The following is a 121,896-nucleotide window of genomic DNA, read 5'->3' as shown; positions in this document are numbered from 1 at the left end:
TATGGGGGGTGCAATTTATTTTACAGTACAAGGGGAAGGTCATGTGAAACTTCATTATCAACATATTTTGCTATTGTTTCACAGGAGGTTGGTGGCACTGGGTCGTGGTAACGACTGGAGCGGCGATAGTGGAATGCTATCAAATACATTAAACACATGACTTCCAGGTGTATGACGCCATTCCATTTGCTCCATTCTGGTAATTATTATGAGCCGTTCTCCCCTCTGAAGCATCCCGTGGTTTGTTTGTTGAGTGATTCCGTTGGTTTGAGAATGGTGGACTTCCTAAATATTAATTTACCATTTGGTCTCCTCCCACTCTATATCATCCCATCTCTACGCCGTGTCTGCAACATACCTGTCGTGGGCTTGGTTACATAGGCCTACACACAGCTACATCGAGCTCTGTAAACGTATTTAGGAAGCTCCGTGGTTGTGGGGGAGCGCAGCTCTAGCTCTATATGCGGTGCAATTTCAGCAGTCAACTTCAAATTTAAAAATTGGGTTTTAACTGTTACTGTCCTGGCGTCGGACCTTTTCGAGATTTTTTTTAGCCCCTTGCCGGTGAAGAGGGTTTTGTCTAGGAGGGATACAGCTTTTGTAAAAATGTACTTTTCATAGCATTTAGGAGAAGGGTTAGGTTTAGCTAAAATGCACAAAAAAGTACTTTGACGTCAATTTGACAAAAGCTGTAATCCATCTAGACATGACCGGAGAAGAGGCGAGAGGGAGGGGGCAAGAGTGTGTAATGACGGATAAAGAGCATGAAGGAGGCGACGGGAGAACGGGAAGAAGAACATCCGACAAAGATCAGGTTTGGTTTACTATTCCAAACACGTGTCACGTAATTTCGTACATTAAATAACCCGTGTCTTTTTAGCATTATTTTATCCCAAATTAGCTGCTTTTGAGGCAGCGGTACTCTTCCTGTGGACCAAAAAGTGAACAAAACAGCATATCAAATACAAAATATACATAAATATACACTATATATATACAACAGTATGTGGACACCGCTTCAAATGAGTGCATTCGGCTATTTCAGCCAGGTGTATAAAATCGAGCACACAGCCATGCAATCTCCCTAGCCACATTGGCAGTAGAATGGCTTTACTGAAGAGCTCAGTGACTTTCAATGCTGCACCTTTCCAACAAGTCAGTTCGTAAAATTTCTGCCCTGCCAGAGCTGCCCAGTTGAACTGTAATTGCTGTTATTGTGACGTGGAAATGTCTAGGGGTAACAACTGCTCAGCTACGAAGTGGTAGGCCACACAAGCCCAATAATGTTTGTACCATGTTGTGTTGTCATGTGTTGCTGCCTTGCTATGTTGTTGTCTTAGGTTTCTCTTTACTAGTGTTCTGTTGTCTCTCATGTTGTGATGTGTGTTTTGTCCTATATTTATATTGTATTCATTTTTTATTTTTTATCCCAGGCCCCGTCCCCTCAGGAGGCCTTTTGGTAGGCCGTCATTGTAAATTAGAATTTGTACTTAACTGACTTGCCTAGTTAAATGAAAGTAAAACAAATAAAATATAAATAAATAAATAAATAAATAAAAAGCTCACAGAATGGGATTGCCGAGTGCTGAAGCGCATAAAAATTGTCTGTTCTTGGTTGCAACACTCACTACCGAGTTCCAAACGGCCTCTGGAAGGAAAGTCAGCACAATAACTGTTTTGTGGGGAGCTTCATGAAATCACTTTCCATGGCCTATTAGCCACACACAAGCCTAACCATGCTCCATGCGCAATGTAAAGCTCGCCGCCATTGGACTCTGGAAACGCGTTTTGGTGGATGCCAGGAGAACGCTACCTGCCCGACTGCATAGTGTCAACTGTAAAGTTTGGTGGAGGAGGAATAATGATCTGGGGCTGTTTTTCATGGTTCTTGCTAGGCCCCTTAGTTCCAGTGAAGGGAAATCTTACAGCATACATTGACATTCTATAGTACAGTTTGGGGAAGGCCCTTTCCTGTTTCAGCATGACAATGCCCCGTGCACAAAGCGAGATCCATACAGAAATGGTTTGTCGAGATTGGTGTGGAGGAACTTTTATTTATTTTTCCCCCAATTTTTGTGGTATCCAATTGGTAGTTACAGTCTTGGTTCATTGCTGCAACTCCCGTACGGACTCAGGAGAGCGAAGGTCGAGAGCCGTGTGTCCTCCGAAACCCAACCAAGCCTCACTGCTTCTTGACACAATGCCTGCTTAACCCAGAAGCCAGCCACACCAATGTGTCAGAGGAAACACGTACACTTGGCAACCGTGTCAGCGTGCATGCACCCGGCCCGCCACAGGAGTCGCTAGAGCGTGATGGGACAAGGACATTCCTGCCAGCCAAACCCTCCCCTTATGGACAACGCTGGGCCAAATGTGCACCACCCCATGGGTCTCCCGGTCGCGGCCAGCTGCAGCAGAGCCTGGACTCGAACCAGGATGTCTAGTGGCACAGCCTTGGGCCACTGCTCCACTCGGGATGCTGTGGAAGAACTTGACTGGCCTGCACAGAGCCCTGATCTCAATCCCATCGAACACCTTTGTGATGAATTGGAACGCCGACTGTGAGCCAGGCCTAATCGCCCAACATCAGTGCCCGACCTGGCTCTTGTGGCTGAATGAAATCAAGTCTCCGCAGCAATGTTCCAGCATCTAGTGGAAAGCCTTCCTAGAAGAGTGTAGGCTGTTATAGCAGCAAAGGGGGGGCCAACTCCATATGGATGCACATGACTTTGGAATGAGATGTTCGACAAGCAGGTGTCCACATACTTTTGGTCATGTAGTGTACATTTATAATTGAGTCATTCAGCAGACTCCCATCCAGAGCGACCAACAGTTAGTGCATTCTTCTTAAGATAGCTAGGCGAGACAACCACATATCACAGTTGTATCCCAACCACATATCACATAGGCTATGTAATACAAATGCGAAATATAATAGGTGAAAAATATTTTTAATAAAAAAATACAAAATGCATAAAAATGTCTCATCAGTCCCCGTTGTGCCATAAGGTGTTCTTTTTGTTCTTCTTTGGGTATTGGCAAGCCAAAATTGTGTGTGAATGGTAGCCTACTACAGCATATGCAGAAAGTGTTTTCTGTTTCTGTGTTAAATATTTCACTGAATGCAGAAAGTATAGTATTAACTGACTTTTTATTATAGAATAACGTTTATCACAAAATAAAAATCAATTTAGATGTAAAATTGCAGTAGCCTATGTCATTCCTTTCCATTTCCTGGTATTTCTTTATTTAACCAATTGCTCTCTTTTCTGTTGCTGAAATTCAGTAGGCTTAAGTGCTTACAGAACCAGTAAACTTGTATCTTAATCTTGATCTTACAGTTCCACCTAACCTCTTGTACCCTAATCTTGATATAGCCTACATTCATCAATGCCAGTAGCTTTACATTCATCAATGCCAGTAGCTTTACATTCATCAATGCCAGTAGCTTTACATTCATCAATGCCAGTAGCTTTACATTCATTGGCAAAAATCTACCTCCTCAAGGCTCTATAGTATAAAGCTATTGCGTTTGGCAAATATTGTTTTAATAAATCTGCACAACTGCAAATTGATCGTAAATGGCACATTATTCCTATGTGGTGACAGGGAGACAAGAATAGCTGAATTCTCAATCCTTGTGACAGTTACTTACTCATCAATGTAGGCAAGGCATACTACTGTAGGCTTGCTGTTTTGTTCATACCTTCTAACAAGTTTCTTTATGACTTTATTGCATATTTTTGTCGACGTTTAACCGTTTTTTGAGTGGGAATGACGGGATAATGTCTGCGTTGTTGTAAAAACATAACTCTGTTGTGACAAGCGCGTCTCGAATCACCAGGGCAGGCTAGTCCATCTTTTCATGCATGAACTGATAGGATGATAGGTTAGACATACGACTAATTTAAGTTGTATAGCAGCTGCCAACTGTCCCACAAAGTAGTTTATAAAAAAACATGACTTTTAATGTCCTCTGTTCTCTTGACATACAAAAGCTGAAAGGTTTTTCTACCCCTATTTGAAAGGAGTGAAAAAGCAAAACTGTGTGACAATTGGCCCATAAGTTCTGTATATGTATGCAGCCTCTCATAAACTAAACTTGAGAATTTAAATTACACAATTTGTGTCAGTCACAAAAGATAAGGCATGATAGCCCACATGCTGATATGGTAGTACTATGCATTACATTCATTGTTCCCGAGAAATAGAAACAAAGGAAACATAAGACTGGACAAAACTCTGTTCAAGAGAGAGCAAATAGAGACAAAGACCACGTTTCCATCCACAGTTTCTATGGGACTATTGTCATACCGAATAGAAAATCACTACAGCTGTGATGGAAACAGGAAGTGGGAGTATAATTATATAAATGTGACAATTTGTTCGTTCCACATGGTGAAATATTTTTGTGTCTAAAATTAATCCGCATGAAATGGCGATGGAAAATGCATTTATGTGCAAATACTGATATAAAAGCATTATATTGAAGTAAACTTGGATTCACATGATTATATGTGTTGTCCTCCTATGACTTGGATGCAATTTATTACCCTACAGATAATGTTATGATGAACTTCAGAGTGGTGAAAGTGCACAGTGATGAGCTTGGTGCTCTTTTCCAATAAATATCCAGGGTCTAATTCTGGTGACATGATGATCGATGCTTTGATTTATTAGGGTCCCCATTAGCCAATGGCAACAGCTAATCTTACTGGGGTTCGACATATAACAAGAAATACATTACAGACAAAGACTTTACAATTTACATACATTTAAAAACATTAACATGTAGTGTGTGTGTGCATCTATCAGTTACACATGTTACTACATACACACAACAAGTAGGTCACATGGGGGAGAGGTGTTGTGCCGTGAGGTGTTGCTTTATTTGTTTTTGGAAACCAGGTTTGCTGGTCACTTGTGCTATATAAGATGGAAGGGAGTTCCATGCACTAATGGCTCTGTATAATACTGTGAGTTTCCTTGAATTTGTTCTGGACCTGGGGACTATAAATAGACCCCTGGTGGCATGTTGCTTGGCTGCCATTTGACAAATACAAATATTCTTATTTTATGCATTATGATCTCATCATGTAGGCTAGCCTATCGGCACTTTATCTGTGAACTGTTGTCTGGACCACATGTGCCAAGACCAGATTGGGCACATTTGTTATTAAAAAGCAATGAAAACAAATGTAATTTTATACTTGAAAATGTAAGCGAAAAATGACAATTTATGTGCACCAAGCTTATTTTAGAAGGGTATAATGCTTTGTTTTTGTTTCAACTGCTGATTGGCCCTTTAAATGTGAAGTCAAACTCAATGTGACTTGGATTCAAAAATAATAATGCTAAGACTGGTGGAAGGAAACTCTCTCTCGCCCATGTTTACACCAATCCAATGCTTTTTCACCTCAGTAGGACATGCAAGAAGAATCAAGTTGGCTACCAAGACGATTAACCCATGCAGATAAATGATATGAAGCATAAAAACAGCCAAGAACAAGATGATAGAAACAGGAGATCATTTCATAAATGTCGACAGACAATTTGTTCATTCCACATGGTGGGATCTTTTTGCCGGTAAAATGAATGATGTTAAAGGAAACTTGGAGTTACATGATGGTATGTTATGTGGTCCTCCCACTACAACTCGGAAAAGCATGCGGTTTATTATGCTACAGAGGAAATAAGTTATGATGAACTTCACAGGAGACATGATGATCGATGATTGGCAGCCATTTGACAAATATAAATAATCTTGCTCTTGTCCATAATAATCTAATAATTTGCTAATTAACACAACAGTTTTTATGACAAAACCATCAGTAGCCTACAGTTTGAAAATGTGATGGAAATACATTGAACAGGCAGAATTGAAACGCTCACAGCAGTAGAAATCCTATTTTTCGAGCTGAAAGACAATGGCCAGAACTTACCCATGATGTTGCACAATGATTTAAGTCCATAAGTCCTCTACAACAAGGTTCACAGGATGATCGAAAGGACAGTATCAGTTGGTTATCAAAGCAAGCACTCTATCATGTAGGAACTATCATGTGAAATCATTACCATGTTTATCTCAATACCACAAGGATGATGCAAGTGAAGTTTAGTGAAATGTGGTAGGTTGGTTATTTTTTAATGACATTCTTAGTCATTAGTTAATGTAATGAGTTTATATACCAATTCTGGGGTCAATTTGACTAATGGTTTACGTTAAGATTTGTGAAATATTTTCAGCATTAGTGTGTATATAGCTATATTGTGGTCATCATTGACAAAATAAAGTCCAGGAATTCAATATTTGTGTGTAAATGATTTAAATCTCAGTTGATACACTCCACATCAGCGTTCCAAAATACGTCAATACAATCTCACAGCTGTAATACGCAGACTTCCGGGTTTCTAATATTCCTGAATAATAGATCCACTTTTCACTATGTTCATACAACATTGTTGCCCTATTATGTGATTTATACAGATATACTAATCACAATATTTATTTTGGCTTGCCCATATTTTATATATATTTTTTGCATTAGACAATAGTCATTGCTCTGGCACCAGTGGCAGCAGGTAGGCTAGTGGTTAGAGTGTTGGACTAGTAACTGGAAGGTTGCAAGATCAAATCCCCGAGCTGACAAGGTAAAAATCTGTAGTTCTGCCCCTGAACAAGACAGTTAACCCACTGTTCCTAGGCTGTCATTGAAAATAAGAATGTGTTCTTAACTGACTTGCCTAGTTAAATAAAAAATTAAGTGGCACCATAGGATACTAATGACATCCATAGTGCAGCCATCAAAGGTTGCAGTGACTTTATATCCACACAGCTTCTAAGGACATATACATAAGGTTTACATACCAAATTTCATGGCCCCATGTTGTTCGGTTCAGTTCTTATATCCCTGGTGTCATCTAGTGGTGTAGCGTGGCCCACTTAAAATGCAGCAACTAATCATTCTCAAATTCATTGAGTTAATATGATTTATCATTCATGAGAAGAAAATGTATGTTTTTTTTCTTCTCAAAACCATTAGACTGATGTAATAGTCTAAATACAAAATTTGGAGTCAATCTGACTTATGGTTAATGAGAAGATGATTGCAGATGATTTTGAGTATTAGCGTTACATATACGATTTAGTAGTTAATAGTTTATTTTTATGTCAATAGCAAATTCATTGTGGTTCATCTTAGGTACTGGCCATAATAGTGATGAGACAAGTTGATAGGCCACTGTGGAGTGGATTTACAGTGGTTTAAATGGACAATCCCTTAGTTTGAGAAAAGCTAATTTAAGACATACCAAGGGCCTACATTCCAAATTTGGTGTCATTTAGTCCTATAGTTCGTGAGAAGTATTTTTTTGCATATTAGCGTATGTGCTAATAAGCATCTACTGGTATAGTGTGGTCATCTTTAAATGCATCAATTAGGAACTATTGTGATGAGTCTAAAGAACACATTTGGAGTGAATCTGACTCTTAGGCCAAGAGAAGAAGATTTTTATGATTATTTTAAACAGTGTTTCGTAGTCAAAAAAGTGAGTTGTTAAGCTTCCTCCTTTTTTATAATATCAATGCCAAACATATGCTATGACATGGTAATGTTTTTGATGACCCTAAAATGTTTCAAGTTGACAGGCCATTGGAGTGGATTTACAAAGGATTTAAATGGACACGTAAAATTGGACTTCCTGATTTATCGATAACTCAGCCATGCCTTAAGGCCGGCGTGATTTAGGGCTTCTAACCCCTTTTAAACATTGTGTATTTAAGCTACATACTGCTGGGTTGTACCATTTGGATTTGTCTATTTATTCTACATCAGTTGGTAACAACCATTATGTGTTATTGAAAGGGGCTGAGCTAGAGCAGTTTTTGTGAGACAAGGGCGGACCCAGAAGGGGCCCCGGGCAGGGTCTTTTTTTACAAAAACGCCTGTAGAGTAAGAATGGTTTGCGCTTTTAATAGTTTGTAGCTATCTATGAAAAAGCTGAGACTCTCATGAACACGTGTAACATGTTTTGCTCTATGACGCTCACAAGCTACACAATAGTTGTTATCCCCTTTCAGCAGCTATTGCTAGTCAGGTTCTACCAGTTAGATTGGTCTACAGTTTGTTTACTTAACACTTACAGTATCCCACAGTCTCAGAAAAAAAGGTTGCACATTATACTTAAAGGGGTACAAATGCTTGTCACTGTAGTGGTACCCTGTAAGGTATGCCCACTGTACCATTAATTATAGGTAGGAGAGAGTAGGGTAAGTTGACCCAAATAGTTAGTTGAGCCACCCCTTGTTTCTGGGAAACCGTCCATACACCAAATATTAAATCATTCCATGGAGTATTTGAAGGAAGAAACAACGTGGAAAAAGTGGTGAGCAAGTTGGGTGCAAAAAGCAGATTATCATAGTTAAGTTAATATATTGTGTTATAGGTTTAATGATGTTTGTATCTAAACCAAATGAAGAATTTTTAAAAATTGTAAATCAAGCTACAATGTGAGATCATAAACCTATCATGAAAGTGTATCATGTATGGGCTAATATAGTCAATATGTTTGCCTTGACGAAAGTTGAGCCAATGTCCATTGGTTAAGTTGAGCCAATGGCCACCATAGACCATACAAATTCTAACATTTTGTCAGTTTTATGCAATGTATCATGTATTTAAACTATTGTTAAAGAGCAGACATCGTCATGCCCAGTGTATACAAATGTAAAACCAGCACGTTTAGCCCCCCAAGGAATTGAGAGAAGGGAAGAAGTCCATTCAGCAGCAGCAAGAGATGGAAAAAATAGACTGAATGGTACATTGACAAAAAAGAAAAGCACCATGTACCTGTGTGAAAGAGAGCTATGATAGAGTAGCAGAGGCACACAAGGTCTTATCTGATGACATGGAGTCTGAGCTTGATAAACATGTCAAGAATCACGCAGACTAGTTTTATGGAGAGAACTTGCCTACAAATTGGCACATCAAAACAACATCCCTGTCCCAGACAACTGCTCAAGAAATGGAAGGATAAGTGATATTGAAAAGAGAGATCTATATATGAATATAGGCATGCTTTTTAGATACACAATATATCACACCCCCAATCCATTAATTAAACTTTGACCGACCAGCACCATCACCCACTGTCACAGAACACCATCACCCACTGTCACAAAACACCATCACCCACTGTCACAGAACACCATCACCCACTTACCCCAAGGTGGCTCAACTTACCCTTTTCTCTATGCTCAACTTACCCCATAGCTGAGGTCATTTTTTTTAAGAGACTACTTTTGACAAGCTATGTTTTCAAAACTGTTATGTTTACATCAATTGTGATTATTTCCAGGGATACACAACATCCGGAAATTAATGTAGATAGTGTCTTTTTTATAAAGAATACTATATTTCTCTTGACATAGTGATGCTGATTGTAAAAAATGGCTCAACTTACCCAACTCTCCCCTACATAATTGTAAGTTTGCAGTGTGACCGCAAAACAGCCAATAGTGCACCTTAGGGGACAAGATAGTACCTTTTATTATTAGTCCCTACCACACTTTCACCTCTTCGGTAATAAAGCCTGTGTAACTTCTTGTCAGTAAGAGGCTGAAAGAAGGTGGAGTGTATCCAAGCTGTTTGCCACTCCCAACAAATCAAATCAAATCAAAGTTTATTTGACACATGCTTCATAAACAATATTGAAATAATGCTTACTTACGGGTCATTTTCCAACAATGCAAATAGAAATAATGACACTAGGAATAAATACACAGTGAATAAAGAATAACAATAAAGAATAACAGTAACTTGGCTATATACAAGAAGTACCAGTACTGAGTCGATGTGCAGGGGTACAAGGTAACTGAGGTAGCTACAGAATGTACAGTTGAAGTTGGAAGTTTACATACACCTTATCCAAATACATTTAAACTCAGTTTTCCACAATTCCTAACATTTAATCCCAGTAAAAATTCCCTGTTTTAGGTTAGTTAGGATCACCACTTTTATTTTAAGAATGTGAAATGTCAGAATAATATTAGAGGATTATTTATTTCAGCTTTAATTTTTTTCATCACATTCCCAGTGGGTCAGAAGTTTACATACACTCAATTAGTATTTGGTAGCATTGCCTTTAAATTGTTTAACTTGGGTCAAACGTTTTGGGTAGGCTTCCACAAGCTTCCCACAAAACATTGGGTGAATTTTGGCCCATTCCTCCAGATAGAGCTGGTGTAACTGAGTCGGGTTTGTAGGCCTCCTTGCTTGCACACACTTTTTCAGTTCTGCCCACATATTTTCTATAGGATTGAGGTTAGGGCTTTGTGATGGCCACTCCAATACCTTGACTTTGTTGTCCTTAAGCCATTTTGCCACAACTTTGGAAGTATGCTTGGGGTCATTGTCCATTTGGAAGACTCATTTGCGACCAAGCTTTAACTTCCTGACTGATGTCTTGAGATGTTGCTTCAATATATACACATCATTTTCCTTTCTCCTGATGCCATCTATTTTGTGAAGTGCACCAGTCCCTCCTGCAGCAAAGCACCCCCACAACATGATGCTGCCACCCCCGTGCTTCACGGTTGGGATGGTGTTCTTTGGCTTGCAAGCCTCCCCCTTTTTCCTCCAAACATAACGATGGTCATTATGGCCAAACAGTTCTATTTTTGTTTCATCAGACCAGATGACATTTCTCCCAAAATGATGATCTTTGTCCCCATGTGCACTTTTTTATGTTGGTTTCGGAGCAGGGGCTTCTTCCTTGCTGAGCGGCCTTTCAGGTTATATCGATGTAGGACTTGTTTTACTGTGGATATAGATACTTTTGTTCCTGTTTCCTCCAGCATCTTCACAAGGTCCTTTGTTGTTGTTCTGGGATTGATTTGCACTTTTCGCACCAAAGTACATTAATCTCTAGGAGACAGAACGCTTCTCCTTCCTGAGCAGTATGACGGCTGCGTGGTCCCATGGTGTTTATACTTGCGTACTATTGTTTGTACAGATGAGCGTGGTACCTTCAGGTGTTTGGAAATTGCTCCCAAGGATGAACCAGATTCGTGGAGGTCTATCATTTTTTTCTGAGGTCTTGGCTGATTTCTTTTGATTTTCCCATGATGTCAAACAAAGAGGCACTAAAGCCATGACATCATTTTCTGGAATTTTCCAAGCTGTTTATTAAAGGCACAGTCAACTTAGTATACGTTAACTTCTTGCCCACTGGAATTGTGATACAGTGAATTATAAGTGAAATAATCTGTCTGTAAACAATTGTTGGAGAAATTACTTGTCATGCACAAAAGTAGATGTCCTAACCGACTTGCCAAAACTATAGTTTGTTAACAAGAAATTTGTGGAGTGGTTGAAAAACACGTTTTTTTAATGACTCCAACCTAAGTGTATTTAAACTTCCGACTTCAACTGTACATATAGGTTGGTGTAAAGTGACTAGGCAACAGGATAGATAATAGACAGTAACAGCACCGTATGTGGTGAGTGTGAAAGTGTTTGGATGTATGTGTGTTGGGATGTCAGTGTAAGTTTGTGGGCAGTGTTCCGTGTGTGTGCATAGAGTTAGTGCAAAAAAGAGTCAATGCAGGCCTTTTTAAATTTTTATTTAACCTTTATTTAACTAGGCAAGTCAGTAAAATTTTACAATGATGGCCTACCCTGGCCAAACCCTCCCCGCTGAGCACCGCCCGAACAGGGAGAGGAGCCACCTTCGGTGGAAGTCGTGACAATGGCTATGAACAAAGGCGGAGAGTCGAAACGAAAAGCCAATCAATTTCACTGGTGCCCACTTGGGGTAGTGTCATTTTCAAGCAAATGATATACAAAATGTATTCTAAACAATATATAGTATGCCAACAATGCTAGCACCGTAAATTATCTTAATATGGATAATTTGTGTTTCTCACAGCCAATTTAGCCAGCAGCCGCTGGTAATCAGCTTTCCACTCATACCTACCGTTCCAATATGAACTTCCCCAGACTCTTGAGAACAATGTGCTGAGGCCTGGAAGCAGAGGCTACTTTATTACAGGTGTTAATTTCCTATGATAAAATCCTATGATTTGTTAATGTGTTCGGACCAAACAGCTAGCGCTGAAAAAATACGATTCAAGCTAAGAAGAGACGTATCAAACAAAATAACTGCATTATGGTATTTACTCATATACTATTGACATAGAATTTTGTCCACAAATGTATCCAATTTTCTAACTTACTCAACCTTTAATTTAACACTGAAAAGTGTGGACCCATATTATAGACAATGGAACAGTGTTATAAACCGGGTAGTTTGGATCCTTGATGCTGATTTGTCTGAAAGCCGTGCTAAATCAGACAATATACCATGGGTATGACACACAATTACTTGTTTACTGTTCTAATTGTGTTGGTAACTAGTTTATAATCGCAATAAGGCACCTTGGAGGTTTGTGGTGAATTGCCAATATACCACGGCTAAGGGCTGTATCCAGGCACTCCTTGTTGCGTCGTGTTTAGAGCAGTCCTTAGTCGTGGTATATTGGACATATATACCACACCTCCTCGGGCCTTATTGCTGAAATATAACACTGTGTTGATTCAGCACTGGAGAATATGCTGTGTACAATGACGAATCCACTTGTGCTATCTTAGTGACATTATTTAAATATTGTAATGCAGGGCCTTGTTGTATTGGAGTCGTGGCTTAGTGGGGCGTGGCTTTTAGTTAGTTATTTTTTTATCGAGTTGGGAATTTTTATTTACCCGCAACCTGCATTCAGAATGACAGTCAGGGTTAGGAACCTTGGTAAAAAGATATCTATTTTTGTCCTTACTGATATTAGCCCATGCAAACGCATTGAATAACAGATTTACTACATGGAACAACAGATATCCCCCAAAAAAATCTAAAGGAAGTTTGTTCTGAAGTGTCTGTCTTATCTGATAGATATACATTTATAAGATCAGGAAACATTTTTTTTAACATGTATTTAAGCCCTTATTTTTGGCACTAAACAGTCCCATTATATACAGTACTTCCATTCATTTTCATCAACTGGTACTAGGGGGCATTCAGATGAGTCTCACCTTTCCACATATTAATGTGTAGCCCAGACCGTTCAGACGCTACAGACAGAAGTTGGCAGATCGGCTGTACCGACTTCAGATGAGTCCCAAGACGCTTGTGGGTCGTAGAACAGAGCACATCGTGCTCGTGAGAGTCTCATCTTTCCATAGAGGGGTTGCTACAGACGATTTTGTGTGAAGACCGATTTTCAGGAAGTCTCATGGTCAGACAAACACCGCAATAGCGCTGTCACTTTTCACCGCAGATGCGGAGGTGTGACATAGCTTAAACCGACAGATTTTAATGGGGATTTTTGTATTATGCTAATCCTTAGCATCCTTTGCACAATAACATGTCCATGTAGTCCACACACAAACACACACACTTTCGTACAATGTATATGATGACTTGGCTTTTTGCTAATTGCTACTATACATCCGGTTTCACAAAAAATTCAACATCTGTAGCCGAGATAGTTTACTCTTAATCAACTCTTTCTCTCCCAGAGCTGGATCCCCAACATCATCAGGAAGAGAGTATGCACCACATTCGTAGAGGACTCTTTAAGGTACAGCCTCTCTCTGGGTCACTGAGTTGTCCCTTTATCTGACACAATATAGTTACAGTTACAATGCAAAATGTGTCTGGTCTATGCAAATGTGTGTGTGTGTGTGTGTGTGTGTTTTGTGTGTGTGTCTCTCTCCCTGTCAGCAATGGGGCATTGTGTCAGTGTGGGGGCATGCGGGAGACTCACGGCTCCAACGCTACGGGAGACTATTTCGGAGCCGCCATCGTCAGCCAGTGGGACAGCTCCCAGCACTCCTCAGAGTACCCCACCGACGCCTTCGGAGAGCTGGAATTCACAGGGGCTGGCAGGAGACACAGCCATGTGAGTAACACACACATGTAAGAGCATGCACATAGCAACATATGCACACACGTGCGTGCATACACTTGCACATATGCAAGCACACACACACTCATGCAAGGGCAAACTAACTCACACACACAACACTGGTGTCTTGGGTTTGGCCTCTGGCCCTTGTTGATGACCTCATGGAGGACGGTGTGTTTATTCAGCCGTGTCCCGCACTCAATCAATCAGCCCAGGGTATTACTAAGGTATAAATAACATTAGGACACACACATGCATATCTGTCAGTATGGTGACTGGCTGATTCATAAATTAGGTAGCTGGCTTAGTGCCCGTCAACTCATAACTATCAATTGACTCAGCTATGTTACCACATGATCCTACTGAGAGATTGAGTTCATGCTAATCTCATGATGCTATATGTTATGAAATGAATACGTCACATAGCCATTCATTGACACTAAATGACAAATATGTGAATGTAGTTCATTTCAGTCTTTTGCTCATCTACATCAGGTGTAGTTGGGCTGTATGTTGCAGAACGTCTGTCTGGCATTCTATGGAACCATGGTGGGCCGAATGTTCTCACCTGTACTGATATCTCTTCACTTTCGATTAGCTACACCATATAGGCAAAACAAGCAACTAGCAAGCAGCACTTTATGTAGCCTCTTGAGCATCATAACTTTGTGTGGCGATACTCATTGACCCTTCCCCATCCTCTTCTCCTTTTCTCTTCCTATTGGTCAGTTCTTGCGTCTGTCATGCGACACCCCACCTCAGATCGTGTACAGTCTGATGACGGCCCACTGGGGGGTGCCCTCCCCCAACCTGGTGGTTTCTGTTGTGGGGGGTGGGGGGTGCGAGAAGGTCAAGACCTGGGTCAGGGAGGTGCTGAGACAGGGGCTGGTCAAGGCGGCACAGAGAACCGGTGAGACACACACACACACATACACACAAACAGACATACCATGGTGTGCTGTGATTGAGGCTGGTCAGAGCACAGCTGAGGACAACGCCCACTCTGTTTCATCTATTTGTTTAAAATATAATTAATTCATACACTCTTAGAAGTAAAGGAACCTGGAAGAACCTTTAGGCATTCAAAAAATTGCCACACGGAGGGAACCTTTCCAGTTCAAAAAGGTTTCTTGAGGAACCCCAGTGTAAAGGTTCAAACTGGAACCTTTTTGTAATGGGAGGGGTACAATTTGAATCTTTTTAATAATATATTGTAGAGGTGGCAGCCTATTAGAAGATTGGAGAGGTGTGGCTTATCGGGGCCGTGGCTTTCAGATAGTTATTTTTGACCACCTGTTTGAGTAAATGTCATAATTGTTCATCATGTTAAGTTTGTACACTGAAAATTGACATTTTCCTTAAATGCTTCCTGATGACCCCCATTGGGAGGAGGACCTCCCGCCCTATGGTGACGGGATAAGACTCCTCTACGCAGGAGAGGAAGAGGAGATGGAAGATGAGGCGTAAGCCGACAGATCATCTTCCGTCCTTAGCGGGCATCGATAGTGGACGACAAATATTCGCTGCTCAATGTCTGCAAATGGGCAGCGGCCAGACTTGACATTGAGTGGGCCGAACCCGTGGGTGACTGAGACGCAGAGGGGGACTTTTACGATGGGAGGCGTCTCTCCTCTCGTGCTGTCCCAGGCAAGCAGCTCTGGTAGCACTTTATTTGGATAGTCCATCTGTAGAGGCTCTACAGGCTATCAGTAACATTTCAACTAATTATCTATTAATCCTAGCTCTAATCCTAACTTTAGCCCTTATCCTAACCTTAAACTTAACCCTTACCCTAATCTGTATTCTATACCTAACCCTAACTGTAGCAAGCAGTTGCTTATCAATAGTTTGACCATCTGTAGAAAATCCGGACTATGCAAATAAAGTGTGACCGCAGCTCCTCCCGGCTGTCCCAGCCTACTTGCCGGGACCCAAGCGCTACTGTGTCAATCCCTTTACCTCCAGGGTCCAAACCAGGCATTTTTCCAACATGGAGGTCAAGGACATGGAGGACCTGGGTATTTGAGCTTTCACTGGCCTACCACCTCAACCCCAATACCATCACAGAGCTCAACCTCCGTGCCTCTAGAGGTGCCATCCAATGCTGCCATGAATCTTGCGGTGGTAGGAAAGAGAGCCTTGAGGCTCAACCGGTCTGACAAGGGCAAAGAAGACTTCCTTGAAACTCTAGTAGTGCCTAAGGTACTGTTTGGGCCTTCTGTTGCCAACATGCAGCAGAAGTGCAAACTCTGCAAGAAGGAAAGTCAAGCTTTCAACTTCTGTCTGCCCTGTAGACCTGGGAACTGTGGCAATCCGGGCTAGCCCTCCACTAACCAAGGTGGGGAATGGGGAAGCCCCCAGAAACACAGCATGTGACACTGGGGCAAACGGCCATCCCCTGTAGCCACGTCCAAGTCCCGCCCCTCTGGTTCTCCTGCCAGGAAGAAGGGGTGTCAGACTTATGGGTACGTCCCCTGCGGAAGAGAGGGGCAGTCAACGAGGCATTCGGTTCCCTGCACTGTTCCTTCTTGGGTGGAGCACAGACTCTCCACACAAGGGAGATCACTCTACCCCCGGGTGCCCTCCGTGCCACAGCTCTCCCCTCCACTCGTTCGTTTTCAGCCGAGGCAGGAAGACAAATTGCCAGTTGATTCGAAGCATTGTCACCTGTTCCCAGTGTCACTACACTCTCTTTCAATAAAACACCTGTCACAACCAGGCATCTTGCCAAGGAAACAGAGCAAAAATACAATGCACCACTGGTGAGTGAGAGTCAGCCTCCCTGTTGGCTACTCGCCGAGAGAGTAGACAATTGGCACGCATGTGCCGTCAAGCCTTGAATCCTATCCACAGTTACCAAGGGCTACAGACTGCAGTTTGCAATGAGACCTCCTGCCTTCAACGGCATTCTGGAAAGGTATACCGAAACTTCTGTACTTTTTGTTTATACTAGAACATGGTACTAGAATTTTTCTAAACTTTTGGTAATTCTGTCAAATGTCTCATGTCATCTACTGATTGAGAGAGGATCAAGTCTCTCTAGCAGCGCTGCCGATGTCCCCTTATAGGGTAAACGCATCGTGCCTGCTCCACTTAGTCATTGCTAGCTCAAGCCTGTCCCAAGGAACCATTGCACTCACTGGGAGTCTGGGCTGCATCATGTTAGCTCCCCACTCATGCTGCACAGACGTTAACACACTTCAATAATGCTGCACGGCATGTAAAAATGTTTCAACTTTTAATTACTGTTTGCAAAACAATGTCCATTACAGGCTACAACACTTTACAATGCCAGAAGATACCAGTAGCTTCCAGCTTTGTAGGTTAACTTTCCTTGCTAACTTACAACTGAAGCTAACTGTCAGGTTGTGCGCTACTGGTGTAGAAGTCAGGTGCAGGAGAGCAGAGTTGTGATCAGGTGCACACTTTATTTGGCAGAAGCAAACAACAGACGGACGCAACTGCGTCAAACAAACCTCCAGCCAAAAGCAAAAGTGAAAGCGCGACAAAGTCACAATGATTAAAAAATGTTTAACAATAAACATACTACGGGTGAACACGGTACACGGAGAAAAACCAGCCTGGCGCGTCACACAAAACAAAAACAATTCCACACAAAGACATGGGGGGAACAGAGGGAATATATATATATATGTAGTGTGATTAGGGAATGTAAACCAGGTGTGCGGGGAAACAAGACAAAACAAATGGAACAATGAACAGTGGAGCGGCAATGGCTAGAAGACTGGTGACGTCGACTGCCGAACGCCGCCCGAACAAGGAGAGGAGCCGACTTCAGCGGAAGTCGTGACACTAACGTTAATTCACTATTCTAGAACTTTGTTTGTGATAACTAAGTACCATAATGCAAGTATGCTGATTTCAAAGCTGATTGTCACCAAAAACCATACAGTCATTGACAAAATACCTATTCCTTCACTTGTTCTCCCTAGCCCCGAGTGTCTGGTCTGGAGCGTGAAGTCCTGAGCTCTGAAGTGCTGGTCTGCTACTGCGTAGCAAGCCCTGGTCTGCCCTCGAAAGCCTATGTAAATTACGATTAAAAACAAACAAAACATTTTGAAGCCATTTTGGCCACTAAAATGTGTTTATTATGATCAAGTTTGGTCCCCACAGTGAATTATTATAAAGTTCACTACAAATCGTGATATTTAATTAAATAGTGATCCGTTCTGACCACTACATTTGTCGTCACACAGGACCACGTGCTGACACAGACCAATCACAGGCTGGCAGGCCTGAGTTTGCCTGGTTGGGTTGACTCTCTCAGGCAGGATGAAATCGACTACATCGACCATGATCCTTTGCTAGTTATGGCCACTTTCACCATGATCGTTAGCGATTTTGTTTTTGGTTGCCATTCAGCCCCATTCAGCAATATGGCGCGCTTCAAATTCAAATACTTTCGGCTTCATGCGCCATCGGGAGTTATCTATAGGAATACGTGGATGACATCAACGCTATCACTATCTACTGGTTTTAATGTCTATGCCCTCACCTCCCATCTCTCTCACTGTGTGTGTGAATGATGTCATTAGGTCTTAGAGACAGCACACACTTTTATAAAAGAAGAGATTGCTTCTTCAATGCAAATGTTGTTGATCAGCACAATAACATTAGTCCCAAATGGAAAGGAAATAGATACTTTTTCATCTGTAACCCCATGAAATCAGCCAAAACAAGCTGAATAACTCAATACATGAACACACTCCTATTGAAAATGCATTCACCTTTATTAGGCTCCCAAGTGGCGCAGCGGTCTAAGGTACTGCATCTCAGTGCTTGAGGTGTCACTACAGTCACCCTGGTTTGATTCCAGGCTGTATCATAACCGGCCGTGATTGGGAGTCCCGTAGGGCGGTGCACAATTGGCCCAGTGTTGTCTGGGTTTGGCCGGTGTAGGCTGTCATTGTAAATAAGCATTTGTTCTTAACTGGCTTGCCTAGTTAAATTAAGGTTAAAGAAAAAAAGAATTGTGAATTGGCCTTGGCTACATCTGAATTAACCCAGTTTATCAATAGCTATTTACAATTAAATTCAATTGCCATTATGTTATCTAGTTACCTTGTAATAAACAAAGTCAAATGGATTATATGATGGTATAATTGATTAATTAATGCATACATGGCTATCTTTGAAAAATGTACATGATGTAATATAGACCTCAAAAGATCTGTCTGGATCAAGTGCCATTCTGTCACTTTGTCTGGCTAATTTTCCTTTTTTGCCGTGGTATCGTTTTGGTGTACTAAACCTGATATCAAAGTCAAATTATGTCGAATTCTGGTTTTGTGACAACACTACTTGGCACGCAGTAGTGTCAATTGCCAGGTTTGCACTTGTTCACAGCCTAGCAAAGGCAATTATTCTGTGGAGCAAAACTCATCAACTTTCCTTATGCGCGACTCATGTCCTTGGCATACTAAATGTAGGAGTGGACTTATTGTCCAGAGGGAATCCCCTTTACAGATATTGGAAACTCCATTTCCGAGTAGTGGAGGGAATCGAGAAGAAATGCAGACAAGCATCCGTAGATCTCTTTGCATCGCATGAAAAGGCACATTACCCGTATTTCTTTGAGATATCAGGTTATGCACCTCAAGGACTGGACTCTCTCAAACTGCTCAACGCTTTTCCCCCTACAGGACTCATACTCCCCAATAGGGCTGTGGAGGTCAAGACCTTTTGTCCGCCTGTGATTGTCAAGCAAATAACTGTCGGTCTCACGGTATTTGATCATTAATTAACATAAACACATTTAGCATCTCCTGTCTTCCTACAAGCCACTGATGCAGACCTTTGGAACATATACATTTTAAAAAGTCTAATAAATCCATGTAATATAGCCTACACCATCACAATAAATCCATTATTTATTTTAGACAGGTCTAAAGAAACATGATATGAAGAAAATGTAGTCTAGTCTGAGTTTTCCTGATCTGGCTATGCCATATGGCTGTGGGCTACACTAGTTAGTTTAGCAGACAAGATTTGCTTAGAATTCCATGCCATTATTTTATAGTATGAAGAATGCAATTGAACAAAGCTGAATAAAATAGAAAGGATATTTTATCCAAACGATTTGAGGGAATGCACACATTCAGCTATTCTGTGTAGAGGTTAACAAAGAAATAGGTACTCCTATATGATTTAATTTAGAGCAGTGGTTCCCAACCAGGGGTACCACTTGGCCTATCCACAGGGGGTAATTGAGAAGACTCAAGAGACCATAGACCTACTGTTAAAATGCACATGAGGGGGTACTTCAGGGGTACCCCGAGCAGAGCAAAATTCAGTTACATACATTAACCGAAAAAGGTTGGGAACCACTGATTTAGAGTTATTAATGTAACTTTAGTTGTTCTACAAACGTTGGGCTATATGTTTAGATTTTTAATACATTGCAAGGCTGCATGATGCGACTCTAATGATGATTTGAAGGCTTTACACACTTCGTCATTCTCTCATTCACAATTTGAGAAGCACTTGATAATGCCTCGAATATCCCGGCGGCAGCCCCTTTGTGTGGCCATAATGCACCCCAAAAAAAATCAATGCCTTTTGTAGACCTTCTCCCTGAGGCTCTCCATCACGTGACCGGGTCTTTCTCACAGGCTACAAGTGAAGACCGACACATCAGGGACATAACTGGGCGTGTCCTTATCCAATTCCGAGGTGCATATTGAAGATATTGGAAGAACTGTCCACATTTAGTTTTCGTCAGCAAACGAGATGAGTAGGCCTAACGAACAGCAAAAGCACGAGCCTATTTCAATCTACTATCCTGCATAGTATAAAAGTTGACCTATTCTGTGTGAGAAATAAATATTCCAAACATAGTCTGGGACAGTTGTGGAATGCGATAGATCCCAAATCAATACAACCATTAGCATCAACAAAAACTTTTTTTATGCAATGAGGCTGACGCAACAGATCAGAACGTTTAGCGTAAAATGTTGATAAACTATTAGGCTATTTCTTCACGTTATAAGCGCAGCAATGCGCACGTGGCAGTAGGCTATAAACATGAATGTTCTGTTAGCGAAAAACACCATTATCAAAAGTGACTGCAAATGCAATTATGCATGTAATGCTTTTATTATAAAGGTGAATTTTTATCGTGAAAATGATCTTCCACAAACTTGAAACTCACACGGTGCTTATGTATGCCAGTTAAGCTCTACACCCCTTGTAAAGTGGATTAATGTGCTTAATTTTAAGGAGTTATTTGGCCACTTTAGTTGTGATACAAACTTTGTCAAAACATTATAGGCCTATGGGCTAAGCTACATGAGGTGTGTGATTATGATTGTTTTTATTCTTGCCTTAAGCTGGGCATCATTCACAAGTGATAATATAGAATTCACAAGTGATTGGCTAATATTGTCACCCATCAGATTATTCTTGATTTAATCTTGTCTTTATATATAATAAACTCAGCAAAAAAAGAAACATCCTCTCACTGTCAACTGTGATAATTTTCAGCAACTTAACGTGTAAATATTTGTATGAACATAACAAGATTCAACAACTGAGACATAAACTGAACAAGTTCCACAGACATGTGACTAACAGAAATGGAATAACGTGTCCCTGAACAAAAGTAACAGTCAGTATCTGGTGTGGCCACAAGCTGCATTAAGTACTGCAGTGCATCTCCTCCTCATGGACTGCACCAGATTTGCCAGTTCTTGCTGTGAGATGTTACCCCACTCTTCCACTAAGGCACCTGCAAGTTCCCAGACATTTCTGGGGGAATGGCCCTAGCCCTCACCCTCCGATCCAACAGGTCCCAGATGTGCTCAATGGGATTGCGATCCGGGCTCTTTGTTGGCCATGGCAGAACACTGATATTCCTGTCTTGCAGGAAATCACGCACAGAACGAGCAGTATGGCTGGTGGCATTGTCATGCTGGAGGGTCATGTCAGGATGAGCCTGCAGGAAGGGTACCACATGAGGGAGGAGGATGTCTTCCCTGTAACGCACAGATTTGAGATTGCCTGCAATGACGACAAGCTCAGTCCGATGATGCTGTGACACACTGCCCCAGACCATGATGGACCCTCCACCTCCAAATTGATCCCGCTCCAGAATACAGGCCTCGGTGTAACGCTCATTCCTTCGACGATAAACGTGAATCCGACCATCACCCCTGGTGAGACAAAACTGCGACTCGTCAGTGAAGAGCACTTTTTGCCAGTCCTGTCTGGTCCAGCAACAGTTGGTTTGTGCCCATAGGTGACGTTGTTCCCGGTGATGTCTGGTGAGGACCTGCCTTACAACAGGCCTCAGTCCAGCCTCTCTCAGCCTATTGCGGACAATCTGAGCACTGATGGAGGGATTGTGCGTTCCTGGTGTAACTCGGGCAGTTGTTATTTCCATTCTGTACCTGTCCCACAGGTGTGATGTTCGAATGTACCGATCCTGTGCAGGTGTTGTTACATGTGGTCTGCCACTGCGAGGATGATCAGCTGTCCGTCCTGTCTCCCTGTAGCGCTGTCTTATGCGTCTCACAGTACGTACATTGCAATTTATTGCCCTGGCCACATCTGCAGTCCTCATGCCTCCTTGCAGCATACCTAAGGCATGTTCACGCAGATGAGCAGGGACCCTGGGAATCTTTATTTGGTGTTTTTCAGAGTCAGTAGAAAGGCCTCTTTAGTGTCCTAAGTTTTCATAACTGTGACCTTAATTGCCTACCGTCTGTAAGCTGTTAGTGTCTTAACAACCATTCCACAGGTGCATGTTCATTAATTGTTTATGGTTCATTGAACAAGCATGGGAGACAGTGTTTAAATCCTTTACAATGAAGATCTGTGAAGTTATTTGGATTTTTATGAATTATCTTTGAAAGACAGGGTCCTGAAAAAGGGACTTTTTTTGGTTGATGAGTTTGTGAAATTCGTTTTGATTTAGAATGGACCATTTATCATGCACCTGTATTGAAGCAGGGGGGAAAATACATGCCATCTCTGCACTTAAATAGCGAATGCCAGCCAGGTAAGCTATAGTCCTGTTGTAAAGATAAGCAATGTGCTTAATATTAGGAAAGTTGATAAATAAATATTGTAGGCCTAGCTTATAGAAAGCTGATGGGATTCTCCTCTTCTTAATGGAGGCCGTTTTGGGCTCATGGGCTCTCATGTAGTGTCTGATTAGATTTTTGATTACATTTGCATTGATGTCAGAGTGATTAGAGGGACAGCGGGGCATCAGAGCTTGGAGAAGCCTAATTACTGTGACTGCCTTCGTGACTTGTGACCGCCGGTGTGGCGGTAATACAGTCAACGCAACAGCCCTAATGAAGGAAGGAGGCTTCTCCCTTATCCCGGTAGCCCCTCGATGGCCAGGCAAGCTCTGGCTAGCAGAGATCATTCTTATGCTTTGCAAAGAGCCCTGGAAACTCCCATTACGCACGGATCTCCTGACCCAGGTAAACAGAGAAATGTATCAACCTTACCCATAGACCATGGCCCTCTGGGCCTGGCCCATGAGAGGTTAAATCTGGTCACGACAGGCCTGCCTCTCAGAGTAATTGAGACCAGAGCCCCTTCTACAGGCTCACTGTATGAACATTAGTGGTGCATTTTTGAGAAGTAATGTGACCAAAAACAGATCATTCCTTACAAACCCACATAAAAAAAATGGCAGTACATCCAACCGGCCTCCCAACTACAGACCACGTGTAAACACGCCAGCCCAGGACCTCCACATCCAGATTCTGCAGGATTGTCTGAGACCAGCCACCCTGAAACTGTGGGTTTCTCCAACTGAAAACGTTCTGCACAAACTGTCAGAAACCGTCTCGGCGAAGCTCATCGGCATGCACGTCTTCCTCACCAAGGTCTTGACCTGACTGAAGTTTGGCATCGTAACTGACTTCAGTTGGCAAATGCCCACCTTCGATGGCCACTGGCATGCTGGAGAAGTGAGCTCTTCACGGATGAATCCCAGTTTTAACTATACTGGGCAGATGGCAGACTGCGTGTATAGCATCGTGTGGGTGAGCGGTTTGTTGCTGTCAACATTGTGAATAGAGTGCCCCACGGTGGCGGTGGGGTTATGGTATGGGCAGGCATAAGCTACGGACAATGAACATGATTGCATTTTATCAATGTCAATCGTAATGCACAGAGATACCGTTACGAGATCCTGAGGCCCATTGTCGTGTCATTCATCCGCTGCCATCACCTCATGTTTCAGCATGATAATGCACAGTACCATGTCGCAAAGATCTGTACACAATTCCTGGAAGCTGAAAATGTCCCAGTTCTTCCATGGACTGCATTCTCACCAGACATGTCACCCATTGAGCACATTTGGGATGCTCTGAATCGACATGTACGACAGCGTGTTCCCTCCAATATCCAGAAACTTCTCACAGCCAATGAAGAGGAGTAGGACCACATTCCACAGGCCACAATCAACAGCCTGATCAGCTGTATACGAAGGAGATGTGTCGCGCTGCATGAGGCAAATGGGGGTCACACCAGATACTGACTGGTTTTCTGATCCAAGACATGCATATCTGTATTCCCAGTCATGTGAAATCCATAGATTAAGGCCTAATGAATTTATTTCAATCAACTGTTTTCCTTATATGAGCTGTAACTCAGTAAAATCTTTGAAATTGTTGTATGTTGCATTTATATTTTTGTTCAGAGTAGTATTTGTCCAGTAGGTTTCCTGAAGGAGAAAGCCCCCTACTTCTATGTCAAACATAATAAAACAAAAACATGTTAGTAAATACTACACTTATGTCCCCAAAAACTCTACAGTACATAGATTACTGTCTGCAAAAACTCTACAGTAAAAACTATAGTATACCGTACTAGTCTGTAAAAACAGTTCAGTAAATACTATAGTACAGAGGTTCCCAAACTTTTTTGGCCCAATGCCCCATTTTTATATCTGAACCTTGTCGTGATACCAACCATGTGAAAAACAAATTATGTTATTAATAGCCAAAGTTTACTTCTTTATTTGGGCCTATGGCAGTCAATTGAAAAACATTCTAACAGTATTTCTGATTTCTTTTAATGATGCACTCCAGCAATTTTTTTACTTTTAAAAACAACATCCCACTTATAAATAGAGTAAGCTAAAAATAAGTATGTTTTGAGCAAAATGTGTTTTTTTTAGACAAGTACAAACTTCATGGAGTAAGCCATTCAGGGAGTTGGCCTGATGGTGCCCTCTGATGTCATTGGCATCCCCCCTTGCTTGAGGAACAATAGAGGAGCAATAGAGAACAAAAGAGGACCCCCCCCCCACTTGTGCCATGTCAGATTACACCTGGACCACTTTTGGAGATATGCCTTTTGTTAAGTAAATCAGGTAATAAATTAGCTGGAGACTAGAGTAGGAACTGGAGAGACTAGTTTCTGGAGGACAATGCCATGCTGACTCGCATGCGGACTAACGTGTGATTGGGGCTAAGTGCGGTTTGAACAATGCAGGCGTGAACAATGCTGAAGGGACGTGAACAAAGAAGAGACTTTCAAAGGCTTTTTCTCCTACATGTCTCCTAAGTGGATTTACAGGTTTATTATCTTTCAAAGTAGCATAACTTTCCCATTTTTCCTCCAACTACAGTGTATGTGTCACGACTTCCGCCGAAGTCGGTCCCTCTCCCTGTTCGGGCGGCGTTCGGCAGGCGACGTCACCGCCTTCTAGCCATCGCCCATCCACTTTTCATTTTCTATTTGTCTTTGTCTTACACCCCTGGTTTCAATCCCCCAATTACTTGTTCATTATTTAACCCTCTGTTCCTCCATGTTTGTTTGTTTGAGTAATTGTTTATTGTATTGCGGTCTGTATTTGTGGCCTTGTATTTATACGACGTGTATTGTTATATTATTGAGTAAAATTGCTTTCATTACTCATATCTGCTGTCCTGGGCCTGACTCATCTCACCAGCTACACACAGACGCCTTACAGTATGATATACTGTACCATTTTGAAGCTCTGCATTTCCTCTTCCTCTAGCTGTACTGGTTAGATATTCACAGGACACATGACCACCTAGGCCAGGTTCATTAAATCAAGGCCGGGAAATAAGCAAGTTCAGACATAAAGCATAATAAAGTTTGCAGACACAGCAATGGTAAGAGGCAAACCAGTAGGTCAGATGACAGCTGATCCAGAGAAGGAACAGGATATACTGAACAGTAGTTTCATATAGGGGCATAAGTGAGCATTCAAATTCAGTATTTGAAAGAACCCTTTCTAGGCCTGATTCCAATACGTCTTTCACTGCCGTAAAATGGACAAATTGACTTTTAAAGGATGGATGCATCTCACATTTTCACAGTGCCCTTCTTCTTCTTTAATTACTTGTTACTTTTATTTCTTATTCTTGTCCGTATTTTTTTAAACTGCATTGTTGGTTAGGGGCTCGTAAGTAAGCATTTCACTGTAAGGTCTACCTACACCTGTTGTATTCGGCACATGTGACAAATAAAATTTGATTTTAACCAACAGGTTCCTGCTCCTTATCTGTATATTGTTTATTGTCTATGATTCTGTGTTGCTTAGTTGGTAAGCATGTGGTGCTTGCTATTCCAAGGTTGTGGGTTCAATTCCTGCAGGGATTACAGACTCATTCTAAAAATGTATGTACCTATTGTGTCATTAACATTTCTCTCACTTCCCTCTCTTCCCCTCCCCCTTCTCTCCCTGCATTTCTCCCTCCTCTTCTCACTCCCTCTCTCTCCCAGGGGCGTGGATAGTGACGGGGGGGCTGAGGGAGGGGGTGGGTCGTTGTGTTGGGGAGGCAGTGCGAGATCATGCAGCAGCGGCTTCCTCCCTCTCCCAGAAGAAAGTCATTGCTGTGGGCGTGGCCCCCTGGGGGCTGGTGCACAACAGAGAGCAGCTAGTTAACACACAGGTACACGCTCAGAGACACAAATACACTTACACACACACACATGAATAGACGCATACATGTCATGACCACACACACACAATGTTCAATGTATACAGAATTAAACATGCACAGACACACACACATAAGGCGGCACAGGAACACACTACTGTACACTGACACTGAATACAAATAAATTAATGTCCTTCACTTTCCTTCATCTCTCCCCTCTTCTCACCCTCTCTCACTCAGCCAAGCAAAACCACAGGAAATGTAATTAGTAACAACAAGGACATTGTAATACACAATGGATGGTAATCACACTGACCTCTCTTTTTCTGTCTCCCCTCCTTTATTTTCTCTACCTTGATCTCTCTCCCCCTCCCCTCTCGCTTTACCTTCGCTGATCCCCTTCTCTAACCTTGCTCCCACCCCCCTCTCTTTCTCTCCATCTCCTCCCCCTCCTCCTCCTCTCTCAGGGTAGTTTCCCTGCGCGGTATTATGTCCAGAACGCATCCCGTGACTCGTGCTGCCTGGATAATAACTACCAGGCCTTCCTGCTGGTGGATGATGGGAGTGTAGGCCGGCGGGGAGGGGAAACGGCCTTCAGGTCCAAGATGGAAGACTACATCTCCCACCAGCGCACCGGCATCTGGGGTGAGACACAGTACACACCACACACACCACACACACGGCAGGTAGCCTAGTGGTTAGCGCGTTGGACTTGTAACCGAAAGTTCTTCCCCTGAGCAAGGCAGTTAACCCACTGTTCCTAGGCCGTCATTGAAAATAAGAATTTGTTCTTAACTGACTTGCCTAGTTAAATAAAGATAAAATAAATGCATACGTACTGGTAAGACTAGCCCCCATCTCCTAAAAGTTTATAAAATATATTACAGGTGTACAGGTGAAGTGCAGCATTTTCAAGCCGCCCAGTGAAGGTGTACTAAGTGCAGATCACAGTGACTTTTTCTTTAATCAGCAATCATGTTTCTAGTGCACAGATTTCAGCATGCAAGTGTGAGGTTACGGTAAGCCAAAGTTATGCTGTCTATGGAGTGGTCATTATCTGCCATCTAAAGCCCCTATCCTATTCCCACGTGTTTACAATTATAAAACCTGATTTATTTCTCGTAACGTTCAAGTACGAGTTTTCACCTACATTTCACACCCAACGTCCTATGCGATATGATATAGCCTATACAACTCAGTGATGCTCATGTAACGCTTTCGTGTTGATTATATTCGGTGGGTTATTTTTATATTTCAGTAAGAAAGACTAACAATGTTTGACAGTTCATCCAAAGTTGAACTCATCTGGTGAGCAACCAATGGGAGTTTCTGTTGTTGACATCATGGCTACACTGTAAAAAAACTATGTTGATTCAACATACAATTGTAAGGCAACCAGCTGCAATAGGATTGTGTTTGCTCAACATTTGGGCATATAGCTGAACCAACATACATTCTCAAGTTTTATTTGTATATTCACTCAACTTGGAATTTTAGGTTGAGTGAATATACAATTCAACTTGAGAATTTATTCTACTTTATTTGCATATTTCCCATTGTAATCACAAGGCCTTTCTTTGAAGACCCAGTTACACCCTAATGCAGTGGTCTGAAACTCCTGGTTTACATGCCACATCAAACCTGCAAGTCACATTAAGCAAAGTGATGTGTAATTCCTTTTTTGGGGGACAGGGGATTGTTTTATTGAGATCGGATAGTGAAGAGGAGACAGGAAAGGTAGGAGAGATTAGTGATGGTCGTTCGCGAATGAAAGGCTCTTTTTGGTGAACGTCGGGAATTGAATCTCATTGGTGAAAAAGACGTTCAATTGGCTCTCTGATTTGCATACTGCTACTACTGCTTTTTGATCTTCAAACAACGATTATCTACAAATAAGTTACACAATCATTGTCTGAAGATGGTGAATCATCACTGCAGAAACAATAAATAGTGGGGAGAGCACATCATTCTGGTGCATGCGCAGGAAGACCATGCTAATATTCTCTGTATCAATCCAATTTTAATATGTGTCCCGGTGGATCGGTCATAAAAGAGAAGAGGAGATTTCCTTGCATTTATACACTGTAAAAAAGCCAACATAACCAACAGCGTTATTCTGTGAGTTGAGTGGACTTCAAATGGACAAGAATTTGAGCTAAGAAATTTTGTTTACTCAACAAACTCCGTTCAAAGTGAGCTGAATTTGAAAAGGTTTGAGTAAAATTACATTCATATTTGCCTTTGGTAGGCAACACTGTATGTTGGTTCAGCTATACTGTATGCCCAAATGTTGAGCAAACTCACAATCCTATTGCAGCTGTTTCATTACACTCGCAATAACATCTGCTAAACACGTGTATGTGACCAATAACATTTAATTTGTTTGCCTTACAATTGTACGTTCAATCAAAAAATTCGAAGCGAGACGAATTTGAACAAGCTTGTTGAGTAAAATTACAAATGTATGTTTGCTCAAAACCATGCCTAACATTATCATACAGTGTCTCCCAGCATGCTCTATTGCAGGTTGATTTTCAGATGTTTTTTCTTTCAATACCTGTGTTTTTGCATGTACATTGATTGGTTAATTACACAAACATAAAAACAAATATCTAAACTAACCTAATGTTAGTAATTTGACTTTTTGCACCTGTTTCTGAGATGGCTGTTGCAGTTATATGATTTAGGTAGTCTCGATACATTTTCCTTGCCCTGGCAGCCATTCTCAATGCTGGTGATTCAAAGTGCCAATTGTTGTATAGTCTCACTCTGGCCGGAATTACACATCACATGGCCTGTCTGGTCCAACGGTTAAAGCCGCGGACCCCGGCCCACATGCACAGCCTAGGCTAACAGAGTTGGCATGGGTTCAAGTCCACTGCCCTTCTGACTTGCAATCTCTCCTAGTCATGGGCAGTTATTTTGCTCCGTTTTTGTATAAGAGCCGCATCATTTAGCTCCAAATGGCTCCTCATTCAAAATGCTTGAAATTCTGAAAATATGCGCACATCTCAAATGTAAATCCCAAAAATGAGGCTACCATTATGTCAGATCATGATATGCACGTTCAAATAGCTACATTTTCACCTGGTCAAATTATTAGATCCCCTGAAGAAAATAATGATGATAATAATAATACTCACTGCAAAAATTTTCTCTGCGCAAGCATAACGTGCACTATCGTGAAGTGCCACAATTTAAAAAATATTTTTTAATAAGGAAATCCGTTTAACTAACTGTTCTAAACCCACAATGCTTGTGGATATTCATATGAGTAGTACATCATGAAACATTCACACATTGACATTAATATGATGGACATTCACAATGACATCTGATCAATGACTCATGACTAAAAACTTGATAATAATTTGATGGATTTCTCCCCACACCCCTTCCCTGTACCTGTTATCTTCCAGGTAGTGGCAGTATAGAGATTCCTGTGCTGTGTATGCTCATCTCAGGGGAAGCTGCCATGCTGAAGGTAAGCTATTACAACATCACTATCATCACTTAACTTTACTGTCCATGTCCAGAACATTCCCTTCACCCCCCCAAACCTCTCTCTCTCCCTCCCTCCAGAGGGTGGATCTCTCTCTGAGGAAGGCTACTCCCTGGCTGGTGTTGAATGGTTCTGGTCCAGCGGCAGACCTTATCTGTGAGCTGCTGGATGCCTTGTCAGCTGTGCCCATGAGCTGCACCTCTCCCCCGCCAGAGGGTGAGGGGAGCGAGAGCCCCAGCGCGGAGCTGCGCGAAAGGACCCGTGAGAGGGTCAAGAGGCACTTCCCTGCCGAGGCAGACCGGGAGAAGCTTGTGGACAGGGTGCGTGTGGGATGGGTGGGGAGTGTGTGAGTGAGCACTTCATCATACTGCTTATTTCTCGCCCTCTCTCCTCCTTTGTTTTTCTATCTCTCTATGTCTCTCTCCCCTCTCTGTCTCGCTCTCCTCTTTCTCTCTCATTTGTTTTCTTTCTTTCCCCAGGCTCTGAGTATCTATCAGAACAGAGATCTGATCACAGTGTTCCACGGGGAGCAGGACAGTCCTGATGATTTTGACACTGTGCTACTGAAGGCTCTGGTCAGAGGTAGGTGTGCGTGAGTTGTGCGTTTGCTGTCTGTTGACAAATATGTTGAACATGATCCTGGTCAAACTATTCACTCGTTCAATGTAATGTCTGTCAGCCAGTAAACGTGTGTCCAGTGACGCCAGTGAGTACACAGAGGAGCTGAAGCTTGCAGTAGCCTGGAACAGGGTGGACATCGCTAACAGTGAACTCTTCAACGGAGACATCCAATGGAGGGTGAGCTGCTCCTCACTTCTGACGCCACTCTTTAACTCCATTTCTTTTATTTTATGTTATTTAGTTGACAGGATATTTATTCTATTCAAAACGACAGACTTTACCTTTCCAACTTCTCTGTATCTGATAACGTGAGGAACATAAGGAACGGCTTCACAAGTTGGAACAATACAGAGAAGGTAGGCTGGTGTTGAAGGGAAGTTGGAACAATACAGAGAAGGTAGGCTGGTGTTGAAGGGAAGTTGGAAATCAGAACAATTTCCAATTTGTGAAGCGTTTCTTTATTTTCTCACTCGGCAGGATGTTATTGTTTCACTTTTGACAGACAGACAGTGATAGATATGTTTATAAAAACGCCCTCCCATCCTCCCGCAGTACGAGGACCTGGAGGACTCCATGACGGACGCACTGATCAACAACAAGCCCCAGTTTGTACGTCTCTTCAACGAGAACGGCCTCAACATCCTGGACTACCTGACCTACCAGCGTCTGGAGGGCCTGTACCGCTCGCTGTCCAGCAGCTCTCTGGCCTACACGCTTCTCCAGCGACGCCTCACAGAGAGGCAGAGCCTGGCCAAATCCGTGCCCACTGTCCCCTGCTCTCCGGACGAGCCTACACCCCTCAAGAGGCCCCAGAGCCCTATGAGCCCCATATCAGGACCCTCCTCTGCCAAAGAGCTCAGCTTGTATGAGGTGAGGAGGGGTTGCACTTTAATACATGGTACAGAAATGACCTGGTATTTATTGAAAAATTACATGGTGAATTGGTCAAATAGGAGGGGTGAGAGGGGAGGTATGGGGTCATTCGCTCTGTGTGGAGGCGCATTTGCTCTAATTTAGGTGTTTTGTTCTCAGTTATTTGTGACTCGCCTCTCCCTCCAGGTGTCGCGGCTACTATGGGACATCCTGGGAGATGTGTGTCAACCCTTCTACTACAGTCCTCTGGGTTTGGACCAGAGCACCAGCACCTGGAAAGCACTGAAGGTAGTGGCTGCCATAGTTGCGTTCCAAATAGCGCTCTATCCCCTATACACTCTCAGAAAAAAAGTTGCTAAGAAGAATCATATAGGGTTCTTTGGCTTGTCTCCATATGGAAACCCTTCTTGGTTATATCTAGAACCGTTAAATAAATGGTTCTACCAGGAACCCCTTTTATCGTCTAAACCCATTAGGCACAGACGTCAGTTCAATATCTATTTTTGATTTACATTTGGTTGAGTTGTCAACTAACTTGAATTCAACGTAAAATCAAGAACAAATGTCACTATGACATTGTATTTAGATTAGAAGTAAGGTGAAAAAAATACAAAATTCCCTTACCTTGATGACTTTTTGCAAATCCAATCAGTTTTTCCCATTTGATTCAACTTCATCACATAGAATTGTTTTCTTGAAATGATGTGGAAACAACGTTGATTCAACCACTTTTTCCCCAGTGGGAAGGTTCTTCCTAGAACCCTTTTATCTTTGAACGGTTCTACCAGCCTTATTAGCCTTTAAAATGAACCACCTCTTTTTGACAATACATTACATGCTGTATATCATAATGCCTTACTTTGAGGGCCTATATACCCTAACACAGTGGTCTGAAGCTCCTGGATTACAGGCCACATTAGGCCTGCAAATCACATTATGCTGGCTTGTAAAGTGATGTGTAATTCCTATTGGAATTCATAGTGATCTTGCTCTTCGTTTTCCAATATGAGTAACACTTTTAAACCGCTGCCGGGCCAGATGGAATACCAGGACGGGTTCTCAGGGCATGCGCAGACTAACTGGAAGTGTCTTCACTGACATTTTCAATCTCTCTTTGTCCCAGTCTGTAATCCCAACATGTTTCAAGCTGACCACCATTGTCCCTGTTACCAAGAACTCCAAGGTAACCTGCCTAAATGCCTATCGTCCTGTAGCACTCATGAAGTGCTTTGAAAGGCTGCTCATGACACACGTCAACACCATCATCCCAGAAACCCTGGACCCACTCTAATTTGCATACCTCCCCATCAGATCCACAGATGACGATATCTCAATTGCACTTCACACTGCTTTCTCCCACCTGGACAAGAGGGTAAATAACTATGTGAGATTGCTGTTCCTAGACAACAGTTCGGCGTTCAACACCATAGTCCCCTTCAAGCTCATCACCAAACTCGAGACCCTGGGACTGAACGCCTCCCTCTGCAACTGGACTTCCTGACAGGCTAGCCCCAGGTGGTGAGGATAGGCAACAACACCTCCGCCACACTGACCCTCAACATGGGGGCCCCTCAGGGGTGTGTGCTCAGCCCCTTCCTGTACTTCCTGTTCCCCCATGACTGTGTGGCCACGCACAATTCCAACACCATTATCAGAGAATTGGCACTGTGGTGCCAGGAAAACAGCATCTCCCTCAACGTCCCAAGACCAAAGAGTTGATCGTAGACTACAGGAAAAATACTGCTGGCAGAGCTGTAGTGGAGCGGGTTGAGAATTTAAAGTTCCCTGGCGTCCACATCACTAAGGACTTAACATGGTCCACATACACCCGCACAGTCGTGAAGAGGACAGAGCCTCTTCCCCCTCAGGAGGCTGAAAAGATTAGGCATGGGCCAAAAAGTTTTTCAGCTGAAGCATCAAGAGCATCTTGACTGGCTGCAACATCGCTTGGTATGGCAAATGCTCGCCCTCAACCGCGATAGAGGGTGGTGTGGACAGCCCTGTACATTAATGGGGCCGAGCTCCCTGCCATCAAGGACCTCTATATCAGAAGCGAATTAAAAATCTCTTTCCCTATCTTCTGAATCACGATTGTAATGTTTGTAGCCTAAACACGCACGCACACACACTGACAAAGATTTTCAGCTTGCAAGCAGACACTGGAATACGTTTATGAGTGACTGAGGGTTTTGCATAGGTGCTTTATTGTGTTTTTTTGTGGGACTAGAAAAAATGCCTGGAACATAAAATAATGATATTAACCGGTTCCCATGCTTTTAAAATAACGGTTATGTTCTGGAACAGTATAGATCGCTGTTGTTCCAGGCTCCATTTCTGTTGCTTGAGAAATGTTGTTCTGCTCCCTAAACCGGTTCCAACCCCTGCTGTATACTGAGTAAAACAGGTTTTTGGAACACCTGCTTTTCCATGACAGGTGAATCCAGGTGAAAGCTATGATCCCTTATTGATGTCACCTGTTAAATTCACTTTAATCCATGTAGATGAAGGGCAGGTGACAGGTTAAAGAATGATTTTTAATCCTTAAGACAATTGAAACATGGGTTTTGTATGTATGCTATTCAGAGGGTGAATGGGCAAGACAAAATATTTAAGTGCCTTTGAACGGGTTATGGTAGTAGGTGCCAGGCACAACAGTCAACAGTTTCCTGTGTGTATCAAGAATGGTCCACCACCCAAAGGACATCCAGCCAACTTGACACAACTTTGGGAAGCATTGGAGTCAACATGGGCCAGCATCCCTGTGGAAAGCTTTCTACAGCTTGTAGAGTCCATGCCCTGACAAATTGAGGCTGTTCTGAGGGCAGAAGGGGGTGCAACTCAGTATTAGGAAGGTGTTCATAATGTTTTGTGCACTGTGTATATACGCAGTACTGTATATACACTCACACACTACACTTTCACACAAACGCACACACGTCCCCCTCCCCCCACACATGATGCCACACACACACTTTCACACTCATTATTTGCTACTCTGCTACTCTGTTCTTTATTTTACTCGTATTATTATCTATCCTGATTCCTAGTCCCTTTACCCTGCCTTCATGTACATATCTACCTCAAATACCTTATTATTATCTATCCTGATTCCTAGTCCCTTTACCCTGCCTTCATGTACATATCTACCTCAAATACCTTATTATTATCTATCCTGATTCCTAGTCCCTTTACCCTGCCTTCATGTACATATCTACCTCAAATACCTTATCATCTATCCTGATTCCTAGTCCCTTTACCCTGCCTTCATGTACATATCTACCTCAAATACCTTATTATTATCTATCCTGATTCCTAGTCCCTTTACCCTGCCTTCATGTACATATCTACCTCAAATACCTTATTATTATCTATCCTGATTCCTAGTCCCTTTACCCTGCCTTCATGTACATATCTACCTCAAATACCTTATTATTATCTATCCTGATGCCTAGTCACTTTACCCTGCCTTCATGTACATATCTACCTCAAATACCTTATTATTATCTATCCTGATGTCTAGTCACTTTACCCTGCCATCATGTTCATATCTACCTCAAATACCTTATTATTATCTATCCTGATGCCTAGTCACTTTACCCTGCCTTCATGTACATATCTACCTCAAATACCTTATTATTATCTATCCTGATGCCTAGTCACTTTACCCTGCCTTCATGTACATATCTACCTCAAATACCTTATTTGTATACATTTTCTGAAAACTTGGTAAGGGCTCATGAGCAAGCATTTCACGGTCAAGTTTCTACCCCTTGTATTCTGTGCATGTGATAAAACATTTGATTAGAATATATATATATTTTTTTCTAAGAGTGTTTAGGGCACTACAAGAGCACATGAATTACAAATGCATCTGTTGTCAATGACAAGGTCCAGTGATGTGTACTAACTAGGCCTGTAGACTCCACCAATATAGTTGAATTATCAACACTGCTACGGTGAACCCACTTTATCACTGGCCATAGAATGTAACTGTGACTGCTGTGCTAACCAAGCTGTATTTACTCTCACCCTATCTCTCTTTATGTACTGTATCTCTCTCCCCTCTCTCCCCTCTCTCAGCAAGTGAATAAGTTGTTACTGGGGGATTGTCCGTATAGAGAGCAGCGCTGTGTCTATCCCTGGGCCTCTCTGTTTATCTGGGCTCTGCTGCAGAACCGCAGTGAGATGGCTGTCTACTTCTGGGAGATGGTAATTTATTAATGAATGATTTTATTAAACTTTTATCTGACGAGGTAAGTCAGTTAAGAATGTATGGGTCCAGGCAGCAACAAAAACAACAAAAACAATTAAAGAAATACATACAAAGATAACCCCAAACCATTCCCCACCTCAGTTCCCACCCCACCCAGCATACGAGGTTGCTTATCAGTCCCTCCCACCCATCCATCCCCTGAGTCTCCCCTTACATCCCCCACGCCCTCCCCACACAATGACCAGAGACCCCCCAACCCGTACCACGCCTTCCCCATGGGCCTGAAAGCAAAGAAAGTAACAAAAGTCTGGATGGATGGATGGATGGATGGATGGATGGATGGATGGATGGATGGATGGATGGATGGATGGATGGATAGATAGGGGGCTTAGCTGAGATTGTTCTTTACAGAGTCAAGTATATTTGTCCAGGCTATCATTGTTAAGTAACATAATACATGCAATGCATTGAATATTTAAATTAATGTACTTAAAAATACATTTTATAACTTTGCCCCAGAAGCATTTAACTGCAGGGCACTCCCACATCATATTAAGGAATGTGCCTAACTGATTTAGGGGACACAGTGAACAGTTGGAATTCATTTTTGTAACTTTGCCCCAGAAGCATTTAACTGGAGAGCACTCCCATGTCCTATGAAGGAATGTGCCTAACTGATTTAAGGGGTGGGGGTGCCATGGGAAGCATTGAACTACGGAAATTCAGCCATGGCAATATATTCACTTTGACTATAGATATTCTGCCAGTTAAAGAGACTGGGATATTATTTAATCTACTGAAGTTGGATTTAATTGATTTGAGCATTCTATTAAAGTTTCTGGCAATGGTTTTGAATCAATTAGGTCCACTATTGCTCAAAATGATTAATATAGCCATTTACAAAGGTTAATTTAGGAGAGATGTGAATACAATACTAATTATCTTTATGGATACATTTAAGGAAAGTGATTCGCCTTTACTCAAGAAGGTAATGTTTTGTTTCTTATGTATCATTATGATTACACCTTTAGTTTTGATTGGGGCTGATGAAAAAGCAGCCAGTTTGTACAAATGGTTCTCTATTCTATGTGAGTCCTTTTGGAAAAAGTGTGTTTCTTGGAGCGTTGCTATATCAACATGGTTTGTTGCTAGGATATCAAGACAGCTGGAATGTTTAATAGGACAGTTTGGGCCTTCCAGATTCCAAGAGAGTAGAGCTAGTGTTGCCGTTGTTAAAAAATTAAGTGTTAATAAGCCCATGATGTGAAACCAACCCCCCCCTTCGCTTGAGGGCTGACGGTTATTTCCTCATAATCAATCTCTCAGATAGTAGTGGCCAACTCTTTTTGTTTTCTGGTGTTGAAAGCCACCATGTTACCACAGGTGAATTGTGAACAGACAGAATATGCCAGCTGCTGGAGCGAAATAGACCTGGTATTGTTCCTTGTAATACAGTGAATGTCCCACACCTTAATGTGATGATACTGTATGTGTTGACAATTATTTGAAAAAAGAAAGCCACAAGAAAGCCAAGCGTTTCAATGCATGCCCCCGGAACAGAAACTCTGACATGTTACTGATGTTAAAACAATACCCTTTTTCTTTCTCTCTCTTGCTCTTTCACTCGCTCTTGCTTTCTCTCTCTCTCTAGGCAGGGGAGTCTGTCCTCAGTGCTCTGGCAGGCTGTAAGATTCTGAGGGAGCTGTCTAAGCTTGAGAGTGAGACGGCGGCCAAGCTCTCTATGAAGGAGCTAGCACAGAAGTTTGAGAACTTGGCCAATGGTGGGCTAGCCTTATTCCAAATGTTTAGCTAGTTTGATAGTTAATGTGATGGGCTGCTCCCTGACATTCTGATTCCCCAATTAAAGCCTAGACAGTCAATGTATCCATGTAATGCCTATGGGCGTTTATCTGTTTTGCATACAAGTGAGCATCTTGTATTTTGTGAGTGAAGTTATACCCCATAATGCCTAGTAGCGGCTCCGGATCAGAATGCAAGGGACCACCTGTTCGAAAAGTCTGCTGTAGGGCATCCAAGTCTGGGGCCATTTGCAATGTTTTCAAACTCATGGCCTGTAGGATGAGGATGGAAGCAAACCAATTCACACCCCTTATTCCTAATGGGAAACCTAATGTGAAAACCTGTGACCCGTTTCCTCTCTAGACTTGTTCAGTGAGTGTTGAGTATTAACTCTTTAATTGTCTCTCTAGATGTGTTCAGTGAATGCTATCAGAGCAGTGAGAGTCGCTCTTTCAACCTCCTTATAAGGCAGTCTCTAGTGTGGGGCGAAGCTACCTGTCTGGAGATGGCCACCGCAGCCGATGCCCGCCTCTTCTTCAGTCACGATGGCTTGCAGGTCTGTATTAAAACAAGGGATCAGAGGTCAAGGTGTGTGTGTGTGCGCACGTGCGTATGTGTGTGAATCTGTGTGTACGTGTGATCTGTATGTTCACATTCATCTTTATAAAACTAACCAGATTTCCAGAGTGTGTGTATTAGAATGTGGAGGGTGGTTAATTGAAGTTTCTCAGGACTAACTCTGCTCCTACCTCTTCCCCTGGCAGTCTCTGCTGTCTCAGATCTGGTGGGGAGACATGGAGAGGAGCACGGAAGTCTGGAAACTGATCCTCACCTTCTTCTTACCCCCCCTCATCTACACCAACCTCATCAGCTTCAGGTTAGTGGCTACCTGTCTGAGAATTTCCAATCCATTAAGCATTAAGATATAGAGAAGATTGGCTACCCACTTTGAACAAATACTACAGTACTTACAATAGAATACTGTAGTTAACTTTACTATACTGTAGAATACTATACTAACAGAGGATGTGAGCGGAGTTGAGCGGTCGGAAATCCCGTTCATCGCTTAACGTCCACATTCCCCCGCTTCGCTAAAAACACTCACCGCTGACAGGAAAAAATAACTGCCACTCCAAATTCGCTCCATTCATTTTTGTTTAAAAACTTAATTTAACTAACCCCATCTACTGTACTTTTGTGAGTATGTACCATTTATTTTGGAAGTAGCTCTCAACCAAGGGCGTAGGAGCCAGGGAACAGGGGGAACATGTCCCCCCTACATTTGCTTTGAGTAGTACCTGACACTACTGTGGCAACACATCCATTGAAATGCGTTAGAATGTGTCTCCATTCTGATTTGTTTTATACTGTTCAATTAAACTTCAACCAAAAATAATCTAGGCCTTATTTTTGACCAAATGTTACAATTGCGATTTGACTTGCGATTTAGATCAAAACACTTGGGTGAACTGTTGGAATCATGGAAAAACAAGGTTCTAACGATGAACTTAGCTTTAAGATGCTTTTGATGCGGCCTACAATAACCATTGTAGGGAAAAAGCCTAAATTAAATGAAAATTCATTTTTGTAGTAATTGTTATTTTGGTGGTTTCTAATACTTTACACCCTTTTATTTAATTATAATGTACATATATTTAATGATACCTGAAGTGAAACAGTTCATTTCTAAGTTTTTAAAAAACACTGTATTATGCCCAATGCAATGTGAATACGCTAGCTCAAACTTCCCATTGTTGCAGCTGACTTGGGCCACTCAAATAAAATACAATTGTATTTGCCACATGCTTCATAAAGAACAGGTGTAGACTAACAGTGAAATGCTTACCTGCAGGCCTTTCCAAACAATGCAGGGAGAAAAAAAGAAGATTTGAGAAAAATGTAAAAATAATATAATAATTATTTTAAGACTAGGAAAAAATAGAAAGGTAATAAATACACAATGAGTAACAATATCTTGGCTATATAGACAGGGTACCAGTTCCAAGTGGTTGTGCAGGGGTATGAGCTAATTGAAGTAGATATCAAGATAACATGCTACAGATCAATGAAATCAGGCTGGTTTGGACACAAAATAATTAGCAAGCTAGCTATCTAGTAATGCAGTACTATAAAAGCTGTCATTTACAATCAATGATGTAGTTATGAACGCAAGTTGTCCAATTTTCATATAGTCAAAGAGTTATGGCGCTAACATTTTGTCCATTCATAATGAGGTTCACACTTCTATTGCCGGTGTAATTTGCTTGCTTTGATCTTTGGTTATTTGCTGTATAGAATAACATGAAAAGTGATCAAAAATATGTAAAAGCATTGGGTAGGTATTAGATGAAATGTATACCAATACAGTTACACCAATCCACTGCTTTTAAATCTTTGAGGGGGTGTGAACGAGTGCAGAGGCGAAGAAGGGTTACGAGACTTGGCTCCTGTCATGCTATAGTAGCCTAGCGCACCCAGTTACCGCTTTCTTAGTCATCAATCACCGTTGAAGCTGATGGAGGACTTCTCAGAATAAATGCAATGTTGCTTGTCTCATTTAGCTAATTAGTTGCCAGTACAGCATTTAATTTGCATTTAACCTGCCCATTCCCTTCCCCCAAATTCCAATTTGTGCTACGCATAAGTAAGAAACCTACATACCAAGTATAGACAATATTGTGTTCCCTAAAGGTTATAGAAAAGAGCAGAAGCTCTGAACTATCCATTCAGACCCCAGTCCTACTTAGAGGATTTGGAAACTGTGCTCTTTTAGTATTTGTCCAGTAGTTTTCCTCAAGGAGAAAGCCCCCACTTCAATGTCAAAGGTAATGAAACAAAAACACTATAGTAAATGTTAGAGTTCATTGGAAGAGGAAGTGTAAACTCTAACCTAGTCTATTAGCTAGAAGGGTATCTTGGCGGCAAAGAGAACATTTTTCTTTTGTAAATAAAATGTTCTGCAAATCGACTAAATTCATTGAGTTGAGAGAAAATGTTGCAGTTTTTAAACACATTTCCAGCAATTCTACACAGTTTGGCATGGAGCTAATGCTCTATTCCTCTGCTCAAGCAGAACAAAATCAATCGGTATGTATCCTGAATGTTCTGTTCTCTCTGACTGTCTAGCTTTTATTTGATTGTTATATGCAGTATAGCTCAATAGACACAAACTGTTTTTCCATCTGTAAATTACCACTTAGACGGCCCGCATAAGAATTTTCTATTCAGAAAAAACCCTGTAATTAATTCCAATGATAGTCATTTTCTCCATATTACAAATATATGTATCTACTTCCCAAGAGTTGGATGTGGCTCAGTTGGTAGAGCATGGTGTGTGCAACGCCAGCATGGTGTGTGCAACGCCAGGGTTGTGGGTTCGATTCCCACGGGGGGCCAGTACAAAAAAAAAAATGTATGCACTCACTACTGTAAGTCGCTCTGGATAAGAGCGTCTACTAAATTACTAAAATGTAAAATGTAATGAACAGGACTAGCTAGCATGCTAACTGTTCCTGTAGACGTCCAGTCATACACCAGTTAGCATTGGCTTGTGAAACTACGTCTAACTTTCTTCATACTGGACACAGAGACATTCCATTTTTATCCACGGTGGTATTCTGTTACAGCTAGTGATATTCATAAAAAAAACATTTTCAAATGGGCATTTTTTATTTTCGCGGACCCCTTCAGTACGTCCACGGACCCCAGTTTGAAAACCCCTGCAGTATACAGTCTGCAATGACAATAACTATAGAAATATAGTAATACTAAAGATTTACACTATAGTAAACTATAGTATTTTTTCATGTGGTTGGTGGTGAAGGGGAAAAAAGTTTATAATATGTGGCAAATGGCCAGTATGTAAAGCATTCGTTATTTTCCTCATAGGGTGTGAATTTGAGAAATTAGGCTGGTGGTGAAGGAAGGTTTCCTCTGCGCAATGTCTGTCTGTCGGTTTATCAGCTCTCTCTATCTCTACCTCTCTTTCTCAGGGATCCTGAGGAAGAGGGGAAGACTGAGCAGGTGCCCCATGGTCAAGACACAGACAGTCTGGACGGAGGCGATGCCACCATGTTCTCCCTCACCGACATCATGTAAACACACACGCATGGACGCTCGCACACATGCATGCACACACAAAAAGTAATTATTCTCATTCTTGTCCTCTCAGGGATGAGGATGCTGAGGAAAATGCTGCTATAAGGGTCAATCTGAAAGGTGCCCCCTCCTCCAATCCTAAGAGGCCCTTTATACTGCTACGCTGGAGGGAGTTCTGGTTTGCGCCCGTCACAGCGTTTCTAGGCAACGTGCTGATGTACTTCCTGTTCCTCAGCCTGTTTGCTTACGTTCTATTGTTGGACTTCAAGCCCCCGCCCCCTCACGGCCCGTCCACCTTAGAGTTTGTTCTCTACTTCTGGGTCTTCACCCTGGTCTGTGAGGAGTTTCGACAGGTAGGACGCATCGCATGTAAACACACACACACACACACACACACACACACACACACACACACACACACACACACACACACACACACACACACACTAAAACATATACATATTTAGTCAGTTCAAAAATTATTGGCACCATTGATAAAGATGAGCAAAATAAATAACGCAAATATTAAACTCTATTGTATGCTCAAAAATGTTACACTCGCCACATACGCTGCTGCTACTGCTTCACATACGCTGCTGCTACTGCTTCACATACGCTGCTGCTACTGCTTCACATACGCTGCTGCTATGGCTCAGTCTATTATCTGTCCTTTGCCTAGTCACTTCACCCCTACCTATATGTACATATCTACCTCAGTTACCTCGTACCCCTGCACATCAACTCGGTACTCCCTGTACTGTATCATGTTATTTTTGTTATTGTTATTTTTACTTGTTATTGTTATTTATTATTCACTGTGGATTGATTCCTCATGTCAGTATTTAAAAATATATATATTTCTTGATCTTTAACTCCGCATTGTTGGGAAAGGACCCATAAGTAAGCGTTTCACTGTTAGTCTACACCTGTTGTTTATGAAGCATGTGACGAATAACATTTGATTTGAAAGAAGGATGCATATGCAGAACCTACTGTAAAATATGGCGGTGGATCTTTTATGTTATGGGGCTGTTTTGCCTCTACTGGTCCTGGTTCCCTTGTTAAGTTCAACAGCATCATGGAAAGTCTGCCAAGTACCATGATATTGTAGCTAAAAACCTGGTTGCCTCTGCCAGGAGGCTGAAACTTGACTGTAAGGGGATCTTCCATCAAGACAATGCATATATCAAAATTCCACAAAGAAATGGTTAATTGACCACAAAATCAACGTTTTGCAGCTGCCATCTGTCTCTGGACTTCAACCCCATTTGAAAACCTGTGGTTTGAATTGAAGAGGGCAGTCCTTATGCAAAGACCGAAGGATATCAAAGTTCTAGAAAGATTCTGTATGGAAGATGGATCCCTCTCAATGTGTTCTCCAATCTCATAAAACATTATAGAAAAAGGCTAAGTGCCGTTATCCTCGCAACGGGGGGTGCACAAAGTATTGAAAACAGCGACCATTGCCAATCATTTTGACAGGTTCTTTTTGAGATTTTGTTGTATTACTTGTTGAAGGTGCTATACGGGATTTTTTTGTTGTTGAATTTTTGCATTGTAATTTCAGAAAATGTCCATTATATACTGTATCTGCTGGTAATAGTGGAATGATAGTGTTTCACAGTATTACTTATCCGCCAGTGTTGTGATTGGCTGTGATATTTGCCTATTCATTTCTCCCACCAGAGTGGCATCTGTTGTCAAACTGGGAAAGCTGTTCTGACTTTGTGGCTGTGTTATCTAGTGAAAATCATTGTACCACCTAAATCACTGTGAAATATTTTTTCAATAGCACAAAATATAGTTTTTACAGCTGTTTGAAGCTGGTGGACCAAAAAGGGTCAAATACGTCGTGGCTGAGTGTGTGCGTGGTGGTGAGTGTGTGTATATGTCTTCAGCAATTGTTTGGGGCCTTACTCGTCCCCCAGTGATGCGATGGGCCATCCGCACCACTCTCTGTAGGGCCTTCTGGTCGAGGTTGGTGCAGTTGCCATGCAAGTGATACAACCAGTCAGGATGCTCTCGATGGTGCAGCTATAAAAGGATCTGAGGGGCCATGCCAAATCGTTTCAGCCTCCTGCTGGGTTGAGAAGACCATGTTAAGTGCTCAGTGATGTGGACACCGAAAAACTTGAATCGCTCTCCCTCTTGCTCTCGCTCGCTCTACAGTGCCGTAAAAAAGTATTTGCCCCCTTTCAGATTTTCTGTATTTTTCATAATGAATGTTATCAGATCTTCAACCCAAATCTAAAATTAGATAAAGTGAACCTGTGTTTACAAATAACAACAAAAATGTATGCTTATTTTATTTAATTAACAAAGTTATGCAACACCCAATTCCCCTACGTGAAAAAGTAATTACCCCTTTACTCTCAATAACTGGTTGTGCCACCTTTAATGACTGCAACCAAATGCTTCCTGTGGTTAGCCCACTCTTGCATGTAGAATTGCTTTAACGCAGCGACATTTGCGTTTTTTTCAAGTAAAAACTGCTTGTTTCTAGTCCTGCCAAAACATCTCAATTGGGATTAGGTCTGGACTTTGACTAAGCCATTCTAAAACTTAAAATGTGTTGCTTTTTAACCATTTTCATGTAGACTTGATTGTGTGTTTTGGATCATTGTCTTGCTGCATGACCCAGCTGCACTTCAGCTCCCAGACGGATGGCCTGACATTCTCCCGTAGAATTCTCAGATACAGAGTGTAATTCATGGTTCCTTCTATTAAGGCAAGTTGTCCAGGTCCTGGGGCAGCAAAGCATCCCCAAACCATCACACTACCACCACCATGCTTGACCGTTGGTATGAGGTTATTACTGTGGAATGGCCAGACCTAATCCCAATTGTGTCAGGACTTGAAGAGAGCAGTTCATGCTTGAAAACCCACAAATGTCACTGAGTTGAAGCAGTTCTGCATGGAAGAGTGGGCTAAAATTCCTCCACTGCGACGTGAGCGATCGATCAACAACTACAGAAAGCTTTTGGTTGCTGTCATTGCAGCTAAAGGTGGAACAACCAGTTATTGAGTGTAAGGAGGCAATTACTTTTTCACAGCGGGGCATTGGGTGTTGCATAACTTTGTTAATGAAATATATTTTATAAGTATGTAATTGTTGTTATTTGTTCACTCAGGTTCCCTTTATCTAATATTATCTTTTGGTTGAATGTTCAACATCCAAAATATGCAAAAGTAAAGAAAATTTGAAAGGAGGCATACTTTTTCTTAGCACTTTGTGTATATATAGCTCTATGTATTTTTTGGTCATCTTTATCAAGGCTGCCATTTAATTTTGGAGGTGACAATAAAAGAAATGTATTGCTCTCTCCCTCCCTTTCTGTCCTCTCTATCTATCAGACGTTCTTCAGGGGCAGCACTACTTTATATCAGAGGATGAAGCTCTACATCCAGGACATGTGGAATAAGTGTGACATCACAGCCATCTCACTCTTTGCACTGGGCATGTGCTGCAGGTGTGTGTTTTTACATGTATATGTGTCTGTGTCGATGTAAACACAGCTTTTTTTATTTCTAATATTCGTTTTTTTCAATCACTTTGGCACGTTTTTGATGTAAGTGGTATATTTTTCAAAACTCGGGTAAGTACAAAACTCCAAACTGATAACAGTTGTAATTCTCCCTGTCTTATGTTCAGAACCTTTGATTGAGCATTCATTGGGGTTTCACACATCTTTCACACCTGAGTCATTCATGCAAAATCAAAGTTTGTCCGTGAAATACCATGACATTTTTTGGTCACCAGCTTATCAGGTAATGATAGGCTCACCATTTAGTCATTTTAACTACCATTAATCCAATAGCAAAAAATATAAGATAAACATTTCAAAACTGTTATTTTTGAAGTACTGAAGAAAACATTTTTTTCCATACAATATATGACTAACTTGACATTGCACTGTTTTTTTTACAATCATTTGTATCCAATGGCAGGTTTTGAGCATGTTGAGAAATGTCAGTCTTAGATTCATTATTATTATACAGTACATATGTAGGACAAATCATCAGAAATAGGGGTATTGTAATGCAGTTGGCTACTGTAAAAACGTAGAATGATGATATATGCCTTTTCTGCCCCATGAAACATTGTACAAGATCACCTTTTTTATGTGACTTGTCAATATTGTCTGTCTCTCTGCTTGAAATTCACCAGCTCATCAGATAATGAGTGGAATATATTGTTATATACAATCCAGTTATTTCAGCAGTGCATTCTACACTACACTATAATTCCAAAGGGTAGCACATATAGTGACTCTTTCCACTGTGTCCTATTGAAAAACAATGGCTGATGGAGAATGATGAGTATTTACAGCCACATCCATATACGATTAGGTTTTACCTTCCAACTTAAAGGGTAGGTAGCTTAAACGTAACCACATGTAACATATGGATTTGCATTAGTATACATATCAAAAGTCTCAATATGAAGTTACACGTCGCTTTTCTATTTTTCAAGTTATTACAAAAAAAAACGATCAGAGTGCCAAAGTCAATATTGAAAAATGTTTTTGTGGAGTGTGACATATGAAGGACCCGGCAAGCCATGCTATTCCCATTAATGTAAATTCCAACAAATAACGTCAAATGTATAACTTCAAATTAAACCAAATCGTTTGCACACATGACTACTAGTTTCAATTAAATTTTCAGACAACTTACAAGCAAATACTTTATGAATGTATTGTTACAAATCAGCTTGCAAGGTTGCTAGCCAACTAGGTTGCTAGCCAACTAGCCTGCTAACGTTAGCCCTACCAGCCTGCTGTCAACATACCACCACAGACCGATGCTGGCACTAAAACCCCGCTCAATGAGCAGTATACCGCCATAAGCAAATAGGAAAACGCTCATCCAGAGGCGGCACTCCTAGTGGCCGGGGACTTTAATCAGTTTGACCTCATTTCTATCAGCATGTTAAATGTGCAACCAGAGGGAAAAAATTATAGACTACCTTTACTCCACACACAGAGACGCGTACAAAGCTCTCCCTCGCCCTCCATTTGGCAAATCGGACCATAATTCTATCCTCCTGATTCCTGCTTAGAAGCAAAAATGAAAGCAGGAAGCACCAATCTATAAAAAAGTGGTCAGATGAAGCAGATGCTAAACTACAGGACTGCTTTGCTAGCACAGAACAGAATATGTTCCAGGATTCTTCCGATGGCATTGAGGAGTACACCACATCAGTCACTGGCTTTATCAATAAGTGCATTGAGGACATCGTCCCCACAGTGACTGTACGTACATACCCCAACCAGAAGCCATGGATTACAGGCAACATTTGCACTGAGCTAAAGGGTAGAGCTGCTGCTTTCAAGGAGCGGGAAGCTTATAAGGAACTCGGAAGCTTATAAGGAATCCCGCTATGCCCTCCGACAAACCATAAGACAGGCAAAGCATCAATACAGGACTAAGATTCGAATCGTACTACACCGGCTCCGACGCTTGTCGGATGTGGCAGGGCTTGCAAACTATTACAGACTACAAAGGGAAGCACAGCCGAGAGCTGCCCAGTGACACAAACCTGCCAGACAAGATAAATAACCGCTCTGCTCACTTTGAGGCAAGTAACACTGAAACATGCATGAGAGCATCAACTGTTCCGGATGACTGTGATTAAGATATCTGCAGCCGATGTGAGTAAGACCTTCATACAGGTCAACATTCACAAGGCCGCAGGGCCAGACGGATTACAAGGACGTGTACTCTGAGCATGCGCTGACCAACTGGCAAGTGTCTTCACTGACATGTTCAACCTCTCACTGTTTGAGTCTGTAATACCAACATGTTTCAAGCAGACCACCATTGTCCCTCTGCCCAAGAACACTAAGGTAACCTGCCTAAATGACTACCGACCCGTAGCACTAACATCTGTAGCCATGAAATGCTTTGAAAGGCTGGTCATGGCTCACATCAACACCATTATCCCAGAAACCCTAGACCCACTCCAATTTGCGTACCGCACCAACTGATCCACAGATGATGCAATCTCTATTGCACTCCACGCTGCCCTTTCACACCTGGACAAAAAAACACCTATGTGAGAATGCTATTCATTGACTACAGCTCAGTGTTCAACACCATAGTGCCCTCAAAGCTCATCAACAAGCTAAGGACCCTGGGACTAAACACCTCCCTCTGCATCTGGATCCTGGACTTCCTGACGGGCCGCCCCAGGTGGTAAGGGTAAGCAACAACACATCCACCACGCTGATCCTCAACACGGGGGCCCCTCAGGGGTGCGAGCTCAGCCCCCCCCCCCCCTGTACTCCCTGTTCACTCATGACTGCACGGTCAGGCACGACTCCAACACCATCATTAAGTTTGCTGATGACACAACAGTGGTGGGCCTGATCACCGACAACGATGAGACAGCCTATAGGGAGGAGGTCAGAGACCTGGCCGTGTGATGCCAGGACAACAACCTCTCAACGTGATCAAGACAAAGGAGATAATTGTGGACTACAGGAAAATGAGGACCAAGCACGCCCCCATTCTCATCGATGGGACTGTAGTGGAGCAGGTTGAGAGCTTCAAGTTCCTTGGTGTCCACATCACCAACAAACTAACATGGTCCAAGCACACCAAGACAGTCGTGAAGAGGGCACGAGAAAACCTATTACCCCTCAGGAGACTGAAAAGATTTGGCATGGATCCTCAAAAGGTTTTACAGCTACACCATCGAGAGCATCCTGACTGGTTGCATCACTGCCTGATATGGCAACTGCTCGGCCTCCGACCGCAAGGCACTACAGAGGGTAGTGCGTACGGCCCAGTATATCACGGGGCCAAGCTTCCTGCCATCCAGGACCTCTATACCAGGCGCTGTCAGAGGAAAGCTCTAAAAATTGTCCACTCCAGACACCCTAATCATAGACTGTTCTCTCTGCTACCGCACAGTAAGCGGTACCGGAGCACCAAGTCTAGGTCCAAGAGGCTCCTAAATAGCCAAGCCATAAGGCTCCTGAACAGCTAATCAAATGGCTACCCAGACTATTTGCATTGCCCCCCCCCTCCCCCTTTAATTTATTAATTCTACCTACATGTACATATTAGCTCGACACCGGTGCCCCCGCACATTGACATTGACTCTGTACCGGTACCCCCTGTATATAGCCCCACTATTGTTATTTACTGCTGCTCTTAAATTATTTGTTATTCTTATCTCTTATTTTTATTTTTTATTTTTTGTATTTTCTTAACTGCATTGTTAGTTAAGCATTCCACTGTAATGTCTACACCTGTTGTATTTGGAGCATGTGACAACATTTTGATTTTAATTCTGCCCAAAAACAAATACAATTTCTCTCAACCAGTGGCATATGGGCTTTTTAGGTGAGTGCTGATGACACACTGTGATAAACAGTGCCCACTTTGTCAAAGGCATGGGTGCTTGTCCATTCCCAGCGCGCCTCTTCAGGGTCCTGTTGGAGAGACGCATCGCTGCGACGCTCCACCAACATTCCGTCCAAAAATTATCTAACATAAATTATGTAGAAGATATAGGATATGGTAGAAAGAGTATGTGGCCTTTTCTGTAGCCTACAGACTGGAGATGAACATTTATGACTATGTAATGAGACGGACACTTTTTTACATCATGCTGGTTTCTCCAATAAAATAGCCTAACCTAAATGGCGCCCAATCAAAGAATTTTTTTTAACAAACAACGTATCTTAAAAACAGGACAGTTCAAAGTTAAATTGATAATATGGAATGGACAATTACAGCTGTTGTTCAGGAGTTTCACCCCATTGTCATGATTAGTGGTTTCAAATGTGTATTTTCGACAAGCTGATCATAGCGAAAAAGAAAATACTTCTACATTTCCCGCTGTGTAAACACATTGCAAATAGGCTCACGATAAATCCTGATAAAGTTGGGTAGCTGATATTCAGAGTTTATTAGCCAAATTGATTAGTCACAGGAATCAGGACTAATAAATCCAATGCAATGGCCTGTTTTACAAATGATGGGCATTCATTAAATTCCATTGCTGTTGACATGGTAGGCAACAACCCGGTAAGCACGAGCCAACATGTTTTGGATGTATTATTTTGGTGTTCTACAAATGGTAGGCTTAGCACATCGATGGTCATTCATAAAATTCAATGTCAGGGGACACTGTAGGCTACACCTCAGTAAGCATGGGCCGATGCCTTATCCGATTTCTTTTTTTCGTGCGGTCCAGACCAGCCTTGATTTCAACGTCCATCATCCAGACCAAATCTGAACCAATCATGTTTGGTTCAGATTTTGTCCCATCTGGACCAGCCTTGATTTGTCCCAAACATAGACATCTATAAATTAAGTATTTTCAACTTTCATTCAGAACCGACTATAACCAGGTGTTTGTTGTGTGTTCTAGAATGTTCCCATGGTCCTATGAGTTTGGCCGGGCTGTGATGGCTGTGGACTACATGGTGTTTACCCTCCGTCTCATCCACATATTCGCCATCCACAAACAGCTGGGACCCAAGATCATCATCGTTGAAAAAATGGTGAGGGCTTTCTAAAAAGAGGGATAAAACCCTTTTTACTGCAGTGCGTATAGATTAGGGATGGACAACTTTCATGGTTGTGAGGGCCACAAAAAAATGGTAATGAGGGGCTCTGCGTACCCACATACAAAGTCAAAGTCCTAGCCTTAAAGCTTTTTGGGAGCCCTAGCGAAATGTAGTTTTAGAGTTCATTTCCTGCAATTCTACACATTTTGCCATGGGCGTAGAGAAAATGTTGCAATTTTAAAGCAAGTTTGCTACAATTTGAGAGAGAAAAATTAGATGGGGTGGAGAAGAATCTCATAAAATATATTTTGATTTGTGTAACACTGTTTTGGTTAATACATGATTCCATATGTGTTATTTCATAGTTTTGATGTCTTCACTATTATTCTACAATGTAAAAATGATGAAAACCCTGGAATGAGTAGGTGTGTCCAAACTTTTGACTGGTATTGTATATATGCATGTGTATACAGTGCCTTCGAAAAGTATTCAGACCACTTGACTTTTTCCACATTTAGTTAATTTAAGCCTTATTCTAAAATGGATTGAATACATTTTTCCCTCATCAATCTACACACAATACCCCATAATGACAAAGCAAAAACAGGTTTTTAGACATTTTTGCCAATTTTTTTAAAATAGAAAAACTTAAATATTACATTTACATAAGTGTTCAGACCCCAGTACTTTGTTGAAGCACCTTTGGCAGCAATTACACCCTCGAGTCTTCTTGGGTATGACGCTACAAGCTTAGCACAACTCTATTTGGGGAGTTTCTCCCATTCTTCTCTGCAGAACCTCTCAAGCTCTGTCACGTTGGATGGGGAGCACTTCTTCAAAGCTATTTTCAGGTCTCTCTAGAGATGTTTGATCAGGATTAAGTCCAGGCTATGGCTGGGCCACTCAAGCACATTCAGAGACTTGTCCCTAAGCCACTCCTGCGTTGTCTTGGCTGTGTGCTTAGTCTGAGGTCCTGAGAGCTCTGGAGCAGGTTTTCATCAAGGATCTGTGTACTTTGCTCCGTTCATCTTTGCCTCGATCCTGACTAGTCTCCCAGTCCTTGCCGCTGAAAAACATCTCCACAGCATGATTCTGCCACCACCATGCTTCACGTAGGGATGGTGCCAGGTTTCCTCCAGACGTGACGCTTGGCATTCAGGCCAAATAGTTCAATCTGGGTTTCATCAGACCAGAAAATCTTGTTTCTCATGGCCTGAGAGTCTTTAGTTGGCTTTTGGCAAACTCCAAGCGGGCTGCCATGTGCTTTTTTACTGAGGAGTGGCTTCTGTCTGGCGACTCTACTATAAAATCAAATCAAATTTTATTGGTCACATACACATGGTTAGCAGATGTTAATGCGAGTGTAGTGAAATGCTTGTGCTTCTAGTTCCAACAGTGCAGTAATATCTAACAAATCTAACAATTCCCCAACAACTACCTAATACACACAAATCTAAAAGGGTGAATGAGAATATGTACATATATTAATATATGGATGGCCGAGCGGCATAGGCGCAAGGTGCATTAGATGGTATAAAATACAGTATATACATGTGATATGAGTAATGAAAGATATGTAAACATTATTTAAAGTGGCATTGTATAAAGTGACTAGTGATCCATTTATTAAAGTGGCCGGTGATTGGGTCTCAATGTGGGCAGCAGCCTCTCTGAGATAGTGATTGCTGTTTAGCAGTCTGATGGCCTTGAGATAGAAGCTGTTTCTCAATCTCTTGGTCCCAGCTTTGATGCACCTGTACTGACCTCACCTTCTGGATGATAGCGGGGTGAACAGGCAGTGGCTCGGGTGGTTGTTGTCCTTGGCGATCTTTTTGGCCTTCCTGTGACATCGGGTGCTGTAGGTGTCATGGAGTGCAGGTAGTTTGCCCCCGGTGATGTGTTGTGCAGTCCGCACCACCATCTGGAGAGCCTTGCGGTTGAGGGCGGTGCAGTTGCAGTACCAAGCTGTGATATAGCCCGACAGGATGCTCTCAATTGCATCTGTAAAAGTTTGTCAGGGGACAAGCTAAATTTCTTCAGCCTCCTAAGGTTGAAGAGGCGCTGTTGCGCCTTCTTCACCACACTGTCTGTGTGGGTGGACCATTTCAGTTTGTCTGTAATGTGTATGCCCAGGAACTTTAAAGTTTTCCACCTTCTCCACTGCTGTCCCGTCGATGTGGATAGGGGGGTGCCCCCTCTGCTGTTTCCTGAAGTCCACGATCATCTCCTTTGTTTTGTTGACGTTGAGTGAGAGGTTGTTTTCCTGACACCACACTCCGAGTGCCCTCACCTCCTCCCTGTAGTTTGTCTCGTCATTGTTGGTGATCAAGCCCACTAGTGTTGTGTCGTCTGCAAACTTGATGATTGAGTTGGAGGCGTGCATGGCCACACAGTCGTGGGTGAAGAGGGAATACAGGAGAGGGCTGAGCACACACCCTAGTGGGGCCCGTGTTGAGTGTCAGTGAAGTGGAGATGTTGTTTCCTTCCATCACCACCTGGGGGCGGCCCGTCAACGTCTAGGACCCAGTTGCAGAGGGAGGGGTTGAGACCCAGGGCCTCAAGCTTGATGATTAGCTTGGAGGGTACTATGATTAGCTTGGAGGGTACTATGATTAGCTTGGAGGGTACTATGGCTGAGCTGTAGTCAATGAACAGCATTCTTACATAGGTATTATTTTTGTCCAGATGGGATAGGTCAGTGTGCAGTGCGATGACGATTACGTCATCTGTGGACCCGTTGGGGCCGTATGCAAACTGAAGTGGGTCTAAGGTGGCTGGTAAAGTGGCGGTGATATGATCCTTGACTAGCCTCTCAAACACTTCATGATGACAAACGTGAGTGCTACGGGGCGGTAGTCATTTAGTTCAGTTATATTTGCCTTGGGTAAAGGCCTGATTAGTGGAGTTCTGCAGAGATGGTTGTCCTTCTGGAAGGTTCTCCCATCTCCACAGAGGAACTCTGGAGTTCTGTCAGATTGACCATCGGGTTCTTGGTCACCTCCCTGACCAACGCCCTTCTCCCCCGATTTGCTCAGTTTGGCCGGGCGGCCAGCTCTAGGAAGAGTCTTGGTGGTTCCAAACTTCTTCCATTTTAGAATGATGGAGGCCACTGTTCTTGGGGACCTTCAATGCTGCAAAAATGATTTGGTACCCTTCCCCAGATCTGTGCCTTGACACAATCCTGTCTTGGAGCTCTATGGACAATTCCTTCGACCTCATGGCTTGGTTTTTGCTCTGACATGCACTGTCAACTGTGGGATCTTATATAAATAGGTGTGTGCCTTTCCAAATCAGGTCCAATCAATTGAATTTACCCCAGGTGGGCTCCAATCAAGTTGTAGAAACATCTCAAGGATGATCAATGGAAACAGGATGCACCTGAACTCAATTTCGAGTCTCATAGCAAAGGGTCTGAATACTTATGTAAATAAGATATTTTTGTTTTTAATTGTTAATACATTTGCAAACATTTCTAAGAACCTGTTTTCACTTTGCCATTATGGGGTATTGTGTGTAGATTTCTTTTCATTTAATCAATTTTAGAATAAGGCTGTAATGTAACAAAATGTGTAAAAAGTCAAGGGGTTTGAATACCGAAGTGTGTGTGTGTGTGTGTGTCATTATTGAGTCTGATAGCATAGGCAGCGCCATTGAGGCCATCTCCATTTTGAAGAAGTCAATTTCCTTTTACAACTTCTATGAGTTAGCAAACAAACTGAAAGGGTGCAAACAAACCACCCTGAGTTTATAGCAACTGGCCAGGTCGCAGTTGCAAATGAGAACTTGTTCTCAACTAGCCTACCTGGTTAAATAAAGGTGAAATAAAAAAAGGTTTGCGATTTACTGCCACCTGCAGTTATGGAATATTTGCTCACAAGTATAATTCATTGTCTGATCCCTCCTAATACCCGGATGGAATCATGTAATCCTTTCTTAACCCATAGGAAGTCCCACCCATTTGACTACTTAAAAATGGTGAAAGTCCATATTGGCGCTGCCATGCTAAAACGGGCTTTTGGGAAGTAGAGTCCCCAACCTGTCTAGCAAAAATATTCAGACCCCTTGTATTTCTTCACATTTTATTAACATTGATTTAATTGTATTTTATTTGTCAACAATCTGCTCAAAATACTCTGTCAAAGTGATATATATATATATATATATATATATATATATATTATATATATATATATATAATTTCTATTAATCTTTTAAAAAATATAAAAAATCTCCCACTTTAAAATTTAGAGTATTTTGTGTAGATTGTTGACAAGAAATCACAAATAAATCTATTTTAATCCCACTTTGTAAATCCAAATGGTCTGAATACTTGCAAAGCACTGTCTATGGTCTAGATCCAGGTGCTGGTTTTGGCAGCGACAACTAATATCCAAAAACAAGTTTAAAAACTGCACTAGAAAAAACAGGCAATGTAATTTTCTCCCCTTGATATTCTGTTCCCCTCCTGATTGGCAGATGAAGGACGTCTTCTTCTTCCTCTTCTTCCTGGCAGTGTGGCTCATGGCCTATGGCGTAGCCAATCAGGCGCTGCTCTACTCCTACGATCCTCGTCCCGGTTGGATCTTCCGCCGAGTGTTCTACAGGCCATACCTGCACATATTTGGACATATCCCCATTCATGAAATGGATGGTGTGTTAATGTTTGTGTACGAATGCGGTTTGCATGTAACATAGTCCAGGTAACTGCCAAAATAAAGGAAACACTTGAGTAAATGAGGGATACAAAGGACTGTATATTGAATGTAGGTGGTTCCTAAGTTAATTAAACGATTAACATCCCATCATACTTAAAACATGCCCAGTTGGCCATTATTTTGGCTACCATGGCTAGAAGAGATCTGTGACTTTGAAAGAGGGGTCTGAAAGGAGGATAGGATATTTAATGTGTGTGTATCCACAAAACACCAAATGATGGAATTTCTCATGGATTAAAAGGTGTTGCATCCCTCCAATAGAGTTCTAGACACTTGTAGAATCTGTGCCTAGGTGCATTGAAGCTGTTCTGGCTCGTGGTGGCCCAACGCCCTATTAAGACACTTTATGCTGGTGTTTCCTTTTGGCAGTTACCTGTGTATACCTGTATGCACACTGAGTGTACTAAACATTAAGGACACCTGAGCTGCGTCACCTTTTGCCCTCAGAACAGCCTGAATTCGTCGGGGCATGGACTTTACAAGGTGTCGAAAGTGTTCCACAAGGATGCTGGCCCATGTTGACTCCAATGCTTCCCACAGTTGTGCCAAATTGGCTGGATGTCCTTTGGGTGGTGGACCATTCTTGACACACGGGAAACTGTTGAGTGTGAAAAACACAGCAGCGTTGCAGTTCTTGACACAAACCGGTGCACCTGGCACCTACTACCATACCCCGTTCAATGGCACTTAAATCTTTTGTCTTGCCCATTCACCCTCTGAATGGCACACACACACAATCCATGTCTCAAGGCTGGAAAATCATTCTTTAACCGGTCTCCTGCCCTTCATCTACACTGATTGAAGTGGATTTAGCAGGTGACATCAATAAGGGATCATAGCTTTCACCTGGATTCACAAGTCAGTCTATGTCATGGAAAGAGCAGGTGTTCCTAATGTTTTGTATACTCAGTGTGTGTGTGTGTATACCTGCCTCTCTCTTTCTCGGTTCCTCTACCTCTATTCCTCCCATCTCAATTCCCTACTCCAACCCCTGCCCAATCTACCCACTTTGTCGTACCATTTTAAATATTTATTCTGCACACCCCTCCCCCTGCTTCTTCCCATCTCTTTTGAACTCTCACCGTCTCCCTCCCTCCTCTCCCTCTGTCTGTCCGCAGCTGATAAACTGGAGGAGGGGATAGAGTGCACCAATAACGTCACCCTGATCCAGGCAGGGGCAGAGCCCTGCACGAGTACCTATGCTAACTGGCTGGTGGTCATCTTATTGGTCATCTTCCTGCTGGTCACCAACATCCTGCTGGTCAACCTGCTCATTGCCATGTTCAGGTAACGGACCCTCTCGGTCTGTCCCTCTTTCCCACTCTGTCCCTCTTTCCCACTCTGTCCCTCTTTCACTCTCTGTCCCTCTTTCCCATCTAGCCCCCCCCCCAATATGCCTGTTTTCACTCTATTTGTGTTCCCCTTGAGAGATCATCACTCATTCAGTAGGCCTCTTTAATCCGTGGGCTGAATTCATCTTATCTAGTTCCTTACTGTTGTTGTATTTAAATGAATCAACATGATAGAATTTTGAAGTGTCTTATTTGATACTAGCCCTGCATGTTTGAGTGTTGTCAAAATGCCATATCTTTTTCTGGCTCTTCTTTCATGTGTGTCATTGGGGCCCAAAACGTCATTAACCAAAAAGTATAATAAAATCAATCATTTGTTATATGAGTGGGAGTCACCTATTCCCTGATATTCTGCCTGTTAACGACTTCTCGCTCTCCTTCCTTCCTGCAGTTACACATTCTCCAAAGTGCAGGAGCACAGCGACACCCACTGGAAGTTCCAGCGCTACAACTTGATCGCAGAGTACCACTCTAGACCCTGTCTGGCTCCACCCTTCATCATCCTCTCCCACCTCCACCTCTTCATCAAGAGACACATCCGCAGGATCCCCTCTGTCAAGATCAAACACTTTGGTGAGAGACTGGGGGAGGGAGACAGAGGAAGGGAGACCAAATGATCAGATAATTCATTTCAAGTATTGAACTTCCAGCATTTTAGAAGTCTACTTCCATTGTCCTTCAAGAGTATTTTTCTCATTTTCTCTTCTTCCCATTTTCTTTGTTCTTTCATCTTTCCCCCTCCTCTATCCCTCCTTCAGTTCTGGATATCCGTGGCAGGCAGGCCAGTAGACTGAACACATGGGAGGCCATCCAGAAGGAGAATATACTGTCTGCCCAGAACAAACGAGAGCGAGAGAAAGACTCCGAGAGACTCAAACGCACCTCTGTCAAGTGAGACATCGCTCCATCTCTCACCCTTGTCCAGTTATTTATGTCATCGACTAAATGCCAGATTCATTTAAAAGCTTCAGTTAACAGCTCGGCTTGATCTGGCCTATGAATAGAATGGTGTCGATTGTTTGTCTTCCTGTGTTAGGTATCGGGTCAATGACATTTTAAATGTATGAATCGAACTACACTTCCTAAATTGACTGATAAGTGAATTGACCGCTAATCTGTGTTGCGGTTGTGTCTGAAGGGTGGACAGTGTCCTAAAGCAGATGGCAGAGATCCGGGACCATGGCCACAGGCTCAGAATGCTGGAGACAGAGGTCAGTGTCAGCCTGGGCTGCTGCCCGCAGCTCTCTCTCTCACACACACACACACCCTGCTTTATCTGCGCAGTGGCAACGAGACACGTGTCTGAAGTTTCAGTGGTTCTTAATGGGGGGGGGGCTTAGTGTGTGTGTGTGTGTGTACATGACAGGGGCTCAATGCGCCTCCCCTGGTTTCACCCTCAACGTTTGGACTGCAGCTGTTGAATCTGCCTGCTCAGCACTGTATAGAGTCCATCCATCATGGTCACCCCTCTCACCCTCCCTCTCTCTGTCTCTCTCTGTCTCTCTCTGTCTCTCTTTCTGTCTCTCTCTCCCTGTCTGTCTCTCTCTCCCTGTCTGTCTCGCTCTCCCTGTCTCTCTCTCTCTCCCTGTCTCTCTCTCTCTCCCTGTCTCTCTCTCTCTCCCTGTCTCTCTCTCTCTCTCCCTGTCTCTCTCTCTCTCCCTGTCTCTCTCTCTCTCCCTGTCTCTCTCTCTCCCTGTCTCGCTCCCAGGTGGAGTACTGTTCTAGTGCCCTCTCCTGGATGGTGCAGGCTCTCTCTCAGAGTAACTTGATAAAGCCCACACGTCCTCCACCTGCTCTCCGAGGTAAGTTTGCATACAGATATGTAATACATATGATATAGGTTACACATATCTTCTATTTCTACGAAATGGTGCCTCCTACCTCCGAGAGACCTTTCCAGTCATGGGATATAACATTTAAATTAACTTTATTGATCCCCAGTCAATTTTATTACTTGGTTTTATGTATTAATTCCAGTTTCTGTTGTGTATTCTCTTTCAGATCTAACTCTCCAACTAGCTGATCCAAGTCTGATGGAGAATAATGAAATCTAGACACACGTGTACACACACACAATCACTGTCACTCAGAGCAAAAGAATGTCTGACTCGGTGCTCATTCGTCCATCGTCCTTTTATAAACTTTGATCATTTGAACTGCTGCCATTTTGTAAGTGGATCATTGTTGCTCTTCTATGTTACACTTAATGTTCCTATGTTGTTCTAGAAATCTTTTTCCTGTGGGTTCTATGGGCGTCTGTTATTAATGTAATATGTACAGACATTTGTAAAAGTGCCATTCAAATGTCTCTACCCCCATAATGACATGACCAGGTACAAACACATTCAACCTGACACGATCACAAGAACATACATTGTTTGTATGTTGATTTTTGGTTTTGCACTCAGACTGTCAGCAAGGGCTATATTCAATCAGTTCTGCCTTAATGCACGGTAACCGACAACTCTATAGCAGTTTCATTGTTTTTATTTAGGTGATGTCAGAGTTGTAATTGTGTTGGAGCTGTCAAATCAGAATACTGCTCCCTGCTTTATATGATCAGTACACTGACTGTGCACGTGCGCATGTTGATTTTGTCAATCCCCACCAGACACGATCAGGACAAAATACCAAAATCAACTGTGAATAAATTATATTAATTTCGGGGCAGGTGGAAACACACCTGAAACTAGCAGGTTAGCCGCTAGTGGGCTTTATTTTCACTATCGTCTGGGCTTGATGTGCAAAGCTGGTAATACACACGTGTCCCCCGGCAACCGGTTCCAACATAAATCATTCTCCCTTACCTAGATTTAATGGCGAGAAGGCAACAAACAACTTGGAAAATGTGCGCACCTGCTTTATAAAACACCATTTCCACCATTCTAGGAATGCTATTTCCTGATGTTGCACCCAGTGTTCAGCCAGGGGTAAACAAAAGACTACTGCTACCTGATTGGCTGAACGCGATGTGAAATTTCACTTCCTTATGCTATAAAATATATTTTACCAAAACAAATATGATTCTTCATGTTCTGAATTGTTCAATGGGGTCTTTCTCTAACATATCATTAACATTATCCAAAAAGTCAGATTTCATAATGTAATACATCCGATAATAAGCACTGAGCTCTGTTGACGGGGCGGTGCCGTTTTCTCACAGCGGATTTTACATGTGGTGGTGGTGGTCATCTAAAATGGTGTTTCCGCGAGTTGCTAAATTAGCATGCCACAAACTGAATTAAATCTAAAAAGCTTTGAAAATAGAAAGCTTGTGGTACGCTCAGTGATATGCTTGTTTTTTAGAGGAATGTTGCATTAATATGAAAAGCATATACTAAAAGTATGAAAATATTACGTGGTCTCAAAATCGATTTCTTTCTTACCTCTTTATAGAGCCCACCAACTTGTAGTCCTAAAATCCAGAAATTGATTACTTGTGGTTCCTTCAGCCATTCCTATCGGTAAAATGAAGGGGGAAAGAAAAGGGTTTTGGGATAAACGCAGAAAATAAGGTCTGAGGTTAACACAGGCTTAGGAGAGCTTATATGTTTTCTGTGAGATAATATCAGTCTGCTAACATGAACTTTGAATTTTGAAGTCTTTATGTGATATTATTTATGACATATTCTTAAAACGAGATGTCCGCTGATGAAGATTATCTCATAGAACAAAACATATAAGATTTCCTAAAGTTATGTTTACCACAGACCTTATTTTCAGCGTTTATCTAAAACCCTACAACAGCTCTTTCTCCATAGGCTTTGCCCAAAAAAATAGGTGGCATTTTTGCCACCTCCCCAGGTCTTATTCGTCAACTTTTAAGAGAAATATAAGCCATAAAATAATTACTTAAAACCTTTTTTTCATTATTTTATAGTCCTAGTTAAAATATCTCATCAATGTTTTTGTTTTTTTCATGATTATTGTATTTATTGTTATTGTTGTTATTGTATTTAACATTTTCTGTGTGTCCCTGATATCATTTTCCACCCTGTTAGTTTATAGTAATTTTCCTTTAAGAAAACAGCCCCTTACCACAGTGACATGTTCAGGAAGTGTCATCATTGTCTTTGTGGTAAAACAATGGTGCAAAGCTAAATAAATATAAACACTCTGTTTTATCTATTTTTCCGTGTTTCATGATGCTAATCTGCCTCACTCATATATTTTACACCCTGTTAGTCTAAATTATAGAGCCATTTATTTTTATTTTACAATGTTAAAACACATTTTACATAGAAGTTAAAAACTTTAAGTGTTTATCATTATGCTTTTTTAATCTCAATCACCAACAGAGCTATGGCTAATAGGCTCCACATTTCTACCCTGTTAAATTCCACCCTGTTAGGATTATGAAATGACTGTATGGGATTATACACCGAACAGGGATTTCAGTGCTTGAGCTTGACCAATGTTTTTCTGATAGTCAAACATGTCTTTTTTCTCAAATGAAAAATATATACATTTCTTCCCAAAAATGATGAGGTCCAAAATGCACCGGATTGTACGAATGACCCCGTTAGTGATAGAAGTGTGGCATTAAGGAGGCTGAATACAAAAAGACACCATTGCTCTCTATTGTGGTGGAGGTGGTTGAGCAACACTGGGCTGCGACTGGCGCAGAGATGAATGGGAAGGTAGGGGGATAATGAGTTGAGGAGGATGGGATGGAGTGGAGTGGAAAAAGGTGGAGGAAGAATAGTGAGAGTAAAGAAGAAGAGGAAGCCTGAGGAGCCTTTGCAGGTTTTGTCAGAGGAGAGTAGTGATGAGGGAGATTCTGTTTGCAGTGTTGTACTGAGAGAAGTGGAGTTCAAGGTGTTAGTGAAATTTAAGGATGGAAAGGGAAAGGGAGATACCTACTAGGTATTACCTAGTCAGTTGTACAACTGAATGCCTTCAACTGAAATGTGTCTTCTGCATTTATTCCAACCCCTCTAAATCAGAGAGGTGCGAGGGATGAGGGTGGAGTCACGGCGCTGAGTCCGATCATGTTGACGAGGGATTTGGAGAGTAAAGTAGGAGAGGTTGTGTCTGCTAAGGTCCTTCGTGACGGAAGTTTGGCGGTGGTGTGTATCAGTGCTGAACAGCATGAGAAGGAGCTCAAACTCAAAAGGTATGTAAACATGTGGTTGACAGTAGCATGCCGGATCAAACTGGACGGCAGTGGGTGAAGGGAGTTATTACAGGAGTTCCAGAAATTGTTAACATGAAAGAAATAAAGGTCCACTTGAAGGGAGGCTCTCTTATTGAAGAAAAACATCTCCAGATGACACGAGAGGGGAAGAAGGTGGATAGCCTTTAATATTGTAGATGGTTTGTGGCTTCTATCATTGGAATTGTCTGCATAATTTCCAATTCCAATGTTTTTTTTAAATATATATACAGACCAGACAAAAGTTTGGAAACACGTACTCATTTTTACTATTTTCTACATTGCAGAAAATTAGTGAAGACATCAAAACTATGAAATAACACATATGGAATCATGTAGTAACCAAAAAAGTGTTTAATAAATCCAAATGTATTTAATATTTGAGATTCTTCAAGGTAGCCACCCTTTGCCTTGATGACAGCTTTTTACACTCTTGGCATTCTCTCAACCAGCTCTGTGAGGAATGCTTTTCCAACAGTCTTGAAGGAGTTCCCACGTATGCTGAGTACTTGTTGGTTGCTTTTCCTTCACTCTGTGGTCCAACTCATCCCAAATCATCTCAATTGGGTTGAGGTTGGGTGATTGTGGAGGCCAGGTCTATCTGATGCTGCACTCCATCTCTCTCCTTTTTGGACAAATAGCCCTTACACAGTCTGGAGGTGTGTTGGGTCATTGTCCTGTTGAAAAACAAATGATAGTCCCTCTAAGCGCAAACCAGATGGGATGGCGTATCGCTGCAGAATGCTGTGGTGCCTTGAATTCTAAATATATCACTGACAGTGTCACCAGCAATGCACAATCACACCACCTCCTCCATGCTTCACGGTGGGAACCACACATGCTGAGATCATCCGTTCACCTACTCCGCATCTCACAAAGACACAGCGATTGGAGCCAAAAATCAAAAATTTGGACTCATCAGACCAAAGGACAGATTTCCACTGGTCTAATGTCCATTGCTCATGTTTCTTGGTCCAAGCAAGCCTCTTCTTCTAATTGGTGTTCTTTAGTAGTAGTTTCTTTGCAGCAAGTCGACCATGAAGGCCTGATTCTCCTCTGAACAGTTGATGTTGAGATGTGTCTGTTACTTGAACTCTGTGAAGCATTTATTTGGGCTGCAATCTGAGGTGCAGTTAACTCTAATGAACTTATGCTCTGCAGCAGAGGTAACTCTGGGTCTTCCTTTCCTGTGGCGGTCCTCATGAGAGCCAGTTTCATCATAGCACTTGATGGTTTTGCGACTGCACTTGAAGAAACTTTCAAAGTTCTTGAAATGTTCCATATTGACTGACCTTCATGTCTTGAAGTAATGATGGACTGTCATTTCTCTTAGCTTTTTTGAGTTGTTCTTGCCATAGTATGGACTTCTGCATATCACCCCTACCTTGTCACAACACATTGGCTCAAACACAAGGCACACCTGTTAATTGAAATGCATTCCAGGTGACTACCTCATGAAGCTGGTTGAGATAATGGCAATATTGTGCAAAGCTGTCATTGAACCTTTATTTAACTAGGCAAGTCAGTTAAGAACAAATTCTTATTTACAATGACGGGGTACCGATGAACAGTGGATTAACTGCCTTGTTCAGAGGCAGAACGACACATTTTTACCTTGTCAGCTCGGGGATTCGATCCAGCAACCTTTCAGTTACTGGCCCAACACTCTAACCACTAGGCAACCTGCCACCCAGAAGCAAAGTGTCACCAAGGCAAAGTGTGGCTACTTTGAAGAATCTCAAATATAAAATATATTTTGATTTGTTTAAACATTTTTGGATTACTACATGATTCCATATGTGTTATTTCATAGTTTTAAACTTTTGACTGGTACTGTATGTGTAAATGTATTTTGCAACACGCACGCAATGCCGCTGGTCTAGTTTTGGTGTTATACCTATCATAGATAGAAGTGTGGCATTAAGGAGGCTGAATACATCGGTTTGGTTTGCTCCTAGCAGAACTCGGCTTGGAGAAGTGCCTCGCATACTCCCTTAAGACCTTCGCTTGACAATTTTGAAAGCAGCAATATTACAGTTTGTCCCTCCTTGAGACGCAATAGCAACAAATAGCCAGTATACACTTCCTCATAATAGTCCGAATTAATCAAAGATAAATCAATTTTTGCCAAGGTCTTAGTCACGCAATTTTACATTGAACTAAGATGTTTGGTGCAGTATTTCTCAAGTGAAAAAATGTGCATGAAAACTACACTGCGTGCACAATTGTTAGGCAAATTGTATTCCTCGGGATTAAATTTACTGTTGAACAAACACAATGCTCTCAGTCAATCTAAAATGTTATTGAACCTCAAACCTAAATGTTTAACAAAGGAAAAGTGAGTTTTGTCTTTCTCAGGGAAATATGTGTGCACAATTATTAGGCAGCTATTAGTGTGCAGAATTATTAGGCAACTAAATTACAAAAATAATTTCTCTTAACTCACTTGATTGATTCTCAATTTTTAGAGTAAGTGTAACAGATAAGTAACACAAAATGACAATTCAATAACATTTTTGGCCTTTCAAAAATATTCAGTGACCAATATAGCCACCCTTATTTTCAATAACTGCCATGAGCCTTCCATCCATGGAGTCTGTCAGTTTCTTGATCTGTTCACGATCAATTTTCACTGAAGCAGCAACCACAGCCTCCCAAATGCTGTTCAAAAAGGTGTATTGTCTTCCATCACTGTAAATCTCACGTTTGAGAAGGGCCCACAAGTTCTCAATAGGATTTAAGTCAGGTGAGGAAGGGTGCCAGGTCATTATTCAGGCATCTTTGAGGCCCTTGCTAGCTAGCCAAGCAGTGGAGTACTTGGATGCATGTGATGGAGCATTGTCCTGCATAAAGATCATAGCCTTCTAGAATGCTGAGGACTTCTTCCTGTATCACTGTTTGACGAAAGAATCTTCCAGAAACTGGCAGTAGGTTTGGGAGTTGAGTTTCAGTCCATCGTCAACCCGAAAAGGTCCAACTACCTCATCCTCAATGATAGCAGCCCATACCAGTACCCCTCCTTCACCTTGCTGGCACCTGACTCAAAGTGGTGCCCTGTGTCCATTACTGATCCAGCCATGGGCCTGTCCATTTGGTCCATCAAGAGTCACTTTCATTGAATCTGTCCATAAAACCTTTGGGCAAAGAAATACCCGAAGACAGATTTTTCAATCCTGACGCTTCAACTTGTGAATCTTATTCAGTGGTGGTCTTGTTTCAGTCTTCTTGACCTTGGCCATGTCTCTGAGCACTTGACACCTTGTACTTTTGAACACTCCAGGTAGGTTGCAGTTCTGGAATACGGTGGCACTGGAGGATAATGGGTTCCTGGTAGTTTGACGTTTAATTCTTCTCAAGTCTTTTTCAGTTAATTTGCGCCTTTTCTTCCCATGCGTTTTTTGCGCCCCAGTTGACTATTCGCAACAAAACGTTTGATTGTCCAGTGGTCACGCCTCAATAGTTTTACTATTTAAAGAGTGTCGCATCCGTCTGAAAGGCATTTTACATTTTTGGCTTTTCAGTGTCAGTTAAATCTCTTTTTTGGCCCATTTTACCTGAGGTAATGAGGCTGCCTAATAATTATGTAAATCTTGATATAAGGTGTTATTCACTTTCGCCACACCCTCCCTCATTACACAAATACATATCACCTGAAAATGATTAAATCCAATAAGCATTCATGTTTATATGGTTTGGAGTTCGAAAATGTGAATAGAAATAATGATAAGATCAGAATACTCACTTGCCTAATAATTGTGCACGCAGTGTAGTCCTCTCTCGTTGAATGACAACAAACACTTAATTGAAGAGTCCCGTCCATAGTTCCCACCATTTACAGATAAAAGGGCGTAGACTTTGGCTATCGAACTTCGACTTGCCTCACAGGAAAAAAAACTGCCGAACACCAAAACGAACAAAAACACCACACAATTTTGTCAGAATATATGCGCAAACTGTTTCAACTGGGAAACATGCAACATGGTTGACGACAGGCTTTTACGCAGCTACACTTCTGTGTGATGACTGTCCACGAGAATCCAAAATAGGTCAGATCAGGTTTGCAATGAATAACTTCAATCAGACCCCCTCTCACCCATAGAGGGGGAAGGAAAAAATTAGTGAGGATTAACAACTCATGCCCTGTTATAAATCAAGGGAGAAGATTCAGGCCTGCGCTCTCAAGATTCACCAAAGGAATGTGCTTTGTCTCAACAGACTTTTTCCTGCTGAAACTCTAACACGTTCAAAAGCGAATACTGGAACAATATTTCTAACGTAGAACGTGGGGAATGGTCAGATGCGATCTATAGAACACTAATGTCATTTTGTTTGTTATTTTGCGGTGTCATTAAAATGTTATAAAGGAAATACTGTAACTTGGAAAGTATACCCACTACATATATGAAGTTTCCATACTATGCGTTGTGCATGTAATATGATACATTATGAAAGTGTTTATGTTAACCTGTTATGGCTAGGGGGCAGTATTTTCACGGCTGGATAAAAAACGTACCCGATTTAATCTGGTTACTACTCCTGCCCAGTAACTAGAATATGCATATAATTATTGGCTTTGGATAGAAAACACCCTAAAGTTTCTAAAACTGTTTGAATGGTGTCTGTGAGTATAACAGAACTCATATGGCAGGCAAAAACCTGAGAAGATTTCATGCAGGAAGTGGCCTGTCTGACAAGGTGTCGTTCTTCTTGTCTCTGTTTATTGAAGAGTGAGGATCTTAGCTGTCCCGTGACACTTCCTACGGCTGCCATAGGCTCTCAGAAGGCAGCAAAACGCTGAATCGTGGCTTTGCAGGCTCTGGCTGAAACAAAGCAGCGCGTTTGGGTAGTGGCTGGTTACAGTACTGTGAGACTCAGGCTCGTGCCCGCGTCGACCGAAAGCTTTGGTTTCTTTCCTCTGTTTAGCTAAATGGACATTCCCGGTCGGAATATTATCGTTTTTTTATGAGAAAAATGGATTTTAAACAGCGGTTGACATGCTTCGAAGTACGGTAATGGAATATTTAGATTTTTTTTGTCACGAATTGCGCCATGCGCGCGACCCTGATTTACCATTTCGGATAGTGTCTGGGACGCACGAACAAAACGCCGCTATTCGGATATAACGATGGATTATTTTGGACCAAACCAACATTTGTTATTGAAGTAGCAGTCCTGGGAGTGCATTCTGACGAAGACAACAAAAGGTAATCAAACTTTTATAATAGTAAATCTGATATTGGTGAGTGCTAAACTTGCCGGGTGTCTAAATAGCTAGCCCGTGATGGCTGGGCTATGTACTTAGAATATTGCAAAATGTGCTTTCACCAAAAAGCTATTTTAAAATCAGACATATCGAGTGCATAGAGGAGTTCTGAATCTATAATTCTTAAAATAATTGTTATGCTTTTTGTGAACGTTTATCGTGAGTAATTTAGTAAATTGTTAGCAAATTCCCCGGAAGTTTGCGGGGGTATGCTAGTTCTGAACGTGACATGCTAATGTAAAAAGCTGTTTTTTGATATAAATATGAACTTGATTGAACAAAACATGCATGTATTGTATAACATAATGTCCTAGGTGTGTCATCTGATGAAGATCATCAAAGGTTAGTGCTGCATTTAGCTGTCTTCTGGGTTTTTCTGACATTATATGCTAGCTTGAAAAATGGGTGTCTGATTATTTCTGGCTTGGTACTCTGCTGACATAATCTAATGTTTTGCTTTCGCTGTAAAGCCTTTTTGAAATCGGACAGTGTGGTTAGATAAAGGAGAGTCTTGTCTTTAAAATGCTGTGAAATAGTCATATGTTTGAAAAATTGAAGTTTTTGTATTTTTGAGGAATTTGTAATTCGCGCCACGCCTATCATTGGATATTGGAGCAGGTGTTCCGCTAGCGGAACGTCTAGATGTAAGAGGTTTTAAGATAGGGATGTGATTTGAGAAGCTATAAGAGAATTGTTTTCCATGAACTTTGCACAGTGAGTAGTCACCGGCCAGGAGTGAGGTCAGGGAGTGTGCCAGCCTTGCGGAACCGCCCGTTTCCAGCAAAATGTATAAATTACGGGTTAAGAAAAAAAACACATGGGACCAGAAAAGCGTGAAGCTGCTGCTGTGGGTTTAAAGTGGTTTGAACTTTGAATCTCAACACGAGGTGGAGACGATCACTGGTACGGCTGATTAACCTGTTATGGCTAGGGGGCAGTATTTTCACGGCTGGATAAAAAACGTACCCGATTTAATCTGATTATTACTCCTGCCCAGAAACTAGAATATGCATATAATTATTAGCTTTGGATAGAAAACACTCCAAAGTTTCTAAAACTGTTTGAATGGTGTCTGTGAGTATAACAGAACTCATTTGGCAGGCCAAAACCTGAGAAGATTCTGTACAGGAAGTACCCTGTCTGACCATTTCTTGGCCTTCTTTGTCATCTCTATCCATTACAAAGGATCTCTGCTGTTACGTGACACTTCCTACGGCTTCCATGGGCGCTCAGAGCCCGGGAAAAAGTTGAATGACGTAATTCAAAGCCCTGGCTGAAACACACGAGCGCTTTTGCTAAGTGGTCTATCAGAGGACAAAGGGCTTAGGCGTGTGCACTGGCCGCCCCCGTCTTTCTTTTTTTCCCTCTATTTACCGAAAAGCAGATTCCCGGTCGGAATATTATCGCTTTTTTACGAGATAAATTGCATAAAAATTGATTTTAAACAGCGGTTGACATGCTTCGAAGTACGGTAATGGAATATTTAGAATTTTTTTGTCACGAAATGCGCCATGCGCGCGACTCTGATTTACCATTTCGGATAGTGTCTAGAACGCACGAACAAAACGCCGCTTTTTGGATATAACGATGGGATTATTTGGGACCAAACCAACATTTGTTATTGAAGTAGAAGTCCTGGGAGTGCATTCTGACGAAGAACAGGAAAGGTAATAACATTTTTCTTATAGTAAATCTGATTTTGGTGAAGGCTAAACTTGCCGGGTGTCTAAATAGCTAGCCCGTGATGGCTGGGCTATGTACTTAGAATATTGCAAAATGTGCTTTCACCAAAAAGCTATTTTAAAATCGGACATATCGAGTGCATAGAGGAGTTCTGTATCTATAATTCTTAAAATAATTATGCTTTTTGTGAACGTTTATCGTGAGTAATTTAGTAAATTGTTAGTAAATTCCCCGGAAGTTTGCGGGGGGTATGCTAGTTCTGAACGTCACATGCTAATGTAAAAAGCTGTTTTTTGATATAAATATGAACTTGATTGAACAAAACATGCATGTATTGTATAACATAATGTCCTAGGTGTGTCATCTGATGAAGATCATCAAAGGTTAGTGCTGCATTTAGCTGTCTTCTGGGTTTTTGTGACATTATATGCTAGCTTGAAAAATGGGTGTCTGATTATTTCTGGCTGGGTACTCTGCTGACATAATCTAATGTTTTGCTTTCGCTGTAAAGCCTTTTTGAAATCGGACAGTGTGGTTAGATTAACGAGAGTCTTGTCTTTAAAATGCTGTAAAATAGTCATATGTTTGAAAAATGGACGTTTTCGGATTTTAGAGGAATTTGTATTTCGCGCCACGCCCATCATTGGATATTGGAGCAGGTGTTCCGCTAGCGGAACGTCAACTGTCCTAAGTAAAGTATCTTCGAAAGTGAATTTAAGTAGGACCATCCTGTCACTATGCTCAAACCATCGATATGGCTGGCTAGCCTATCTTCAAAGAAGCCTCTTCAAGAGTGAATGGAAGAAAAGTCTACTCTGTAGTTGTGTTCAGGACTACACGACAAGTCACTTGATACTGGTAAACTACGAAGGACAACAGTAGAAGAGTTGTTGGAACCATTTTGGACAATCAGAGACTTACAAGCATGCCTCGAAAAGGCCCAACCCCCTTTCTAAGGCTGCCCTGTTCACCGAGAGACCCCGGCGAACCCTAAGTAAACTCAGCAAAAAAAGAAATGTCCTCTCACTGTCAACTGCGTTTATTTTCAGCAAACTTAGCATGTGTAAATATTTCTATGAACATAACAAGATTCAACAACTGAGACATAAACTGAACAAGTTCCACATACATGTGACTAACAGAAATGGAATAATGTGTACCTGAGCAAAGGGGGGGGGGGGGGGGGGGGGGGGGCAAGATCAAAAGTAACAGTCAGTATCTGGTGTGGCCACCAGCTGCATTAAGTACTGCAGTGCGTCTCCTCCTCATGGACTGCATCATATTTGCCAGTTATTGCTGTGAGATGTTACCCCACTCTTCCACCAAGGCACCTGCAAGTTCCCGGACATTTCTGGGGGGGAATGGCGCTAGCCCTCACCCTCCGATCCAACAGGTCCCAGACGTGCTCAATGGGATTGAGATCCGGGCTCTTCGCTGGCCATGGCAGAACACTGACATTCCTGTCTTGCAGGAAATCACGCACAGAACCAGCAGTATGGCTGGTGGCATTGTCATGCTGGAGGGTCATGTCAGGATGAGCCTGCAGGAAGTGTACCACATGATTTAGGAGGATGTCTTCCCTGTAACGCACAGATTTGAGATTGCCTGCAATGACAACAAGCTCAGTCTGATGATGCTGTGACACACCGCTCGAGACCATGACGGACCCTCCACCTCCAAATCGATCCTGCTCCAGAGTACAGGCCTTGGTGTAACGCTCATTCCTTCGATGATAAACGCGAATCCGACCATAACCCCTGGTGAGACAAAACCGGGACTCGTCAGTGAAGAGCACTTTTTGCCAGTCCTGTCAGGTCCAGCGACTGTGGGTTTGTGCCCATAGGCAACGTTATTGCCGGTGATGTCTGGTGAGGACCTGCCTTACAACAGGCCTACAAGCCCTAAGTCTAGCCTCTCTCAGCCTATTGCGGACTGTTTGAGCACTGATGGAGGGATTGTGCGTTCCTGGTATAACCCGGGCAGTTGTTGTTGCCATCCTATACCTGTCCCGCAGGTGTGATTTTCGGATGTACCGATCCCGTGCAGGTGTTGTTACACGTGGTCTGCCACTGTGAGGATGGTCAGCTGTCCATCCTGTCTCCCTGTAGCGCTGTCTTAGGCATCTCACAGTATGGCAATTTATTGCCCTGGCCACATCTGCAGTCCTCATGCCTCCTTGCAGCATACCTAAGGCATGTTCACGCAGATGAGCAGGGACCCTGTGCATCTTTCTTTTGGTGTTTTTCAGAGTCAGTAGAAAGGCCTCTTTAGTGTCCTAAGTTTTCATAACTGTGACCTTAATTGCCTACCGTCTGTAAGCTGTTAGTGTCTTAACGACCGTTTCACAGGTGCATATTCATTAATTGTTTATGGTTCATTGAACAAGCATAGGAAACATTGTTTTAACCCTTTACAATGAAGATCTGTGAAGTAATTTGGATTTTTACGAATTATCTTTGAAAGACAGGGTCCTGAAAAAGGGACATTTGTTTTTTTGCTGAGTTTTATGGTTACTGTTGGTGAGAGTAGTTTCAGAATGTACCAATGTTAAGTGTCCCTCTCTCTCCCTCTCCATCTCTTCTTTAACAAGCATCAATGTTGTTGTCATTCTGCTAGGGACCTGTTTTCAGCCTATTACGTCTCCAGTCAATAAGCGGTGCAGTGTGTTCCATGTAATTAGCTAGTAAATAAATAATTAAACCAATTTGTGTAGAACTGAATCATAAGTAAGGCTCAGGTTTTTGCAGATGCAAGAAGGTTCCAACTGTTCAGAATGATGATATGATACAAGGTTATGATTAATAAGTTAACTGTTTATAGATGTGATAGTGTCAGGGGTGGGTGTAGCTGGTGCATGGAAGTCAGGCACAGGAGAGCAGAAATGAGTGGACAAAGCACTTTACTGAGGCAATCATTAGAACAGAACGCAACCGCGTCACAAAAACCAATGCCCAAAGAACAAGTGAGGCAGCACAAAGTACTAAAACCAAGTACAAAGTACTGGCTGCCACAAAGCACGGGTACAAAACAAAACCCGGCGCAAACCAGCCGGAAGTGTGCCAACCTTGACAAATAAACAATACCCCACACAGACATGGAGGGAACAGAGGGCTAAATACACTTAGTAATTATGAGGAGATGTAAACCAGGTGTGCAGGAAAACAAGACAAAACAAATGGAAAATGAAAGGTGGAGCGAGAAGACCGTTGACGTCGACCGCCGAACGTCGCCCGAACAAGGAGAGGGACCGACTTCGGCGGAAGTTGTGACAGATGGGTAAAGACCTTTTGAGAGTTTAATTTGGGAGATGGTAACTCTTTAAAGAACTACTCTCGTGGTGCCCCAAATCCTAATGAGTTAATTGTTACATGATTAAGTTAATCGGGTAACAATTAAACATGGTTAGTTAATTAATAAATAAGTCTTCAGATTATTGTTAAAGTCAAGTTACGACATCTGACACTGCCAAAACCCCAGCTATGCGAGTGTCGGCTATCACCGGTTAATTAATGATTGATGTGATTGAATCTAGGCCTTGGTCCTCTGAAAAGTATCCAGAGTGACACATAAAAATAGTGCATTTGAAGGAGTTCGTTAAAGATGTAATAAGATAAAGAGTTGCTATATTAAGGATTTTGTTCCAAGATGTACGTAAGCATGTTGAATGGAATTTTAAAACTATGCAAACAAAATGTAATGCCTTCTGTTATTATCTGTGTATTTTTTAAATGTGTAACACTTTATTTGGTTAGGTTGTGTAGATCATATAGAGATGGACTATCTATCAGCAACATGTCAACTGCATATCTATTGACTTTCTCTCTTTTATGACCACTTTACTGGTTGTCCTTAGGTCCACAAAGCTAGTGAGTCAGCTGCATGCACAGTCAGTTCACCATTCGTGCCTACAGTTTGCCCTGGGTTTTTCCAAGGTTTCCTTGTTGCCTAACCCCGCATTTATGCTTAAGGTCAGAGCCAATTACATTTGTTTCACCTTGAAGCTTGTGGCTTCTACCCGCCGCCCTTTCCTTCTATGGAAGAAGAGCATCTCCACCATTTGTGTCCAGTACAAGCATTACGCATATACCTGGATTGAGCGAGAGCTTTGAACAAGAGTGATAACTCTTTGTGTTCTGGGCACCTCCCTGCTAGGGGAGGCCTCTCTCTCGTCAATTGGATTGTGGCAGTTATTATATTGGTCTATAATAGCAAGGGGTTACAGACTCTGGAAGGCCTGAGGGCTCACTCCACCAGGGGTATGGCTACAGTATCTCTTGGGCACTGTTCAAGGGTATCTCCTTACAGGATATTTGCGATGTGGCTTGTTGGGCATCCCCCACAGGAGGCTGCTGAGTGGAGGATGGCACATAACTGGCTAGAATGGAGTGGTATCAAACCCATTCCAGCCATTACCACAAGCCCATCCTCCCCAATTAAGGTGCCACCAACCTCCTGTGGCATCCCCTCATACATTTATGAGGTTCTACTGGCTTGACATCACTGCGCCTTCTTTGGCGCATACTGTCCTCAGTGTCGGGGCCTCTGAGGGTTGATATGTTGAGACTACCTAGCTTCGGAAAGCATGTTTGCGATATGAGAGTTGGCTATATCCCACATGTGAGATAAGAAACAAATAATTGAAAGAGAACCAAGGTTCTCTGATAGGAGTGAAATATCTCACTGCATACCCTTACTTGCAAGAGTGTGAGGAAGTTCAGCATGGTTGAGAATGATCAGAGGCGGGCAATTGGCTCCTTATAATGAGGGGAGGGGCTCACCTCATTCGGAACTTGGCCTGTTTGTCTCCAACGGATGTGTGTAATTGGTTCTTCGAGCTTCAGAGATTCGGGTGAATCCCACTTGAGATATCTCATTCATAATATCAGAGAACCTGAGTTACGCAAGTAACGTTATGTTTTTATTGTTATTAATATAATTGCATATAAATCATTATTGCTAAGGCTTTCTTTGTTGCTTTTTCTTTGGATAGCGGGTAGTTTGTGAGTGTTACAATCAAACAACTTAAGGGAGCGACGTCCCTGCCCTACGCCAGTCCCAGGCTCAGCTGGCCCTGCTGTCAGTACCTGGTAAGGGCCTCACAAGGTTATGACGTCCACTAATTACCTTGGAGCGTTTTGGAGCTTATGGTTACTACACCATTGGAAAGATTGAGCATGTAATCTTCACTATTGTTGGCAATGAGAATGAATTTGATGTTGTTGTTGCCTCTACCAAGTCTCTGGAGGAGTTTTACAGATCTGTTGTGGACCAAGAGCTGGGTTGAGACACAGATGTCATGAGGGAATATTACAGCAAACTGGTTGAAATGAGGGATCCACACTTCATTTTAATTATTGGTGAAAAGGACAGCAATATGTAAGTAAAACCATTACATTTCTCATGCTCTCCCATTGTTGGGGCTGCAAATTTAATGAGGCTTTCAGTTAACATGCTCATAAATTTATGTCTTACATTATGACTGATAGCCACTAGATGGCAGAAGTACCAAACAACTAAAAAGTTTTGACTGGATAGTTTGTACTTGTCTCATTATCTTAATGTTGAATATCAAAGAGCTCTGCTAACCAGGTCATCAGGCCCTGAACCTTTCACTGCTGCTTGTGGGGCTCTCAACGTGCATCAGGTAAAAACTGAGCTAGTCTACCTAAAAATCCAGTATTGGGGAATTTTTGTCGAAGTTGGTTTGTATATTGCCGTCCTAATGTTGGCATTAGCAGAAATGGTCCCTGAGGCATAGTGAATGTGACAATCCTTCTATACTAGGGGGTTGGTCAAGTGGGTGCCCCTGTCCTTCATTAGCAGAGTGCTTCATTAGCCCAGCTAGATGCCTGTACCAAATGCCATTAATATTAATGAGGCCCGGGGAAATCAAAGTTATAAAGATGCCCATTAAGCCTATGGTTGTGATTACATTTGCGATCAGCCCTCCAAAGCAATAAACAGGAGCGACAAGTGATTAAATATGACTTAACCTCTGGTCAGAGACAACAAGCTGCTGGGTGGAATAAGGGATAGGCTGATTACCACTGGGCGGCTGTAAGCACAGGCTGGTTAGTGACGCGGTCATGGCTGACTGAAAGTCCCCCTATTCAACAGCAGTCTCCCAGGCACCTGCTAACTAACTAGTCCTCACTGTCACAGAGGTGTTTGTAAAGGCACGGACAATACATTGAGCAGTATGTGGCTGCCCACTGGGCAAAAATGGTTGAATCAACGTTGTTTCCTCGCTCATTTTAACAAAAAAAGTAATGCGATGACGTTGAATCACCGTGGGAAACTGATTGGATTTGCAAAAAGTCATCAACGTCAGGGAATTTCTTTTTTTCCACCTAAATCCAATGACATGGTGAAATGTTTTGTTGATTTCAAGTTAAATTCACGTTAGTTGACAACTCAACCAAATTTAAACCAAAACTAGACGTTGAAATGACATCTGTGCCCAGTGGCAGGTAAGTTCCTATCTATAGTGGAGGTTATTTGTCATGGCCTGATGAGGTGAACAAATTCTTCATTCATTCTGACAAACCACAAGTGAGTTACATTGAATAAAGGAATTATTTTGGTTTCAGGCATGAAGGATGAACTGCTGCCAAGGTGAGTCACAAACAGGGAGAAATTGAAATGGTGTAGATGTAAATAATGGATGACTTGGAGTTGTATGACTCAAGTTTGAACTTTTCCCTTGATCCCAAGCTGACAGCAAATGGCAGACATTCTGATAAACAGGACAAATACAGAGCTTTCATACCTTAAGCTGTCTTTGGATAAGAAATGCTATTATGGTACAAATATCAGTTGTGCGAGTAAGTACACTATATATACAAAAGTATGTGACACCACTTCAAATTAGTGGATTCGGCTATAAAAGCCACACCCGTTGCTGTCCTCGGTTGCAACACTCACTAGAGAGTTCAAAACTGCCTCTGGAAGCAACGTCAGCACAATAACTGTTCGTCGGAAGCTTCATGAAATGGATTTCCATGGTCGAGCAGCCACACACAAGCCTAAGATCACCATGCGCAATGCCAAGCGTCAGCTGGAGTGGTGTAAACCTCGCCACCATTGGACTGGAGCATGATAAATCACACTTCACCATCTGGCAGTCCGACAGACGCATCTAGGTTTGGCGGATGCCAGGTAATGCTACCTGCCCCAATCCATAGTGCCAAACTGTGAACTTTGGTGGAGGAGGAATAATGGTCTTTTGGCTGTTTTTCATGGTTCGGACTAGGCCTGTTAGTTCCAGTGAAGGGAAATCTTAACGCTACATCATACAATGACATTCTAGACAATTCTGTGCTTCCAACTTTGTGGCAACAGTTTGGGGAAGGCCATTTCCTGTTTCAGCATGGCAATGCCCCCGTGCACAAAGCAAGGTCCAGACAGAAATGGTTTGTCGATATCAATGTGGAAGAACTTGACTGGCAGCACAGAGCCCTGACCTCAACTCAATCGAACACCTTTGGGATGAATTGGAACGCCGACAGGGTGCCAGGCCTAATCGTCCAACATCAGTGCCCAACATCACTAATGCCCTTGTGACTGAATGGAAGCAAGTCCCTGCAGCAATGTTCCAACATCTAGTGGAAAGCCTTCCCAGAAGAGTGGAGGCTATTTATAGCAGCAAAGGGGGGACCAACTCCATATTAATGCCCACAATTTTGGAATGAGATGTTCGACAAGCATGTGCCCACATACTTTTGGTCATGTAGTGTATATGAAACCCAAATACGGTGGTGCATCTCAGGTTTATTACTTCTCACTCAGGCAGTTTGTGGACTGACTGGCACAACACAGTAGTTTGAATTTGAAATGTTGAAATATTCCTCCTGCAAAATAAAAATAGGCAAACTATGATAACTGCATGGCATGGCCTGACCTTTACTAGTGGCTTTGTTCAGCTTGAATGTTATTTTTCTCCCCATGTCTTTCTATCTTAAACCCCATATCCAACATATGTGCATGTTCCCCACTCCCCTTATCTCCCTCCTCTGTAGCTCCCCACCCCTCTGCCTTCTGCTTCTCGTCTGATTGATAATATCTCTATCCATGTGGAAAGTGTAATTAACTCTGAGCAGAGCTTGAATACATAATCAAAAGGGGACTATCGCGCTCTCAGTGAAAAAAATAAATAAAAATTAAGTCAGCTTTCTTTATGCGACATCATTTTGAGTGCAGACCCATCACACCTTTTGTTTGTCAGAGCTTGAATAGAGCCTGAATAGATGTGTTGCATGTGATAGATTCAACATTTTTTCTCATATGCTGCTTGCAAAATATTGATATTCAACATTACCAACAGATTATTTAAAATCCATTTCTATGCAACAAAAGAAATATCAAGCACCATGGTAAACAAAAATAATAACAGCAGTCCCATGATGTAAGCCCTAATTAGGTCTTTCAAGATGATCTAGAATTGCTGCCTCACTATGCATTCGCTTTGTACAAATCTATAGGCCACTGTGTCAAGTTTTCTAAGCAGTGGCAAATTCTCTACATTTCCACCCTGCCTTGCATGAAAACAGTCTCCACCGCAGGACCTGTCTGTCTAAAGCCGAAAAGATGCCCAGTGAACTCCGGATGAACCCAGGCCTGTCTCTGAGAGGGCACTGCAGCATAGACACTGGCTCATGTGTTGATACTGTACCTCCTGGGCAAAAATGGTTGTCATATTGTTTCTAGATTAATTCATCACAAAGTCATGAACACACACAGGTTTTCTCTGTTTAACCCTGGTTTGAACAAAACATCCATAAAAAGGTTTCAAAATGTATAATCTATTACCCCATTAATCTAAATTGTATGCTCGACTGACATCTTTGCCCATGTGTGTTGGTGCATTCTCACCAAGATCTTTTGCTGACACATTTTAACACTGCCTATTCAATAACCTAAGTGAGAAAAATCTATACAGGTAACAAAGTTCCTTAATTACACATCCATCAACCTAATCAATGTGTAAATATTCTCAGGTCACCGTCTACTGGCAGATTGCTTTTTCTGGCAATACTCTACAAGTAAATCAAGTGCACACACAATTCACTGTATCAGCAGCATGAGCTAAATTAACTGCATAACATTTGTGTTTTGTAGGACGTTGTCAGCCATAAATAATATGATTTGTGGATCCTGGAGTTGAACTCTAATATTATAAGACACTTGTATTAATGGAACAACAGGGCACCCAGAGGGAAGACGCAGACACAGCTCTTGATACAGCCAGAGCAAATAACTGACAGGAGTTCCTGGAGAGAGCTGATGCAAAATAGAACCTGACCAGCAGCACAACAAGGCTTTCAAGTGAATTTTCTCCCTCAGTCTGTCTACTAGTAGTGCTCTGCTTGGAGGAGTCCTCTGGTGTCCTGACTGTTGTTATCACTGGGAGCTGAGAGGAGGACATTTCAGTGCACATTAAGTCTGTGTAGTAGAGATGTCAGAGTGAAATAGGATCTCCCCTTTACATTTCTAACGCCACAACATAATGTAGGCGCTGATGCCTTTTCCCAAGCTCCCACCCCTCCCCACAAACCACAAGCACTGTAGGACAGGGTATTATGCTTGTGATCTGCACGATTGATCCTCTTTCAAAGCTATGAAGAAATGAGTGATACGTCTACACAAGAAGGCAAACACGACAGGACCCCGCTGCAAAACTTTTTTTTTTATTGTTTCATCACAAAATGAAAAAGCAGTCCTGCAATAACAATAGAAACCAAAAGAGAAGAAACAACCAGTGGCATTTTCACTGAGACTCAGTATGTGTCCCATAGTAGTTCACCTCTCTCCATGGACAGATCTATACAGTAGGTGAGAAGCAGGGGAGGACTGGGACCAGAAATTGGCTCTCGCATTTGTGATATACCGGCCCATTTTTTTCCCTTGAAGCCCTCACACCGGTCCATATTTTTACTCAAGGTCAGATAATGATAATTTTGCAAAACATTTTTTTACGTTAGACAGGCCCACTAGGCTAAAAATGAACCAGCCCATCTGGCATTTCGGGCAAATGCCAGATGGCAAGTCCGCCCCTGTAGATGGCTGAGGTCACTGCTAAAGGACACATGATAAGCCATACATGAGAGATTAGATTACACACAGCAGGTCAACAACAGACAGGAAATCATAGTTCACAAAGCACTTGGAGTTCATTCCCACCTGTACTGTACATTATAACGATGACATAGTAGAAGTTTTGTCACATACACCGGATAGGTGCAGTCAAATGTGTTGTTTTACAGGGTCAGCCATAGTAGTATGGCGCCCCTGGAGCAAATTAGGTTTAGCTGCCTGACTCAAGGGCACATCGACAGATTTTTCACCTTGTCGGCTTGGGTATTCAAACCAGCGACCTTTCGGTTAATGGCCCAACACGCTAACTGCTAGGCTACCTGCCGCCTGTCTGAATAATCATGGCTAATTGATATGCTACTCTGGATGGATGTACTCGTCATATCATAGCGATGCAATACGGTCCCTTTTAGTGTGATGGCACTAGATGGGAGGGGTGTTAAAGAAACATAAAGTGCAAACCAAATCCTTTTTGAGATGGACTCAGACCAGTCAGCGTTTCATGTCAGGGCTTCGGATAGTCCTTTGTCACTTTTGAGAACAGAAAAACACCTGGGGTTTTCACACCACCCATGGTTTGGTGATTTAGATTTTAACTGGTTATTAAATGTGTTTGGTTGGGGCTATCGTCTATTTAAAATATTGGGCTTGAAATCATCTCCAATTTGACAAAGCTTGTGTCTTTCAGTCAGAGATGGACAATAGTTCCGGCAAACGACAAGTTTTACATGTTGGGCTTGATTATTTCAATTCGTTGTGTTAGTATTATCCTGCTCTGTTACCTAATTTTTATTTGCTTCAAATCAAATGTCAACCAGTCATAAGTCGGTTCATGCAAGTCCTTCTTCAATAACATGTCCACTGTAGACAGGACAGAACACTGTCTCGTACCCGTTTTGTTATTTCCTACCACAACACCAATATTAACACCACAATACAACACACCCTGTATCCTGAAATGAATCAGAAGATCATTTCCCCTAATCTGAATCTACATCAGTGCAATTATTATCGTCCAAACATTATTTCCATTAATAGAGCCTTGATTATCATGGAAATTCAATTTTCAATTCAATTACATTTCTAGCTGGGCTATCTCCATGTAAGGGCCAAGTCCATTATGTAAAACATGGTTGGGAGTCCGTCAGTTCTCACCAGACAACACACCCACATCATGCAGCTGAAATGAAACTAAACCCCCTCAGCATGTTCATTTATGAGCGACATTTGTACTCTGCTTGTATTCTGCCAGGTAAACAATGTCATACTCCACCTCTCTGGTTTTGGCTCAGCCTCAGTCATCAATGAGTGCTTTTACCCCACTGAGGCGCTGCCGCCAAGAGGCAAGCGTTTAATAATTTACATGAGTTTACACATAGGAATATGGCACCTGTTTAATATGTTGTTAAGAAGCAGCTCAGTATCTTGCCTTCCATCGGCGTACTAACCTTGTGGTAAATTGATAAGAGTGGAATCAATAGAACGGATGCATTAAACAGCAAAATAAATAACCGAATGCAAAACAGTCATTTTGGAATTGATTCTTTAGAATGCTCATGTTTTCCTAATATGAATGCAAATACAGTCCCAACACCCCTTCCCGTAGATATACAACTTGCCGCCTAAGAAAACAGTGCATCAACAAAATGGAACTGCCTTAGATGGATGTGTCATATGAAATATGTTATAGTGAACCATGTTCAATCTATACATTCTATTTCTATAGCTGGCCTCATCTCATAGGCCACGGAGAGAGACGGAGAGAGAGAGAGAATGACAGAGAGAGAGACAGGGCAAATGTACAGTAAAGCAACACTGCAGTCCAGCGTCAGCCAATCAGCATCACCAAAGAGAGAAACCGTCTCCGATAGGAAGCAGCGCATGCAACTTGGACAGTTCACAGCAACTGTTATGGTACAATGTCTGGCAGTACTGACCGATGGGTGACTAGTGAATACACATGTCTAGGACAGAGATGAGTCCCTTACAGTGTAGTCTGTCTGTCTGTGAACTGGAGAAGACCTATGAGTCAGGTAGATGAGCACGTGAGGGGGAGAGGATGCGGCTGTCCTCCTCCAGCAGTACAGTAACAGTAACAGTTCCAGTAACAGAGAGCACCAATAAATCCAGGTGACAGCTCCTTAATCCCCATTAGTGCTGCAGTGACAGTGTGGAGGGGAGGCCCAGTCCAGCCCAGTCTAGCCCAACCCAGCCACCCTCTCCTCTGACCAGCCACCCAGCCACCCATCCTCCCCACCAAAGTCACTATCATTCTGTCCTGGTAGCCTGTGGAAGAGGCTGCTGCTCACTGGCTCCCCGTGTGGTGGTGGCTCACAGTCGCCTTGCCTGGTGTGTGTGGAGCTGGGCTGGGGGCTCAGCAGGCGATCTCCTCCAGCGTGCCCAGGGTGGTCTGTAGGGGGACGCTCACCGTGTGGCTGATGGCCTCCGAGTGGTTCGCCACCGGGTCACAGGAACTCTGAGGTAGGGTGACACACACATATGCGTGTAGTACACTTATACACATGTCTACACTGCATCCCACTGCTGGCTTGCCACTGAAGTTAAGCAGGGTTTGTCTTGGATGGGAGACCAGATGCTGCTGGAAGTGGTGTTGGAGGGCCAGTAGGAGGCACTCTTTCCTCTGGTCTGACAAAAGATCCCAATGTCCCAGGGCAGTGACTGGGGACATTACCCTGTGCAGAGTGCCATCTTTAAGATGCGATGTTAAAAGGGCACTTATTGTAAGAGTAGGGGTGTTAACCCTTGTGTCCTGGCTGCATACCCAATCTGGCCATCATTGACACCTAATCATCCAATTGGCTCATTCAACTACTCCCCAGGTCGATGCTGTATGTGAGAATGTGTTCTCATTCAACTTACCTGGTTAATTAAAATAAAAATACACTGAGTGACATTTTGACACGATCCAGTAGGAGAGATCTCATCTCCTTTCTTGTCAATAATTGAGAATGACTTTGGGATAGCTGTCTGGCACAGAATATCATAAATCATTTGAGGTTTGACTGGATGCTAAGCCATAAATACAATATAAAACATTTTCCAAACAGTGTGACAGTCCAGTTTGTCATCAGATTAACCTGATGACCTTACCACGTCCTCTCCGTGGCTCTCCTCCTCGTCATCTCGGCTCAGTAGGTCCAGCAACTTGTCCTTCACCACCTGACAACATATATATGTAACACACATTATCAGGTCATAAGGACATACACAGTATCACAAAATGATTCATGAAGTGTGGTTTTTACATGCTGTGGTAACTTATGACCAATTTAGTTTAAGGTGAATTTTAACTGTTATAATTGGCACCATAAATAATACAGCAGGTGTAGACTTTACCGTGAAATGCGTGCTTACGAGCTCTTCCCAACGAGGCAGAGTTAAAAAAATAATAATAAAAAGAAAACTAGTAACATAAGAGGAATAAAATACACAAGAATGGAGCTATATACAGGGAGTACCAGAACCGGATCACTGTGGAGCTATGTACAGGGAGTACCAGAACCGGATCACTGTGGAGCTATGTACAGGGGAGTACCAGAACCGGATCACTGTGGAGCTATATACAGGCAGTACCAGAACCGGATCACTGTGGAGCTATGTACAGGGAGTACCAGAACCGGATCACTGTGGAGCTATGTACAGGGAGTACCAGAACCGGATCACTGTGGAGCTATATACAGGCAGTACCAGAACCGGATCACTGTGGAGCTATGTACAGGGAGTACCAGAACCGGATCACTGTGGAGCTATGTACAGGGAGTACCAGAACCGGATCACTGTGGAGCTATATACAGGCAGTACCAGAACCGGATCACTGTGGAGCTATGTACAGGGAGTACCAGAACCGGATCACTGTGGAGCTATGTACAGGGAGTACCAGAACCGGATCACTGTGGAGCTATATACAGGCAGTACCAGAACCGGATCACTGTGGAGCTATGTACAGGGAGTACCAGAACCGGATCACTGTGGAGCTATGTACAGGGAGTACCAGAACCGGATCACTGTGGAGCTATGTACAGGGAGTACCAGAACCGGATCACTGTGGAGCTATGTACAGGGAGTACCAGAACCGGATCACTGTGGAGCTATGTACAGGGAGTACCAGAACCGGATCACTGTGGAGCTATGTACAGGGAGTACCAGAACCGGATCACTGTGGAGCTATGTACAGGGAGTACCAGAACCGGATCACTGTGGAGCTATGTACAGGGAGTACCAGAACCGGATCACTGTGGAGCTATGTACAGGGAGTACCAGAACCGGATCACTGTGGAGCTACAGTGGGGGGGAAAAGTATTTGATCCCCTGCTGATTTTGTATGTTTGCCCACTTACAAAGAAAGGATCAGTCTATAATTTTAATAGTACGTTTATTTGAACAGTGAAAGACAGAATAACAACAAAAAAATCCTGAAAAAAACGCATGTCTAAAATGTTATAAAATGATTTGCATTTTAATGAGGGAAATAAGTATTTGACCCCTCTGCAAAACATGATTTAGTACTTGGTGGTAAAACCCTTGTTGGCAATCACAGAGGTCAGACATTTCTTGTAGTTGGCCACCAGTTTGCACACATCTCAGGAGGGATTTTGTCCCACTCCTCTTTGCAGATCTTCTCCAAGTCATTAATGTTTCGAGGCTGACGTTTGGCAACTTGAACCTTCAGCTCCCTCCACAGATTTTCTATGGGATTAAGGTCTGGAGACTGGCTAGGCCACTCCAGGACCTTAATGTGCTTCTTCTTGAGCCACTCCTTTGTTGCCTTGGCTGTGTGTTTTGGGTCATTGTCATGCTGGAATACCCATCCACGACCCATTTTCAATGCCCAGGCTGAGGGAAGGAGGTTCTCACCCAAGATTTGACGGTACATGGCTCCGTCCATCGTCCCTTTGATGCGGTGAAGCTGTCCCCTTAGCAGAAAAACACCCCCAAAGCATAATGTTTCCACCTCCATGTTTGACGGTGGAGATGGTGTTCTTGGGGTCATAGGCAGAATTCCTCCTCCTCCAAACATGGCGAGTTGAGTTGATGTCAAAGAGCTCCATTTTGGTCTCATCTGACCACAACACTTTCACCAGTTGTCCTCTGAGTCATTCAGATGTTCATTGGCAAACTTCAGACGGGCATGTATATGTATTCTTGAGCAGGGGGACCTTGCGGGTGCTGCAGGATTTCAGTCCTTCACGGCGTAGTGTGTTACCAATTGTTTTCTTGGTGACTATGGTCCCAGCTGCCTTGAGATCATTGACAAGATCCTCCCGTGTAGTTCTGGGCTGATTCCTCACCGTTCTCATGATCATTGCAACTCCACAAGATGAGATCTTGCATGGGCCGAGGGATATTGACAGTTCTTTTGTGTTTCTTCCATTTGCGAATAATCGCACCAAATGTTGTCACCTTCTCACCAAGCTGCTTGGCGATGGTCTTGTAGCCCATTCCAGCCTTGTGTAGGTCTACAATCTTGTCCCTGACATCCTTGGAGAGCTCTTTGGTCTTGGCCATGGTGGAGAGTTTGGAATCTGATTGATTGATTGCTTCTGTGGACAGGTGTCTTTTTTACAGGTAACAAGCTGCGGTTAGGAGCACTCCCTTTAAGAGTGTGCTCCTAATCTCAGCTCGTTACCTGTATAAAAGACACCTGGGAGCAAGAAATCACCAGGGAGTACCTGAATCGGATCACTGTGGAGCTATGTACAGGGAGTACCAGAACCGGATCACTGTGGAGCTATGTACAGGCAGTACCAGAACCGGATCACTGTGGAGCTATTTACAGGCAGTACCAGAACCGGATCACTGTGGAGCTATATACAGGCAGTACCAGAACCGGACCACTGTGGAGCTATTTACAGGCAGTACCAGAACCGGATCACTGTGGAGCTATGTACAGGCAGTACCAGAACCGGATCACTGTGCAGGGCTACCAGGTATTTGAGGTAGATATGTACATGAAGGCATGGTAAAGTGACTAGGCATCAGCATATGTAATAATATCTTGACTCAAGGCCAAACGTCACCGAGGCTGTTATTTTAGTGGCGGTCTTTAAAACCACAGCCAGAGCAGCAGCTCTCTCTGTCTGCGACAAAACACCCCGCACAGGCTCCCCATTAAAACATGCGAAAGGTTTGAAAACAATGACTTTTCATGTGTATTTCTAAAGCCCAGAGGGCACAGAATGACTGGTTTGTCCTTGGCAGAGCTCCAAGCAGACCAAAGCAGTAGGAGAGAGAGACCAACAGCTGAGCTGACTTAATGAAAAGACTGATCACGCACCTCTATCACTCAGCCCAGACAGATATATGGCAAGGCTCTTTCGTCTCAACAATTTAAATGTGAATGTGAATATGTGTGTGTGTGATTGGCCTTGAGTCTGTAGAGAAATGTGTGTGTAACCTATTAGACTGGTGTCTCTGATATGAATTGTTATTCATTTTTTAGTTATTATTTCTTCCGCCAAACATAACTGTCTGTGAGAGTGTTTGATAATGCGTTTGTGAAAATGTGTGTGTCTTTGGAAGTTTCTACATGGTGTGTGTTCTATGTCTGACCTCATAGGCGTAGTCAAATAGCTCCAGGATGGTGAGGATACTGGCCCCGATGAACAGACCCATCTGGCCACCTATATCACCTGGAAGATCAACAATACACAGTTAGAGAGAGGAGAGAGAGAGAGCTAGCAAGCACTGGAAACCCAAGAGCTGATCCCTGAAAAGAATCCCCTATGGCAGCTATTGAAAACACTAAACAACTCTATTATCCAAACACACAGGGAAATCAATCAAATTGTTACAGAAATGAAAACCTCCTATTTGACAAATTGGGAAAATGAAACAAAAATACTGAATAAACTAAATTGCTATTTGGCCCTCAAAACAGAATACAAAAACGCAGAACATCTCTACTCTGTCAGAGATACAAAACAGAGAAAGATCCTGACCAAATACAGACTCAGGGAACACCAACTGGTTATAGAAAAAGGGAGACACAAAAAGACATGGCTACCCAAAGAAGAGCGTCTATGTGGTCACTGCATTACAGGGGAGGTAGAGACAGAGATGCACCTTTTCCTGAGAAATACTCCCGAATAAGATCTTCTGGCAGATACAGTATGTATAGGATTGCCATAGCCTGAGGATGATTGCCATAACCTGACTTCCCATAACCATTAATTCCCTGAAGTATTTACATTGAATATAACTGACAGTAATATATAGTGTAACCATCATCCATATACATGCTGTTCTTTATTTATTAACCATTCTTTCTTTTTCTTTTAATAATCTTATTTTTTATTAAATTAAATGTATCTTAATTGGAATTTTAGAGAGAGAGAGAGAGAGAGAGAGAGAGAGTGGAGAGTGGAGATGGAGAGGAGATGGAGAGCCAGAGCGAGAGCCAGAGCGAGAGAGAGAGAGAGAGAGAGAGAGAGAGGGGAAGAAGATAGGTAGGTAATAGCTAGATAGTTGACTATACCCAGCAAGCCTGCCACTTCGTAGGCTTTCTTCTGCTCAATGGTCTCATAGTTCAAGGCCTCAAAGAACACATCCAGGACTAGGATGTTATCCCTGAAAGAGAGACATCGATAAGATCAGATAACACTTCAATCATGTTCAAGAGAAGACAACACATTTATCTTGATATTGTCATCCTATTTAACTATCAATCAATGAACTGGTAAGTCATCAGTCATTCTTCAGGCCATCAGTCTAAATCCATCAGTTTTTTTAATTGTATTTTTTGAAAGTTTTATTAACCATCAGTCTTTTCAAAGTTTGTTTATCTTTCTGTCAATGGGGAAATAGACATACAGGGCATACTATACCTACTATATCAATAGTTTAATTATCAATTGCCATAAGTAAGGGTACTTATTCTTCTACACTGAACCATATGTCCCATACAATGTCATTAGTAGAGTAGCATCTCAACTGATGACTGCATCCACTAGAGAATGCCTATTGTTATTATCATCAAAATCCCATTACATGATAACATGACGGATCTCGTCAATACCAGGCTCCAGTTCTCTTTCCCATTAGTCTGAGCGTCAAAGACATCTCAGTGTATTATCTTCACTTTCCACCCACACACTCCTTACTATTACTACATATAATATATGTGATACTGTAGGCTGATGTATATTAGATTTTTCCTTCTAATGCATTCATCTGTTCCTCTGGAGCCTCCTATAGGCAGGTACTTACGTGATGTATTTCTCAGAGCGGTTGAACTTCTTTTCCAGGTAGCGTGCTGAGGTCTTACTGGGGATCTTGACCATGGACAGCTCCTTGTTGTAGCGTGTCATGTTGCATGGTGTCCTACAGATGCAGTTACTGCTCTCCAGCATTGACAACTTGGCTACAGTGGAGAAGACAGGGAGACATGAAGGAGAGGATGAAGGGAAGGATGGAAGAGGGGTAATGGGTGAGGATGGGGGAGAGGGAGGGAAGAGGGGTAATGGGTGAGGATGGGGGAGAGGGAGGGAAGAGAGGTAATGGGTGAGGATGGGGGAGGGAAGAGGGAAGAGGGGTAATGGGTGAGGATGGGGGAGAGGGAGGGAAGAGGGGTAATGGGTGAGGATGGGGAGAGAGAGGAGAGGGAGAGTTGACCTTAGTTTGAGGGCAACTGAGGGTACACACACAAACACATACCCATCTCAACAGCATTCCCTACAGCATATACCTCAGAATGGCCGTACGTCTTGATGCACTTAGCAGAAATGTCAGAGTCTATTTAACAGTATACATGTTTTACCTGGGACAGTGTACTAAAGACATAATGATGGGAGAAAATAAATGTTGATCCTTCTGCCTCCAGGATTATCTATTTGTACATACTGAAGGGTGGTTAGTCTAATTGCTACTGATATTTTTTTTATGGGGTAGATTTAATATTGCAGATAGATTGTAGCTTCCATCAATATAATTGTATTTATAATTTCCAATCCCCCATATATTTGTTTTGTAAATGTGTACAGTACCAGTCAAAAGTTTGGACACACCTACTCATTCAAGGGTTTTTCTTTAGTTTTTACATTGTAGAATAATAGTGAAGACAGCAAAACTATGAAATAACACATACGGAATCATGTATAAACCAAAAAAGTTTTAAACAAATGAAAATATGATTTTACATATTAGATTATTCAAAGTAGCCACCCTTTGCCTTGATGACAGCTTTGCACACTCTTGGCATTCTCTCAACCACCTTCACCTGGAATGCTTTTCCATTTGCGCTTAGTCGGACTATCATTTATTTTCAACAGGACAATGACCCCAAACACACCTCCAGTCTGTGTAAGGGCAATTTGACCCTTATAAGGACACTCTCCTTATAAGGGTCAAATTGCCCTTACACAGCCTGGAGGTGTGTTTGGGGTCATTGTCCTGTTGAAAACAAATTATAGTGCTACATCAGATGACCTGGACTCCACAATCACCCAACCTCGACCCAATTGAGATGGTTTGGGATGAGTTGGACCGCAGAGTGAAGGAAAAGCTTCCAACAAGTACTCAGCATATGTGGGAACTCCTTCAAGACTGTTGGAAAAGCACTTTTTTGGTTACTACATGATTCCATATGTGTTATTTCATAGTTTTGATGTCTTCACTATTATTCTATAATGTAGAAAATATTAACAATAAAGAAAAACACTTGATTGAGTAGGTGTGTCCAAACTTTTAACTGGTACTGTACACACACACACACACACACACACACACACACACACACACACACACACACACACACACACACACACACACACACACACACACACCCCTCACACCCCCCCCCCCCCCCCCTACATAAATACATACATATTTCCTTTATTATTTTCCGCTAACCCTACCACCCCTCCCCTAATTGGAGTAAACTAACGAACAACAATACTTAGGCTTTTACTTCCGGCTTATACACACTATAGACCTTTTACGGACACAATCTTGTTTTACAATAGTTATATTATGTTTGTTTTTAGTCCTGTCCTTCCTCTACCCTCAATCTCTCCAAGGGAAGCACAGCTGAGAGCTGCCCAGTGGCACGAGCCTTCCAGACGAGCTAAACTACTTCTATGCTTGCTTCAAGGCAAATGACACTGAAACATGCATGAGAGCACCAGCTGTTCTGGAAGTCGTGTGATCACGTTCTCCGCAGCCAATGTGAGTAAGAACTTTACAAAAGTCAAGGCTGCAGGGCCAGATGGATTACCAGGACGTGTATTGCGAGCATGTGCTGACCAACTGGCAAGAGTCTTCATCGACATTTTCAACGTCTCCCTGACCGAGTCTTTAATACCAACATGTTTCAAGGAGACCACCATAGTCCCTGTGCCCAAGAACACTAAGGTAACCTGCTTAAATGACTACCAACCCGCAGCACTCACGTCTGTAGCCATGCAGTGCTTTGAAAGGCTGGTCATGGCTCACATCAACACCATTATCCCAGAAACCCTAGACCCACTCCAATTTGCATACTGCCCTAACAGATCCACAGATGATGCAATCTCTATTGCACTCCAAACTGCCCTTTCCCACCTGGACAAAAGGAACACCTATGTGAGAATGCTATTCATTGACTACAGCTCAGGGTTCACCACCATAGTGCCCTCAAATATCATCACTAAGCTAAGGACCCTGGGACTAAACACCTCCCTCTGCAACTGGATCCTGGACTTCCCGACGGGCCGCCCCCAGGTGGTAAGGGTAGGTAACAAAACATCCGCCACACTGATCCTCAACACAGGGGCCCCTCAGGGCTTTGTGCTCAGCCCCCTCCTGTACTCCCTGTTCACTCATGACTGCACGGCGAGGCACGACTCGAACACCATCATTAAGTTTGCAGATGACACAACAGTTGTAGGCCTGATCACCGACAATGACGAGACAGCCTATAGGGAGGAGGTCAGAGACAACAACCTCTCTCTCAACGTGATCAAGACAAAGGAGATAATTGTGGACTACAGGAAAAAGAGGACCGAGCACGCCATCATTCTTGTCGATGGGGCTGTAGTGGAGCAGGTTGAAAGCTTCAAGTTCCTTGGCGTCCACATCACCAACAAACTAACATGGTCCAAGCACACCAAGACAGTCGTGAAGAGGGCACGACAAAACCTCTGGAGACTGAAAAGATTTGGCATGGGTCCTCAGATCCTTAAAAGGTTCTACAGCTGCACCATCGAGAACATCTTGACTGGTTGCATCACTGCCTGCCTGGTATGGCAACTGCCCGGCCTCCGACCGCAAGGCACTACAGAGGGTAGTGCATAGGGTCCAGCCATCCAGGACCTCTATACCAGGCGGTGTCAGAGGAAGACTCCAGCCACCCTAGTCATAGACTGTTCTCTCTGCTACCGCACGGCAAACGGTACCAGAGCACCACGTCTAGGTCCAAGAGGCTTCTAAACAGCTTCTACCCCCAAGCCATAAGACTCCTGAACATCTAATCAAACGGCTACCCAGACTATTTTCACCGTTGCTACTCTCTGTTTTTATCATGTATGCAAAGTCACTTTAATAACTCTACCTACATGTACATATTACCTCGACTAACTGGTGCCCCCGCACATTGACTCTGTACCGGTACGCCCCTGTATATATTCTTGCTATTGTTATTTTACTGCTGCTCTTCAATGACTTTTTACTTTTATTTCTTACTCTTATTCGTATTTTTTATTAAAAAAAATATACATTTTTATATTTTTTATATATCTAAAAAAATACAAATAATTAACTGCATTGTTAGTTGTGGCTCGTCAGTAAGCATTTCACTGTAAGGTCTAGACCTGTTGTATTCGGCGCGTGTGACTAATACAAATTTGATTTGATCTATTTCTAATGTCCATCCAGTTTGATTTCTATTTGCCATATATTTTTAACTGTGCTGTTTCACAAAAGTTCTGAACCTATATACATTTTACAGACACAGCATATTTTACATTTGTTATCTTGTTGTTATTAGTCCCACCCTTCAGCTCCATTCAATCCCTCCCATCTATCTCTTCACACCATCTATATTGGATTTCCATTTGCCATATATTTTTTCAACTGTGCTGTGATGCTTCACAAATGTTCTGAACCTTTCTATTCTCATAGTTTCTACCGATTGTAAATGAACTATTACCCTCAACAACTGTGGACACTGTAAATGGCCTCATGAAATACACAGGAATGTTCCATTCCTGGAAGTATAAAAATACTAGTCTAATCTGTCTGGTCCTATCCAAATCAATTTCCTCTGACAATAACCAGTCTCACTCACATTCTCAACACATTCTAGCCTGCTGCTAGGTTCCCTTAATGCATAAAAATATCAAATCTGATCTCCCAACCCTAATCTCTTACTGTGACAATAGTATGGCAGTCTCCCCAGCTCGCCCTGGGCAGGGCGGAGTCTCCCTTGGATTACTAATAGCCTTCAGGGCCAAGTGGTCACGTAATTGCAACAGGAAATTCAATATGGCACCTCAGTCGCTTTTCATTCTCATTCAAATAAGGGGTTATTGGATCCGGGTAGCAGTGTGCATTCATAACCCTGATTTACACACTCTCTCCCTCTTTCTATTTCTCTCCCCACATCACTATCTTACTCTCTTTCCTCTTCTTCCCTACCTCTCTCTCTATTTCCTTCGCTCACTGTCCCGCTATCGTTCTGTCTTTCTCTCTCTATTTCTCACTCTCTATCCACCGTCTCATCTCTGTCAAAAACAATTATTCTAACCAAATCATCTGCTTTATTTCATATTTCCAAGCTTATTAAGAAACAGTGTTTTTTAATGACTTAACACTCTCCATTACGCTGTCTTTGGCTGTGAACAGAATGTTATATTTAAGCTAGCAGTTGTTCAACCCGGAGACAAACTAATCCTTTTTATTGTACATTTGGTTTAAAACCATTATGTGAGATGAGAGGATCTTCTGTCATTCATCCTGCAATGAAACCGCATTTCTAAAACGATTACGCTAGTAACGTGATTGTATGATCACATTACTGTGGGCAATGCTATCCAAGTCCACATTTCACAGGACAACAAATGTCTGTGTTTTCCCCTGTGTGTATAATTAGGCACAGAGAAGATTTCTGTGTTCCTCTGTAATCTAGTCACAGGACCCTTCAGTGAGAACAGATGCTGCTGTCTTCCATTAAAACAGCAGCCACACTGTTTCTGTCTCCCAAACTTCCTGACTGACACATTGGTATAAAAAAATAACAACTTCAAACTTTACTAAGTGAAAACGGTGCGGTGGGTATATCAAATTGGTTCACAGTCTAACTAGGAACTGATTTGCATAGAATTACTGGGTCTGTGTGTTTGGATGGAATAAGCACAGCCATTTCAAATAAACCAATTCAGGAGGAGCGAGAGGGAGGGAGGGAGTGAGAGGGAGCTGGCCAGGCTGGACCAAGCACAAGAGGGTACTCTTGCTCTCCACAGTCCCAGTATAGCATACCTTGGCTTCACATCCTCTTTATTTGAGACACATTGCCTAATTACAGTGGATGAGCCAGGGCCAAAGTGTAATAATTACCAGTGTTTGTGTGTGTCTGTCGCCAGGTAGGTAACAGAATGAGAGAACGCCTCCCCTTAATGATATCAGCAGGGGAGTTTGAAAATCAGATGAGACATGACCTTGTTTATTCCTCTAAATTAACTTTATTGAAAAGTGTTTATGTGTTTTGTGTAGTAGAGGTGTCTTTTATCCCTTCAGTAAAGTATGAGTCTGTGGTAAAAGTAAAGGTATAAATGAATATATAAAAAAAGCTTAATAAAAAATTAGACGAAGGAGAAAGTGAGAATAAAAAGTCAATATCCCAGTTTTACAGAAAATAACAGTTCAATATAGATGGGCTTAGGCACAAAATGAGATCCTACTGTATGTGAATTATCCTACTGTATGTGAGTGATCCTACTGTATGTGAGTGATCCTACTGTATGTGAATGATCCTACTGTATGTGAATGCATACAGCTCCCCCTCCTCTCAACACATACAGATAAACACAGATTCCTTATTTGTAATATATACAGTACAGTATGAAAGTAAAATGAACTGAGGGAGGCTTCTAGACCTGGCTTTTCTAGAGGAAGAAAAACACAGCTGAGTAAATACTAATCCTAAATACCAGGGCCAACCAGCACAACGAGAGAACCTCTGTATTCTCTATGAATGATCAATAATACATGTGTAGCTAACTAATACAGAATGTGTCAAACCTTTTGGGAATTGATAAGACACTTGTGTTGACACACTATGCCTTTCCTTCATGCTATCTTTATGTCCCCTAGCCCATGGAGAAACAGGAATGCTATGATGTCAAATAATTTCTGCCGAAACAAACCAAACTGCAACAACAAGAGGATGAGTGAGAGAGAGGAGGAGGGAGGTGTTGCACTCCCAGTAAGTATTCTATTAATACGAAGCACTGCAGCAACGCATAATATTTTACCACGAACACTACTCTTTTGTCCACTTGAGACTACGGGTTTCCTGGGGAAGTTGTGAAGCACCGGGGAAGCTGTGAAGTGCACTGTACAGCCTGCACTCTAGCCTGTTGTGTGATAGTGTTTATGAGTCTGTTATTAAAGAATGTGAAACCATGTTGTGTATGTTAACTATTGCCTGATTCTGTTCATGAGTCTGTTATTAAATATGTATGTTTACTGCTTTTCATTAAATCATGTATGGCTATTGTATTTGTTCATATGGGCAGGGTTCCCCAACTGGCGGCCCATGGGCCAAATTTGGCCACCCAATTTTTTTAATGTATTTTTATTGTTGGACATCAAAGACTGTAAAAACACCAGGAAATAAGCTCCAAGTGATTTTAATTTAAGAAATCTGTTCCAAAGTATTCCCATGCGTAATAGAGAGACACATCACATACAAATATAAGCAAGGTTTGAAATGTTTTGCAATCTACAAATTATTTGTAATTATGTTCCGGCCCCCAAACCATCCGCTCAAGAAAATAATCTAGTTGATGATCCCTGTTGAATAGGCTATATTGCCTACAGAAATTGGTTCAGTTATAGCCTAAAATAAATGTGTTCATATGGGTAGAATATTGTTTATTAGGTACACCATCTCATTCACAAAATTGGTTCACTCCTACAGACAGTGAGTCACGTGGTGTCAAGGATAGTTGTTGGTGTAAAGGTATTGGGAATGTTTTCCTGGCACACGTTAAGTCCCTTGATACCAATTGAGCAACGGTTCCATTCCCCAAAGAATTCAGGCTGTTCAATACAAGAGTAGGCTACATGACAATGAAGCGCCATAAAAACAAGTTCACAAACAAATCATCCAAGAATGTGCTTAGTGTTCTGGTCTCATAAGGATTTTGGAGTCATTGAACTTGAAGAAGTGTCCAAGTAGACTAGGTGCTCATTTCTCTCAGATGGATTTTGGAATATTCACAACTGCTACTTGAAAGTGTAGGCAACGTGCTTCAGGTAAGACTCTATCCGTTGAGTCGTGGTGTAGGCTACTTCTCAACCAGCAACTTCAGATCTTTCTGTTGTTTATGGTAGCAGGGTCTTTGCCATGGCGGTGAAATGCCAGCAAGATGCTGCTCCCTTCTCATTTCACCTCCTTGCTGCTGTCGTTGCAATGCCTCGATGAACTTCCAAATGGTGGGGTGGGTAGCACCAAGATTCAACAAAAAGTTCAATGCCAGCTCTCCACTCCATTGTTGGTCTTTGCCAAGTCTTGCAGGACAGCATCGTAGCAGCACCAAAATTCAGAAAATAAAAAAATAGATAGAAGCATATTAGCAACAATTTTATTGGCTTTGGGCATGATGTCATCAATAGTAAGAAAAATAATAATGAAGCCATTATTATGTTAAACAAGCCATACATATGGGAAACATTGGCTTTCCTCCAATGAGTCCGACTTTCTCCCCAACCCATGTTGCCTGAAAGTATGTCAGGGGGTCCTCCAGTTGATGTTCCGGGTGCTGAAAGAACCAGGTATCCAGACACTGTAACCTCATCAGTCAGGGTTACGCGACGTCGGCATTTCAAAGTGTGATATTCGGTGCACGTTCCTGTCTGTAGGGGTAGCCTTCATGCAGCAGGATATTTTTTCCACACACCCAGAGGATAAATTCGGGTTCCACTGTAGCTTTCTCTGACCTCCTCTAAGAATAAGGAATGAGGAGGGTAGCGGTGCAAGATCTTTTTAAGCAGAATATTTGGATTATTAGCATATGAACAACATGCAATTCGATTGCTGGACTATCGAAGCCATCCATCCAACACATTTATTCAGATCCGGCAGTTCAAAGAGGATCGTTTCAAAGGTAATCAATTAGGCCTAGTTATTGTTCATTAGCAGCATACATTTGCATTCATTCTCTTAAATCTCTTAAAATAGCTTATACACTTCTTGTGCAATGTATAGCCTACTGCACTATAATGCAAGCCGAGATCTACCGCAGATGTATTTTTTAAACATGCCTTAAAAAACTTAAGCCTATGCAACATTAACCAATTAAAACTGTTCTGTAGCATTGAGGTTTGTGCTGTAGGCTACAGGCCCAATACATTATTGTCACAGCTGTCGTGGAAGAGAGAATGGGACCAAGGCGCAGCGGGTTGCGTGCTCAACATATTTATTAAATAAAATGAGAACACCACGGAAAAACAATAAACAAACTAACGACAGGAACAGAGAAGCAGGCTCAACAAAAGCAGTGCTCTCAAACAACTACCCACAAGTGACAATCAAAAACACACACCTATTTATAGGACTCCCAATCAGAGGCAACTAGAAACACCTGCCTCCAATTGAGAGTCCAGCACCCAACCTACACATAGAAAAACTAACCTAGAATATACACATAGAAATACAAACATAGACCAGTGACCAAAACCCCCGTAATACATAAACTACCCTCTGCCACGTCCTAACCAAACTACAATAACAAAATATCCTCTATACTGGTCAGGACGTGACAGTACCCCCCCCAAAGGTGCAGACCCCGGATGCACCTACACAAAACACAGAAAACCCCCAAAACAAACAGAAAAATCCCCCTTAAACTAAAGGGAGGGAAGGGAGGATGGCTGCCGTCAACGACGGCACTGTGCTACACCCCCCCTCCCCAACCCACCTATATCGGAGGCGGCTCAGGTGCGGGATGTGGACCCCGCTCCACCCTCAGCATCGCCCACTTAGGTGGCGTCCCTGGCCGCGTCGGAGGACTGGTGGGCGACCCTGACTTCGCCCGGCTGGCGGGCGATTCTTGCTGTGCCCGGCTGGCGGGCAACCTTGCTGCGCCCAGCTGGCGGACGACCCTGGCTGTGCCCGGCTGGCGGGCCGCTCTGGCAGCTCCTGACCGGCGGGCGGCTCTGGCAGCTCCTGACCGGCTGGCGGCTCTGGCAGCTCCTGACCGGCTGGCGGCTCTGGCAGCTCCTGACCGGCTGGCGGCTCTAGACTGGCTGGCGGCTCTGGCGGCTCCAGACTGGCTGGCGGCTCTGGCGGCTCCAGACTGGCTGGCGGCTCTGGCGGCTCCAGACTGGCTGGCGGCTCTGGCGGCTCCAGACTGCTGGCGGCTCTAGACTGGCTGGCGGCTCTAGACTGGCTGGCGGCTCTAGACTGGCTCCAGACTGGCTGGCGGGTCTGGCAGCTCCTGACCGGTGGGCGGCTCTGGCAGCTCCTGACCGGCTGGCGGCTCTGGCAGCTCCTGACCGGCTGGCGGCTCTAGACTGGCTGGCGGCTCTGGCGGCTCCAGACTGGCTGGCGGCTCTGGCGGCTCCAGACTGGCTGGCGGCTCTGGCGGCTCCAGACTGGCTGGCGGCTCTGGCGGCTCCAGACTGGCTGGCGGCTCTGGCGGCTCCAGACTGGCGAGGCTGGGCTGACGCACTAGAAGCCTGGTGCGTGGGGCTGGTACTGGACGTGCCAGCCTGGAGACACGCACCTCAGGGCTAGTGCGGGGAGCGGGAACAGGCCGAGTTGGACTGGGTTGACGCACTAGAAGCCTGATGCGTGGGGTTGGTACTGGATGTGCCAGTCTGGGCACACGCACCTCAGGGCTAGTGCGGGGAGCGGGAACAGGCCGAGTCGGACTGGGTTGACGCACTGGACCGTAGAGGCGCACTGGCGGTCTCGAGCGCAGGACTGGCATCACCCCTACTGGCTGGATGCTCACTTTCCCCTGGCACATGCGGGGCGCTGGTACTGCGCGTACCGGCCTGAAAATGCTCGGCCTTGCCACCGTACCCATCACCCCAAAGCACGGGACCTGTCCAGTTTGTCTCTGCCCAAAAAGGGTACGGGGAGCTGGCCTGGGGCTCCATCCTCGCCCCGCCAAACTGCCCTTGTGCCCCCCCCCCAAAAATGATTGGGGCTGCCTCTCGGGCTTCCTCGCCAGCGCGTACATAGACTCATAACACCGCCTCTCAGCCTTCGCCTCCTCGATCTCCTCCCGTGGGCGACGGTATTCCCCAGCCTGATGCCAAGGTCCAGCCCCGTCCAGAATCTCCAAGTCCATTCTTCGCCATAGTCCATGTAGTTAGTGACCTGCTCCTTCTTCCGCTGCTTGGTCCTTTTGTGGTGGGTAGTTCTGTCACAGCTGTCGTGGAAGAGAGAATGGGACCAAGGCGCAGCGGGTTGCATGCTCCACATATATATTAAATAAATTGAGAACACCACGGAAAAACAATAAACAAACTAACGACAGGAACAGAGAAGCAGGCTTAACAAAAGCAAAACAAAAACACACACCTATTTATAGGACTCCCAATCAGAGGCAACTAGAAACACCTGCCTCCAATTGAGAGTCCAGCACCCAACCTACACATAGAAAAACTAACCTAGAATATACACATAGAAATACAAACATAGACCAGTGACCAAAACCCCGTCATACATAAATAAACTACCCTCTGCCACGTCCTAACCAAACTACAATAACAAAATATCCTCTATACTGGTCAGGACGTGACAATTATCACTATGCTATGCTTGAATTGCCCTGCCAATTCTGAAATGATATATATTTTGAAATGGTATATGATCACACTGGTACAGGATCATTTGTTGTATTACTTTTGAGGCACAGCTGAGTGAGTATATATATATAAATATATATTTTTTACTGGACTGATGGCCAGCATCTGATAGTCAGTCTGAGGGGAGGAAGGGAGCAGCGGTGAGGCTGCCTCTCATTCGACTCAACAATACCGTCCCTCCGCTCTCCCTCCGTTAGCTGATGGAAAAACTAAATTCACACTGCATTATTTATGCCTCATGCACCAATTCATGTTGTTACTCCTATGACCAGAGAAAGTGAAATATTCCCAGATATTAAAAAAGACACAAGCCGCTAATAATAACAAGGCAAGCTTATCGGAACACTTTGCTATGCTCATCAATTGCAGATGAAGTGCTGGTTATAGCGTGAGTGGAAGTAGGGAGAACTTGAACAAAGTGTTGACAGTGCTGGGTAACAACTTAAACATGTAATGTACTTACTCATATAAACAGGCTTATAGGTGCACTTGATTTGCTCTCTGGGCCAGCTGGGTAGGTGGAGTTCTACCTTCAGAATCATGAAATGATTAAAAATGGGGACACTGCTTTCCCGGAGCTAGGGCTGCTGAATCAACTGCATCTACCGCCAACAGCGCGAAACAAATAAAAAAATAGGAACGGAAGGCTTTATTGTTGGGTTTTTTACAGAAATGTTTGGTGATCGACTAGGAATGCCTTGGAGGCACCGGTTGGTGATCACTGCTATAGCCTATAGATAAGTTTCTGCCCATATGAATAGATGTATTTTAGGCCATATAAAGAACAGCTATGCAAGATTTAATGAAAAGCAGCAAACAGACTCAACATTTTTTCACATTCTTTAATTAAAGACTCAGAAACAGAAACAGGCAATAGGCAATACAGCTGGCTTCACAGTTTCCTGCCAAATAGGCCTACAAAGAAACTTGACAATGTTGAATGCGCGAGGGGGTCTGTGCGCTGCGTAGTACCTTCGACAAAAAGACATGTAAGCGTGTGCGTTGGTGTGCATTCATATTGTGGACTTACCAAGGGCAGGCTCGGCACAGTCTTTGTACTGTTCAGGGGTACAGAATGGAGAATCACCTAGAAGGACAGAAGGAGCACAGAAGGAAGGGGAGGAAAGTTCAGATTCAGCTTTTCTGCTAGATATATTTATTCATTATTATTTTATTTTTTTCACCTTTATTTAACCAGGTAGGCAAGTTGAGAACAAGTTCTCATTTACAACTGCGACCTGGCCAAGATAAAGCAAAGCAGTTCGACACATATAACAACACAGTTACACATGGAGTAAGACAAACATACAGTCAATAATACAGTAGAAAAATAAGTCTATATACAATGTGAGCAAATGAGGTGAGATAAGGGAGGTAAAGGCAATAAATAGGCCATGGTGGCGAAGTAAATACAATATAGCAATTAAAACACTGGAATGGTAGATTTGACAGTAGATGAGTGTGCAAGTAGAAATACTGGGGTGCAAAGGAGCGAAATAAATAAATAAATAAATAAATACAGTAGGGGAAGAGGTAGTTGTTTGGGCTATTTATAGATGGGCTATGTACAAGTGCAGTAATCTGTGAGCTACTCTGACAGCTGGTGCTTAAAGCTAGTGAGGGAGATAAGTGTTTCCAGTTTCAGAGATTTTTGTAGTTCGTTCCAGTCATTGGCAGCAGAGAACTGGAAGGAGAGGCGGCCAAAGGAGGAATTGGCTTTGGGGGTGACAAGTGAGATATACCTGCTGGAACACGTGCTATGGGTGGGTGCAGCTATGGTGACCAGCGAGCAGAGATAAGGCGGGGCTTTACCTAGCAGGGTCTTGTAGATGACCTGGAGCCAGTGGGTTTGGCGACGAGTATGAAGCGAGAGAGCATACAGGTCGCAGTGGTGGGTAGTATATGGGGCTTTGTTGACAAAACGGATGGCACTGTGATAGACTGCATCCAATTTGTTGAGTAGGGTGTTGGAGGCTATTTTGTAAATGACATCGCCAAAGTCGAGGATCAGTAAGATGGTCAGTTTTACGAGGGTACGTTTGGCAGCATGAGTGAAGGATGCTTTGTTGCGAAATAGGAAGCCAATTCTAGATTTAACTTTGGATTGGAGATGTTTGATGTAAGTCTGGAAGGAGAGTTTACAGTCTAACCAGACACCTAGGTATTTGTAGTTGTCCACATATTCTAATTCAGAACCGTCCAGAGTAGTGATGCTGGACGGGCGGGCAGGTGCAGGCAGCGATCGGTTGAAGCATTTAGTTTTACTAGCATTTAAGAGCAGTTGTAGTTATGAAATGTAGTACCTCTGATTGACTTATAAGTTTGCGAAAAACAAACCGCAAACAGCTCAGATTTCTGTGGAATATGGTTACAAAGCTATCAGTGATTTACTAAAGTTACCGGAATCTTCAGTAATTTGGGGTAATTAACAGAAAATCTATGGGAATCTATCGTAACTTTGGTAATTAATACTTGAATAACATAAATCTGTGTCCATATTGACCATAAGTTTCTAGTAGCTAGACCATTTGGGTCAAGAGAAAATAGCCTAATTAATGAAAAAAGCATCTAAACATCTGAGCATTATTTTCAATGAACTCTGCAACTCTTCCAACTATTGACTTTTCTTCACAACTGCCACCAATTTGAGACCAAAACATTGACAACAAATACATATTGACATAGTAAAATAAATGAAAGTGTGTAAAAAAATGATAAAGGATATTATGATGAAACTCATATAAAACACCAATGGTATTCCCTAAGTTGATGGTTTATATTTATGATCATGTTTTACAGCTTTGTCATATTTATTTTGTTTTTGTTGATATTTTAAAATCTTCTTATTTAATGATGTCATATATTCTGCATGTGATACGACCACACAGAGGGCCATAGATAACACCTGGGATAATCTGGAGTACCCAAAAGGGCCAATAGATGTTTTATGATAGATTACACAAAATCCTTGAAAGACACCAAAATTCTGATAGTTTCATGGTAAACTGTGAACGTTTCCGGTAATATACCCTCCCTTTGCAACCCTACTGTGGAAGCAGTCAAGGAGACTCGCAACATGCAAAAATCTACCACACCTAAAGAGAGTGTGTGAGAGAGAAATAGAGCTTTGTGTGGAGCAAGGTGATAGACAAGCCTTGGAGCAGAAAGCTTTAATACACCAACACAAATCTTGACCTTACACCTTACAGCTCTTTGACCTTTTCAAACCCACCACAGACTTTAGATTACTTTATCAACCACAACAACTACTGTAACTCCTTTATCAAACTTTCCTCACCTTGTTCTATGTCTTCAAATAGTCCTTGATGAAAAAACATGGCCCATAGCACAAACAATTGTTTTTGTTTTTCCCATGGCCCAGACAATGCTATACTACAGACTCTATCCACATGTTTTGTTTAGTGTGAAAAGGGGAAAGAAAGTGTGTGCTCTTACCGGGCATGTGCACCATCCTGCAGTTACAGTTTTCCACGATGTAGCGTGTCTCACAGTCGATCCTGCAAGCTGTCACACTATAGACCTGGAAGAAGCCAGAGTCTAGCGCCTTGGACTCACACTCTCCCCACGGAGGAGGCAGGTAGGTCAGCTACAACACAGGAGAGACACAGTGGAGGGATGGAACAGAGAGACAGAGAGAGAGAGAGAGAGAGAGAGAGAGAGTGACAGGGAAAAACACTCAGCTGAAGTCTAAAACTCCCATAGACATATAGGAGATGTCATGGTGTTATTGTGATTTAGAGCCATCAGAGAGAGGTTCCAAAAGGCCCTCTCTAGAACACAGCAGGCTAGATGACAGAGGAACAAAAGGAAGGTCTGGCCAACAGACTGGGCTGAGTGGGACACATTCACAGATACAGTCTCTCACTGTGAAAACTCACAACAGGTTCCAAGAACACAAAAGCTCCAAACGTTGCCCCCTCTCACCCCCACCACACCCCCATGGCTCTGGAGACGGGAACAGCAGACGAGGCGAGAGGGACACCAGGAGGAGCTGTGTGAGCGCCCATCTGCCCTGCACGCAGGCGGCCCTCACCAGCCACTCCGCTACTCTCCGTTCAGCATCCATCACCCAGCACCCCCTGCATTGTGGGAGATGCAGTTTCCTCAGCCAAATACTGAGTTCTTGGACCAAAATAATCCTTATCCTGCCAGGTCAGATTTGGCTGTGGAATGTCTGTTAGCACAGATAACATTGGAGAAGAATCCCTCCAATCAGAGACTGATACTGTATCCATGCATCCAGATTAGTTTGCTGTTGTTAACTCGAACACAGAATTCCCTCGATATCAGCAAGCGAGACGTTGATTTTCAAATCAAATCAAAGTTTATATGTCACGTGCACCGAATACAACAGCTGTATACCTGACAGTGAAATGCTTACTTACAGGTTCTAACCAATAGTGCAAAAAAGGTGTTAGCTGAACAATAGATAAGTAAAGAAATAAAACAACAGTAAAAAGACAGGCTATATACAGTAGCGAGGCTATAAAAGTAGCGAGGCTACATACAGACACCGGTTAGTCAGGCTGATTGAGGTAGTATGTACATGTAGATATGGTTAAAGTGACTATGCATATATGATGAACAGAGAGTAGCAGTAGTGTAAAAGAGGGGTTGGCGGGTGGTGGGTGGTGGGACACAATGCAGATAGCCCGGTTATTCAATGTGCGGGAGCACTGGTTGGTCGGCCCAATTGAGGCAGTATGTACATGAATGTATAGTTAAAGTGACTATGCATATATGATAAACAGAGAGTAGCAGCAGCGTAAAAATAGGGTAGGGGGGGCACACAATGCAAATAGTCCGGGTAGCCATTTGATTACCTGTTCAGGAGTCCTATGGCTTGGGGGTAAAAACTGTTGAGAAGCCTTTTTGTCCTAGACTTGGCACTCCGGTACCGCTTGCCATGCGGTAGTAGAGAGAACAGTCTGTGACTGGGGTGGCTGGGGTCTTTGACAATTTTTAGGGCCTTCCTCTGACACCGCCTGGTGTTGAGGTCCTGGATGGCAGGCAGCTTAGCTGCCATACGCACTACCCTCTGTAGTGCCTTGCGGTCAGAGGCCGAGCAATTGCCATACCAGGCAGTGATGCAACCCATCAGGATGCTCTCGATGTTGCAGCTGTAAAACCTTTTGAGGATCTCAGGACCCATGCCAAAACTTTTTAGTTTCCTGAGTGGGAATAGGTTTTTTCGTGCCCTCTTCACGACTGTCTTGGTGTGCTTGGACCATGTTAGTTTGTTGGTGATGTGGACGCCAACAAACTTGAATCTCTCAACCTGCTCTACTATGGCCCCGTCGATGAGAATGGAGGCGTGCTCGGTCCTCTTTTTCCTGTAGTCCACAACCATGGACTGATAAATCAGAAAACCTATACAGTACCTTTAGAAAGTATTCTCACCCCTTTTCTCACTTTTTCCACATTTTGTTGTGTTACAGCCTGAATTTAAAATGGATTCATATTGAGATTTTGTGTAACTGGCCAACACACAACACCTCATAATTTCAAAGTGGAATTATGTTTTTTGAAATTTGTACAAATTAATTGAAAATGAAAAGCTGAAATGTCGAGTCAATAAGTATTCAAACCCTTTGTCATGGTATGCCTAAATAATCTCAGGAATTTAACAGTTTTGACTTAAATCTGCTTGAAAATCTATGGAAAGACCTGAAAATAGTTGTCTATATGATCAACAACCAAAATGACAGAGCTTGGAGAATTTTGAAAAGAATAGTGGAGAAATGTTGCACAATTGAGGTGTGGAAAGCACTTATAGACTTACCCAGAAAAACACAGCTGTAATCGCTGCCAAAGGTGCGATTACAGCTGTGTTTTTATGTACTTATGTAAATTGATATTTATGCATCCCATTTTCAATACATTTGCAAAAATGTCAAAAAATGTTTTAATTTTGTCACTTTGGGGTATTGTGTGTAGATGAGTGAGAAAAAAAATCTATTGAAACCATTTTCAATTCAGGCTGTAACACAACAACATGTGGAATAAGTCAAGGGGTGTTAATACTTTCTGAAGGCACTGTACATATAAAGAAGAAACTGTACAATAAATGTATAATAAACTGTATAACTCCCATCATTTAAAAAAGGGAATGAAGAAGGAAGATCCAAAACATGTTCAGTCATTTCCAGAAGTTTGAAAAACATCTCACGTCCTGAAAAAGATGAGAGAAGGAAAAAGAAAGAAAAAGTCTGCCAGAGATAAGCATACAGAGAAGGTCTACTGTACAGCGGAAGGCAGGCAGGCAGGCAGGCAGGCAGGCAGGCAGGCAGGCAGGCAGGCAGGCAGGCAGGCAGGCAGGCAGGCAGGCAGGCAGGCAGGCAGGCAGGGGGGACTCTGGAGGCCTCCAATGATGGTGTGGCCAGGCAGGCCCCCTGGGCCGTAGAGCTCCCAGCAGTCTCAGCTTCAGCTCAGCTCTGTCTGTGTGACAGGCTCTGTGTGACTGACTGGCACAGCATCATCATCCTTCATCCTCCCCATTGCACCAGCACAGTGGGAAACAGTAAATTTAGACACCAGCTAATTAACTCCGCTTTGCACTTTGAATTCAAAGATTCCCCAGACTTCCTACTGTGGCTTGGCCCTTGTGTTCCTGCAGTGTGGCACAACTTCAGTTCCTGACTGAGCCAACCCCATCTTGTGAGACGCCATGTGATGACCATGCTTATAATCAGGCTGAATATAGCCGATATGTCTTAATGATTAGCAGTACTGTGGGGACTTTGTAAAAGTACAATGGCTGCCTGTGGTCATTGGTGTGCGATTGTAAACAGATCCAACCAGACAGCTCAATTGTGAGGCGGAGCTGAAGTCATGCACTCAAATGAACTCGTATTATTACTTCCAGATAAAAGCCACTTCATCAAAAAAAAATAAGTGCACAGAAGCCAAAGAACACAGCCACTATGGGCACTTAATAATGCATGAACACACACACACACACACACACACACACACACACACACACACACACACACACACACACACACACACACACACACACACACACACACACACACACACACACACACACACACACTAGATTGCCTGTGTTCTTTGATAACCCTCTGTATTTTCTCATTATTTTAAGTATAGGGGAGTTTCAAATATTAAAGTGTTCTTTGCTATGCTTTCCACAGAAGTCACAAGGGCATTCCCGTGTCTGTAAATTACAGTTCCATTAAAGACCCTGAGCCTCTCTCCCTCCTGTGTCTTCTGGATGGGTCTCAGACATGTATTTTTGGTCTTGGCTGCCTAGTGTCCACGGGAGAGGGATGGACTGATATACTATACTGTACTGGTTCGTTAATAAAACTCCAAACTCACAGCTCCGATTTTCAACAAAATCCCCAAAGTTAGCAAATCCATGTAGAGCTCCCAAAGCCTAATTCCAAATCTAGAGTCGACAACTTGAATTATGCCCCTTGTTGATTCAACTGTTGCATTTTAGTTTTGATCAGTTTCTAATATGCTTTCTAATTGCTGACGTGCATCCCAATGGCAGAGTGTGTGGTCATTGATGAATAATGTGTGGGGAGGGGCAGAGAGGGTCCTGGCCGTCAATGGAGTGTATTTAATCAGGTCATCAGTTCACCCCATAGTGGGCGCTGACATCTGTCTACTCTGATGATTTGACATTTGATTACAGCAGGATAATAGTGTTATACATCAGCCAGAGCCCATTCCAATTAGGACAAGAGGAAAGATTAGCAGAGGTATGAAGGTGATGGGAAAGGTGATGGACTGACTGCTGCTGAGGAGCACCTGCCTCTCATCTTAATGAAATCGACGGTGCTGGGAAAGTCTATCTTCCTAGAAGTGATGAACAGCTGGCCTTTAGAGAAGACTGTTTCATTGTGAATGGAGACCTATAGGAGCGTGGCCAGACCTACAGTATATGAGTGAGGCCAGGGCTAGTTTGAAATGTTTTGATGTGTTGGCTTCATTAGTCGTGTTTCAATCGAGCTGTAGTGGAGCAGGTTGAGAGCTTCAAGTTCCTCGGTGTCCACATCAACAACAAACTAGAATAGTCCAAACACACCAAGACAGCCGTGAAGAGGGCTCGACAAAGCCTATTCCCCTTCAGGAGATTGAAAAGATTTGGCATGGGTCCTCAGATCCTCATAAGGTTTTACAGGTGCACCATCGAGAGCATCCTGACGGGTTGCATCACTGCCTGGTATGGCAACTGCTCGGCCTCCGACCGCAAGGCACTACAGAGGGTAGTGCGTACAGCTCAGTACATTACCGAGGCCAAGCTTCCTGCCATCCAGGACCTCTATACCATCTGTGCATAGTCACTTTAATAACACGACCAACATGTACATATTACCTCAATTACCTTGACACTGGTGCCCCCGCACATTGACTCTGTACCGGTACCCCGGTTATTTACTGCTGCTCTTTAATCATTTGTTATTCTTATCTCTTACTTTTTTGTAGGTATTTTCTTAAAATGCATTGGTGGTTAAGGGCTTGTAGGTAAGCATTTCACTGTAAGGTCTACACCAGTTGTATTCGGCGCATGTGACAAATAAAATGTGATTTTGATTTGATTTGATTTTAATTGCAGAACAGGCATCTCATGTATATGCTGGAGACATAAGCGATTTGAAGTATGAGGAAAAATAGATGAATCGTGACAGGAATCTGTCAGCTAAGACAAGGGCAATCCAGCCAACTCCCTGTGGCAACTTAGATAAAAACATCTCCAGGGTCAGAGAAGGAGAGGGGGAGAGAGAAGAGGGGAGAGAGAGAGACAGAGAGAGAGACAGACAAAGTGATAAAGAGAGATACTCCCAGTCAGGGAATGGGCAGAGATAAGAGGTCAGACCTAGGCCTGTTGCGGTGACCGTATTAGCGCCACACCGGTGGTCACGAGTCATGAAGGCAGTCAAATTCCACGGTAATTAGGTTTCTTCAAGCTCTGATGCTGCTGATGGTCATTAGTAGCCTACCAAACTTACTAACTGCCTGGTACTCAGCTCTCTATTGTCCCTCTAATCACTCTGACATCAATGCAAATGTGATTGAAAATCTAATCAAACACTTCATTGGAGCCCATGAGTTCATGTTGCTCAACATTTCTATAGGCTATGCAGTTGCGCGAGAAAACAGGGTGATGGCCTCGATTAAAAAGAGGAGGATCCCATCAGCTTCCTATAAGCTAAGCCTACTATATTTACTTCTCAACTTTCCTAATATTAAGCACATTGCTTATCTCTACAACAGGATTATAGCCTACCTGGCTGGCATGAAAATGAATCACAGGAAAAGCGGTTTGGAGAGAGAGAAGTGCATGATATTGGTCCATTCTAAATCAAAACACATTTCACACACATACAGTACCAGTCAAAAGTTTAACAACACCTACTCATTCAAGGGTTTTTCTTTATTTTTACTATTTTCAACATTGTGAAATAGTATTTAAGACATCAACACTATGAAGTAACACATTTGGAATCATGTTGTAACCAAAAAAGTGTTAAGCAAATCAAAATATAGTTGGTATTTGAGATTCTTCAAATAGCCACCCTTTGCCTTGCTGACAGATTTGCACACTCTTGGCATTCTCTCAACCAGCTTTATGAGGTAGTCACCTGGAATGCCTTCTTAAAAATTAATTTGTGGAATTTCTTTTCTTCTTAATGCGTTTGTGCCAATCAGTTGTGTTGTGACAAGGTAAGTGGGGTGTACAGAAGATAGCCGTATTTGGTAAAAGACCAAGTCCATATTATGGCAAGAACAGCTCAAATAAGCAAAGAGAAATGACAGTCCATCATTACTTCAAGACATGAAGGTCAGTCAATACAGAACATTTCAAGAACTTTTAAAGTTTCTTCAAGTGCAGTCGCAAAAACCATCAAGCGCTATGATGAAACTAGCTCTCATGAGGACCGCCACAGGAATGGAAGACCCAGAGTTACCTCTGCTGCAGAGGATAAGTTCATTAGAGTTACCAGCCTCAGAAAATACAAATAAATGCTTCACAGAGTTCAAGTAACAGACACATCTCAACATCAACTGTTCAGAGGAGACTGTGTGAATCAGGCCTTCATGCATGAATTGCAGCAAATAAACCACTACTAAAGGACACCAATAACAAGAAGAGATCTGCTTGGACCAAGAAACATGAGCAATGGTCATTAGACTGGTGGAAATTTGTCCTTTGGCCTGATGAGTCAAAATTGGAAAGTTTTGGTTCCGACCGCCGTGTCTTTGTGGGTGAACGGATGATCTCCGCATGTGTATTTCCCACCGTAAAGCATGGAGGAGGAGGTGTTATGGTGTGGGGGTGCTTTGCTGGTGACACTGTCAGTGATTTATTTAGAATTCAAGGCACACTTAACCAGCATGGCTACCACAGCATTCTGCAGCGATACGCCATCCCATCTGGTTTGGGCTTAGTGGGACTATAATTTGTTTTTCAACAGGACAATGACCCAACACACCTCCAGGCTGTGTAAGGGCTATTTTACCAAGAAGGAGAGTGATGGAGTGTTGCATAAGATCACCTGGCCTCCACAATCCCCAGAACTCAAACAAATTGAGATGGTTTGGGATGAGTCGAACCGCAGATTGAAGGAAAAGCAGCCAACAAGTGCTCATCATATGTGGGAACTCCTTCAAGACTGTTGGGAAAGCATTCCAGGTGAAGCTGGTTGAGAGAATGCCAAGAATGTGCAAAGCTGTCATCAAGGCAAAGGGTGGCTAATTGAAGAATCTCAAATATGAAATATATTTTGATATGTTTAACACTTTTTTGGTTACTATGTAATTCCATATGTGTTATTTCATAGTTTTGATGTCTTCACTATTATTCTACAATGTAGAAAATAGTAAAAATAAAGAAAAACCCTTGAATGAGTAGGTATTCTAAAACTTTTGATCGGTAGTGTATTATTTAGTATATGTAAAGACAAGATTAAATCAAGAATAGTCTGATGGGTGACAATATTAGCCAATCACTTGTGAATGATGCTCAGTGTAAGGCAAGAGAAAATGCCTTTTTTTAGCTACTTTTTTTAATCCTAGTCGCACACCTCGTGTAGCCTAGCCTATAGGCCTTTACGTTTTGATAAGGTTTGTATCACAACTGGCATCCATGTATTGTAATCTTCCTGCCTCAACTGTATATGCACACACACACACACACACACACACACACACACACACACACACACACACACACACACACACACACACACACACACACACACACATGCACTTGAATAGAAAGTTCTTTATCAGAAGTGCACGTTTTTCATCTCGGAGGTTGAAATTGAAATCTAAAAGTGAAAAGTGTCAGGAAGATAGCAGCAGACCTATTCAGTGTGTACAGTAATAACTTAGGTCAAAGGGCACCTACCCTCTGCTCCTGAGTGGCAACAAAGGTCTGAAAGCCCGGGGCAACGCCAAAGCCCAGCTCGTGGACGAACGGGGGCTCTGCCTGGCTGTGGATCTGCACCCGCACTCCCGCCTCGAACGCTGTCTCCTCTGTGGGGGAAAACATAGACACACACAGGGAGATTAACAGTTACTATCACACACACACACACACACACACACACACACACACACACACACACACACACACACACACACACACACACACACACACACGACTTAAAAGTACCTAATATACACACATGCACGCGCACACACACACACACACACACACACACACACACACACACACACACACACACACACACACACAAAGTAAAAGACAGTGAAATTCCTTTATGAATCACCTTTAGATGAATGGTGAGCCTGTGAATGAGAGCCATATGCTTCCCTGCCTGCCTTCTTCCTCTACATGGATAACATGCGTTCAGTGGAAAGACAGCCCATTTGCCTCAGCTCAACATCAAACAGAGGAGCAGGAGTAGAAATTCCACTGGTTGTCTCTTAACTATACACATGAAAGAGCTGTTACCCAGCCAGTCACACCCATGCACAAGCGCACACACACACTGTGGCAACCCGGGGGCCAGCAGGGAGCTCCAAAGGCAGGAGCAGGACCTTGGTCAGCTCCAGAGGGCTAGAGAGGTCAAGGTGAGTCAGCACCATGGACAGCTCTACAGACACCAACTGCGGCTGATGACTCAACACCAATATTACCCAGTCCAGGCGCTGCAACCAATTGGCACCTGGAATTGGTCACACCTGTCCCTCGTTAACCCAAATGAGTATAAGTATTGGTGCAGTCACTCGGGCAGAGGGTACGCCTCGTCCTCAGAAGAGCCGGAGTGAGTATGATAAGCACCTTGATCCAATGACAAAGAAGATACTAGGCAATGTTTGACTCACCTTCCTCTCTCTCTTCCTGTTCTCTGCCCCAAATGAAGATAACCTAATCCCGGGCAGTACACCACCCGGCACAAGTAGAGAGCAAGGTTTGAAACCCCGGACTCATCGCTCTCTATTTTGTTTTGTTCATTGACACAGGCGGTCCGAGGAGCCGCCACGACGGACATAGTGACCCACCAGTTACCTGAGAGGCTTTTCAGTTGTATTTCTCCCCTCCCCATTCTCCCCAACTTTTATGAAAGAACTACCTTGTTTAAAGCACCACAAATGGTCTCCCGTTGTCTTACTTTGTGAGTTTCACCTCTGACTCCCCTGGGCTGCCACAACGCTCGCACGCACACACACAGTGACACTTACAAGGACACAGACAGGCAGATATTCTCCAAAGCATAGAGACCCTCTTCCAGACAAACATCATCCAGACACGCACACAAATTCCCCACAGGCAGACGTGCTAACACACTCACACATGCATGGGCACGCACACACATTCACACACACACACCGAGAGTTTGGAGGAAAATAGGCTTTATTCAAATCAATAACTTTCTCTCCGCAGTCTTCTCATCCGGCAGCCATGTTGCTGTGCATTCAATCAAGCCGCCCATCCTCTTCCATGTTTGACAGGCAGCAGCTTCAATCAGGCTGCTGGACTGGAACAGTGAAAGACTGAGCAGAGGGAGCACGGCACCCAGGGTTGGCCAGCTTCTTTAAAGGGACGGCTGTGACAGAGAACACAAAGCCCACCACGGCATCACCCAGCAGCCATCCATCACACAGCTACCTGCACTCAGAAAGGAAACGCACCGTGACGTCTGGGATGGGGTCGGGGTAATGTGTGGAACAGGAAATCAAACAGGTGCTGTGTGTGTGTGTGTGGCTGCCTTGTAGGACGGGAAGCAAATCCCAGTACTGAATCACAATTGCGTGCACAGATTTGCAGGTGCAGCGAAATACTTCTGTTTCTAGCTCCAACAGTACAGTAATATCTAGCAATACAATAACAATACACACATAATCCAAAAAGTTAATACAATTAAATAAAATTCATATCCATACTGTCTATATAAATATATAAGCAGGGGACATACATATATATTTATAAATGGTGTGTATAGACAGTATGGACAGTTTATGAATAGAAAATGTGTTATATAGGATGAGCCTTGACTAGAATACATTATATACATATGAATTAGGTAAAACAGTATGTAAACATTATTAAAGTGACCAATGTTCAATGACTATGTACATTGGGGAGCATTCTCTGAGGTGCAGGGCAGATTGCCGGGTGGTAGCGGACTAGTGACTGTGTCTAAGGTTCAGGGCAGGGTACTGGGTGGAGGTTGGCTAGTGATGACTGTTTAACAGTCTGATGGCCTGGCGATAGAAGCTGTTTTTCAGTCTCTTGTGCCAGCTCTGATGCACCTGTACTGCCTCCGCCTTCTAGATGGTAGCAGAGTGAACAGGCCATGGTTCGGGGATGCTGAGGTCCTTGATGATCTTCTTGGCCTTCCTGTGACACCGGGTGTTGTAGATGTCCTGGAGGTCAGATAGTGTGACCGCACCACCCTCTGGAGAGCCCTGTGGTTGTGGGCGGTGCAGTTGCCGTACCAGGAGGTGATACAGTCCAACAGAATACTCTCGATGGTGCATCTGTAGAAGTCTGTAAGGGTCTTAAGGGCCAAGTTTAATTTCTTTAGCCTCCTGCGGTTGAAGAGGTGCTGTTACGCCTTCTTCACCACACTGTCGCTGTGGAGGGACCATTTCAGGTCCTCAGTGATGTGCACGCTGAGGAACTTGAAGCTTTTGACCCTCTCCACTGCGGCCCCGTCGATGTAGATGGGGGCGTGTTGGATGGATGGGTAATCATGGTGGTGTCATGTACATTTTGAGGAAAATGTATATTCTTTTTGAAATACTAATTTAGATGGGAGAGAACGGCGGGCAGGGGTTATGTGAGCATCAACACACACTGCTATGTGAGTTGACTGTACAGTCCATCACGAACACAACAAATCACCATCACCAGATTTGATCTGAATGAGATGGACAGATAGAAAGTGTGATAACCCCTGAAGGTTAGATTGAAATAATCATCATCTGTACCACCATCATCATTCTTATCACCATCGTTTCCACAGGTAATGTATTTGGGTGGGACTTCCTAAATAAATGACTGTGGTATTTCATTTGCCTTCCTCTCAGGGCGTCAGCTGTGATTCCATCTCCGGCTGAAATGACAAATCACGGAGCAGAGGGGAATAAGAGGAAGAAAACGGGCTGAGAGTGTGTGAGAGAGAGAAAGAGAGAGAGAAAGAAAGACAGAGATAGTGTGTATGTGTGTGTGAAAGAGAGAGAGAGAGAGAAAGACAGAGATAGTGTGTATGTGTGTGTGAGAGAGAGAAAGAGAGAGAGAGAGAAAGATGGAGATAGTATGTGTGTGTGAGAGAGAGAGAGAAAGAGAGAGAGAGAAAGACAGAGATAGTGTGTATATGTGTGTGTGAGAGAGAGAAAGAGAGAGAGAGAAAGACAGAGATTGTGTGTGTGTGTCCACGAATGTGTGTATGAAATCAAATAAGAACAGTCACATCTAATCTTGTGTGGGCCCCTACTGCCAGGGGTTCACGTCTCCCACATAGCCCGGGGTCAACCTTGTTTCTGCTATTCCATCACAGACATTACATTCCCTCCCTCCCTCCACCCCTCACACACCTCCCTCCCGATACACCTCACACACCTCCCTCCCTCCACCCCTCACACACCTCCCTCCCTCCACCCCTCACACACCTCCCTCCCTCCACCCCTCACACACCTCCCTCCCTCCACCCCTCACACACGTCCCTCCCTCCACCCCTCACACACCTCCATCCCTCCACCCCTCACACACCTCCATCCCTCTACCCCTCACACACCTCCCTCCCTCCATCCCTCACACACAGCCAGAGGGTTTGCCAATTGCCATACACCACAGGTCCGGACCCCCACCCCCACTACCCAGCCAATCTGTCATGCTGTAGCCTCTCTGATCCAGCCACTTGTGTTTGACACTACACTGTCCTCCTTCTAGAAATAAGCTTGCTGTTCCATGTTGCCTGTGATGGGTAACATTGATCATTTGGACATTCATGTAAACAGGGGTGTTTCATGGTCAAGTTTCCACACGCACAAGTCAATGTGTATTATCACCAAGAAACACTAAAAAGGCATCGGAGGAGTATTTTCCACTCCAGTGTGGATCATACCCGCTGTCTGACCTGTTGTTGAATAAACAACCTCATGTTGTGTTCGGGAGGCCTCACAGCACCATGAGTCTGTTGAGAAGCCTGAGAGTGCTGAATTAATTAGACAGAGCAGAGAGAGAAGGGCCCTTAGAACTACAACATGTGTTAGGTTCTGTTTGAAGTTCCACTCTCCTCTTTTTTCTAACATGGTGGATATCTGAGATGATGATGACAGGTTGTTAGAGGGAGAGAGGATACAGAGAACACCAAAGGTAATGATTCACGTTCATTAGCTGTGAATCCAATGAAGTTTGGCGGCATTCTGAAGGGAAAATCTAAATAACTCAGTAGAGAATCAGAATTTAAACAACTCAATGGGGAATCAGAATCTAAACAACTCAATAGGTTATCAGAATCTAACCAACTCAATGGGGAATCAGAATCTAAACAACTCAATTGGGAATCAGAATCTAAACAACTCAATAGGTTATCAGAATCTAACCAACTCAATGGAGAATCATAATCTAATCGAAGAGACAGAGAGAGAAAGGGAAAACAGAGGTGAAGATATAGCAGCATGAGAGAACTGAGAGAAAGAACATGGAGCGAGAAAGGGATGGAGCGTTATAGAGAGAGATAGAGGTGGAGAAAATTGTCCTGGCTCGTCTGTGAAAAGATGAGAGAGAAATCAAAGTCAAGGACTTCTCTTCCATGGTTACAAATGAAGGCCGGGGCTAATCTATACTCTCCTACAGTATCCAATGCTTCAGATGGGAGTCAGGATGGAGTCATGAGAGTGTGTGTATCAATGTTAACACAATCACTATGAGGCTGTATACGATCACATACACTGAGTGTACAGAGCATTAGGAACACCTTCCTAATATTGAGTTGCACCCACTTTTGCCCTCAGAACAGCCTCAATTCGTCAGGGCATGGACTCTACAAGGTGTCAAAAGCTTTCCACAGGGATGCTGGCCCATGTTGACTCCAATGCTTCCCACAGTTGTGTGAAGTTGGCTGGATGTCCTTTGGGTGGTGGACCATTCTTGATACACACGGGAAACTGTTGAGCATGAAAAACCCAGCAGCGCTGTATTTCTTGACACACTCAAACCGGTGCGCCTGGCACCTACTACCGTACCCCATTCTAAGGCACTTAAATATTTTGTCTTGCCCATTCACCCTCTGAAAGGTCCACATACACAATCCATGTCTCAATTGTCTCAAGTCTTAAAAATCATTCTTTAACAGGTCTCCTCCCCTTCATCTACACTGATTGTAGTGGATTTAACCAGTGACTTCAATAAGGGATCATAGCTTTCACCTGGTCAGTTTATGTAATGGAAAGAGCAATGTTTTGTACACTCTCTATGCGTGGGAATACTTTGGAACAGATTTGGAAGTGGTGGGATGCTGGAAATAGCTGAGCCAATTGAAGTAGGTGACAGGGAGGAAGTGAACATTCACTTTCATCGTTTTAAAGGTGAGATAATGAGCTGCCTGGGGATATTCTATAATATCCCTCAGAACAATTTCAACTTAATCCTGTTATATAAGCAAAACCTTCACCTAAGATCTACCTGGCTACTTTCATAGCACATTATGAATTAGTGTTTCCCTTTGTTAAGTATATATAAACAACCCATCTTAATGCTTTGATGCTTAGATAGCTCTACATGACTCCTGGTACAGTTGAAGTCAGAAGTTTATATACACCTTAGACAAATATATTTAAACTCAGTTTTTCACAATTCCTGACATTTAATCCCAGTAAAAATTCCATTTTACATCAGTTAGGATCACCACTTTATTTTAAAATGTGAAATGTCAGAATAATAGTAGAGAGAATGATTTATTTCTTTCATCACATTCCCAGTGGGTCAGAAGTTTAAATACACTCAATTAGTATTTGGTAGCATTGCCATTAAATTGTTTAACTTGGGTCAAATGTCTCAGGTTGCCTTCCACAAGCTTCCCACAATAAGTTGGGTGAATTTTGTCCCATTCCTCCTGACAGAGCTGGTGTAACAGAGTCAGGTTTGTAGGCCTCCTTGCTCACACACACTTTTTCAGTTCTGCCAACATATTTTCTATAGGATTGAGGTCAGGGCTTTGTGATGGCCACTCCAATACCTTGACTTTGTCGTCCTTAAGCCATTTTGCCACAACTTTGGAAGTATGCTTGGGGTCATTGTCCATTTGGAAGACCCATTTGCGACCAAGCTTTAACTTCCTGACTGTCTTGAGATGTTGCTTCAATATATCCACATAATTTTCCTCCTCATGATGCCATCTATTTTGTGCACCAGTCCCTCCTGTAGCAAAGCATCCCCACAACATGGTGCTGCCACCCCCGTGCTTCTCGGTTGGGATGGTGTTCTTCGGCTTGCAAGCGACCCCCTTTTTCCTCCAAACATAATGATGGTCATTATGGCCAAACAGTTCTATTTTTGTTTCATCAGACCAGAGGACATTTCTCCAAAAAGTACAATCTTTGTCCCCATGTGCAGTTGCAAACCGTAGTCTGGCTTTTTTATGGCGGTTTTGGAGCAGTGGCTTCTTCCTTGCTGAACAGCCTTTCAGGTTATGTCAATATAGGACTCGTTTTACTGTGGATATAGATACTTTTGTACCTGTTTCCTCCAGCAACTTCACAAGGCCCTTTGCTGTTGTTCTGGGATTGATTTGCACTTTTCGCACCAAAGTACGTTAATCTCCAGGAGACAGAACTCATCTCCTTCCTGAACGGTATGATGGCTGCGTGGTCCAATGGTGTTTATACTTGCGTACTATTGTTTGTACTGATGAACGTGGTAACTTCAGGCATTTGGAAATTTCTCCCAAAGATGAACCAGACTCGTGGAGGTCTACAATTTTTTTCTGAGGTCTTGGATGATTTCTTTTGATTTTCCCATGATGTCAAGGAAAGAGGCACTGAGTTTGAAGGTATGCCTTGAAATACATCCACAGGTACCCCTCCAATTGACTTAAATGATGTCAATTAGCCTATCAGAAGCTTCTGAAGCCATGACATCATTTTCAGGAATTTTTCAAGCTGTTTAAAAGCACAGTCAACTTAGTGTATGTAACTGTCACGCCCTGACTAGGTGAACTCGGGTATTTTGGGTCAGGGTGTGTCATGTTGGGTATTTTTCCTTGGTTTGTTGTCTATGTTAGCGTTATAGCCTTGTGTTAGATCTATGTGGGTTATTTCTATGTTGGGTTCTGTCGATTCCCAATCAGAGACAGCTGTCGCTAGTTGTCTCTGATTGGGATCACATTTAAGTTCCTCTTTCCCCCACGCTGTTTGTGGGGTGTTGTCTCTTTGATTTTGAGCAGCTAACGTATCGGCATTTTCTTGATTTTGTGTACGTGTTTATTTCAGTGTAAAAGAATAAACATGTGTTCGCTCCCAGCTGCGTTTTGGTCCGCTTCCTCGTCACCCGACGATGATCGTTACAGAACACCCCACCTAACCAGGACCAAGCAGCGGGAGGAAAAGGAGCGCGAGAGATGGGCTCGCGAGGGGAAGGAGTTCTGGACCTGGGAGGAGATCATGTCGGGGAAAGGACCCTGGCGAAAGGATTCCCAGGTCGAGGAGGTAATGCCAGCCGGTGGACGGAGTCGCAGGTCGGCGGTCGAGGAGGCCCGGGAAGACACCCCCAAGAAAACTTTTTTGGGGGGCTAATGGGGTGGTCCAGAAGGGCAGAGGAAGAGCCCAGACCACTGCTCTTGTGGGGGATGACGGCGGAGGAGGAGACGGAGATGAGGCGGTTGATTGAGGACCTGCTGAGGGAAGATCTGGAGGAGGAGCCATGGTATGCGGAGTTGCGCGCTGTGTCGCCAGTGCGCCCGCACAGCCCGGTGCGTCCGATGGACATGCCCAGCGCATGCCGTGCTAGGATGGGCATCCAGCCAGGACGAGTGGCTAAACCGGCTCCACGCTTCAGTTCACCAGTGTGTGTTCACAGTCCTGTCTGGCCCGTTCCTGTTCCCCGCACCAAGCCCACGGTGCGTGTCCACAGTCCTGCCCGGCCCGTTCCTGCTCCCCGCACCAAGCCATGGGAAGCGGAGTTGCGCGCTGTGTCGCCAGTGCGCCCGCACAGCCCGGTGCGTCCGGTGGACATGCCCAGCACATGCCGTGCTAGGATGGGCATCCAGCCAGGACGAGTGGCTAAACCGGCTCCACGCTTCAGTTCACCAGTGCGTGTTCACAGTCCTGTCTGGCCCGTCCCTGCTCCCCGCACCAAGTAAGTGGTGCGTGTCCCCAGTCCGGCCCGGCTTGTTCCTGCTCCCCGCACCAAGCCAGTGGTGCGTGTTCCCAGTCCGGCCCGGCCCGTTCCTGCTCCCCGCACCAAGCCAGTGGTGCATGTTCCCAGTCCGGCCCGGCCCGTCCCTGCTCCCCGCACCAAGTCAGCGGTGCGTGTCCCCAGTCCGGCCCGGCCCGTTCCTGCTCCCCGCACCAAGCCAGTGGTGCGTGTTCCCAGTCCGGCCCGGCCCGTCCCTGCTCCCCGCACCAGGTCAGTGGTGCGTGTCCCCAGTCCTGTCCGGCCCGTTCCTGTTCCCCGCACCAAGCCCACGGTGCGTGTCCATAGTCCTGTCCGGCCCGTTCCTGTTCCCCGCACCAAGCCCACGGTGCGTGTCCACAGTCCGGCCCGGCCCGTTCCTGTTCCCCGCACCAAGCCCACGGTGCGTGTCCACAGTCCTGTCCGGCCTGTCCCTGCTCCCCGCACCAGGTCAGTGGTGCGTGTCCACAGTCCTGTCCGGCCCGTCCCCTGCTCCCCGCACCAGGTCAGTGGTGTGTGTCCACAGTCCTGTCCGGCCCGTCCCTGCTCCCCTCACCAAGTCAGTGGTGCGTGTCCCCAGTCCGGCCCGGCCCGTTCCTGCTCCCCGCACCAAGCCCACGGTGCGTGTCCACAGTCCGGCCCGGCCCGTTCCTGTTCCCCGCACCAAGCCCACGGTGCGTGTCCACAGTCCTGTCCGGCCTGTCCCTGCTCCCCGCACCAGGTCAGTGGTGCGTGTCCACAGTCCTGTCCGGCCCGTCCCCTGCTCCCCGCACCAGGTCAGTGGTGTGTGTCCACAGTCCTGTCCGGCCCGTCCCTGCTCCCCTCACCAAGTCAGTGGTGCGTGTCCCCAGTCCGGCCCGGCCCGTTCCTGCTCCCCGCACCAAGCCAGTGGTGCGTGTTCCCAGTCCGGCACGGCCCGTGTCCGGTCCACCGGTGCCCAATCCTGTTCCGGTCGACGGCTCCGCTCCAGAGCCTGAGCATGCCGCTCCACAGTGGTCCAGTCCGGGCCAGAGGGGTAGGGCTAAGGTGGAGGCGGGGGAAAGAACACGCCCGGGGCCAGAGCCTCCACCGAGGGTGAGGCGCCCACCCGGGTCCCCCCCCCCCCCTAATAGACTTAAGTTTGGTGCGCCGGGAGTACGCACCATTGGGGGGGGGTACTGTCACGCCCTGACCAGGTGAACTCGGGTATTTTGGGTCAGGGTGTGTCATGTTGGGTATTTTTCCTTGGTTTGTTGTCTATGTTAGCGTTATAGCCTTGTGTTAGATCTATGTGGGCTATTTCTATGTTGGGTTCTGTCGATTCCCAATCAGAGACAGCTGTCGCTAGTTGTCTCTGATTGGGATCACATTTAAGTTCCTCTTTCCCCCACGCTGTTTGTGGGGTGTTGTTTCTTTGATTTTGAGCAGCTAACGTATCGGCATTTTCTTGATTTTGTGTACGTGTTTATTTCAGTGTAAAAGAATAAACATGTGTTCGCTCCCAGCTGCGTTTTGGTCCGCTTCCTCGTCACCCGACGACGATCGTTACAGTAACTGACCCACTGGAATTGTGATACCATTAATTATAAGTGAAATAATCTGTCTGTAAACAATTGTTGGAAAAATTACTTGTGTCATGCACAAAGTAGATGTCCTAACCGACTTGCCAAAACTATAGTTTGTTAACAAGAAATTTATGGAGTGGTTGAAAAATGAGTTTTAATGACTCCAACCTAAGTGTATGTAAACTTCCGATTTCAACTGTATGTTTGATCAAGAACATTTCAGGTAAAAGAAAGCATTTAAATGACTGTTAGTCTAGTGGAATCTACACTGAACAAAAATATAAACCTAAAATGTAACAATTTCAAAGATTGTACTGAGTTACAGTTCATATAAGAAAATCTGTCAGTTGAAATAAATTCATTAGACCCTAATCTATGGATTTCACATGACTGGTAATACAGATATGCATCTGTTGGTCACAGATACCTTACAAAAAAAGGTTAGGGAAGTGGATCAGAAACCAGTCACTATCTGGTGTGACTACCACTTGCCTCATGCAGTGTGACACATCTCCTTCGCATAGAGTTGATCAGGCTGTTTATTTTGGCCTGTGGAATGCTGTCCCACTCCTCTTCAATGGCTTTGCAAAGTTGCTGGATATTGGGGGGATATGGACATGCTGTCGTACACGTCGATCCAGAGCATCCCGAACATGCTCAATGGGTGACATGTCTGGTGTGTATACAGGCCATGGAATAATTGGGGCATTTTCAGCTTCCAGGAATTGTGTACAGATCCCTGCAACATGGGGCCATCCATTATCATGCTGAAACATGATGTGATGGCGGTGGATGAATGGCACGACAATGGGCCTCAGAATCTCATCACAGTATCTCTGTGCATTCAATCCATCGATAAAATGCAATTGTGTTCATTGTCCGTAGCTTATGCCTGCCCATAACATAACCCCACTGCCACCACGATACACTCTGTTCACAACGTTGACATCAGCAACCCTGTAACGGTTGTCATCGGGAATGGAGGACCAAAACGCAGCAGGAATGTGGATGCTCATCTTGTATTTATTTTTAAATCAAGAGAACACCAAAATAACAAACAAAGAACGCATGAACAACAAAACAGTCTTGTCAGGCTCACACACGCAAAACAAGAAACAATCTCCCACAACACCAAACCAAACAATTACCCATATATAGGACTCTCAATCAGAGGCAACGAGAAAGCACCTGCCTCCAATTGAGAGTCCAACCCCCATCAACCTAAACATAGACATACAACAAACCAGAAAGAACATAGAATACAAACCTAGAACATAACCCCAAAAACCCGGAAATAATAAATCAAACGCCCTACTAAATAAACCACCACCCCGAACCACATAAAACAAATACCCTCTGCCACGTCCTGACCAAACTACAATAACAAATAACCCTTATAATGGTCAGGACGTGACAAACCTGCTCGCCCACACAACGCCATACATGCTGTCTGCCATCTGCCCAGTACAGTTGAAAATGGGATTCATCCGTGAAGAGCACAATTTTCCAGTGTGCCAGTGGTCATCGAAGGTGAGAATTTACCACTGAAGTCGGTTACGACACCGAACTGCAGTCAGGTAAAGACCCTGGTGAAGATGACAAGCAGGCAGATGAGCTTCCCTGAGACAGTTTCTGACAGTTTTTGCAGAAAGTCTTCGGTTGTGCAAACCCACAGTTTCATCAGCAATCTGGGTGGCTGCTCTCAGGTGATCCCGCTGGTGAAGAAGCCGGATGTGGAGGTCCTGGGCTGGCATGGTTACGCAGGGTCTGCAGTTGTGAGGCCGGTTGAACATCAGTGGTATTGTGTGTGACAAAACTGCACATTTTAGAGTGGCCTTTTATTGTCCCCTGTATAAGGTGCACCTGTGTAATGATCATGCTGTTTAATCAGCTTCTTGATATGCCACACCTGTCAGGAGGATGGATTATCTTGGCAAAGGAGAAATGCCCACTAACAGGTGTCATGACGTTGGCCTCTTTTGGTACAGGGAGGACAGTTGACCCCCTCCCTTTTGCACCACCACCCAACCTACCTCCCCACCAACCCAGGCCCTGTGTGTAAAGGGTTGTAAAAACTCTAAAATTCCAGGAGAGTCTCTGGCCATATGGCCCATAGAGAGACAAAGGAAATTCTTCCAACTCATAGAATTGGAGAACCGAGCAACATGTGTGTGCTGGAGAAGGTATGGAAGATTGGTGAAGAATCCAGCTACGAACTGATCCGCTTGGTACAATTTTGTGATACTCAGAAGAGACAATATAGCCATATTACCATAAAACTGTTTATATAATAGCATCAGCTTGAGACTTGCATCATAATGGTTGTATAGAATGTATTAATAAGGATAAAGCTTTTGTAAGACATTGAGATGCTATGTACTGATGTAATGTGATAGAATTGTATTTCTGTAACCAAGTCTAGCTCAGTCATGGGCACGCCCCCAGGGACCCATACAGGACCAGGCGTCATTTGACAAGCCTGTTCAAGGGTCACTATAAAACCCTCCCTGATTTACATTTCAACAGACCAGGCCCCCACTCCATGGCCAATAGGTTTTACCATCCAATTCCTCTACTGAAAGTGAACCATACCACGTGGTTAACTTTTAGACTATTGATACCGACAGAATAAGAACAAGTCTTTGATATTAATTATTAGTCTGCAGCTAAGTAAATTATATCATCGAACACGAAGACCAACGAAA

At 43.3% G+C, this 121,896-nt stretch overlaps 2 protein-coding genes across 3 annotated transcripts in view; one reads left to right on the top strand and one right to left on the bottom strand.

The window, feature by feature from the left end:
* The first annotated feature begins 231 nt into the window (after positions 1 to 231).
* On the top strand, positions 232 to 60,679 carry LOC106600670 (transient receptor potential cation channel subfamily M member 4). The gene is made up of 27 exons (XM_014192188.3): positions 232 to 814; positions 13,572 to 13,633; positions 13,777 to 13,954; positions 14,690 to 14,870; positions 26,699 to 26,868; positions 27,324 to 27,501; positions 30,276 to 30,340; positions 30,439 to 30,678; positions 30,838 to 30,940; positions 31,038 to 31,156; positions 31,532 to 31,849; positions 32,039 to 32,140; positions 35,933 to 36,061; positions 37,717 to 37,846; positions 38,276 to 38,421; positions 38,630 to 38,742; positions 41,858 to 41,959; positions 42,037 to 42,316; positions 45,318 to 45,433; positions 50,350 to 50,482; positions 54,965 to 55,139; positions 56,322 to 56,490; positions 56,947 to 57,128; positions 57,314 to 57,446; positions 57,694 to 57,766; positions 58,264 to 58,357; positions 58,557 to 60,679. The coding sequence occupies exons 1-27, from the start codon at positions 707 to 709 to the stop codon at positions 58,607 to 58,609; spliced, it is 3,852 nt and encodes a 1,283-aa protein (XP_014047663.2). The 5' UTR covers positions 232 to 706; the 3' UTR covers positions 58,610 to 60,679.
* Positions 60,680 to 78,320: 17,641 nt separating this feature from the next.
* The window catches only part of LOC106600659 (acid-sensing ion channel 2), a 418,168-nt gene continuing 374,592 nt past the window's right edge, over positions 78,321 to 121,896 (bottom strand). For both annotated transcript variants that reach the window (XM_045715389.2, XM_045715388.2), the window contains 8 exons: positions 109,191 to 109,318; positions 101,240 to 101,390; positions 98,814 to 98,870; positions 86,975 to 87,128; positions 86,244 to 86,335; positions 85,319 to 85,398; positions 81,860 to 81,928; positions 78,321 to 81,224 (listed from right to left, as the gene is read on the bottom strand). In XM_045715389.2, coding sequence (XP_045571345.1) covers positions 81,123 to 81,224; positions 81,860 to 81,928; positions 85,319 to 85,398; positions 86,244 to 86,335; positions 86,975 to 87,128; positions 98,814 to 98,870; positions 101,240 to 101,390; positions 109,191 to 109,318 — 833 coding nt within the window. In that variant the 3' untranslated portion in view covers positions 78,321 to 81,122. The remainder of the gene's footprint in view (positions 81,225 to 81,859; positions 81,929 to 85,318; positions 85,399 to 86,243; positions 86,336 to 86,974; positions 87,129 to 98,813; positions 98,871 to 101,239; positions 101,391 to 109,190; positions 109,319 to 121,896) is intronic.

Source organism: Salmo salar, chromosome 03 (genome assembly GCF_965601325.2).
Source record: "Salmo salar chromosome 03, fSalSal1, whole genome shotgun sequence".
NCBI lineage: Eukaryota > Metazoa > Chordata > Actinopteri > Salmoniformes > Salmonidae > Salmo > Salmo salar.
This window is presented reverse-complemented; position numbering and strand designations above follow the sequence as displayed.

Excerpts from the sequence above, each read along its gene's own strand:
- LOC106600670 (XM_014192188.3), top strand. The coding sequence starts at position 707 with ATGACCGGAGAAGAGGCGAGAGGGAGGGGGCAAGAGTGTGTAATGACG. Across the intron at positions 32,141-35,932 it reads GCACCTGGAAAGCACTGAAG|CAAGTGAATAAGTTGTTACT; the intron begins GTAGTGGCTGCC and ends CCCCTCTCTCAG. Across the intron at positions 57,447-57,693 it reads CTCAAACGCACCTCTGTCAA|GGTGGACAGTGTCCTAAAGC; the intron begins GTGAGACATCGC and ends TTGTGTCTGAAG.